Source organism: Emydura macquarii, unplaced genomic scaffold (genome assembly GCF_026122565.2).
Source record: "Emydura macquarii macquarii isolate MOO-44397 ecotype Brisbane River unplaced genomic scaffold, CSIRO-AGI_Emac_v2 contig_3328, whole genome shotgun sequence".
In the NCBI taxonomy this organism is placed as follows: Eukaryota; Metazoa; Chordata; order Testudines; family Chelidae; genus Emydura; species Emydura macquarii.
Window position 1 is genome coordinate 7,558,769 of NW_027133465.1, and position 144,179 is coordinate 7,702,947.

General features: G+C 47.6%; 1 protein-coding gene across 1 annotated transcript; it reads left to right on the forward strand.

Moving 5' to 3' along the window:
- Nucleotides 1–3,846: 3,846 nt before the first annotated feature.
- On the forward strand, nucleotides 3,847–68,920 carry CHRDL2 (chordin like 2). Its single transcript, XM_067533201.1, has 11 exons — nucleotides 3,847–3,928; nucleotides 28,074–28,186; nucleotides 35,257–35,350; nucleotides 36,808–36,950; nucleotides 43,005–43,098; nucleotides 46,253–46,308; nucleotides 50,131–50,302; nucleotides 51,531–51,725; nucleotides 55,200–55,382; nucleotides 63,154–63,246; nucleotides 68,841–68,920. Exons 1-11 carry the CDS (start codon nucleotides 3,847–3,849, stop codon nucleotides 68,918–68,920), a joined length of 1,305 nt encoding a protein of 434 aa, XP_067389302.1.
- Nucleotides 68,921–144,179: the final 75,259 nt, after the last annotated feature.

Genomic DNA, 144,179 nt, shown 5'->3' on the forward strand with positions numbered 1-144,179 from the left:
AACAGCTTACTTAAAAAAATTGAGTAGTGATCCACTACTCAGAGGTAATTTCCTTGCTTAATTTAAATAGATCTGTGCGAGCCTTGGACCACTGCTTGCAGAATTATGAACAGTGTCTAGCTGAAGAGGGCTATGATCCTGTGATCCCTCTACTCCTGCAGTATAAATCATAATAACGTACACTTGCATACTCTGTCTAAGATGGCAGCATTCATGCCTGGCCAGAAAAGGCCATCTCAAGATATGCACTTACATGTCTCAACACCTGGATGAGCATTTGGTAGCATTTCTGACCTCCATACTTCCTTGCAAATTTCTAAATTGTGCAGTCACGAGAGTTGCCACCTCTTGTGTTTTATCATGAGCCTCATTTTTGGTGTATTTTTGGAACTCCACCTGCTGGAATCAAGATATCGCATTAGAATTTCAGTTTTTGTTGCCTTAAAATATTAGCTTCTAGCCCCCATGATTGTGGAGAAGGTATTATTTCCCACAACCCCTTACATAAACTAACGTTAATTCAGCTCTTCACCTAATGTTCTCCATACCATGTAATAAAGAGGGATCTTTATTTCCTGCCTTTGTCACATGACATCAGGTTATACCCCTGTCACATTGCCAGGGTCAGTATCTGTTGACATCAGTGGCTACTGTTGCAGTGGAGAGCCAGAATAACTGTATTGTCTCAGACTTTGTATATGATCAGTTCTTTTCTCTCTAAGGTAGGTATATTCATAACCTTGTCAGCAGACACACACAATACATGTTGGAAAAACAGTTGAGAGGATGAAGCACATGGTGTTTCTAGTGGAATTCCACAGGGATCTTTTCTTGACCCAAAGCTGTTCAATATCTTTATCACTGACCTGGAAGAAAATATAAAATCATTTCTGGGAAAGTTTTCAGATGACACAAAAATTGGTGAAGTGGTAAATAATGACAGTTCAGTGATACAGAGCGATCTAGATCATTGATAAGCTGGGCTCACTCGAACAATATATGTTTTTATACAGTTAACTGCAAAGCCATATCTATCTATCTAAGAATGTAAGTCGCATTTACAGAAGGAGGGAATGTATCCCGGAAAACAGTGACTCTGAAAAAGACATAGGGGTCATGGTGAATAACCAGCTGAACATGAACTCCCAGTGCAATGCTGTGGTGAAGATGGCTAATGCTGTCTTTGAATATATAAGCAAGGGAATATCAAGTAATATTAAGGAGGGTGTATTACCTCAGTATATAGCATTAATGAAACCATTAATATAATACTGGAGTTCTGGTGTCTGTACTTCAGAAAGGGCTCCTTAATCTAGCAAACAAAGGCATAATAAAATCCAATGTTGGAAGCTGAAGCTAGACACATTTAGACTAGAAATAAGGAGAATTATTTTAAGTGAAGGTAATTAACCATTGGAACAATTTATCTAGAGACATGGTGGATTTTCCATCACGTGAAGTGTTTAAAGCACGACTGGATGTCTTTCTAAAAGATATTGTTACCTCTTTTGACTTGAGTGTTTAGCAAATACTAGGAGTCTTACAGGTTAATTCTGTGAAGAGGAGAAATTGATGATGGAATGAGGTATTTCTTTGCTGCAATCCTGAATATTTAAAAATAATGTACAACGTTCTGTTTCCCTGAGCACAATAGGAATCAAACAGCAGGAGACAGTTTCTTTGCTCATAGTTCCAAGCTTCTTTCAGCTAGCACTCTTTCCAAAAAGTTCTCTCTAGAGAGACCCTGTTTCCTGTGCTTGTTCTGACTGTCCCCTTGGATTTCTGCTCTCTCTTTCTCACATGCACAGTCACACAGGTGCAATTAAATCAATTCCCAATCCCAGCATTTATTAACAGACTCCCAGGAAAACACTTGGACTGCATGGTGCAGCCACTGCCTGGGTTGCATGTGGTTTAGTCCTTGGGCAGTGGTTTTGCATTGTTTTGGCTATCACTAAACAAAAGGGCATTTAATTGCTCCCTCATTTAATGTGAGTGGAAGGCAGCTCTCCTGCCCAGATGTTCCAACAAGGTAGTGGTGTGATTGTCCAACCCCCAGCATAACAATATGCTCTAGCTGAACCAGAATCTATTGGCTTGATACAGGAACTACTGGGTAAAATTGTGGCCTGAGTTATGTAAGAGGTCAGACTAGATTGTCATAATGGTCCCTTCTGGCTTTGAATCTACGAAGCTTGGATTTTAAACCCTTTGGAGCAAGGGCCTTGGCCCACATCCTTTGATGTGGATGAGCTACTCTCAGTGTAGGGCTGAGACGGGTGTGGGGGAATGATGGCTTTAAAATATCTGTATGCTCCCCTGATACTGGGCACTGCTGGGCCCTGAGCTGTCCCCAGCATAAGTAAGAATAGCCTTTGGACTGTCTCATTTGATGCCTGGCTGCTTATGGCCCCAAAGGGCCAATCCAGTAACCAAGACAGGGATGCTCCATCCATCCTCCCTTCACCTGGCTGTGTTCTTTGTATTGGAAGCAGGGATAGTGAGAAGGAGGGGCCTAGGAACACAAAGCAGCTGAAGCGCTGACCAGGATCTCACCCTTTGTCTTTCTGTATTCTTCTGCACCAGGCACACAGAGTGTGCTGTAGAAATAATAGCATTAACTTCACAAACATTCATGACTCAAAGCATTCCAACACCCTCGGGAGAAAGGAGAATATTAGCCTTATTGTATAGGAGGGGAAACTGAGGCACAGAGTGGCTAAGTGACTTCATGAAGGTGAAACAGGATGTCTCTGACTAAGTCAGGAATGAAATCCACATCTCTGGACTTCCAGTCCACAGGCCCCATCCTTCCTTTGTATATGAACAAAGCAGTTACTGATGAAAAGACCTAGTGGAGCGTTGATTTCCTCTTGGTGTGTTGAGCCATAAGCTCTTTAGTTTGCTGTGTTGGCAGGCTAAGAAGACTTCCTTACAGGAGCCTGGGAAAGACAGACAAGTTCTCCGACAAATACAGTATGAAACGATCCCTAGAGTAGCGCAGCTCAGTGCAGGGCTAAGAACCATGGGATAGGCCCCCAGAAATCCTAGCACCTGACCCAGGTTAATGCCATGCCAACATGACCCAGATACCTGGGTATGACTTGAGCGTGGCTTAGCAGTGTGGACATTCACATCCATGGTTGGGTCACCTGGGTTCCCGGACTTGGAGAAACTGCAATGAAGACATATGCTGAGAGCAGAATTGGTTCCCCTGACGGGAGGGGACATATCAGATGCGAAACTGATGATACAGTCTTTGATGTGTTATAAGAAACCTTCAATATGTGGCTTTTTTCCTACAGAAGGGATAAAAGTATTTGGGGGAAAGGGAGAAAACTGCATGGGTGGGGGAAAAATCCTAGGAATGTTACACAGCATGATAATGGGTGTGTGTGTATGTGGGTTTGGGGGGGGGGGGGAGAATATCCTTGGGAAGGCTGCAGAAAGGGAGGGGTTAAAATGTTTCAACTCTTTCCAAATCCTCACTGAAGTCCCTCCCCTAATGCAACCAAGAAGCAGAGGAATTTCGCAAAACTTAAAAAAAAAAAAAAAAGTGGGAAAATAAAAAAAAAAAGTGCTGATTTTTTTTTTAAACAACAACTAACAAAGTTCCTCGCTTCCCCCAAAAGGAGGCGCCTTGATGAGACTAAAACAAACTGCCGCCGGGAGCTCTGTGTAAAGAAGGAATTAGCTGTGTCGTGCGTGTGTCTCATATGCTGACTCTGTGGCCGCTTGCTGCTGCTCTTAAGTAGCTCTTTGGATATTGAGTCCTTTTTTAACGCTCTGCAAAGAAAGTGCTTGGGGGGTGTTGGTTTTTCCCTCCTCCCCCTCTTGAAAGGAAGAATGATTTCTGAAATCAGAGAGCTTTCCTTTTTCCTGGGAGTTTTGCTTCTTTTTATTGCCTCTGAGATTGAAGCCAGAGCTCGTAAGTAAAGAGCAATTAATAAATAAATAAATAAAAGATAAAGGAATGATTAAGGATGAGAGGTATGAGAAGGGAGGAATTTAATGACGGGGGCCAGGACTGTGCAGTTGGCTGCTGGGGAATTTTTCCCCAAGAGATTCTGTGTTTAGAAGGAATGAGCATAATGGTTAATTTGGAAAGGCTGCATTTGACAGGAAAAAGTACAGAGTTGCATGGTTTACTAGCATGTGGTCTCTCTTATGCTAAGAGCAGTGGGAACCATGTATGAAAACATGGGCTCAGGTTCTAATCTGGGTCCAACCTGTGTAAATTCTCTTTAGTGGATATATTGATGTTTTCTGTTATCCGAACCTGAGTCACAAGGTTGTGAACTCAGATGTTAGAGACAGCTTTGCCTTAACAGTGTGTGCTACTGACCAATGTGCTAGATCATACTGGCTAGCTATGTTCAGGTGACAGAATGCAGTGTCAGTACCATGTTAATGAACCTCTTGGTCCAGAAAAGACTCGCAGGTGCAGGGAGTTGTGATTTCTGAGCAGTTTGCTTTTGCACCAGTGGTGTTCCAAAGAGAAACAAGCGATGCCACAGGAAACCTGCTTGTGGCAAGTCTGTAAGAAACTCAAAGCACGGTGTTCAAATGGATTGAAGCTGGGAGGCTTGTCCTTACAGCTACGGAGAATAAAAAGAGGTCTTATTACATTGCATTACTAGAATGCAGGAGATTTGAACTCTTTTCCCAGCACTAGCACAGGCTTTCTGTGTGTGTCCTTGGGCAAGTCTCTTAACCCCCTTATTTCCCCATCTGTAAAATGGGGCCAATAATACGTTGGTGTTCAATGTTCAAGGTATAAGTCATTACATTCTCTAAATACTTAGAGATCCTTTCTTTAGGGTATTGGCTTCAGACCTGTCTGTAAAGTGCCTTTCATAGGGCCAGTAATCAATTATAATAACCAAAGTGCAAAGGGTTGTTAATAAACAGATAGGAGTATTTGCATTGAAAATGGTGTGGGTGCATTTTCTTCTGCCTAGCTCCTAAGGGAGTTGTTAACAGTAAAACATTGGTTTATGGTTTCTTTGCTTTCTCCCATCCGAAGTGAATACAGTGCTGACTCTCATTAAGTGAAATGAGCTACTGATGCTCCTTTGCTGGAGCGTCTTGTTTTCAGAACCCACGTGCTTCTGGTCCACCTGCATTTGTTTCCAATATCCTTCCTATCAATAGCCTCACACTAGCCCTAGCTGTTTCTGCTGAAGATCCACCATACCTGGGTCTTCCTCTCATGGCAATACGGGGCTGTAAGAAAAGTTTTCCAAGGCAAGCCCAGGTAACCAACCAAGCTATTCAGATGCTAACCAAAGAGTTTGGGAACGGAGTGGAAGCCATTCAGGAAGTGGAAGTGCTTCAGGGTTAAGACAATCCCTACCTATTTGGGATTAGGATGAGGTTTTCGGGGGGACAGATTCTCCCACATCTGCCCATTGTGGGCTTTCTTGCACCTTCCTCCGACACATCAGGTGTTGGACACTGTTAGAGGCAGGATCTGCTGTAGCTAGACCTTAGGGCTGATCTAATCTGGCAATCCCTATCTTCCTCTTGCTTCTCAGTGGCAGGGAGCAGCTGCAGATTTCCACTGACTGGTGAATATCCTTTAGAAACAATGAGCTCCAGGGGGAAACACCAGAGAAATCAGTCATTATCCTAAGAATGAGTTTGGTACCAGGCATATATAAGATTATTTTACTTACCTTACAGAACTTCCTATGCCCAGCCGCTCCCCCAAGCAGATACTTTCTCAGAGCAATAGTTCCAGCTGTAAGTGTATATCTCAGCCTGGTCAATTGTCTGGCAGTCCATTACTACTGAGAACCTGATTTATGAACAATGGCATGGGTGACTTCTTTTTCTAGTCTGCTCTGCCTGTTTTCACTTTTCCTCTTTGCTCACATTATACAGCAAGCCTATTTTCTTCTTCCTCTTAAACCCTTCAGGAAGGGCATTTTGTAGTGGGACACAAGCCTGGGTATCTGTCTGCTGGCCATGATGCAGGAGAAGTTCCTTCTTTGGCATCTTACCATTCAGAGAGTTCCTCTGACATGTGACAGCCCTATACTGCAACCCCAACAGCTCCTTGCTTTACATCTGAGTTTTCGTGAGACAGGCTATATTGCTGGTAAGGGATGTTTCTGGCTAGGCAGTTAGGAGATTATTTCATTCACCTGTACTTAAGATGTTTTTTGCATGCTCTTTGGAAACTGGTAAACTATTGGTAATGCAGTTTATCATATTGAGTTTGCAGTTTATCATAGAGTTTTGTGGCACAGTTTATGGCTTCATCTGCTTCTTCTTCCTATTCCCCAGCATATAAAGGTGTTAGAGATTAATCCTGATCTGAGGTGTGTGAGTAGATGTCACTCAAATCAGCCACTATGCTGGGCCATTTCACACGTGGTTTACAGCTGATTTTGCAAGGCACCTGGCAATTCAAAGATTTGTCTCTGAGATCAGTGTTGAACTCAGCTGAGGGCTGTCTCAGGAACCAGTGATCACTGCTTATAGACAGGCTTGGAAAGAAGGAAGGGGGGACACTAACTGGGGATCTTACAAGAGCCCTTAGCTGGTAAGCTAAAAGAAAGCAGGGCTTACTGTAGACATAACCGAACTCTTCTCTCTTCAACCAGTAGAGGTCTCTCTTATACGCAGCTAGACAGCGGCAACTCCAGCTCCTGCACCTGTTAACTTGTCTGCTTTCAGCTGTCAGGCAGCGAACAAGTTCCAAAGGATTTAGATGTTATTCTAGCCAAGGGCTTCAAAAGTGATTCAGTGGCAGCCCGTGCTGGTAGATTTTAGTGAGAGTGCAGATGCGCTGTATGTACTAAGACTTACTGCATACATGTGTGCTTTGGGGCCACTTATGTAGGTCCAGATGCTGCTACCCTTACTCCCATTGAACTCAGTGGCTTAGATTATTGTCTCCCATGCAAAAAGCTGCAGGAGGAGGTTTCTCGAGAGGAAGCAACACAGGAATTTCCTAGCTGAGAGATTTCTGAATCATCCTCTCATGGGGTAGATTTTGCTCCCCTGCATAAAAGCTGCCCCTAGGCCTGGCGGATCCCCTGGGATCTGCATGGAAGCCTCATACCTCTGCAGCAACTCTGTCCTCTCCTTACTCCCAGCCAGCGTGGTGCTAATGGAGCTGGGCTCCCGGTGATTACCTCTGACTGCAGCAGCTCTCAAGGATCTCCAGTGGGATCCATGAAAAACGTGGCAGTTTATTAACTTTAGATCGTAGAACCATGGGGTTGGAATGTGGACAGTGTGTATCCTCTGCAAATCCTGTCCTACGCCCTACTCCCCAGCCCACCCTGACTCCATCACCTCCTCAGCAAGAATCCCAGACAGCATGGAGAGGTCTCCGAGAGCGGGGTACAGTGCACTGGAGGCCCTGAGCCCCTCTTCTGAGAGGAAGAATGGTCCAGTGGTTAAGGCACTAGTCTGGGATCCAGGAGAGGAGACCAGTCATCAAGTCCCTGATCCGCAACAGACTGTGCCGCTTACCTCTCAGTTCCTCATCTGTACAATGAGACTAGCAATCCTGCCCTGCCTCACAGAGGTGCTGGGAGGATAAATACATTGAAGATTGAGGAGTGCTCAGATACTACAGTGTTGGGGACCATATAAGCACCTTAACTAGATAGATTCCATGTGAAGGAAGATCAGTGCATAGATGTAGCTGGGATGACTTGGAAAGTGAGGTGTTACTCTGGGTAAGAGTGGTGGGTCTGGCTGTTAGTGTGATGATCACTTAAAAGCCCAGCCCAATGCACTGCGTACCCTTATACAATTTAAGCCCCCCGCTAGCACAAAACCAACAATAACAAAATCAATCAAGTACCTATGTTTATTATCTAGCTAGTCTACAAAGATCCCAGTAGAAACGGGTCACGCAGATACCCATTTTTAGTGCACATGCTTGTTCAGAGCGACGTGGATATTGCTCCTCAAATTGGAATTGCAGATTTATCCAAAACAGGCAGTGTTCTACTGACTGGAATGGAGGTTTGTCATGGGAAATGAGAGGCCTCTAAGGTTGCAAAAAATAGCCTGGTGGTGGGATTCATTGATCCTGGGGATGTGTACAGAAGAGGAGGGATGCTCCAGGAGTTAGGGGGCCAGCCTGGAGCTGAGGCCACATGGGTGCAATTCCCAGTTGCACTACAGAGTGTAGCTGTGGTCGGAGGTGGGAGGGGCTAGCTGCCCGGAGTACAGAGCTAGCATTTCAGATGGGTACATACTGCAATTGTAGCTTGATCACAACTAGCTCCTCCAGCTGGAATTTACACCTCCCAGCTCAAAGTGTAGATGTACCCTTAGGCCTGATCTACACCTAAAATTTAGGTTGACCTAGCTACATGGCTCAGGTGTGAAGTCCTATTGTAGACACTGCTAAGTCAGCGGAAGGCATTCCAGATGATGAGCATTCAGATACTATGGTAATTGGGGCCCTGGAAGTACCTTAGATGGTGATACATACAGTGCATATAGCACCTTTCATCTGCAATGCCTCCAAACTCCATTGCAAATTATACAGTGGAATGATTGTGTCCATTGCTGAAATGGGGTTCAAGCATGCTAACTATTTATCAATACATCGCAGAGAGTACACAGCCATTTAAGGCAAGAAGTGCGGAGTAGTGTATTCATTAGAAATGAGGGCAGCAGGTGAGCAGAATGCAGTTACCCGCATCGAAGTTAGACCAGACCACCAGGACATTACAGAAAGTGCCGCGAGATTTATAATGATCACATGTGGTCCTGATCAAAATGTCAGTCATCCGTTGAAAGTTGACACCTCCCCAGCAACCCAGCGTCCCCTAACACCACACCAGAGTATTGCTTCAGTGTTGAATCAACGAGGAGCATTACTAGCATTACTTCCTGCACTGCTTTGGGGTTCCTTAGTCACCTTCCAGTTAGTACAGATACAGGCCAAACAATCTTAGCTTATCGGAACTGACAAGATCACATCTTCCTGTGCGTTGTCATCGAAGTATCGCTCACACCACTGTCGTTAACTGTGGCATGGCACAAGAAGGTTAATCTGTCCTGGCTAGTTATCTTAGGTGCCTGTACATGAATGCAAGAAGCCTGGGAAACAAGCAGGAGGAATTGGAAGTCCTGGCACAGTCAAGGAACTATGATGTGATTGGAATAACTGAAACTTGGTGGGGTAGCTCACACAACTGGAGCACTGTCATGGGTGGGTATAAACTGTTCAGGAAGGACAGGCAGGGAAGAAAAGGTGGAGGAGTTGCATTGTATGTAAGAGAGCAGTATGATTGCTCAGAGCTCCAGTATGAAACTGGAGAAAAGCCTGTTGAGAGTCTCTGCGTTAAGTTTAGAGGCGAGAGTAACAAAGGTGATGTTGTGGTGGGTGTCTGTTATAGACCACCAGACCAGAAGGATGAGATAGACAAGGCTTTCTTCAGACAACTAGTGAAAGTTTCCAGATCACAGGACCTGGTTCTCATGGGTGACTTCACTCACCCTGACATTTGCTGAGAGAGCAATACAATTGCTCAATGGCAATTGAGGGCGGTCCTGGACAATTGGAAAAAGGCAAATATACTGAAAGAAGGAGGATTCAGGGAACTACAGACCAGTCAGCCTCACCTCTGTCCCTGGAAAAATCATGGAGCTGGTCCTCAAGGAATCCATTTTGAGGCACTTGGAAGAGAGGAAGGTGATCAGGAACAGTCAGCATGGATTCACCAAAGGCAAGTCATGTCTGACCAGCCTGATTGCCTTCTATGATGAGATGACTGACTCTGTGGATGTGGGGAAAGCAGTGGACATCTTTGATTTTAGCAAAGCTTTTGATATGGTCTCCCACAGTATTCTTATCAGCAAGTTACATAAGTAGGGTTGGATAAATGGACTATAAGGTGGATAGAAAGCTGGCTAGATCATCGGGCTCCACGTGTAGTGATCAATGGCTCAATGTCTAGCTGGCAGCCGGTAATAAGTGGAGTGCCCCAGGGGTCAGTGCTGGGGCTAGTTTTGTTCAACATTTTCATTAATGATCTGGAGGATGAGGTGGATTGCACCTTCAGCAAGTTTGCAGATGACACTAAGCTGGGGGGAGTGGTAGATACGCTGGAGGGCAGGGATAGGATACAGAGTGACCTAGACAAATTGGAGGATTGGGCCAAAAGAAATCTGATGAGGTTCAACAAGAAAAAGTGCAGAGTCCTGCACTTAGAACGGAAGAATCCCATGCACTGCTACGGACTGGGGACTGACTGGCTAGGCAGCAGTTCTGCAGAAAAGGACATGAGAGTTACAGTGGACAAGAAGCTGTATATGAGTCAACAGTATGCCCTTATTGCCAAGAAGGCTAAGGGCATATTGGGCTGCATTAGTAGAAGCATTGCCAGCAGATCGAGGGAAGTGATTATTTTCCTCTATTTGGCACTAGTGAGGCCTCATTTGGAGTATTGTGTCCAGTTTTGGGCCCCACACTACAGAAAGGATGTGGACAAATTGGAACGAGTCCAGCAGAGGGCACTGAAAATGAATGTGGAGCTGGAGCACATGACTTATGAGGAGAGTCTGTGGGAACTGGGCTTGTTTAGCCTGCAAAAGAGAAGAATAAGGGGGGATTTGATAGCAGCCTTTAATTACCTGAAAGGGGGTTCCATGGAGGATGGAACTACTAGGCTATTTTCAGTGGTAGTAGATGGTAGAACTAGGAGCAATGGTCTCAAGTTGCAGTGGGGGAGGTCAAGTTTGGATATTAGGAAAAACTTTTTCACTAGGCAGGTGGTGAAGCACTAGAATGGGTTACCTAGGGAGGTGGTGGAATCTCCATCCTTAGCGGTTTTTAAGGTGCAGCTTGACAAAGCCCTGGCTGGGATGGTTTGGTTGGGGTTGTTCCTGCTTTGAACAGCGGGTTGGACTAGATACCTCCTGAGGTCCCTTCCAATCTTCATCTTCTATGATTCTAAGTCTTTCATGGACCATATAGCAAAACTAGAAATGGTCCAGTGAAAAGCACTAAAAGTTGAGGAAAGATCCCCAGGTGGGGAGAGGTAATAAAGTTTAGGGCAGTTCAGAATAGTGCGGGGATAAATAAAAGATGATGTGAAAGAGGTATATGAAATAGGAGGGGGAAAGTGGACCAGTAACAAGGTGCAAGACTGGGGGTTATCAGGCCTGGGTTGTGTTGTCTGTTCTGTCACAGACCTGCTGGGGGACTGTGAACAAGTTACTTCTCCTCTCTTTCCCTTTGTCTTGTCTAGTTACATTGTAAGGTTTACAGGACAAGGACAGTCTGTTATTGTGTGTTTGTACAGCGCGCCAAGCACAGTGGGGTCTGGAACTCCACTGAGGTTTCTAAATGCTACTGTAATAAAATAATGTCTAGTCTGGAGGAGCTCGATGGGGAGCATTGATTTACTCTTCCTGAAGTCTGATAAAAGGATGTACTTACTGTTCGACATAACGCACAACTAACCTGTGTAACCCACTGCCCTGGGCTGTCATTCAGGCCACACACTCAACAAGAATGTTACTGTGGTCACAGGCACTTTGCTACTGTAGAGGAATACAGGGCTTGTTGAACATCAGTGTTGCTGTAGAATCCAGGAACTATTATTTTACCCATGAGCCTTGAAGTCATCTTGACATGTTTTTTTTTTAAAGGCCCCTTTCCATAAGGCCTGATCCAACTTCAATTGAAGCCAACAGCAAAACTCCTAATGACTGCCAGGGGTACAGGGTTAGGGATCAACTAGGAATGGCGCTTTAATGGGGCTGTCCACGGGAGTGCTCCAGTTGAGAAGATTTCACTTTAACACATCCATGTCTGGTAGGAAACAGGTTGTGAGACTTCTTTAATACACTTTGAGATCCTCCAATGAGAGGTGCTGTGTACAAGTGCAAAGGGAAATTCTCTCCATGCATGTGCAGTAGCTACAACCCCCCTAAAAGCCTGATGGTGATGTTTAACACCAGGATCAGCGCGGATATGAGAGGAGCTAAGATGCAACATGCCAAGAACCCAGCCTGTTTTAACAAGTGCCATTCACAGCTTTTTCTATACTTTTCCACTGGAGCCCGCCATAAACACAGGGTTGTCAGATCAGCTTCTGGACTGTCGGTACCAGAGATGGTTTTTTACTTTTTATTCATAACTGCGCTTGAAACACTGATGCTGATTAACACACACACAATAAGGTTAGCTGGTGAGGGCGTGACCCTGATGAAAGCCTATGGCGGCTAAACCCCTGCTCGTTTGTGCCCTGCCCTGAAATGCGAAGATGCGAATACAATCCATGGGCATAAAAAGGGTTTACATAAAACCCTGAAAAGGCCCAGAGGAGGATGGATTCACTGTGAACGTGTGAATATCAAAATATACATGACTACGAGGCTTGATCCAATGCAGTCAGTTGAAATGTGTCCATTGATTTCAATGGGAGCAGGATCAATTGAAAGTTACTCTGGATTTACCCCAGTGTGTCTCCACTGAACTTACGCTATTGATTTCAGATAAAACATTAATCTTATGGTCCTTAGAGTTTCCATAGCACTTTTCACAAGAGTATGAACCTCAGCTAAATTCTAATAGCCTGCTTATCTAGCATGCCCCATCTTTTTTCCACCAAATACAGTATTTTTCTTCAATCCCTCACCTGCACATTAGTGTGGGGTTGCTGCCCACTGTTTAAAGGCTGCTGTGATTCTCCCCAGAAGCGACTACATGTGGTGGGGAAAGTGAACCTTGTAGATACAGTAGCTTGTAAAGCACTTCAGGATGAATGGGGCAAGATAAATGTAAGAGGTTATTATTACATTCTATTTCAGAAGATGGAGTTAGAGGTGGGGTAATCCCCTGGGATATTTTAAGTGGGGGAGAAGCGACTCAATGAAATATTTTCAGCCACATAAATGGAAGAACTGGGCTCCATGTAGCTCTCATGGGCCTGTTGGCTAAGAAGGGCTCTCCTCCCCAGGCAGGAGCTCTCTTGTATTCTGGGAGGTCTAATTACTTTGCCAGAGCAAGAAAAAAGTCTGTGCATTTGGCGCCTCTTGTATGGATGATGAATTTAATGGGCCCAGTTATCCTCTCCATCACACCGCAGAGTCACACCAACGTGACCTTGGAGTGAGAGGTGAATCAGGCCCAATTATCTGTGAGTGAGCACAAGAATTCTCCACAATCTGATAGAGGAGAGGCTGGGAGTGTAATACAGAATTTCACGTATCCTAGCCAATCCCTTTGCTAAAGTTTGGAGGAACCAGTCAAAGGGTTGTGTGTGAGTGTGGGTATGTGTGGATGATGTGGACCTTCAGTAAATTTTATTCTTGATCATTTAATATGCCCAGACAGAAGTAAAATGAAAACACAGCTCACCCTGGGTAGGGTGACTCTTTTTACAGCCATAACATTATGTTTCAATAACAGCTACACACAGTTTTTTTGTTAATAACCTGGCATGTAGGCTTGGGAACCTGCCCAGCAGGGCCTCTTCCCTAGCTGCCTGGCCATGACTAAGGATTTTCAGTCCAACCATGACACTGTCAACTCAGCACTTGCTACAATGACAGAGAAGCACACAAGCTGACCAATAAATGCACATTCTTAGACAGTCTCTTTCATTTGGCTGGTCCAGTCCATAATTCACTGGATACAGGAGCAGCACTGGAAATGGATGCACTGCATTGTACGTGCTTCGGGCCGTAGCCTGAGCTGATGTAAACTGATGAAGGCCCATTGAAGACAATTGAGCCAGGCCAATTTACACCAGCTGAAGATCTGGTCCATTTTGCAAGATCGCTGGATTGCTGCCCCAGCATTAGCTGGGTCCTGACATTATAAAATGTTTCGAGTCTGACTCAGACCATAGAATCATAGAAATGTAGGGCTGGAAGGGATCTCGATAAGTCATCCAGTCCAATCCCCTGCACGGAGGCAGGAGTAAGTACTATCTAGACCATCCCTGACACGTTTGTCTACCCTGCTCTTAAAAATCTCCAGTGATGGAGATTCCACAACTTCTCTAGGCAATTTATTCCGGTGCTTAACTACCCTGACAGTTAGGGAGTTTTTCCTAGTGTCTAACCTAAGTCTCCCTTGCTGTAATTTATGCCCATTACTTCTGTCCGCAGTGGTTAAGAAGAACAATTTATCACCCTCCTCTTTATAATAACCTTTTACCTATTTGAAGACTGTTATCATGTCCCGTCCACCTCCCCGCCTCGGTCTTCTCTTCTTGTCTAAACAAACCCATTTTTCACTCTTCCCTCATCGGTCATGTTTTCTAGACCTTTACTCATTTTTGTTGCTCTCCTCTGGACTTTCTCCGATTTGTCCACATTTTTCCTGAAATGTGGTGCCCAGAACTGGACACAATATTCAGTTGAGGCCTAATCAATGCTGAGCAGAGTGGAAGAATTACTTCTCATGTCTTGCTTACAACACTCCTGCTAATATGTCCCAGAATGTTGTTCTCTTTTTTTGCAACAATGTGACACTGTTGACTCATATTTAGTTTGTGATCCACTATAACCCCCAGATTCTTTTCTGCAGCACTCCTTCCTAGGCAGTCATTTCCCATTGTGTATGTGTGCAACTGATTGGTCCTTCCTAAGTGGAGCACTTTGCATTTGTCCTTAATGAATTTCATCCTGTTTATTTCAGATCATTTCCCCAGTTTGTCCAGATCATTCTGAATTCTAATCCTGTCCTCCAAAACGCTTGTAACCTCTCACAGCTTGGTATCATCCGCAAAGTTTATAAGTGTACTCTATGCCATTATCCAAATCATTTATGGAGATATTGAATGGAACAGGACCCAGAACTGATCCTTGTGGGACCCCACTCGATATGCCCTTCCAGCTTGATTGTGACCCATTGATAACTTCTCTCTGAGAATGCTTTTTCAACCAGTTATGCACCCTTTATAGTAGGTTAGTCTAAGCTGTATTTCCCTACTTTGTTTATGAGAAGGTCATGTGAGATAGCTCGGCTTTAGTAAGGCTTTTTGATACTATCTGCTTTAATGGGTCAACAAAGCTTAGCTGTGAGTTTCTCCCCTGTCTCCATCTCAAGTCAGAGGTAACGTTACACAAACCTCTAAATGCATGCCATGCCCACAGCTGTGCTTCCCCTTGTTCCAGCCCCTGCTCCCCTCCAGCTTCAGACTGCTGGCTTTAATCCCTGGCTCTGCCTCTGGCTTATGATGCTAGTTGACCTTCTGGTTCAGGCATTTGGTTTCTGTCTATCCAGTAATGATCCCAGGCCCCACCACTGCCTTATGACTGGTTTAACCCCCAGCTCTGGCATTTGGCATGAGTGGCTCTAGTACTGATCCTCGGCTTGTTTCCTGAACTCTAACCAGTAGGCCAAACTCTCACTTCCCCCACTAGGCCTGACCACCATGGCTCGGTCAGTATAGAGGCAGAGCCCCTAGCGTAGATACAATGTATGCCAACAGGAATAGTTCTGTTGGTGTAGTAACACCATCTCCCTGAATGACATTAACTATGCCGACAGAAACACCCACCCTGTGAGCAAATCTCAGAGCCTGGATGGACAGATTTGCTGTCCAATGCTAAAAACAGCTGTAGACGTTTGGGCTTTGAAGCCTAGGGAGAGGCGTGGGCCTCAGAGCCTGATCTCCAGTCCCAGCCCGAATGTCAACACAGCTATTTTTAGCATGGTAACACAAGCGCTGCGAGCCTAAGTCAATTGAGCCAAGCTCTGAGACTCGCTGCCACCCACTGTGTGGATGCACCCTTAATGGCTAGAATAACAAGTGTTGACCAGACGCGTTGATTTGAACACTCATGTGGTAGGGGATCTTCTTCAATGCCAGGGCTGATTTCTGCTCGCTGTAGCTGTCCATCATGGAAATGGAAAACTGCAGTGAGGGCTTCCTCCCTGTTGATACTTCAGTTTCAGTAAGCTGACCTCATGGGCTATTGTGTATTCATTGCAGGGGCTAGTCAGTGATGAAGATGTTGATGTACTTTCCTGACAGCTTTACCTGGGAGTAGGTGGAGGCCGCTGTAGTTCTCTAGCGCCTTCTATTTGAAGGTCAAAAATACCTTACCGACACTAAGGAATTAGAATGTGCAACATCTTGTGGGACTGAGGCTGTGATTCACTTTCAGTCATGCAGAAAGCCTCTGGGAGAACTGGGATTAGAACCCAGAGCTCTTAGCTTGTAGAGCTGGGCGTGAACCACAAGATCATCCTTCCTCCTCTAGAAAGCAGCAGCAATGTCTAAGGGGCTTTGGTTACACATTGCCTACAGTCTAACTCCACAATTGGTTGCATTTAATCAGAGATCTATCCCGGATGCCTAGTCTAAATAGCAGTGGTTATGTTGCCTTTGTTTTTTCCCAGTGGTTAATTATCTTTCTTTGGAGGGCACAGGGATGAGCATGGGCATGACAGAGATCTGGGATGGCCTCTGTTTACTTTGGACGTTTAAAACATGGGGCTACATGGCATGACATTGGTGGCAATTCTCAAGGTATGGGAGAGGTTTCCATCCAGCATGGTCCATTGGTCAGAATAAATGCCCTTCCCAGGGTTGCCGTTCAGGATGCAGTCAGTGACGGCTGTGTTCTGATGAAGAACTTGCTCAGTCTTGTAGCAGGTAGAATTCCATCTTGAGACAGACAAAGGCCTTTTCTGTAGCCGGACACTCATATCACAAGCGAGCACAGAATGATTAAGAAGGGCCAGTGTCTGCGTGCTGTTCCTGAGATGCCCATCGCTGGGAGTCCTGACGTGCTCTCACTGAAATCAATGACAGTGACTTCACTGGGTTCACAAGCGGGCTGGTGAAGGAATGTACGACCCCTTCAGGGACAGGCTGGAGCCTGACACCACGACAGCGTGGGGTGTAATGAAGAAGTCCCCGCCCCACCCTAAGAGTGCGCTATTTAAAGAGGCAGCTGAATGAGAGAGAGAGGGGAGTAGAAGTGGGTTGTCTCTCAGGCTCCCAGAGCCCAGCCTGATCCGACTCAGAGACTTTGTTTGGTGGACTTTAAGTGTGGGAGCTCTGAACCAGGGCCCCGAGGTGAGGCCCTCATGATCTGTCTGTTGTGATCGCTTCTGCCCTGAATCCTCATAGATAGGGGACATGCCATTTTGTTAGGGGGTGTTGGCTTTTCCTTGTCATAGGCTGTTAAAGTGAACGTGTTGTCACCCAGTCTGGGGAAATCAAGGTGGGGCACACCCGCAGCACCTCACTGGGATGCAAAGGGGTGGGCAGGGATGGTTTATGCCTTTACACGCTCCTAAAGGATCGCTCTCAAAAGGACATATGACCAGATTCAGAAAATGGTTGCAGGACATAGGACTGGATGATACCTCCTGGGTCATCGAGTCCAGCTCTCTATTGCAGGGGATGGGTGCGAGTGACACCTTAATTCTTTGGTTACATTTTTGCCATCTGCAACCAGGCAGCCATGTGTGGGGCTCTGGGAAGTAACCTGAACACTGTAGCTCTTCTTGAAACTTCTCAATTCCTTGTGTGTGCTGCCTGGAGCTGACACAACCACTTTCAGTGTTAGCTTCTGCTGGTGCCTTGGCTTCCTCCTGCCACTGGTCTCCCCAGTTTAGAACTTAGCTGCCTCGCAGGGCCGGGATCTTGTTTATTTATTACATTAGCCTTTCAATGTGGACAGACGGGGCGTGCACAAGGGAGGGCAAGCAGGAGAACAGGCCACCCCAATAATTGGTGGGGGCACAGAATTTCTCCGGCCCCAGGGGAGTTCTGTGTGGGGAGAGCCAGCCCCTTCTGCCACGGGGGAGAGCTAGCTCCTTGGGCCCCAGGGCCGTGCGGGGAGAGCCGGCCTCAGCGGGAGACCCAGCTCCTGTGGCCGTGGCGGGAGCTGCAGCTCCTCTGGCCCCGGGGCACTGGCAGGGGTACAGAATATGCCCCTCCAAAAGCAGTCAAATGTTTATTCCTGCGCACACCCCTATAGACAGAAGAATATATTTTTGCTAGCAGAGGCAACCCTCTGCTGGGCAGCCTGACAATGGTTAACAGAAGCCTCCTGGAATCATTGCCCCGTGGAACAAATAGCAGGCCACTCCAGCCACAGCTAAATAAATAGCTAACACCACCTCCCCTCAGGATCCAACAGGGAACAAATCAACCCCCAGGCCCAAATGCCCAGGGCTTGTGATGTGAGAGGAAGATTAACAAATCTCGCCTCTGATGGACTGAGGGGGTGCTAATCTATGCAAGGCATGCCCACTGGAGTCAATGGGAGCAGCGCTAGGGAAGGGACCTGCTACTTCTAAGGTGATCTGTGAATACGAAGGGCCTGATCTTGCTGTCTCTTACCCTGGTGTACCTCAGGAGGAACTCCTCTGAACGACACTCTGTAAAGCTGATGGAAATGAAAGGAGGAGATTCAGTGCAAAGACTAAGGGGCTTGAACCTCCGTTGCTTTAAAACTTGTGTAGTTGTTTACACCAGTGCAAAGTTGGAGTAAAATCTCTCTCGCGTAATGTTTCTGCTCTGAGGCTATCCAGGGTGCTACTCAACATGAGGACGGGGATGAGAATCTGGCCCAAATTCTTTTGTGAAGAATTGTCACTCTTCCCGCTCAAGCTCTCTTTCTGCTGGATCCTGCTCTGCCATCATAATCTTTCCCTGTGGTGTCAGCAAATGGACCCAGACATGGGCACATCCCAGATTTGCCACTGGCACTTCCTTGCAGGATGATGCTGGAGGAGGTGGATTGTCAAGGAGCAAGGCTTGGGCTAAACATTAGCCACACTGGGAATTAGCATCCCTTGGGCCATGTGCTACCCTCTTGCGGAAGCATAAAACAAGCACCCCAAATGCAGCAAGGTAGCAGGTATCGTGTAAAGACACTATTTCTCCTTGATGGTGAGAAGGGAGGATTTTGTACCAGTTAAGCCAAGGAATCTACTGCAAAATCCATAACACCTGCTGTACCATTCTGACCTTCACTTCACCATGAGGTATTGGGATTAGGGAGACTGGGAATCATGAGAGCTCAGAGTGTGAGCTCGGGCAAGTCACTTAACTGTTGTGAGTCTCAGTTTCCCCACCTGTAAAATGGGGCTAACGATGCTCCTTTGCAAATTGCTTTGAGATCTATGGAGAATAAGTGCTAAGTATTATTCTTGTTCCCCTTATTGTACAGCCTTTTGGCTTTGACTCCCATGACTGTACCATTGTACCCTCTCCCCCAGCTGGGGCTGTGAGCATAGAGGGGAGACGCCCTCATCTGCAAAAGGGAGCTTGCCTGTTCAACCATGGCCACCTCCAAACCTAGACGGTTCTAGCTCTTCAGATCGTCAGCCAGAGGCCCGTGATGGCACTCCCACTGGTGTAAATTTAGGGGGTGAAAGCTGTCCTGTTTTCTCCTCCTTCAGCGGGGAACATGCAGGCCGCTGTCAGGAAAACCAGTGAAATCCATTGGGATGGGAAACCAGGTGACGTTTTTTAATTTGATACTTAATATTTGAAAGTCTTCACCATGAAAATCCTCTTTTTATAAAACAACATGACTTTTGTGAGCGTGTTGTTGCTGAAGACGGCAATAAATAAGGGGACTGGAGCCCAATTGGCAATTCACAGCCACAAATGACTTTTCGCTCAGAGCAAATTGGGAAGATGTCCAACATTTGACCTATGAAAATGAAATTATTATACTGGCATGGGAAAAAATGATCTGATCTCTGAAGCTTCTAAGCCTCCTCCTTCATTACATCTCTGGAGCACCTTTAACCAAACACCCATGCGCTTGGTGCCAACTATGCACTGGAGTGCTGGTGAGCTGCGGACAAGTGTCTACGGGGGCCTGAAACTACCAGTTCTTTGTAATTTTAATGGCAGGACCTTTGCAGACATTAATCAGGCTTGCTTTCTAAGGCTGGATTCAAACCAGGGTTCCACTTGTGAAAGACAAGCGATTAAACATTTAAACCATCCAGCCAACTGGCATGAGTAAAGCTATGTCATATTAAGGTAACTATATTTCTTCATCTTCGGCATAATTCATTAAGATGCTGCAAGCAGGGAAAAATGAAGTCATTATTCACCCTTTTGAAAATTATTATTTTTTTACTAGTTTCCTGCAGTTGCGTAGATAAACACAGTCCGTGCAACGTTGGTTATTTGCTCTAAGACCTCGCCGGTCCTAACCATCAGGCTGGGAAAGATGAGTTTGTTGATGTGTCTGCTCTGAAATGAGTTATGTGAGTGGTTTTGGGAGTCGAATGACCACAGACTTGGAGAGAATGGAGACCCCTATGGATCCACCCAGCATGCAATGCAAACGTCTGCATCAACACTGAATGCCATTCTGTTTGTAATGGAATTTTCTGCTTTAATCGACAATGCTGCCATTGTATCACATTCACCATGGAACGTGAAGCCTGTTTTTTGTGCAGTCACTTCGGGGACTAACAAAAGGTGGTCTTAACACAGAGGTGGGTTTAGTCCCCAGGAAACTCTAAAATCCACTATGGCACCTGCGGAGACGCATTCAGATGGAAATAGAGACAAAAGTGGGGTTTTAAAATGGAGCTACAAGCACAGCATAACCTTGTTTCACCACACTGAATTGCAACTCTGTTTGGTTCTGCCCTTGCCTGTGTAATTATAGTGCTGTATATGTTTCGTATCTCCATGTCCCTGTGTAGTGGAAGGAATGGAGGGCAACTGTGGCTCATTGTTTGTCTCTATTTTTAAGGTACGGTGCAATGGCTAAACGTCATCCACTTTTACCCATCATTGTAGTACGGTATCTAGATGCAAAATGCTATAGTTAGAAAATCAGGATTCAGTCAGAGGGGACTGTCTCTGACCCTCCACCACTTTACTAACTGATCATTATTACGTGTCATGGCAGTGTCTGGAGGCCCCATTGAGATGGCAGTAGCCAAACACATGAGAGACGGTCCTGGCCTGAAGAGCTTACGCTCCAAATAGACCAGACACAGGGTGAGAAGAGAAACAGAGATAAAGTGAGTTGTCCAAGGTCATGGGCAGAACTGGGAACAGAACTCAGTCTTTCCAAGGACCAGACCAGCAGCCTCTTCACCACATTACCTTACCTTCCACGGCTGAAGTGCAGTGAGCCTCTCATCTGTTACTGCCGCAGCTTCCATCCAAGCAGGTACTTTTCTCCAGACACTGCTCTTGAGGGAAGGTCCAAGTAGAGAAACGATTATACCCTTTACGCTGAAGATGGCAAGACTTGAGCTCATCTTGCTCTCTGCTGGTAGGGGTACAAGATCTGACACATCCCTCCATGTACAGGGCAGCTGTCCTGGTTCAGCTCCCTGGACTGTAGTACTGGTGTTTGTTCCAGTGGGAAGATGTAGGAGCAGCTGGGGTGTCATGACAACGTGTGTGTCGTGCTGTGGAGGAGAAGAGCTTCCAGCAGAAGATAGGGTATCGCATGGCAGAACAGGCACTGGGACATTTTAGGAGAAGAAGCATCCAGGAAGCCCCCCTCTGTTCACAAAAAAGGAGGCTGGCTGTTGAGTAGCTAGGCTTTGGGACCAGATCTGAGCCACCCTCAAATGTCCCTGCTGCAGCATAAGGGTGAAATCTTGGCCCATTGACGTCACTGGCAAAACTCCCACTGACTTCAGTGGGCTCAGATTTCACTCCAAGTGCTGAAGGGGCAGATTTTCAAAGGCACCCGGGTCCCATTGAGTCAATGAGGATTGGCCACTGGGCCTTTGAAGGTAAAGATATCAGTCAGTACCTCCCAGAACCACTGGATAGCCCCAGACTGGGGTAAGGTTTAAAGCACTGTAAATCCTAAAATTGGCATAAGAATTTCAGCTGCCTTATGGCAACATCATCACCTGAGCCACCTTAAATCCTGATGATATAACCTTTTAAATCACCTTAAATAATTAGGGGGGCTTAAGCACTTTTAAATAGCTAATAACATACATTGACAAGCAGGGCTTAAATTCAGGAGTCATCCGGAACAGAGCTTCAGTAAATATTTTCAAAGCCATAGGAGCCCTGGTGTCTCCTGTGGGGCAGAAGCTCCGAGCCTCAGAGTGCCCCATGGGGCTGAAGCCTCAAGCCCTGGCATGCCCTATGGGGCTGAAGCCTCAAGCCCCAGGGGCTCCAGGAAATACTCCGGGAAAATATAAACCCTGTTGACAACTATGTACTTCTTGATGACAGAGCATAAGCCACTCCATCTGTAGGACTTCCTGCTGCCTGTTGACATGCACTGAAGTGGGCATGTGTCAAGCCAGATTCTGATCTCAGTTACACCAATGTAAATCCAAAGCACCTGCACTGGCTCTGGTGAAGATACTTTAGATTTACACAGGTGTAACTGAGGTCAGTCTGGCTTGGATTAAGTGCTCATATAAAATAACACATACACAGACATGTGCAGTATCTTTTACTATACTACATGGCAACAAAGATTGAATCACATTTTCTCTTGGGTATGGGCAACAGCCAATTTTCAGTTATTCATAACTACTGGTATCCAATCAACATGTCTGCCTTTGGGCAAAATTCCCATTCAATTCAATAAGAGTTCTGCCATATACTTCAACGGAAACAGGGTCAGAGCCCTAGCTTTTAGGTTTTGCAATATATAGACCTGTGACTTAGTGCTGGCTGGACAATTGAATTTTTTCACAGAAAAAAAGCAACTTTTGGTCAAAAACCTGAAAATGCTTTTGGTTTTCATCAATTCTCAATCAAAAAATGTTTGATTTTTCAGCAGGTTTTGGCTGAAATTTTACAGCTAGAAATTGCCAAAAATTGAAAAATGTTTGGCTGAAAACTGGAACGTTTTTGATTTTTAGTTTAAAAAAAAAAAAAAAAGTAAAAGTTTCCAGGAAAGCAGACACTTTCCACACAAAAACCCAATTTTCTGTCAGCACATTTTTGGCCAGCCCTGCTGTGAATATTAATATCTCAGGGTGTATGAAAGTGGGCATTTCAGACACTGGCACAAAAATGTGATGTTCCTGTGCTCTATTTCCTGTATAGAAATCTAAGAAGAAACACTGGGTGGAAAAGAGTAGATTAGGGACTAGATTCTAACCCATGCTCTAGCAGTGCAGACAGGCTGCAAACCTGGTATGAGACTGCTGATGATTTCCCCCCTGTACTTGAGAATCCCTGATTGGTGTAGACAGGGCCCAAGCATAATTTTTTCAGACCCAGTACAAACTTGTAACACGGGCTCCCTCCCACACACATAATGGGGGCTGCAGCCTGGGCCGGGCCCCCCAGGGCCTCCGGGCCCCAGTAAAGTGTACCCCTTCCCCCCCATGTGGGGGCCCTGGGTGTAGAATCATTTTACAATCTAAGTAGACAAGATGGAATTGTTAGCCCTACAGGCAGGGAACTGAAGCTTAGTACTTACGTGACTCAGCCAAAGTCACTCAGGAAGTCTTTGGCAGTGCTGGGAATTGCATGTGGGCCCACCTGCATCCTACTCTAGTGCCCAAGGCCATCCTTAACTCTAGTTTACTGTAAGACATTCGTGTTGTGTGTAAGACACAGGAGGTAACCGCACGGCTGAGGTCTCAACTGGAGTATTGTGTCCTGTTTTAGGTGCCAGACTTTAGGAAAGATGTGGATAAACTGGGAAAAGTCCAGAGGAGAGCAACACAAATAATAAAAAGTTTAGAAAACCTGACTTATGAGGAAAGATTAAAAAGATTGGGCATGTTTAGTCTTGAGAAAAGAAGACTGAGTGGGGACCTGATAATAGTTTTCTAATCTGTTAAAGGCTGTTATAAAGAGGACGGGGATCAGTTGTTCTCCATGTCCACTGAAAGTAGGACAAGAAGTAATGGGCTTAATCTGCAGCAAGGGAGATTTAGGTTAGATATTAGGAAAAACTTTCTATCTATAAGGGTTGTTAAGTTCTGGAACAGGCTGTGGAATCCCCTTCATGGAAGTTTTTAAGAACAGGTTGGACAAACAGCTGTCAGGAACGATCTGTGTGTACTGGATCCTGCCTCAGTGTAGGGGGATGGACTACATGAACTCTGAGGGGTCCGTTCCAGCCCTATCTGTCTATGATTCTATGACTGTAGTACACCCAACTCTTTTGGAACACAGTCATTTACCTGTGTACATTTTGGGCCTGATTCTGATCCCATGTACACCAATCTAGTGGAGTTACTCCTAGTTTACAGTGATGTGAGATCTGAAGCAGGTCCTTTCTGTTTTCCCTTCCATGTCCTTTCCAGCCCTTGCTTTACCCTCTTCACTTTCACCCATCACTTCCACATCTGCTCTTTTATAAGCCAGCTTCCTGACATAGGGCTCGATGCTGGGTGCTTCCTGCAAGGGGCCGAGTCTCCTCAGCTGAAGTCAGTGGGGGCTGACAATGCTAAGCACCGTGCAGGAGTGAGCCAAAATGAACCAACAGGTCGCTCTTTGCTGGCACTGCCTTTTAGCAATTTTAGCTTTCTTCTCCTCCCAGCATCAGTCGTCATCTTCCATTTGTTCCGAACTCAGCTTCTTCTATAGCCAAGTTCTTCTCCAAGATCATGGCCAGCCTTGCTTGCAATCAGCCTGCACAGTCTTATCAGCCTTCCTGAATTCTTCTGAGTGTGACTGTTCATGTCTGTTTTAATATCAGATGGACTCCAAGAGGGCAGCAGCTAAGGGTGCAAGAAAGAGAATCCCATTCAAGATGGCGAGATTATCCAAATGGAATCTTCAGTGCTGCCTTCCTAGGGGCCAGACGGTTCCAGGCTGGGTGGATCCACCCCAACTTCCATCAGCTTCGGTCATGGCAGAGGGCACTCAAACCGGGAAAGAAGTCTGTGGATGCAGGAAGTGGTTGCAACTTCCTTGCTCAGAGGAGGGAGAGGGATAGTGGGCAGCATTGCTCAGAAGCTGGTGATGCTGGCCAGGAAGGGGGCTCTAGCGGTCTTGGGGTTCATTAAATAACAAACCAGTGAATGAGAAGGGAATAAAATGTTAATAAAACAAACCAAAGAGCCTCTCTGGTGAACTGAGCACACCCATGCGCCTCGGTGTGTCCTATGCTTCCCCCACCCCGCCTCCAGGGCACATCTCCAAATTCCTATGTTCCTAATACTGTCCTTTAGGAGGGAGTGTCTCTAAATTATAATCTTCTACCAATATATCTCTACAGGGGCATGGTCTGGCACTGAGCTTTTTCAGGACCCCCCTGCAGTGGCTTCCCCCTGAAGAAGTCCTATGGAGTTAGAGGGGCCCCTCCCGAGTGGAAACGTAAGGTAATAGTGGGAAGGGTGCAGGGAGCCATGTGGTGCAGAAGGTGCCGTCAATTGTTGGCGAATCGGGCCCATTGTACGTAGCCTTCAGGTGATCCCTTCCCAAACATAGCAGCTGTAACCGCTGATGAACTCTCCTCGGCGGCACTGTCCAATTGAGGGAGTGAGGCTCCAGTCCTGTGGCTTAGTGGCAGCGCTGTGTGTAGTCGAGTGTCGAGTGCCTTGGCCGCTCCCTTCCCAAGCTGGCAGAGTCGGGAGCATTGTGGGAGTGGGTCTTGGTGTGCTGCACTGCTCAACAGTCATCCCACTAGCCAGTGACGGAGCAGTGCTGATGGGCAAGGGGGGAGCCCCATCTAGCATGTTCCACCTGCACACGCGAGGCAGCTGTGCTGGGCCCAGGAGTTCGGAGTGAACCCAGAGACAAATATCAGAGGGCTCCTCAGTCTGAGGGACTGACTGTGCAAGGTGTGGAGTGCAGCTCCTTCTCTTTCTCCAGTGGCCGTTTCCCTACAGCAGCTGTTGAGTTGAATTCAGATTCTGGATGTTCGTGGCTGGGGGTTTGGAGGCAAAGGGAGCAGTCTCCCTCTTCCTGGGCACCTGCAGAGAAGAGACCCAGCGTGCTGAGCACAAGCAGCGAGGGTTAGCACTGCGAGTAGGGCTGTCCAGCCAAAGGACATGGGGGATGTAGGACCGTGGCCGTGCTCCTTCCACCCATGCTGGTGGGTCAGGGTGGGAAGGAGGAAGCGCATGCTGCACCTCCAAAGAGCAGTGTGGCTCTGGGAGCAGCTGCTGGTGTGGTCCCCCTCGCCCCTTGGAGCAGGGCTAGGTAGGAAAAGCCTCAGGAGAGCCCTTAGCATGTGAAAAAGGCAAGGCTCTTATGGCAATGATAATATGGCCCTTGTGCAGCCTGTCCTGGGTTCCCAGCTCTGCCACTGACTTACTGAGTCTTAGGCCAGCCTTCCCTGATTTCCCCTGGGACTGAATAATCAGGACTCTGCTTGAAGTCTGGGGCAGCTGCGTGGGCTCAGTGCCTCTGAAAATCAGGCCCATGGAAACAGGCACACAGAGACACAGGCCCACTTGTTCAAAAGGGGTCTCTAATTGTGGGTGTCTCAATTTTCAGGGGCAAGGATTGAGACCCTAAAGCCACCCAGTTATTGTACGTTTGCTGGCATTAAACGATACCTTATACCTTGATAGCCCCAAGGAAATCCACATGAGCAAGGGGTCGGATATACTCTCACTGCCTCAGTTCCCACACTTGTGCTTGTCTGTTGTATTCCCGGGTCTTGCAGCTCACACTCCTACGCACACCCAGAGTGTGCAAGGTGGAGGCTGGCTGGCTCTATTGAGAGATGCTTGCAAGGATGAACAAATCTCTCCTGACTGAAGAGCCAGTCTGATCCCTCGTAAGGCCTGTCTCTGCTGGGGGCAACATCTGACCTGAAAGGATCAGACAAAGATCTGTACTCTACACAGCACTGAGAATGGTTTACAAGTGCTAGTGAAAAGGGGAGGGCAGAATTATCCTGAGTTTAGAGCAGGGGTCAAAAATCAGGACTCATTTGTTCCTAGCATGTCACCCCAGAAATGTTCAGAACCAAAAAACTGAAAAATGTTCAGTTTTTTATTTTTTTTTCAAGGAAAACATGAACTTTTTTTGAGGAAAATTTTCAGTGAATGCCGAACCATTTTCATTTTTGTCTACTTTAAAAAAAAAAAAAACTCAATATTTTTTCATCTGGCTCGAGTCTGTTCCTGTCTTGCTTCTTCATCTTCCCTCCATCCCGCTGTCTCGCCATATTGCCAACTCCAAATGTTAAAAAATCATGAGTCAGACTAACCAAAAATCATGAGATTGGCTTTAGAGATTATGTAAAAATAAAAGACTTGGTGTTCTTTTTATTTGTCTTCTGCTTTTTGAGCCTTTAGGGTACACTGGGGTCACATTCTCCACAGCCACGAGGGCTAGAAATTTACTTTTTCTTTAAGAATGAAGGCTGAAATCATCATATACCCACTTGACTCCAGGAGCTGGGGCTTTAAGGAAAACAATAATTATCATGAGACTCATGATAAAATCATGAGAGTTGGCAACATTGCTCTCGCTTACTGTCTAGATTAAAGCTTGCAGGTCCTGGAAGCTGTGACACTGTGAAGCTGACTCTGTTCTGGTCACATGTGTCCCAGACTGTAACACTAGGGACCCATACATACTGCAGTCTCAGATCTCTCTGCCTGACACCTGATCCTGGAGGTGCTGCTGGCAACACGGCACGGGGCATCCAGGATGAGACAGGGTGGAAAACAGCTGGTTGGAACATTGCCAGTGAAATGAAATTTTACCACAAGATGTTGTTTCATCGAAGGCTAAGCGTTGTCCAGAGATGCTAGAGAGACAAGGTGGGTGAGGTAATATCTTCTAGTGAACCAACTTCTGTTGGTGAGATAAAAGATATTACCTTGCCCACCTTGTCTCTCTAGTATCCTGGGACTGACACGGCTACATCTACACTGCATGTGTCCAGAGATGTATCAGTTTCAACAAAGTTTCTGGTAAAAAAGACTCTGATGCGGCATGGCTGGGCGGTTAAAACCCCTGACCTGGGATGTGGGAGACCTAAGCAGAGTTTTCCACCCCAGATCATTCTAAATCAGGCAGAGCAGGGACTTGAATGTGGGTGTCCCACAGGCCAGTGCCTGGTTCAACAAGCTACACGCCCTGAATCGAAAAGGTCAGGTTTTGATCTTAACATGGACGCTAGGAAGTATTGGCTCAGCACTGCCTATTGACTGGGGAAGGAGACTGCGTCTCCAGGAGTGCTCCCTTCTCTTGCATAACTTCCATCGCTTTGATTTTTTTCAGGTCCAGATATGTTCTGTGATTTTAATGGCAAGAAGTACGGTCCAGGAGAGAGCTGGCATCCCTACTTGGAACCTCAGGGGCTGATGTACTGCATCCGCTGCACCTGTTTGGAGGTATATCTTCACAGTCTAAGCTGTCATGTGAGAACAGGTGTCAATGGAGCTGTTACCAGACTTGTCTGTAGCGTGCTGCTGCACATTAGCACTGCTTCGGAGGCCTTTAATCAATCCACTTATGGTGACAAAACTTTAGCAATGAGAAGGATCTTGCAGTTGCCTTAAAAGGGACCAGATGGTGAATTAGCCTCGTCCCTTTTGGAAACTCATTCCACAACTGAATCGACTAGATGCAGCCGCTTTATCTCTGGCTCTCACATGCTTCGTAAACTGCATTATCCCAGAGGCATGAAGCCAGGTTGGTGGGTTAGGGGTGGAGTTATGGTCACGGATGTAGGGGGTCCTGACCCATTGATGGCTTTAATGTTGAGGGAGAGGGTCCTGGACTAGCAATGGAAGTGGACAGGGAGCTATTGGAGGGACTGGTGCACAGGGGGAGATGGCCTTCCAGCAGCCCGTCTTGCTGAAGAGACTAGCTGCATACTGTGCTAGCTGGAGCTTCTGCATTTTCTCCCATGTTCACTCCTCCTAGATGCAGGGAGGAGCCGTTAATCCAGTCTAGAGTGACAAACACATGGGTCCTTGGGGCCAGGGCCAGGTGCAAAGGATGATATTCCCCAAAGAAGACTGAGGCTCTATTGTGCTAGGCATCGCCCAAACACATATTAGAGGGAGTCCCGTAAACCCGACAGTCCAAACAGACAAACGGTGAGAGGGGAAGCAGTGTCACAGAGATGGGAAGTGCCTTGCCCAAGGTCACTGGCAGAGGAGGTAGGAATAGATCTCAGGTTTCCTGAGTCCCAGAGTGTTAGGACCCCCCAGTCCTTTCAGTTCTTACTTCACTGACAGAAGCAGAAGTCCAGAGTCCAGCAGCAGGCAATACGACAGGTTTATTGGGATCTTTTCAAGCAAGCATCCACTAGGACTCCGCAGTCATTTACACCAATAAATATTCCCCCACTTCCTGGACCAGATAGGGGCCGCTCCCTTGGGGAGCTGGGAATGGATGGTGGTGTCCTGGAATCCGGTACATCACTCGATCTCCCACTGTGCTCACCAGGCAGGTCATATCATGCTTTGACCTTTGCTGCTCCTTGCTCATCTCGCCAGGCCACTGCCTGTAGTACTTGTCTTACTTGTCCCACTCTTGTGTTAGGGTGTGTGTGCTGACCTCCCCAGGGACTGGGGTAAGTAGGTTTTCCCACCGTTCCATGGGCCTTCCCATGAGAGCCTCATATGGAGAGAATCCCACGCCCTTTGATTCCTGGGCCCTTATTCTCATTAAGACAAAGGGCAGTAACTGTAACCAGTTTTTTCCCCACATCTCCACCCCGTTTCTCCGTTCACTTTTGATAATACGGTTCATGTGTTCCACCTGCCCCGCAGCCTGTGGGTGATAAGCAATATGGAACAATTGTGTGATTCCGGTGAGGGCTGATAGCTCCCCCAACAGATCTGACCGGAACGCAGCTCCTTGGTCCGAGTCAATCACCTTCGGGACCCCCCAACGAGTGAATACCTCGTTTACCAGTTTTTCAGCAGTTACCCAGGCAGTTTGATGCCTTGTGGGAAACGCCTCCACCCACCTGCTGAAAGCATTTCCCCTTTGATCTGGTGATAAGGGTCCTGTGTAGTCAATTTGTATTCTTTCCCAAGGTCCCCTTGGGGCTTACCTCATTAAGACTCCCCATAGCACCTTGTGAGGTAGATTGTGCCTAGCGCAATCTAAACATCGTTCCTGGTGTGACTTTAAGTCGGCTGCCATTCCTGGCCACCAGCACAACCTTTACAAAGTTCCCAATGCTCCTCAAACCCAGGGTGTCCCCCTGCCAAGCTCCCATGCATCCAGCTTAGGAAAGCCCCCCGGCTTCCCTGAGGGCACAGCTTTACTGGTCCCTCGGCTGTTAAGACACACCAAATTCCTTCCCTTAGTTCCACTTTTGGCACATATTTCTCCCTGAGTTTTGTGCTGCCTTTCAGTCCTGAGTCAGATTCCTGCAATTCCTAAATTCGCCCTCCCCGATCTGTGTCCCACCCCACTTCTTGTTAACACTGCTACAGGCCCACTCTGCTGTGGTTCCCATGGCCATGGGGGTACCTCTGTTGCAGCCCGCTTTGCCTCTGCATCAGGCAGCTTATTCCCTTTGCTTAAGGGCCCTGCCTTCTTGTGTGCCTTTACCACAATGATTTGTGTAAAACGGTGACTGAGCTCCCCCACCCGTTTCCACCAGTTAGCATGCTTGATCGTGGAGCTGTCTGTTGCCCTGAAGTGATTCTCTGCCCACCATCTCTGCATCAGTGGGGCCCCACGAAATACATGATCTGGCTCAAACTTGGGATCTACTTCATTTAAAACTGTCCGCAAGGCTGCCAGGTCTGCCACCTGAGCTGACCTTGCTTCTAGTGAGAAACCAGTGGTGCTGACTGTCTCGGTTCCTGATTCCCATAACAGCTGAGCCTGCAGTTTTTTGCACCCCCAATACATACAACTTCCATCCAAAAACCATACCAGTGCTCCCCCCTTTGCCTGATTGGGGTTAGCTGGTGTTGGGTTTTACCTGGGTTGGCTTCACATTGGTGTGGGGTACTGGCCAGGTGTAATCCGGCTATCCAGACTACAGGTTCCTTCAATACTTCTGCTTTAATGTTTTCAGCTTGTAAAGCTAGCAACCATTTTGCAATACACTGTCCACTCACCTGTCCCTGTAAAATAGTGTGCATGTTTAACAGCCGGGAGGGGTCATGATGGGACTGGACTATTACCATCTGCATACCCGTGAGGGATTTGAATTTCCCCCAGGAGGTACATAATAGCACCTTCTCACACCACCCATACTTAAGTTCCACAGCACTCAAAAGTTGGGAGGCAAAGGTCACAGGTCGGTCCTCTGCCCCATAACTCTGTGTTAAAGCACACCCAATGGTGGTGTCAGATACCAAGGGGTACAGGTAAAAGGGTTTCTCCCCATCTGGGGATGCCAGTACTGGAGCATTGGCCAGGTGCTCCTTTAGTACCCTCCGTGCCTCAGTGCACTCTTCCAACCACTCCCAAGTTGAGGCTCGGGTTAGGTTGGACAGAGGCCGGGCTATTTCTGCATAATTGGCCACAAAATCCCTGCAAAATCCAGTAGATCACCCTTGTCTGTCCCATCTGAGCCTTTTTCCCATTGACTTTTAACCCCACTTTCGCCGAAGCCTGCAGAACTCGTTCGGTTAGTTCCCTGTCTTCCTCCTCTGTCCCTGACATTAGCCATAGGTCGTCCACATTGTATGCGCCTTGCTGAATCCATCCCCTCCAGAGCTTGTTTCATGTCTCTGTGGAAGACTGAAGGGGAATCCCGGTGTCCCTGGGGAAGGACTGTCCAACAGTATTCTCTGCCCTCCCATGTGAATGCAGTTTTATACTGACATGAGGTAGTGGTGGAGACCAAAACCCATTAGCTATGTCCAAAATAGTGAAAACCCGGAATTGGGGTCCAATATGGGCCAACATTTCAGAGGATGCTGCCACCACTGAGGCGGGGGAATTGGCCAGAGCATCCAGTGCCCTGTAACCAACAGTCAAGCGCCAGGTGCCGCTCGGCTTTCTTACCGGCCACACAGCAGCATTACAAGGGGATGCAACGGCTCTAATCAGTCCCCTCTGTTCCAATTCCCCAGCCGTTGCCCCTATTTCTGCCAATGCCCCCCAGGGAATAGGATACTGTGTCTGTGGGGGAGGATCCCCCCCTCTAGCAATACCTCCATACTGCCCCTATCCCAATCCAAACTATCCCTAGCCCACACAGGGATGTGTTCCCACCCTGCTGGAGGTGGTGGGAGGGCATATGTTGCTTTAATGGTCATAGTGGCTATCCCCATAGGAATTGTATAGCCCTGTCCATCCTGCGTCTGTCCCCACAGACATACCCAGTTAGCCAAATCCAGTACAAGTCCCAGCTTATGTAAATCTCCTGCCCCCAGCAAATTGAGCATCTTATTACAGCCCCACATAATTTCCCCTTCTCCCCAGGTTCCTTTAATCCATCCCCGCTTCACTGCTAATTGCGTCTCCCCTCCTGTTGCCCTTCCAATTGTCACAGTTCCTTCTGTGGGTCTCCCCTGCCCCCATGTGGTTAAGCTGATGGCTGCTCCAGTGTCTACCAAAAAATCCCTCATAGGACTCCCTGGAGCATGGGGCAACCGGATGCGTCCCGTCCCAAACTGAGGATATGGACAGGACGCCTCCCAGGACGCCCCTAAGTCATGGCACCCACCACTGTCCCTCCCACTGGTTCGGAGGCGAGCCGGGGGTCCTGGCACCAAAAACACTCCTGTCTTTTAGCAAAATTATGGGCCTGGCATTTCAGGCAGTCCCAGTCCCCTGGCCTCCGGGGCAACTTCCCTTCTGGTCTGGTGACATCCTGCGTGGCCAATCTAGCCTGAAGCCTCTGTATTTCCTGTTCTATTGCTGTCCCCTTGTCTTTGACTGTCCCCAAAGCCACAGCCTCTCCCTCTATGTTCTCCCCTCCGAGCTGACCCACCCCTTTCCACCCTGTACTGTCCGTCCAGGATAATAACATGGATTGGTTCCCCCCGCTGACGCATCTGCCTCTGCACATCCGCTGGTCCAGAAACTGGGGTAGAAACAGGTTCAGGGTGCTGCAGCCGCAAGTGGTCCCACAAACTGTGGGTCGCTCAATTCTAGCCATTTTTCCAGCAGCTCTACACCCACACTGGGTCCCATCCTTCCCTCCTGGGGCATCACCCACGGGTCCCCCAGGGGATCTTCCAAATACTGTGCCCATGCCTGTATGCGATTGAGGGTACCCTGCCCTGTCTCTCCTGGGATTCTCCTCACTTTATCCATCCCAGCACAATGAGAGTACATCCCAAACAATTGTTTTGCCACCTGTCTCGGGGTCAGAAATGTGTTTGCCAGCCCTGCCACATCAATTCCCAAGGTACCCCATCCCAAAAGACTATGCCATATAATCACCTGGTCCTCATGAGTTAGACCCTCCATTTCCCTGCCCACCGCCACTAGCCACAGCACAAACTGATCCCAGTCATCTCCAGGCACCTTCCCCAGCCGGCCCAGCCATGCCTCCCGGTCCTTCAGGGACAAGGGGCGGATTTCCACCTGTTCTATTACTTGCGGGACCTGGTTCCCGCAACCCACAACAGGGGGTACTATTCTCACCTCCTGCAGTTCCTCCTGGGTGGCCTCTCTCAGAGGGGCTGTGACTGTGGATTGCCGGCTTACAACATACACTGGCAGTGGAGGGTATATTGTTTTCTCGGGGCAAAGGGGAGGGGGTATTTCCTTCAGTACCATTGGTGGGACAGATAGTTCAAGGCCCACCCGTCCATTAACCCCATGCTTACATCGATACAGTTCATCCTCTAAGTCTGTTACTCTCCCCACCAGTTCACCCCCTCCTGCCGAATTGCCTCACAAGACTTCTCTGTCCGTGCAGTGTCCCGTGCCTTTAAATCAGCGATTTCTACAGCCAGCACAGATTTCTCCGTTAGAATTCTCTGCTGCTCCACTATCCCCTCCAAAGATTTAATATGCTGGAGGAGTTCAGCTTCTCTTTTTACCCAGTACGCTATCCCAGTGCACAATTCTTGTAACACCATGCCTTTTTTCTGATATTCCTTTCCCTTGGGGTCCCCTACCACCTCCCCCACCTCCTTCTCAATCTCATCCCAGATCAATGCCTGTATCGGGTATGGGTCCTGATTCTTCTGTATCCATCTGTTTAAGAAATCCGTTACCCCAGCTTGTGAGACTCCACAACTCCCATCCCGAGAGCCTGCTATACCTGCAACAAGCGGCTGCTCAGACTTGTTGCTGGGGGACCTACCAGGCTACTACTCACCTGTCCATTGAAGTGTATCCTAGTCATGGCACCAAGATGTTAGGATCCCCGCAGTCCTTTCAGTTCTTAGTTCGCTGACAGAAGCAGAAGTCGAGAATTCAGCAGCAGGCAATATGACAGGTTTATTAGGATCTTTTCAAGCAAGCATCCATTAGGACCCCCTAGTCCTTTATACCAATAAATCTTCCTCCGTACTTCCTGTTTTACTCAGTTTTTATAATGTATACTAACCAATTATTTCTTTAAGAACATTATAAGATGATTCTTTAACCAATCCTAACATAGTGTAACATAATTCTTTAACCAATCATATCCCACCACCTTAACTGATCACACTTAGTTATGCAACAGACAGAAACAATCAAAGAACCAGACAGAAATCATTCAAATAGATAACAGAGAATTGGGTACCATAAAGATAAAACAATAAGGGGTGTAGATTTTACAACCACAACTGTTGATAAGTAATTCTTTTGCCAGACAGAATGCTATCAAACCAAGTTTCCTTTAAACATTCTAGGATCTTTTCTTTATCTGGAGGTGTTAGACTGGATCAGCATCTTAACAGCCTGATATTAGATGTTATGTTGGAACGTGTATATGTGACTGCACACTTCCCAGCTTATGACCGCCACTCCTGCATCTGAGCCAAAGTACAAGGCCTCAGACTGTCACAGTGGGAGAAGGCCTGTGGTTTTGATTCTTTGTTTTATACCCCTATAACCAGCTAAATGATAAAGATATACTTACAAAACTTGGGCCTTTACAGGCAGGCCTGAATATCTATATTCTATGTACTAACACAGAGCAGTGCCCTAGACATAAGGCCACTGATCCTATTGAATCAGATCAACTTAGTGAAGAGTCAAGCAACCCTGAGGCTTTGCATTGTTTTGATGAACAGGAAGATCTGACAGGATTGCCACACAGGGCAGAATGTTTTCAGGCTAGCCGGTCCCTCTAGTAAATGGTTAGACAGCTACATAATCATTGTACTTATCAAGGATCTTACCCTGGTTAGCAGCTCGCAGAGCTACCCAACAGTTAAATACAATGGACCAGATCCTAAGCTGGGGTAACTCAGCCTAGTGTCTTTCACTTCTGGCTCAATACAAAAGGCCAAATAAGGCAGCATCTTCATGAAGTCCTGCAGGGGAGGGATTTTCATCACTGAACAGTCCTATTCTCTCTCCCTGCAAACAGAATGTAAACGTGAGCTGTTACCAAATCCAGTGCCCGACTCTGCGTTGTGTAAACCTTGTCACTGACCCTCAGCAGTGCTGTCCTCGGTGTGCAGGTAAGTGGATTTCTGGAGCAGAATTTTTAGTTCAACATCTCTGTTTCTATGGGTGCTTCGTTTTTGTAGATGATTCTGCTCTTGGACAGGCAAGGACGTGAGGAAAATAAGAACCACAACAATACTCTACACGTTCTAACGTGGTTATTAACTCCACATATTTATGTTAGGATAGGGTCCAAAAGCCCAGTCGGGAATGGGGTCCCACTGTTCTGGGAGTTGTACAAACTCAAAAGAGATAATGCCCTGGAGCCAGATCATCGACCACTGTCAGTCAGCACGGGATCTGAATGGAGCTGTGCCAGTTCCACGGCCTGAGGGTCTGGCCCACAAAGCCCCCTTTGCACTTCGAGATGTCAAAGCACTTGGCGAAGGTGGGCAAAGGTTGTTATCCCCATTGTACAGATGGGGAAACTGCAGCACAGACTGGCGCCATGCCTCACAGTGAGGCAGAGGGAGGGCTGGAAACAGCTCCTGGATCACACCGTTTTGTGCGGGGAGGCAGGGGGGACACTCCCACCCAAGCCAGGCTGAACTGGGCATGCAGACCCGGGTGCCAATCACCCACATTAACTCTGCAGTGAAGACATTCCCTTAGCCTCTCTGTTCCAGTTTATCCCACTGCAAAACTGAGTTCCTAACACCTACCCACCTCATGGGGGTGCTATGATTACTGTGTGTAAAGAGCTTTCGTGTCCTCAGAGGAACGTCACTGTACATGTGCAAGGTCTTATTATCCCTATTACCTACTGAAACAGGTGCACCGTCGAGACTGTTGTGTGAAAGGACAGAAAAGCATGGGAATCTGAGCCAAAACCCTCAGACCCCGTTGGTTTTTGTCACACCCCCACACACTTATAGCGCTGCGTCATGGCTTGGACGACAAGCTCACATAGGGATGGATATGGGATGTTAAATATCCTCCTTTACACCCCTGCGCAGGCTGCCCAGGGCAGGTGGGCCAGGCCTGGTGCATTGGTGGGGGTAGCGGCGTAATCAAAGCTCCCCCCATTCCCTGCCACTTCTCTGCATTGTGGGGATGAATGTGCGACTAGGGCAGGGCAGCAGCTACTCTCTGCCGGCCGTCTGGCACAAAGGGGAGAAAGGAAAGAAATATGGCTTCCTTATCCACAAGTGCTTCCTGGGATGCTTTTACGATGGGTGAGTCTTTGGCAGGCAGTCTAACGCTAAGATTAACAATAGTCTCACAGAGAGGCAGACCAGACGGTGTTGGTGGGCTCCATTGCAGCCAGAGATGGCCCAGGCCAGACAGGATCCGATGCTGGGGATCTGATAAAAGTGTTCTCTGTTTACATTTCCCCTGGAAGATGCTCCCAGCTTCCCATTATTCAGAGCAGTGTCAGCGAAGTGGATCTGTTTAGCATCAGTGTTTCGGGTCCTGTAAGCGAGGACTGAGACTCAGAGGAGCTGTTGCTGTTCTTCCTCTCCCCATGTAGAGCCGCATACTCCTTCTGGACTCCGGGCGCCTGTGAAGTCTTGCCAGTACAACGGGACAACCTACCAACAAGGGGAGATGTTTACCACGAGCGAACTCTTCCCTTCTCGCCAGCCAAATCAGTGTGTACAGTGCAGCTGCTCTGTAAGCTATTTTTGAATCAAAGGGAGTTTGAGTGCTTTATCTGTCAGGTGTGCATGGGTTTTTAGGGGAGGACATGGTTAGGGAGTGCCAATCTTTGTGTTTTAATCTTAACAATACTACAGCAGTATTACACGTGTCTTAACACTGCAAGTAATCTGACCAGCTGTTCCAGTTCATCTCTGCAAGGGGTACTCCCACGGGGCACGGCAATCATGGCAATATTATTTCCCTGGAGATGATTCTGGTAACCGTCCTCATGTTGAAAAGGGCCTCACTCCATGAGTGGTCCCATTGGCTTCAGTAGGACTAATCGGTGGTGTAAAGTAGTGTATCAGAGTCTGTCCCTTTGGATAGGATTCTGCTCTGACACTGGTGTAAACTGGAAGTCATTCCATTGCAGTAAATGGAGTCACAATGGAATAAAACCTGCATAAATGAGAGGAGAATCTGATCCTTCCCCATTATGTGAGAATGATCAGACTTGATGTCAGACAGGAGTTCTCTGGCTGGATGATGCTTAAGGCTGGATTCTAATCTCTTACATCAGTGTCAATACAGAGTAATCCCAATGACTTCAACTGAGTCTCTCTGGGTTTACAGCACTGTATTGAATCAAGTTCAAGGTCCTGGTCCTTGTCTTCAAGGTGCTCGATGGCCTGGGCCCAGGATATCTAAAAGAGTCTGAAGCTTCAGGATAAAGACTGTGGTTGACAACTGTCTCAATGGAATTTACTACAGTAAGGGTAAAGCTCATCTTTGCAGGAGACAGAACTTTGTCAGGCATTGGTCCGAAACTGTGGGATGAATTCTCCAAGGATCTAAGAGTGATCGTAGACCCCTCAGCACCTTCTGCTTCCCATGCAAGATGCACTTCTTCCACTTGCCTTCTCAAATAAACAGAGAGCAGCGTGGACATTCAAAAAACACCCCCAAAATACCCACAAACAAAACACTGCACCGCATACACAATTCTCCAAATAGGGAGAGGTTGAGAACGAGTCACACGTGACACGTTGGTCACGTCACTTAATGCATGACTGGAAGGTGATCAGATACTACAGAGATGAGGGAGAGAGAAGAATCTAGATAGAACAGAATAGAAATAGAATAGTAACCAAGATCAGAATTGAGCATGAAGCTATGAAGACTGTATGAGGACTAGATTTTAGCCACCCTGCTTACACCGAGTATTTCCTTCCACAAGCAGTCACCATTGATTTCAGTGGGACTACTCGTGGAGTACGGTGCCGCTCAGAGTGAGTAAGGAGGGCGGGACTTTTCATCTGGGAAGATGAAGGGACCTCCAAAAACTGAATCTTAGAGCCAACTTGGTGGCTTCTGACCACACTCTGAATAAATAATGGCTTCCTAGAAGATGCAAAAGATCCACCCTGCTACCAGTGCAAGATTGCTCCCTACTGTCCATTTTCTAGGGCCTTGTCCATCTAGTTGCAAACATCCAAAGTTAAGACCAGCAGAGGGGATGGCTTGGAAATGCCCATTGGAGTTCACCCCAGATACCTGGCTGGGAAAGAAGCAACCCTGCACAGCTGGAAGCACCTGGAAGAGGAGGCTTGGCCGTATACCAACACCCAGCAAACTTTCCCTCATACCCCCACCAGGTCTGAGATTGAAGCCATGCTCCTCCACCATTTTGCAACATGGCTCCTGTGTGTTTAGAAGTCCACTGAAGCCATTATATTACTACACTAAGGTGCAGGTTTCAGCCAGAAACAAGTTCTGAAGCCCAGAGCAGCCCTGCATACATTAGTAAGTTACATTGCTTCCCAGGCCAGGGCATCCCTTTGAGCCGTCAGCTCGAGACCATTGATGGCAGGAAATCCAGCAAGGGGCTGCATCTTGCGCTTTCAAGACAGATTTTGTAATGAGCTACTGTGATTCTCCTCTATTGGTGACCCCAGTGTTGTGGGTTTTATGACCCTCTGTCATTATGAGGCATTGATTGTGATCATCTCTGTCATCAGAGACATTCTTAGGTGCTTTATATGGTCTCTGTTTAGCTGCTGAGAAGCAAATCATTGCTAGTGGATCATCTTGTCTTTCACTAGTTTGCCAGCATTGCCAGTGGCCATATGATGAATGTTTCTCTTCCTGAAAGCCCAGCAGCAGACTCAGACAGGGACTTGGCCCGACTCTGCCACAGCATCTTGCCCTGCCTTTGCAACAGATAGTGTTAACAGCCTGTTGAAAACCGTGTCCCAACTCCTGTTTGCTTTTCGAACCCTTTACTAGACTGGCGAGTGCACAGTTTGTCCATTGTGAGGGCCAAAGATGGATGTCTAATGTGTAATGACTCCAGGGCGTGAGATGCCAGTAAACTGAGTGTCTGAGGATAGATTGAGTGGCTTCTTCTCGTCTTTCCCATTTTTCTGGGAGTAGAACATAAAACTGCAGAGCAACGATCACTCTAAACTTGGAAGGCGTATGGTAACATTCCAAGCATCAATAACCTCTCTCTGCATGTCCCAAAGCCATAAAAAGGAGAGTTCTGTACAGAGATTGCTTTCATTCCATTTATTATATAAAGATATTAAAGGGGGCCAGACGGCTCATGGGGTTGTAATGGGGTGTGGAGCCTTTCAGCTCCAGATCAAGTTCAGCATGAGCGTGTCCAGAAGTCATTACTACATGAAGGCTCTTGGGAAGACTCTGTGGAACGAATTATTGGTCTCAGACCAATTCCTAATGGATGGGTATCCGCATCGCAATGGACAGTAGCACTCTTGATGGCCGTGTCTGTGGAGAAGCCAAGGATTGAATGAGCTATGGACAGTGAGCTCTGCTTTCGCTCCTAGCGGTGGCCATTCCATGGTGAACGATATTAGTGGGGATGGTAAGCTAGCGCTAGTACTGCCTGTACTGTTGCTGCTCTGTAGATAAATAGAAGGTGCCTAGTCTTCATGACTGTCAATTTCACATCAATCAACTGCATGGAAGTCACTCAAAAATTAATTTGAAAAAATACGAGGGCTTGATTTGTTGTCATCTTGCATCATGTGTAGTCATTACCCCTGCGCCAAGAGAGCCAGATCCTTGGTCTTCACTAAGGTACCTTACACTTAAACTGGCTTACTCAATATGAGTAAGGATGGCAAAATTTGACACTGATGGGTTTAGTTCTTCTCATATTTACACCAATTTTATACCAGTGTAACGCCTGATTGATGCCATGCTGATGAAAGGAGAACTAGAAAGGAGAACAAAGGTTGTGTATATATTTGTGTGTGTGAAATATATACATATGGGGAGAGATGCTTCTGTCAACAATTATATATCGCCAAAGCGTTTGGTTTTACTGTCTCATCTGTTTTATGTGACACAGCTGATCAAGAACTCCTAGGTTTGTACATACTTGCTGGATGTGTTGGATTGCTTTTTGCTGGTTTTCTGTTTATTCAGTGGTAGAATGTCTTGGACACTAAGGGGAAAATAAAAGGTTCACAATGAAGCCAGACAGCGGTAGACTTGTGATTGGTCGTGTCTAATGTTGCCAGTTGCTGAAACAGCTGCATGAACAGCTGGTCTGAGAGCAGCATTTGGCTCAAGACTGTCTTTGCTGACTGGAGTTGTAGCTGTGTCAGTCCCAGGATATTAGAGGGATAAGGTGGGTGAGGTAATATATTTTATTGGACCAACTTCTGTGAGAGAGACACTCTTTTGAGACACATAGAACTCTTCTTCAGGTCTGGGAAAGGTACTCCCAGCCTCACAGCTAAATGCAAGGTGGAACAGATTGCTTAGGATAAGTAGTTAGCACATATTCTAAGGCACCATTCAAGGTGAAGTGGCCCATTAACACCTCTGCAGTCATAGGACAGAAAGAGGGGGTCAGTGGGTTACAGATTGTTGTGATAAACTATAAATTCAGCATAAATTCATAAGTCTGCTGGACACAAAAAATCAAGGACTGAACAGAGACACTGGTTTTATGGCTAATTAAAACAACCTGTAGACCACCAGCCCCCTCTTTTTGTCTTATGACTGCAGAGGTGTTATTGGGCCATGCTACCTTGAATTGTCCCTTAGAATATGTGCTAACTACTTATGCTAAACAATATGTTCCAGTAGTTAATCCACCTCTCCGAAAGGCAATAGCTCCCACCGACATAGTGCTGACTATGTAGAGGGTTAAGTTGGTATAATTATTTCACTCAGGGATGTGGATTTTTCACATCTCTGAGCAAAGTAGTTATACCAATATAGGTCTGTAGTGTAGACCAGACATGTGGCTAGAAAGCTTGTCTTTCCCACCAACAGAAGTTGGTCCAATAAAAGATATTATCTCACCCACCTTGTCTTTGCTGAGGCCTGTTCTACACTACAGAGTTAGGTGGATGTAAATTGACACTACACCGACATAATAACTCCACCTCTGTGAGAGGTATAGCACTCATGTCAGTGTAGTTAGGTTCATGCAGTGTCAGTGTAGACACCAGGCAGCGGGGCTCTGGCTGTCAATGCCCCACAATTCTCCACACTGACAGGCAGTGCATGCACTCCTGGTGAGGACGTGCACTGCCAAAAAAGGAGCCAGTGTGGACAAACAAAATCGATTTAATTACTGCAGTGGCTATACGTCAACGTAACTTAAATCATAGACATGCCCCGAGTGGTTCAGTTAAGATCCATTGATTCACAAGACTTGCTTCCTTCTTATCCTCATTCACCTATATACAAAACCCTTGTCTTTTCTCATCTGGCAGTGGAAGAAGCTATCAAAAGACCTTGTGGAATTACCTTATCTAGAGACATTCACAGTTTGTTTAACTATCCTCAGTTGGGACGCTATCAGTACAATGAAAAATATCTCTGACCCAATGCAAGGGGGAGAGGTCCCTTACAACACTGATATCTATGCGGCCTGGATGGTGTAAGAGCCTTATAACATCACTCTCCGATTTCTAACTTGCATGCTGCATCACGGGCCAAATTCAACTCTGGGGCATTTGATGTGACTCCATTGTCTGAAGTGGACTTGTGTTTGCTTGCCCCAAGGCTGAATAGAGCTCGTTATTCAGATTTATCCATAGAGCACTGACATTTTACAGACTACCTTCCTACCGATATCAAGCATTGGTGGGCTTAAACCACAAAATTCATCTCTGGATCCAGATCACAAATTGTTGGAAGTGCTTGGTTCTGTGGGTTTGAGTTGACCCAGGATAGAGATAGAGCAGAGCTGTGAAAGTTGGATCCAGATCTGGATTCAGATTCCTAACCCCATTGCCCATCTGGCTTCCCCACAGATTTGGGGGTGAATGGATATGGCTGGCTGTGATGATGGTTTAACATGATTGTTGCTAGCAGGATTCTAGCATGGTTTCCCGAGTCCACTGGGCAGAGATTGTTTTCTCCTGAGAATCATGCTAATCAAAACTGGCTATAATCGATTCCCTTCTTAATCCACAATGCAGATTTCATAGCATAATTTTCAAACCCAAGATCTGCCACGCTCATCAGACAAATATACTAGGACCCTGCTAGTGAGATCTGTTATACAGCCAGAATGATGGCAGTTGTTTATGTGATGGCAGCACTAGCAGTGCACGAGGCACTGTTCATGCATTGCAGAAGATCAACACAGTCCCTACCGCAAGAGTTTACAATCTCTGAAGTCAGTGGTGTGCTATCCGTTTACACCAGCTGAGAATCTGGTCCATTTTACAGATGGGGAAACCAAGGCACACAAAGGAAAGCAACTTGCCCAAGGTCACCCAGCAGGCCAACAGCAGAGCTGGGAATAGAATGCTTGTATTCTGAGTCCCAGGCCAATGCTCCATCCACTAGGCCACATAGATTGAAGCTGAAATGGGGTAATTGCAAATTGCACAACAACTGCCTTTATTGCTATAGTAAATAGAGGGCCCTATCAATCCATCCATTTTTAAGAACGTCCCACTGAAATCAAATAGTGAAATCTGCTTAAAATTCAATGGCACAATTTGGCCCCTGGCTATTAAACACTAAAGATCATTGTACTTGTCAGGACATTGCTAATGCGGATGATGCATCGGGTATTTTTGTGCTTCCTAGGAAGGCCAGATTTACTGCGGCTTGGTGACCTGCCCTGATCTGTTGTGCTCTTCTCCTCTAACTGTGCCAGACTCCTGCTGCCAAGTTTGCCAAGGTAACATGGGAACCAGTTCCTGCTGCTGAGTGAGGTCTGCTGTCAGGTCGGTGGATGGGAATTGCAGTCCTGGCCATTAGCCAGGAGGGGAAATGTCGAGCTAGTTAAATGACTGTGAAAATCCATGTTGTCAATTGCACAAATCTCTGCCTCCGTGTCACCAGCAATGGTAAGAGAGCCTGAAGCATAAAACCCTATTGGGCAAATTCTTTGTTCCAGCAGTGCCCCTCCGCTGTGTAGTTGTGTGTAATGTAAGTACAATCCATGTTCTGGCCTGAGTTGTACTCCTTGTTTTACGGGCACTGTTATATTGTGTTAGTGACATGAAATTCTCAGGGACAGTTAATCTGAAGTTCATTTATTAGACTGGGGAGAGGCTGTTTCGATAGTGGCAGTAAGGCAGGCTATGACTGTTGTCATTGCTCTGATAAACTGGTGAAAATGCTTCAATGGCATAATCATTCAGGGGCTAACAACACTACGAGGTAATTAAGAACCTCAACAGCTTTTTATGTTTGATTCTCCTCTCATGTGATTCTTCCTGGCGTAGCTCTATTGACTTTAGTGTCATCCATCTAGATTTACACCAGGATGAGTGGGAGGACCATCAAACCCTGTATTTATATGTAAAATTCAGAGTAGGGAATCAGGCCAGCAGTTTCACATCATGCTGTTGCCTTATACTAAAATGATAAACAGTTAGAGGCCCAAATTTTGCTCTGTTACACCACGGTAAATCTGGAGTAACGCCACAGAAGTCAATGGAGTTGCTCTAAATTTAGAGCAGTCTAACTGCAAGCTGAAATTGGCAGAAATGTTGCCAGTAGCCACAAGAAATGGTGTGAGACAAGCAGGGTTTTAAATAGAATGCCACCTTGCCCTTTTTATGTGTAATTATTGGGGTTGCCCTGTACCCCAAATTCTTAAGGTGCCAGTAGCATGCCCAGTGTATCGTGCCTTGGAGGCAAGCATTATAGGTGCTTCAGCAGCTAGGCCATGTAGACACTAGTCCTGGGGTCCCCATAACCACTCAGACACACGGCTAAGGGAAAGGTTTCTGGTAGGGCAGGCCGGGAAGGGACAAGGTTGCAGATACCCTAGGTGCGGAGGTTTAAACAGTGTGAGCAATAGTGCTCCTGTTTGGGTCCCTGGGCCAATCCAGATGAGAGGCAGGGGCCTTCAGGCCTGGTGGCTGGGAACTCCTTTCCCATCCAGTCTCTATTCAAGCAAATAAGCATTTGTGGGTTTCCAAGCCAGGTTCAGTCCGTGTCTCTCATTACAGCCCCTTTGCACTAGCTCCCAGCCCAGCTGCTGCTGCTCCCGTATAAGCCCCACCCAGACCTGCACCCAGCTGTGATGTCTGGCAGTCACAGCCTGTTCCATATGCGGCTCTGTCCTCACTTCCTGCGGTCTCTCTCCAGCTCCCTGCTGCCATGCAGCTGCCACTCCCAAAGAGAGCGGAGCCTGACCACTTTCTACCTCAGGACCTTTCCCATCCCTGGCCAGGGACAAAGCAAGTGCTACGGGGAGAGGGGCTAATGGGAAACATAGTCCCTTCTTAGCCGGGAGGAAGGGGATGTACAGTGGGGAGGGGGCTGATGGGAGCTGCAGTCCCCTGTTTTGCAGATCCATCACACGTGCTTTACCGCACTCCAGTGGGGTTTAAACTAAGGTGACTGTATTTGCAGAATTAAAAACCAGGGGGACGCTTTAGGGGCAACATTCTCTAGGGTTATGGAAAAGCCATGCAGGTGACAAAAGTAAACTTTAAAATAAATCCAGGCTGGCGTCTCTAGGTGTGTCTACACAGCAAAGAAAAACCCACGACTGGCCTGTGCCTACCACCGACTTGGGCTCGCGGGGCTTGAGCTGGGAGGTTGTTTCCTTGGAAGTCTACACAGCAATGAAATAGCTCCACAGCCTAAGTCCTGCGAGCCTGAGTCAGCTGGCATGGCCCAGCTGCAGGTATTTCTTTGCTGTGTAAACTTACCCTCTGTTGCTAGCTTCTGACTTACCTACTGCACATGCTTACTTCTCAGAGGGAGGATATTTTCATTAATTTAGGGCCAGATGTGTGAAACAGCTCAGCACTCAATATGCCCCCAACATGCAGAATGCTTTTGAATATCTGGCCCACTCTGCTCTGAATTTCTCATGAACATTCACTTCAGTCAAGCCTCCTCAAATCTCTCCTTTACCACGAGGCCTATAAAAACCTTGACAACAGCGAGGCTGTCGGTTTGCTGAGATTCAAACTTACCGCACTGACCACATTGTCTCCTTCCCTGGCAGTCTGTCTGTCTCCATCTGTTGTCTCTTGTTATATACTGAGATTGTAAGCTCTTTGGGGGCAGGGACTTCCTTTATTCTGTGTTTGTAAAGAGCCTGGCACAATGGGGTCCTGATCCATGACAAGGGCTCCAAGGACTTACGATAATACAAATAATGAATAATAATCATTTGATAATGTCTAGTGGCAGATGCTGTCCAAGCTGTTCTTTTGCTCAAAGTGTTTGTTGTTGAGCCTTGTTCAGTGTTTCATGAGAAACAAATTCAACTTTATTTTTATTTTTTTTAATTTCAAATCCTGTTCATCACATTGCATACTTGTTCCACTGAACTGTTTGTTCCTAGTAAACACCCAGCAAAATTTGCTCACTATAGCAATACATTTTGAGTCAACTTTTGTAGCTACAGTAGAGCCTCAGAGTTACGAACACCAGAGTTATGAACTGACCAGTCAACCACACACCTCATTTGGAACCAGAAGTACACAATCAGGCAGCCACAAAGTACAAAAAAAAAAAATAAAAAAGATACAGTACAGTACTGTGTTACACATAAACTACTAAAAAAATAAAGGGAAAGCAGCATTTTTCTTTTGCATAGTAGTGTTTCAAAGCTGTATTAAGTTAATGTTCGGTTGTAAACTTTTGAAAGAACAACCATATGTTTTGTTCAGAGTTACGAACATTTCAGAGTGATGAACAATCTCTATTCCCGAGCTGTTCATAACTCTGAGGCTCTACTGTATAAAGAAAAAAATAACAACAAAAGTAATTCCCATCTTAACCTCCTAAGTTTCCTAAGTAATTTCCTAAGTAATTCCCATCTTAACCTCCTAAGTTTCCTGTTGTAACTTTGTGTTTTACAGATGGTTCCTATGAGAAGTCAACGGAAGAGGAGCCCCTGCAGTTAAACAGAGGTGTGGTACGTGATATTTACATTTTAACAGTTAGACCATATCTTCTAAAATAAACTAAATCACCGGTTCATGGAAATCTGTGTATTTGCAACACTTGCCTGTCAGCTGTTTTTCTACCAAAAACCAAACCAAATCCCCAGCAATAACAACAAAAAATTCAGCCCAGGCAGAGACTTTGTACCAAAAAGGGAGACATGTCAGAGACTCTATGAATCATAGAAGATGAAAGGGATCTCAGGAGGTCATCTAGTCCAACCCCCTGCCCAAAGCAGGGACAACCCCAAATAAATCATCCCAGCCAGGGCTTTGTCAAGCCGGGCCTTAAAAACATTTAAGGATGGAGATTTCACCACCTCCCTAGGTAACCCATTGCAGTGTTTCATCACCTTCTTAATGGAAAAGTTTTTCCTAATATCCAACCTAGACCTCCCCCACTGCAATTTGAGACCATTGCTTCTTGTTCTGTCATCGACTACCATTGAGAACAGCCTAGCTTCATCCTCCCTGGAATCTCCCTTCAGGTAGTTGAAGGCCACTTTCAAATCCCCCCTCATTCTTCTCTTCTGCAGGCTAAACAAGCCTAGTTCCCTCAGCCTTTCTTCATAAGTCATGTGCTCCATCCTGCTAATCATTTTCATTGCCCCCTGCTGGACTCTCTTCAGTTTTTCCACATCCTTTCTGTGGTGGGGGGCCCAAAATTGACAACACAATACTCCAAATGTGGCCTCACCAGTGCCAAATATAGGGAAATAATCACTTCCCTAGATCTGCTGGCAATGCTCCTACTAATACAGCTCAATATGTCATTAGCCTTCTTGGCAACAAGGGCACACTCATATCCAGCTTCTTGTCCCCTGGAACTCCCACATCCTTTTCTGCAGAACTGCTGCCTAGCCAGTCGGTCCCCAGTCTATAGCTGTGCATGGGATTCTTCCATTCTAAGTGCAGGACTCTGCACTTTTTCTTGTTGAACCTCATCAGATTTCTTTTGGCCCAATCCTTCAGTTTGTCTAGATCACTCTGTATCCTATCCCTGCCCTCCAGTGTATCTATCACTCCCACCCAGCTTAGAGTCATCTGCAAAATTGCTGAGGGCATAATCCACCCCTTCCTTCAGATCATTAATGAATATATTGAACAAAACCAGCCCCAGAACTGGCCTCTGGGGCACTCCGCTTGATACCGGCTGCCAAGTAGACATCGAGCCGTTGATCACTAACCGTTGAGCCTGATGATCTAGCCAGCTTTCTATACACCTTATTGTCCATTCATCCAACCCATACTTTTTAACTGACTGGCAAGAATACTGTGGGAGACTGTATCAAAAGCTTTGCTGAAGTAAAGGTATATCACATCCACCTCTTTCCCCACATCCACAAAGCCAGTCATCTCTTCATAGAAGGCAATCAGGTTGGTCAGGCATGACTTGCGCTTGGTGAATTCCCGATCACCTTCCTTTCCTCCAAGTGCTTCAAAATGGATTCTTTGAGGACCTGCTCCATGATTTTTCTACGGACTGAGGTGAGGCTGATTGGTCTGTAGTTCCTTGGATCCTCTTTCCCTTTTTTAAAGATGGGCACTATATTTGCCTTTTTCCAATCATCCAGGACCTCCCCTGATCGCCACAAGTTTTCAAAGATAATGGCCAATGGCTCTGCAAACACATCAGTCAAGTCCCTCAGCACCCTCAGATGCATTGCATCCAGCCCCATGGACTTGTGCATGTCCAGCTTTTCTAAATAGTCCTGAACCTGTTCTTTCACCACTGAGGGCTGTTCACCTCCTCCCCATATTGTGCTGCCCAGTGCAGTAGTCTGGGAGCTGACCTTGTCTGTGAAGGCACAGGCAAAAAAAGCATCGAGTACTTCAGCTTTTTCCACATCATCTGTCGCTAGGTTGCCTTCCCCATTCAGTAAGGGGCCCACACTTTCCCTGACCTTCTTGTTACTAACGTACCTGTAGAAACCCTTCTTGTTACTCTTCACGTCCCGTGCTAGCTACAACTCCAATTGTGCTTTAGCCTTCCTGATCTCACTCCTGCATGCTTGAGCACTATTTTTATACTCCTCCCTCGTCATCTGTGAAATCCACTAGAGACTCCATTATGCTATTTATTTTACATGGAAGTTGTTCAGATACTGTGGAGATGGGCGGCAGGATCGAACCATGGAAAAAACAGTGGATTTGTTGCTTCAGAACTGTCTGGAATCCCTTTCTGAATGCAAAGGAGCACAGAGATGATGGACCAGCTTTTGCTCTGCTTACCACTCCTTGCAAACTGTCGGGGTGTGGGTGAGCCTAAGTACATAAGAACGGCCGTAGTGGGTCAGAATAATGATCCATTTAGTGCAGTATTCTGTCTTCTGACAGTGGCCAGTGCCAAGAGATTTAGGGAGACCCAGAGCATGAGGTTGTGTCCCCGATCATCTTGGCTAAAAGCCAGTGATGGACCTATTTTCCAAGGACTTATCTAATTCTTTTTTGAATCCAGTTATACTTTCACTATAAAGTGGGAACAGAGAGGTGTCTGTGGTTGGTAACTGGCAGGGCTGGGAATGGAAGCCAGGTCTCCTGACTCCCAGTTCAGTGCCGTAAGCACTAGACCCCACTGCTGATTTAAAAAAAAAAGTGCTGTCGGCCACTGGCATAGTCACCATTGCTCTGAGCAGGTTTAAATGATATGATGGTTTAAATGCTAGAGCCTTGTCTACATTAGTGCCTCCCATTGTTGCTGCCCTTGGTGGAGTGGCACCAGGATTAGCTACAGAAAACAGCCAAGGGCAAACACAACCTAGTTCCTGTGCAGTGGTAAAAAGTGCTTTGCTCAGAATGCTGGTTTCTCCCCTTGCCCTTTCACAAATGTAGCCCATTCTTCCCAGAGCATGTCTCCAGCATGGCAGCCAGAGCCTGAGCTGGATGGAAGCATGTTTTCCTACTGCCTCACTGGCTAGTCTTTGTATCCACACTACTAGGGAGGAAAAAGTGACCTCCTTGCTCCTTTAGGTTGATTCATGGCTACGTTTAGAGTTGGATGACCAATGCCAGGTTTGCGGGATTAGGTCACTTTCAGCTTCTTGTCCTTACTCTTTCCATAGCCCTGTGGACAGAATGCCAGCATCACGTGTGCAGTCTATAAAACTCCAGAAATAGCCACAAGGAGATCCTTTGTGCTATGTGTCTTGTCCCATTTTTCTCTGGAACCCCATAGTCAGGAGCCAGGTGTTCCCATGAAGTGCAGGAATACCGGTCTTGAGAGAACATCCATTTTTCTGCTGGCCTATGTTGTCCTTGGTGGGGTTGTCCTGATGTAAATGCAGAATATGGCCCATTGTTTAGAAGCCAAGAGTAGTGCTTTGCTCATATCAAGCATGGCATTTGATTTGATGTCCTGTGGGGGTAGGATTGAGTGGCAGGAATCAAGGAAAGGGAGTGAATTTCAGCTCTACCGTTACTGTGAGGGTTACAGTAACACATCCAGGTCCCAGCTGAGATCAAGGCCTCATTGTGCTGGACACTGCACACACACATAGTAAGAGACACAGCCTGCACCAGAGAGCCGGCAATCAAAACAGACAAGACAGAAGGGGAAACAGAGGCACAGAGAAATTAAATGACTTGCTCAAAATCACCCAGCAGCAGAGCCAGGAATAGCACCCAGGTCCCCTGAGCTCCATCCACTAAACCATGCTGCCTCTTTAGATGCTAAACATTTTCTCCTGACAGTAAAGCTGTGTGTGACTTTGAGCTGGCATTTCCCATAAAACGCCACAGACAGAACAGCCGAACTTCCTGGATTCTCAGTAGTATCATTGTTTGTCCTTTCACAGAGACATTCTCAAGACCAGTGCTCGGGAGATATGCTGAGCAAGAGATCGCTTGGTGTGACTGCTTCCACTATGATCAGTTCCTCGCTGGAGTTCATTCCCAGGGGCTTCAAGCCAAAAGGAGGGGGAGGTGGCACCACTATCAAAATCGTCTTGAAAGAAAAGCACAAAAAAGGTAACAGGCTTTTCATCCCTGGGGGGCGAGGTTTCTGCATATTCCCTGGGAAGAGGGCATCTGACCTCAGCTGGGCTCCTGGGCGCAGCAGAATCCATTTAATCGGCAGCCATAAAAACAGCAGACTGGGAGGTGTGGGGTGTGCTAGGTAACAAGTTCAATGGAAAGGCTCCATAACACATCTGTCTGTGACACGTCAGATTAAATGCCATGCCTGGGGTGGTGATCCCATCATGTCCGTCTAAGAAGTCAGCTCATTACTAGTGGCCAGATTGTGCCTCCCAGATGTATGTGCAGAGGGCCTCTTCCATTCAGGGAACTACCTCTTCCCAGGCAAAAGGAGTGTGTTGTGGGAGGGGGTCAGCCTCTGTGGCCTTCTGGGACAGGGATTCTTGCCGTGGGGAGGAGTGGGTATGGGACACAAGGTCCCTACACAGACTCCCTGGAAAATCTGCAGGAAAATGTATACAGCCTGGACGGGGACTCTAGTAACCTTTCTGTGGAGCTGCCCCTTGTGTTAGTGGCAGAGTGGGCTAGTCCCTGTTGGCACAGCCTTGCCTGGGTGTCCTTCTCCAGGGGGATCTCTGGGAATATTAAAATGTGGGGAGGGGGCAAGACAACCCCTGAAGCCTGATGGGCATGTGGGAAAACACGGGTGACTTGGTGGTGCTTTCCTACTCGAGCTTCCTCCTGGGGATTTATCCAAGAAGGGAAATTCTGACCCTTGGATGGGAGACTTCCAAGGAAAAGTCAGAGTCCATAGCAACTTGTGTTGCAGTTCAGTAGGTGGCGCTCTTCTCTCTGAGTCAGTGCTAAACAGATGCATATTATTAAGGAGCCCAGTGTTCTTGGAGATGCCTTTTTTCAGATACAGTCCTGACAACTCTTGCACATTAAAGATCTCAATGCAATTTATACAGAAGTAGGTCTGTTAACTCTAATGTCTTGGCCAAATTCGAGCTCTTAAATCCCCCTTGCAGTTTCAATTGGTTATAATTTTCATACTCACCTTCTGTCCTTGAGTATTCTATAGTACTGTTGCTGTCGTGTTGTGCCCCAGAGGGGGATGCACTGCAGTGGTGGATGTTGCAATCCCTTTGTCACAGTTTGCCTGTCAGTTTGGTAGTTTTGCAAAATGCTTTGAGATCCATCAGGACCAAAGGCACCACACAGGTGTAATTATGATGGTGATGATGATTTATTATTACCCTTTTGTCTTTCTCTTCAGCTTGTGTTTACAATGGGAAGACCTACTCCCATGGAGAAGTGTGGCATCCTGTCTTCCGACTGTACGGAGTCCTGCCGTGCATCCTGTGTACCTGCAAGGATGGGATCCAGGACTGCCAGAAGGTTACGTGTCCCAAAGAATATCCTTGTGAATATCCTGAGAAAGTAGAAGGGAAATGTTGTAAAATATGTTCAGGTACGTAGGAGAACGGATAGATGACACTCCCCAACATTTGCTGCTTTCTCCTGGTGTTTCGTCTTCATTTCTTGCTGGCTTCTCTTTCCTTTGCCTTATTTTAATGTTCCGATCCTACAAATACATATGCAGTTGCTGAACTTCAAACGAGTAGTCATATAACTTCAGTGGGATAACCACATGTGTAGTAATTAGCAAAATAAGTAATTAGCAAAATTAACATGGAATTTTGTCTCTCTTCATTGGATTCTGGTCTTTTTGCAAAAGCTTTCTGGCTTGAATCATAGGGATTAGAGATGGAAAAGACTTGTGAGGCCACCTAATCTGCGCCCCCCCCCCAATGAAGGACTGTTTCCTAAATTATGTCTGTCTGTACTTCATCTAGCTTTAGAAGTTTAGGCAATGGAACTTCTACCACTTCCTGAGGAGACTAAAGAAGTCTTGGAGTCTATTTGGAACCAAGGGACAGGAACTGTTGAGTGAAGTTGTATTGGCTGTGTTTTATATATATATATATATATATATATGTATATATAGTCAGATTAGATGACCATAGTGGTCTCTTCTGACCTTGAAATCTACGAATCTCCCTGCTAGGAGCTTTTTCCTGATGTTCAACCTACATTTACTGCAGTTTCAACTCTTTGACGCAGCCTAAATTATTCCTCTTAGGCCTTTCCATTACTTGTAGGGAGTTATCACTCCCCCCCCCCCCCATTTAGTCATTGATTAGCCATCTTACATGATTTTGTTATTGACTTCAGTGGAATACGGATTTGGCCCAAATTCTTTTCCGTTCAATTTCCAAGACTATTGTCCTCTTGCCTTCCATGCATGGGTGCTCTTTGGATCCAGTAGCTCAAGTAGAAGAGCTGGCTGGTTTTAGTTAGCTTAAGTATAGAAATGGGGAGGGACAGGGATCCTGGCCACATAGGGACTGTTACAATCCACACATGCTTTTTAGATTGCCAGTGATGATGTAAAAAAATAGTGCTCAGAGGAAAGGTTGGGAGCTAGGGTTTGTGGGTTCTAGTCCCAGCTCTGCCACTTATTCATTGTGTTGTCTGGGGGCAATTATTCTGTGCCTTAGGCGGTCCCATTTGTAAAACATTACTGTACCTCAAAGGAGTGTTAGGGAGGCTTCCTTACTTGTTGGGCAAATGCTCTGAAAGGTGAAACGGGTGCAGTTTGCTAGCTGTATAACTAGTGTAGTATGGATGGTGGTGCTACGCCTTCTCTGTTGGGCATTTTGGACTCCTCAAACAGGTCAAACATGCACTGACGTCAGTGTGGGTTTTGCCTGCTTTAGGACTGTAAAGGCCAATGTTGGCAACAGTGGAGGAGGGCAGGCTGGGTCCACCCCTGTTAACGTTGTGCTAAATCCTAAATCCAGACACCTAGCTGAACGCTTATGGTGTGGTCATTGAAAAATACCACTCTGCTTTTATCTTTGTCTCAGGAGTCTCATGTCATTTACATCAGGGTAAATCTGGATAACTCCACTGCAGTTGAGGGACATAGACTGATGTAGAACTGGTGTGAGATCAGAATCAGACGCAGTATTCTCACATCTAAAATAAACTCCCTTTGTTTATTTATAACCAAACTTTCTCTGGAGTAGTATAAAAAGCTTACCAGCCAAAAGGGTGAGGGAACAAGGCAAAATTCAGTGGTGGGAGGGAGCTCCTCTGAGTTCCAGGAACCTCAACCAAATGCAATAAAACTGCTTCCAAATCTGAAAGCTAATTCTTAATTACTCCAGAAGCCAAAAATTGACGACATACGTTTGCTGGGAGTGTTAAAAATTGCCCAAGGTTATAAATATCCCTCCAGCACCGCCCTCTCAACTGACAGGGCAGGTCAAATTCAGAGGTGACGTGTAAAGAAGTGTAGGGGACACCTCAGTAAGGGGGTGAGTGTGAATATAAAGGAGGCTGATTCTGATCTCGTTTACACCTGGGGCCCGATCCTGGAGCTACACTGCTATGCACCAGCAAAAAAATTTTACTTTGGTGCCATCCCATTGACTTAATTGAAACTATTCCTGATTGGCCAAGGAAAGTGAGATCAGAAGCAGGCCCAGTGAGTCTAAACTAGTGTAATGGGCCAGAAGAGAGAGATGCAGCAGGAAAGAAACCCAACAGGCAGGTGTAGGGAGGTGCCAGTTCAGAGTAGTTATGCCCAGGCTTGATCCTTCTCTCAGATACACCTATTTAAATCAGGAGTCTCCCCATTGAAGTCAATGGAGTTACCAGTGTAAAGCCAGTGTAAGAAGCTCAGGGGAGGCTCAGGCCCACATCTAGTTTAATATACATCTTCTGACACCTTCCTCTCATTCGCTGCTCAGGATAGGAAGCTTTGCTTAATTTTCCTGGAGCCACACCCAAAAACATGAGTTGCCATATTATAATATTGTACAGAGCACTTGTCTTCTAGTGTCTCAACACCCCTCTCCCTTCCCCTGCAGGGAGGTACAACAGGTGATCCACAGATGGGGACTGATCAATCATACAGGGCAGGCCAGTGTGTTACATACACCTCTAAATTAAAGGGCCAGATCCTCAACTAGTGTAGACCGACATAGCTTTGCTGACTTCAATGGAGCTGTGCAGATTTGCAGCAGATGAGGATCTGATTCAAAGATTGGTAAATCATCCCCCAAATTCAAGAGTGTTCAGATCCAGGAATTATTTGGTTTAAACCCTGTTTTATCCCCGCTGAAGTCAATGAGGGTATGTCTAGACAGAATTTTAGAGCAAGCCTCCCAGCCCAGGTTGACAGACTTGGGCTAATGGGGCTTGTGTTAGTACACTAAAAATAGCTGTGTAGACAAGACTTGGAAGTTGCAGCTCAGGCTCTGAAGTCCACCTCTTCCCTAGATATACCCTGAGAGACCCTCATATAGGGAGAGCAAATCAAGTTGAGATCCACTAACAGGATCTGAGATGAAAATTTTGCCCTGTTTTCTTTTGGGAAGGTTTTCAGTTTGCTGATATCTGAACCCTATAACATTCTGTGTACAGCACGGAGGCTGTGAATTGGAATGCTAATATTGTTTAGCTATCCATATGGCAAATAGCAGAGAACTTTAAAACAGCTACCCCCCAGCAATCATGAGGAAAACACTCCAAGGGCATGTCTACACTACGGTCGGCGGTATGATTGCATCGTGGGTAGGCATACCCATGCTAGCTTAAGAGCAGTGAAGACACAGTGGCATGGCCCCTGGCATGGGCTAGGAAAGCAAAGCCATGCTCATGCTGAAGCCTGTGGGGTCATGTCTTCACTGCTAGTGGTACTGACACTAACTAGATCAAATCTAGCTTAGGTACGTCTGTGCCAGCTGTAATCACACCTCTGATTGCAGTAGACTTATCCTGAGTCGTCAACAAAAGACCCAGGCTGCATTCTCTATGCCACTTTTGTTGGCTATATGTCTGCGAAACAACTAAGGCAGACTTTGTTTGTGCCTAGATGCCAAAGTCAAGCCCAGCGATGAAATCAATCCCCCCCGATGTGCCAAGAATCTGAACAGGGTATTGGTCTACATGTTTGTGCCACCTGGCTCCGACAGCCCAAAGGAAAACCTGAGAAAAATTGCAATAGAGAAAGACTCTTCTGAAGAGGTCGAAATTTACAGCTGGAAAATGGTAAAAGGTGAGTCTGATAAATGAAACCAGCAAACGATTTGTAAGGTTTATTTGCTGTGTCATGGCCATACCTGTTTAGTATCCTCTCCAGCTTTGGCAGGAGAATCATGTTTCTGGCTTCTTTCTCCAATGCTCCTATGTAGGAAACTTAGCCTGTTGATTTGGAGTGCTGAGGGGATGCTCTAGGCCACAGCTCCCTGGTTAGGATTGGTTGTAGGTAGATGTGTCCAGTAACCCCATTGTAACACAGATCTGATGCAGTTGAATAAACCAATCTGGATAAATTATGACCCTCTGACAAATGATGACTGGGGCTCCCCCAAACTGTGGGGGGGAGGGAGGGAGAGGGTTTGTTGGTGCAACTCCTGTCCTGTGTGTTGTGTGTTGCCTCTGGCTGCCTACCACACCACTCTTCGAGAGCTCCTCTGGTGCAGTGGGGTCCAGCAACCCACCTGAGCTGAGTGGGAGGCAGTCCCGAAACCTCTCTAGGCGTGGCAGGGCTCAACAGACAGTCTTATTGGGCACCACAGCAGTCCTGAGACCCCTCTGGGCATGGCAAGAGCTGCATCCTTTCTGGCAGGCTCTGGGCATGAGTCTCTCTCCTCTATTGACTTGTCCCACCCCACTCTGGGGCCTCTGCTGGGCTTTTAATCCCCACTTCCTGCCAAGGAGTGTGCAGCGTGCACGACGGGGAGGGGCCTCTCTGGCCCTAGAGGAAGCTGAAGGCTCCCCCTCTCCTGGGAGGGGCAGGTACACTCCATCACACCCTCCTTCAACTGTTGCTCTGAATTCACACCAAACCCAAGCTGAACTCTTTCTGACATTCACAAGAGTTCTAGTCATTCCGTTTCATTTTTGCCTGTGCCTTGTCTTCTCCATCTTCCACCCACAACTGAATGAGTGAAGTCTGCAATACTGCAAGAAAGCTCCACTCATGGCATAATGACCCAACAAGATGCAGCAAACACTGGAAATCAAATCACTCACGTCCAGTTCTCCAGGCTTGATGGATTTGGATCCAAACTTCTGAATACTCATCTGACCCAAACCTCTCCATTTTGGAGGTTGAAGTCCAGCTAATAAGCAGTAAGATGAGAGAAGACCTCAAATAAAACACTGTAAAGTATGGTACTATAGCGTTTCCTCAGGTGGTCAGCATCACTCCATTGACTGCAAATGTTCTACACCAATTTACAATACAAGGGGACTGGACTTTGTTACCCAGGAAGTCCCGCCCAGTCCTACGTTTTATGTTCCTACTTACACCAGCTGAGGCTCTTGCCCATTGGATCACTTACCACTATCCACTGTCCATTGTAATTCAGACTCTTGATTTGGTAGATGATTGCTCTGTGGATCACCTATAAGAAACTGGGATGGCCTAGAAGGCTCTGGATGCTTGAAAATGGAGGATATTATTATATCAGAAGATCTCCATTTCAGTGGTTCCTTATGGTTCACTAAGCTTATATTCAAACTATACCCATGAACTCCTTCTTTCTTTCATTGGCCAGGTTCTTCTTCCTCAGATGACCTCTATAATACATAATGTGATATGAAGGCTGTACCTACCTAGGTTTTGATAAGGGAACTCATCACCACAATATCCAAGCTCCTTCATTGTATACCCATCCCTTCTAGATCTGGTTCTGTCTCCAGCCATGGATGATGGTATTCATAGGCATTGAAGAACAGGCCTGCCACAGTCTGAGACATTGACTCAGGATGTTGGGCCAAGCTCAGGAGCAGACATTGGCTGCTCATCACAGTGTTTCCCTCCTTATTTTTCCCCTCTCTATATGCTCCAGGGCTTCTCCCACCTGACAGGACATATCTCTGGTGCCCTTCCCTTCCCACTTGAACTGGTCTGCAGCACTACACTACACCCTATGGCTGGGAGGTCAGCTATGATGCTCCATCTGGAGACCACCAATTGAACTCATTGGTTGGCAGAGCTCATTACCAAAATAGTGCCTGGTGCAATCTTGCCACCTACCAAGGCCAAATGCTCCCAGTCCTGCCAGCCAAGACAGGGAAAGACCTCTTCCAAGAATCCAGCTCTGCTCTTCTGCTTGGCATCATGGAGTGTTACTGCTGGGAGCCTGTGTGAGCTCAGTCACATATAGATTCCACCACTACTTCATATTTCACTTGAGTAACAGAAAAAGATTTGTGGGTGGAGAGAGGCTTGGAGCATTGGACTCCCATTGGAGTTCATCCACCTTCTTATTGTGTGTTGACCTATAACATTTCTAACCCATAAGTGGTATTATCTAATCCTGCTTTGGTACACATCACTTCACATTATCATAGAACCATAAAAGATGAGAGTTGGAAGGGACCTCACAAGGTCATCTAGTCCAACCCCCTACTCCAAGCAGGACTAACCTCAGCTAAATCATCCCAGCCAGGGCTTTGTCAAGCCGCAGCTTAAAAACCTCTAAGGATGGAGATTCCACCACCTCCTTAGGTAACCCATTCCAGTGCTTCACCACCCACCTAGTGAAAAACTTTTTCCTAATATCCAACCTAGACCTCCCCCACTGCAACTTGAGACCATTGCTCCTAGTTCTGTCATCCACCACCACTGAGAACAGCCTAGCTCCATCCTCCCTGGAACCCCCTTTCAGGAAGTTAAAGGCTGCTATCAAATCCCCCCTCGTTCTTCTCTTTTGCAGACTAAACAAGCCTAGTTCCCTCAGCCTCTCTTCATTAGTCTTATGCTCCAGCCCCCTAATCATTTTTGTTACCCTCCACTGGACTCTCTCCAACTTGTCCACATCCTTTTTGTAGTGGGGGGCCCAAAACTGGACACAATACTCGAAATGTGGCCTCACCAATGCCGAATGGAGGGGAATAATCACTTCCCTCAATCTGCTGGCAATGCTCCTACTAATGCAGCCCAATATGCTATTAGCCTTCTTGGCAACCAGGACACACTGCTGACTCATATCCAGCTTCTTATCCACTGTAACCCCCAGATCCTTTTCTGCAGAACTGCTGCCTAGCTCGTCTGTCCCCAGTCTGTAGTTGTGCATGGGATTCTTCTATCCTAAGTGAAGGACTCTGCACTTGTCCTTGTTGAACCTCATCAGATTTCTTTTGGCCCAATCCTCCAATTTGTCTAGGTCACTCTGTATCCTATCCCTACCTTCCAGGGTATCTACCACTCCCCCTAGCTTAGTGTCATCTGCAAACTTGCTGAGGGTGCAATCCACCCCATCCTCCAGATCATTGATGAAGATGTTGAACAAAACCGGCCCCAGGACCGACCCCTGTGGCACTCCGCTTGTGACTGGCTGCCAGCTAGATATGTATAATAATGTATAATAGTATAGGGCCAGATCCTGTGTCTGTGGAAATCAGTGCAAGCTTTGCCACTGATTTCAGAAGCTGCAAGATGACAACGTAACTGATTTGGTGGATGGGGGAATGCAGTGGACATAATATACTGGACTTCAGCAAGGCTTTTGACACAATCCCACATGACATTCTGATAAGTAAGTTGGAGAAATGTTGGTTCTACAGAACTACCATTAAGAGGACACATAATTGGTTATACAACTCCATATAAAGAGTAACTGTTAATGGAATGATGTTGGATTGGAGGGAGGTCTCAAGTGGGGTCCACAGGGATCTGTTCTGGGTCTGAGTGGTTTAACATCTTTATTAATGAGCTGGATATAGGTATTGAGAGCCAATGGTGTATGGAGGGTCTCTGGCGCCTGGGAGCCAAGCCTACATTTGTGTCCCCCCGCCTCATGGCCCCCCCTTATAAGGCAGGAGGGGTCCCGGCGCTGCCTTCCAGCTGCCCCTGTACCTTTGGGGGGCCACAAATGCAGGCTTGGCTCTGCCGCCCCCCCACACCCCGCACTTACCAGGTGCCCTTCTCTCCCGTGCAGCCCACAGCCCAGTGCCAGCTCGGACGGGGGCAGCCTCACTCCCTGGCCTGGAGAGTGGAGCTGGGTTGGCCCTTCATGACGTGTGGCAGGAGTAGGCACAGAGGGGCCTCGATGGTTTAGACGCAACAAATCCTGCATCTTGGCAGAGGGTTAGACTAGTTGAGCCTTGTGGTCTCTTCTAACCCTATGTTTCTATGACATTCTTAATGTATTTAATCTGAGGATCTCAAAGCAATTTATAAATATAGAGTCATAGAAATTTGGGGCTGGAAGGGGCCTCAAGAGATCATCGAGTCCAGCCCCCTGTGCTGAGGGAGGGTTAAGCACACCTAGACCTAACATAATGTTCATTTAGTAAGCACAGCAACACCTCTGTGAAGCAGGCAAGTATTATTATTTCCTAAAGCATTCTAAAGAACTGGAGTTGATTTTAAAATGCTATTTCTATGCACTGGGCCGTGGCGCGGGGCTCAGAGCTGGGACGGAGAGCAGAAAGAAGTGGGCTTTGAGGAGACAGTTGCAGGAGCAGTGGGATGGAACTTGCATGGTATAGACAAGCCGTCCTTTCCTTACCCCAGGTAAGTGACAGCCCCGATTGCTGTCACTCCCTAACTGGACTCCTGGGTAGCAGATAGATGAGCTGACCCCTGTCGTCACTTCTCTGGCTGGAGCACACATTCTATATTTTTCTCTCCCTGTTTCTTTTTATTCAGGCAATTGATAAGACAATTTTATGGAGCATTTTTCTCTTTGGGCTTTAAAAAGCAGCACTCTTAATACTGATGCTAAAGACCATTATTAATTCAGAAAGGAAACAGCTGCCATTAGCAAATTCTCTCTTTCTCACACACACACACGTGCACACGTATATGCTGCTGTCAGGACTGTAGCACTCTCTCTATACACATTCTCGGCACAGTGTCAGTTCACACATTGTCAGGGCTTCCTTGAAGAGCTTTTCTTACATGGCTGTGACTGTTGCTGTCCTCAGAAGGACAGCGGTGGGCCCTTTGCCCATTGGGAAAGGCTAATGAAAGAGAAAAGCAGCAGCATACAAGGATCCCCTCAGGAAACTGTGCTCCTTAAGAGGATAAATCATGTCGCTCTCCACCAAACCTACTGTATCCTCTTAGCCCCTCAGACCGAAGACTCCTTCTCTGTGAAGCTCCTGTGTGTCCTATTTAAATTGATGCTCCAGTGTTATCCATAATCTACTTTGATCTTTTATAGCTAAGGAAGTTAAATGTTTTCTAGGCATCTAATGAAGGTACTTATATGGCCACCATCACCAGAGTATGTGAGCCTCTTCATACCCTCCAACGTATTTCTCCTCACAGTCATCTGTGAGATAGGGCAGGGCTGTTATCCTTGTTGTACAGATGGGAAACTGAAGCCCAGAGTGGCTAGGTGACTATGGGACGTTTGTGTCTGAAGAGGAATCAAACACAGGTGGCTCACAGCCCAGGTGAGCACCCCATTCACTGGACCATACTTCATCCCTCCTTGTTAAGTCACTAATTAAGCCTCTAAGTACGCCGGTAAGGGAGGTATTATGTCCATTTTATATAGCGGGCACACTGAGTCTGCCCAAAGCTGCAGATCAGCTCAGAGCCAGAGTCAGAAATATTGCTCAAGAGTCATGACTAAGGCTGGCTGACATTTTTTGGCGAATAGTAAACTTACCGGAAAATGCATTTCTCAGGGCGCCAAAACTATTCGTGAATTTGGGTCAAATTCAGCAAATAACTTTGGCTGAAAAAGACTGAAAACAAACATTTTGGAAATGTCTGACCAGTTTGAAATGTTGATCTGAAATGACATTTTTTAAATGTTTTGTTCCACTCAAGGAAGTTTTTTTCAGTTTTTTTTATTTCATTGACAAGAACTGGAAAAAAAAAATCAATTTTGGTTTGAAATTAACTGATTTTTTTTCGGGTTTTTTGATTTGGCCACCAAATCGAAAAATCAGTAATTCACTTGGTTCTATTCATGCCTTTGAGTCCTCTGCTTTAACCACTAGACAACACTTCCTCTCACATCCAAAACACAGATGTTGCCTTTGACAGAAGAGAGACAAAATGGGAAGGTGGGGGGAGGGGTGTCCCAGGCATACCTGGTACGTTTCTCAGCACTTCACTACTTAATATGAATGTTATAACACCTAATCCATTTTAAAGGTCATCTCCATTGCTAAATACATGCTCTGGTTCTCTTGAATTAAACAATTGACTCAAACGCCCCCGCTCGCATTCTGATTCTGGTACAAAAGAAGCATTAAGTTATGCAAAAATATTTTTATATTTCCTATTCAAATTAAATTTCTAAACTGGGGGATTAAAAAAAATGTTGGCTGCTGACTGTCTAGAAAAATGAAATATGGATCAGCATCAGCCAGCTCCATGGACACGGGAAAGAGGGGTTCCAAAAGGAGGGGGGTGCACAGACAAAGCTAGAGGTGTTTGTCAAGAGGGCAGTGAAGTAGAGAGTGTTGTTATTGTCATAGTCTGTATTATGGTAGTAGCTTGAGGCCCCACCTGAGCACAGGGACCCTTTGTGCTAGGTACTGTAGAGCACAATGGGGCCTTCACCTTGGCTGGGGTCTCCAGGTGCTACTGTTATTAGTTATTACTATTATTATAGATATATTTTGAAATAATGATAACTCAGTGCAAGATTTTGTGCACCTTCCTCTGAAGTATCTGGTTTTGTGACTCTTGGAGGCAGGATAACGGACTAGATAATGGACTGTGAGGAGTTACAGAGGGATCTTTCAAAGCTGGGTGACTGGGCAACAAAATGGCAGATGAAATGCAATGCTGATATGTGCAAAGTAATGCACATTGGAAAAAACAATGTCAACTATACATATACAATAATGGGTTCTAAAACAACTATTACCACCCCAGAAAGAGATCTTGGAGTCACCATAGATAGCTCTCTGAAGACTTCTGCTCAGTGCACAGCAGCAGTCATAAAAGTTAACAGTAGGTTAGGAGCTACTGGGAAAGGGTTAGAAAACAAGACAGAAAATATAATGCCACTATATAAATCCAGGGTGCACCCATAACTTGAATACCACGTGTAATTCTGGTCACCCCATCTCAAAAAGGATATAGTGGACCTGGAAATAGTTCAGAGAAGGGCAAGAAAGATGATCAAGGGTATAAAATGGCTTCTGTATGAGGAGAGACTAAAAAGATTAGGGCTGTTCATCTTAGACAAGAGATGACTAAGGGGGATATGATAGAGGTCTATAAAATCATGAGTGCTACGGAAAGTGAAATAGGGAAGTTTTATTTACTTTTTCCCATAATACAAACACCAGGGGTCACCTGATAAAATTAATAGGCAGCAGATTTAATATAAAAAAAAGGAAGTACTTTTTTATCCAATGCACAACTAATCTGTGGAACTCTTTGCATTGGAATTTTGTGAAGGCCAAAAGTATACCTGGGTTCAAAAAAGAACTAAATAAGTTCATGGAGGAAAGGTCCATCAATGCCTACTAGCCAAGATGGTCACATATGCAACCCCATGGTTGGGGTGACCCTAAACCTCTGACTACCAGAAGCCAGGGTGAGAAGACGGGGTGGATCTCTCCATAATTGCTCTGTTCTGGAAGCTCTGGAACAGGCCACTGTGGGAGACAGGATACTGGGCAAGATGGACCATGATCTGACTCTGTATGGTAGCTTTTATTGTTCTTATTAGATGGACCACAGGTCTGATCCAGTCTGTTCCTACATTTTACCTTTCTAATTAGCTAACGAAAAAGAGGGGATTTTTTGTTGGTGGTGTTGTTTTGTTTTAAAATAGAGCTGATCTGCAAGATATAACTGGCTGTAAGATCTTCATGCCAATTGTCTCTGTCCCCAGGAATATTTCATTTGATACAGATCAAGAAGATCAGGAAACAGGAGTTTAACCCAGAAGCACAGAACTTTAGGCTGATCACCAGAACAAATGAAGGTATAAATGAAAAGAAAATCCTTACCACTGTAATCTCCTGGCATTAGCAGACTGGGTTCTATCGATATGTGTTCTGGGTTCATTAGTCATTCCATAAAGATCTTTTTTACCCCACTGAGCAAATGGGGGAAATGAAATACAGTGCGAGCAAACTGACTTGTCCAAGTTTAACAAAGGTCACAGACTAAGTGTCTTTAAATATGTGTGCGATCTGCTTTGTTACCAGTCACATTTTCAATTTATGATATTTGAAAGGCCAGCCAACTTCCTTAAAGTGGACAAATGATTATGCAACTCAAAGGTTACATCTCTCCAAAGTCCATAAAACTGTTTGATTTTTATATCTAATCCATCTGCATTACTGGAAAAAGTGATGCAGTGGATTAGAAAAAATACTCCCCAAAATATTAAAATCCTCTTTAGTGTTACTGGAAGTGTGTAAATTGTTGTAATAACCTGGCATCACCAGGGCACATGCTGACAGAGTGATTGTGGAAGACTTAAGCTGCATAGTCATTTATCTCTAGGTTGCCTGTTCTAATATAGTCCCTGCCAACACTGACCATCTGATAGCTGTTCAGCAGCCTCTGTAACGTGAGAGCGAAGGTCTCCGTTCAGTGGAGAAGTGTCATAGAATCATAGAAATGTAGGGCCCAAGTAGTCATCAAGTCCAGGCCCCTGGGCTGCGGCAGGATCTAGTAAACCTAGACCATCCCTGACAGCTGTTTGTCTAACCCAGTGGTTCCCAACCTGTGGCCTGGGGGCCAAAAGTGGCCAGCGGCTCCCCTCCTGCTGGTTGCAAAAGGGAGCTGCTGCCTAAGGATCCAGGTGGAGCACATTTCTGCGGGGCTAAAAGACGGGTGCAGGCTCCTTGCTGCAGCCAATGGGATGGGAGATCAGCGCTCCCCTCCCCCTGGCTGTAGCAGGGAGCACGGCAAAGTGTTCCACCTAGGTCCATAAGTGCTGGGATCCCTGCTGGAGGCAGAGGGAGGGGAGCACTGATCTTCCATCCCCCTGGCTGCAGAAGGGAGCCATTTCCTAGGGACCCAGGTGGAGCGCACAGGGCTATAGGACGTGTGCGGTTTCCCTGCTGCAGCCAGGGTGACAGGAGATCAGTGAAGAGGTAGCTTCCTCACTGAATTCTTTCCATCTGGCAGCAGTGGGGGGAGAATGGGGGGCTGCTGGCAGAGACTGGTGGCCCTTCAGGGTTGTAAACATGATATTTGTGGTCCTTGAGCCAGAACAGTTGGAAACCACTGGTCTAACCTGTTCTTAAAAACCTCTAATGATGGGGATTCCACAACCTCCCTTGGAAGCCCAACTACTCTTAGAGTTCGAATGTTTTTCCTAAATATCCTAATTTCCACCACACACATACTTCTATTACAACTAATTGGCATATTTGTCAGCAAAGTGGTCAGGGACCAAATGGACAATGAAGGTGCAAATTCCTGATCCATCTAGGAGAGCGGTGAAGTGTATATCAGGCCTTATCCAAAGCCCATTAAGTAAATGAAACAACTCCCATTGGCTTCAGAGGGCTTTGAACCAGGGTTGTGTGGGATTACTTGCCACTCGTTTGGTGGGTAAATAGAGGACTTTAGTCTTTGAAGCATCAGTCCATGTTTCCCATCCTAGTCATTTCATGCATCCAGGCAGAGTTCCTGTATGCAGCATCCACTGACACCTTGGACTCTCGCAGAGCAGTGGTGTTGTCCGGGGAGCTCATTTTAAACCTCTGAACCTTGCTCCCATCCCTGGTTTTCATTCTTTGTTTCCTGTATGCAGTTAAATTCTGGGTGATGTGGCCCCTCCTTCACTTGAGGAGACAGGGCTTTTTGTTGTTCTGGTGAGCTCTGCTCACAATCTCTAGATTTAAACAGACTGGCACTTTTTGTGAGCACTCACATTTCTTAAATCAGCCACAGTGCAACTTTGTTTAGAGTCACGCACAGTGCAGATTTCAAGAACAAAAATTAATTGGGCTGCAAATGTCCAAGACGGCAATGCCTAAAATAACTGTTTAAAATTCCTTTGGTTTCTCCTTATTTCGCCCACACAAGGATTAACACCATGTCATTGTGATCCTGTTTATCCTGATGAAACTTCCGATGACCTAAGTACCTTGCCCTCTGCAATTTCACAAGTGTGTCGTTTTGAAAGGGATTGTGGTGTGAAAAAATAGCAATGTTGTGAAATCATCAATTACAGTTACTGAGATTTCTAGGAAAGCCTTGGCCAGCGACTGCCCAGTGACAGGAGACTACTTCAGCTAGAAAATATTCCTTCTAGATATGATGGCATTAGGGATGCACAATCCTTCCTGGCTTAGATCAGACACGGTGAGAATAAGGAAGGTTTCACAGTACTCTATAGAGCAGGGGTTCCCAACCTTTTTAAGTGAAAGCCCCACTAGTTAACATGTGCCCCCCCACCAGCAATAAACACATATAACCCCTATAAACACATATAACGATAATAATAATAATAACATTAAATTACATGAATGATAATAATAAATTACTCTTACCTGAGTAAGGAGCTAAGCCTTCCCTGGCACAGTTCCAACCACATGCCCCGTGTGGCCCTGCCTCTTCCCGTCTCTCATGGACTGAGGGTAATGGAGGTGGGCCCTGGCGGGTTGGCTGGGACTGCTCCAGCCCCCACTGGCAGGGGGCTGCTCCTCTCAGGCCAGGCGCCCAGCCGGTGCGGGGCTGGGGAGGGCTGCTCCTTTGCTCCGGCCGGCGGAGCTCGGGGAGCTAAATGATCTCAATATTACTGAAGCCTCATGGACCCCCCTGTAATCTTTGGCATCCCCCCATGTGGGTCCCGCACCCCAGGTTGGGAACTGTTGGCACAGAATATTGGAATCAGAAACTTACTAGCAATAAAAATAACAGCTTCCCGAACATCTTTTGCGGCTAATTTGCAGATGGATGTACAATGATTATTGTGATATTTCACAGTAAAATAAATCTGAACCAATATACAGCAGCACTTATTTATTATGGTGTTTGTCCTATCCATCTGAAATATATATATGGCCCCCATACCATAGCATCTGAGCACCTCACAATTTTAATATATTTATTCCTTTATCACACTTGTGAGGTAGGAACGTTTTATTATCTCCATTTGACAGAGGAAGAAGAGAGGCACACAGAGACTAAGTGACTTCCCCTAAGTTATACCACAAGTCTGTGGCAGTGCTGGAAGTTGAACCCAGTATCATGGATGCCAGGCCTCACCAGCAGACCATCCTTCCTCTCTGACTCAGTTGACACTCTGTAGGAATTTAATGACAAGAGCTAGGCAAATACTGCAAAATATTTTCCACTTGAATTTTTAATCTCAGGTCCTGCAGTCATGTTCCCAGCCCTTTGCACATCCATATGCCAAGGTTTTTACTAGCAAGAGTGTTATCAAAAAAGGAATTTTAAATTTGTAATCCTCAATCATCCACTACAGAAATCTAGGAAAAAATGGAATTATATTGAGCCAATGAGAGGTCAGGGAAGAAAACCCATCACAGATGGGTTATGACCAATCACAACAAGATTGTGGTTTGTGACCAATCACAACAAGGGAACAGAATTTGAATTTCAGATTTCCAATGAGGAGCTAGTGAGTTAACAAATTTCACCCCAAAATGTGCTGAATTAGTTTTAATAATGAATATATTTGAGAAAATCGTGATACTTTCTCAGATGCTCCGTGAACACAAAAAGAAGTGAAATTCTTCCAAAAACCACAGAATACAAATCATCATTTCCAATAATATTTAACACTTATACCACTCACCATATGGAAAGTGCTGTATGAAGTTATAAAACCAGATCTTCAGCTAGTGTAAACTGCCTTCACCCACTGAGGCTCTGGCCCTCACTAATTAAACTGCACAATACCTTTCAGAGGTAGATGAGAACTATTTATCCCCATTTCACAGATTGAGAAACCAAATACTTTAGAGAGGTTGTGTGATTTGCCAGAGATTACACAGGAAATCTTGGGCATAAATTGAAACCACATCTCCTGACAGTCATGCTATTTTTCATTAGTTGTATTTTAGCATAGAGGCCTCCGTTGAGATCATGGCTCCATTATGCTAGGTATGGCATATGCATAGTAAGAGACAGTCCCTGCCCCTAAGAGCTTATAGTCTAGGTAGACAAGCCAGAACAAAGAGTGAGAGGAGAAAGAGGCCTGGAACAAGGTCACACAGCAAATCAGTGGCAGAGCCAAGAATAGCATTCAAGTCTTCTGAGTCCCAGTGCAGTGCTCTCACCACTAGCCACACTGCTTCAAGTCTGCCCTTCCTCCCAAGAGTCTTGGAACTGGTTGGAGTAACTCCATGGAAGGATTTAAATTGGAATGACTGGGGAGCTGCTGGAGGATGGGTGTTGAGGGGATGTGATTGTTTCTTAATGAGAGTGTATTTGTGGGCAGCAGCTTTCTATATATGCTGGAGTCTAGAGATCTGGGATTTAGGGAGCCCAGAGGGGGAGGAGTCTATGCACTGTAGTCTTATATCCATGACAATCACGCATGGCCTCCATTGCTATGGTTAAAAATAGGAAGAAAAAGGTAACACCATAAGGACTCCTGGGGTGCTGGTTTTCTCTCCATCTCATCTCTTATCTACCCCTATGCCTTTCTCTTATTTTGGGCCCTGTAGCTTTTGGGCAGGGGGTAAAGTCTTTTTCTATTTTGGGTTTGCGGTTCCAACTCATAATCATAATGGGAAACTGATGTGGAAAGCCCCTAAAATTACCCCAGCAGGGATGGTTTCAGCATTTGACCGTTGGGTTTGAAATACCCATGCTCTGTGGAGTCAGGCTTGATGGGACACCAGGCTAATGCAAATAAATAGATGATAATAATAATAATGTAAGTTCACTATCTGCAGGTCTCCCTGGTGAGACCTTACAGATGTAAACATTCTCTATTTAGCATGGATTGTAAAGATCCCATGGCACAGATCAGGGCTTTAGCTCTGGTTTTCATTAGCCATCTTTCTCCCCACACTGGGTTCTGAATGCCACCTCCCTGCCCCATGGATGGCTGAATTTCAGAGACGATGTGCTCCATGGAGATATTTGTCTTTATTCAGACAATGCTCCCATTAAAGTCTGGGGGGTTTGCCTGAGCACAGACTGTAGGATCAAGTCCATAACTTCATAGATTTTAGGGCCAGAAGGGATCACTATGATCACCCTAATTTGACCTCCTGCATAAAACAAGCTACAGAATTTCACTCTCAAGTGGAAGGAACTATTCTTCTATAATCTGTCATTTGCAAAGCCTTCTCCTTTAGGATCTTTCAGAAAGGGAGGTGCAATATTAGTGGTCTCATTGTTTCATTGAACTCCCCCATCTGTCTCTTGTCTTACAATTAGATTGTAAGTATAAGACAATGCTCTCTTTTTGTTCTGGATTTGTACAGCACCTAGCACAATGGGATCTGGTCCACAACTATGGATCCCGGTGCCATGGTAATACAAATAATAATTATTTATTATTATTACATTCCCAACAGGGCAAGTTTCAGAGAGTTATCTGTAGTGAATATCCATCTGTCTTCTGTTCTCATACAGGTCACTGGAACATCTTCAGAGCCCAAACATCAGGGCTTAAGATGACAGAGAGTCCAGAGAAAGAAACAAAGAACTTGTAAAAAACCAAAACAAATATATATATATATATATATATATATATATATATATATATATATGAAGAAATTGCATTATTAAATAAACTCGCACAGCAATAAAAGTAAAGAAAGATGGACGTAAACTAAAAACTCAAGCAATCAAACCAGCAATGACAACAGATCTAAGTCCGAAACACAGCTACAACCATGGATGTGACACCCTTTGGAATGCTCCAAGAGATGGGTTGTGGGAGTCAATCCCTTGTCTCCTACTCATCAAAGATTTCAGATGTGCAAAAGAAGGAGGACAAGACAGGAGGGATGCTTCAGACCTCATGCACTGTGAAGAGAGAAAATAGGGGCTCTGATTCCCAGCGGTTTTGTATTGATAGCCAGGATCGTGGGCTAACAGTGAAACAGTACCGGAGTCTTGTACCTTCTACCATTATCATCTTAAAGGAGACCTGCAAAGAGAGAAAATTACCATTGTTTTCTTTTTAAGCAGCATGATGTACAAAGCATTTGTTTTGCTAAAATACAAACAAACTATATTACTTTAGAAAAATCAACTCTTGAATCTCTGTTTTAGCTGGAAGGTTTCTTGGCAGTCTGGAGAACTAGCGATGTTATAATCCCACAAATCATCATTTTGGCAAATCTCAAAGGGATGTAGCCCCTTTACAGATTGACCTAGGCCCTAATTCAGCCAGGAGTTTAAGTACAGGCCAAACTTGAATCCCGTCCTACTTCCTTCAGTGGAACTATGCTTGTTCTTAAAGTTAGGTCACATGCTTAGCTTCCTGGCTCAGTCAGGGTCCTAAAGCCTGGTCTACACTTTAAGAACAAAATGATTTTTAGTTCAACTGTTTACAATGCTTTACATTTCCTTTGTTTTACTTACTACTTATTTAACTCACACTCCTGACAAAGAATAAGGAGAACAATTCTCCCCGTGAAGGATTCAGACCTTCATCCTCCATCTTCAACTGATAGACAAATAAGCTCCCACTCCAGTTCTCTAGTCCTCGAAGGAGACCACCAGCAACAAAACAGAGATGACAAGATTTGATATTCTTGATATTTCTAATGTGGAAAAGGAGCAAAACAAAAAAAGTTTGGAAAAAAACAAACTCACCTTTTGCTCCTGTAACTATACAAGAACGTTCCCCCGCCATTGAGGTTTGGCCAGGCATAGTAACCAGGCACCATTGTCACTTCTTTATTGTTAGTAGGTTCCTTTATGCACCTTTTTCGCCCCCCTACGCCTCTCAGAGCACATAGGTGATACAATGCAAAGCAAGAGGCGCATACTCTGCTCTCAGTTACAAATGTGTAAATCCAGAACAAACCTACTGAAATCAATGGAGGTACTGCAGATTTACACCAGCGTGGCTGAGAGGAGAAGCAGAGCCATAGTCTGTTCAGTGCCTATATGCCTCCTATTATAGCGGGTGAAGAGGCTTAACAAAATGAATGTCACCTAAAGTCCTCTGAGGACTTCAGAATATGAGAGGGCAGCAGAAACAGTTCCTTGTATTGATTGGCCGGTAGAATGGGACTTAATCTGTTAGCCCAGTCTTCCACATGGTAGCCAGACATTGACAGCAATAATGCCAGTATAAATCCAGAGCAATGACACTAGCAGTATAAAAGAGATCTGAATCTGGCTTATTGACTGAAGCTTGTACATTACCAAAGCCAGCTTAGACTCTTGCATAATCTTAGGGATGCGGTTCTACTAGGCAGGTCAGAAGGGAGCCCATGTATTGAAGAGGTACGTATTTTTTGCATACCTTACACTACGAAAGTTTGCCCTCCCCTACATGAATCAGTTTCAGCTACTTCCACATTTTAAGGAGGCTGAGTTCTCTGGAAGCTCTTAAATCTTTCTAATTTTCCAACCAGAAGTTTAATTGAAGCTACTTTCAGTAAAGCTGAAATTTTTCAAACTTGCGTGCCTAAAGTTGAGTACCCAAATCCATGTTGAGGTAAATAAGTGACCTGGTTTTCAGGAGTGCACAGCACCTGTATTTCCTATTGCACCCATGTGAGGGTCAAAGGAGTTAGCACTGTCTCAGACATATCAGGCAGGCTCCTAGGTTATTGAGGTTGTCTTAAATCACCAAATCCATCTCAATTCAGTTCTAATGCCAATTTAAAATTCTGGGGAACCCAAAAGCAGTTAAAGGCATCAAAATGAGCAATAAATGGCTCTGCGTCTATCTGTGGAGCCGTGAAAAATTCAGCATTTCCCAACCATAGTGCTGCAGCTGTGGTGCGGCTGTGAGCTTTAAGATGATGCTCCTTTACTTCCCTCCCCATCTCCCATCCCAGTCAAAATGGCCTGGAAGTCCCTGCTGCTCTATATTATTTCTTAGGAACTGCCAGGAAACTTTAAGCACAACTACTTGGGGTACAGGGAAACCCTTTATACCAGGGGTACCCAAGGTATGTGCAGAGGCTGATGCAGCCCATGGTGTCATATAACGTGGCACCCAGCCGCACTCTCCCTGTGCAGCTGGGTGAGGACTAAGCTGATCAACAGCAGGTTTGCACTGCTGGCAGCAACAAGCAATTTCTCGTCCTTGATCCAGGATGATCGGGGCAAATGCTAGGGTTGTACTTATTTTCTATTCAAATTTTATGTTAATTTATATGCAAATTAGGGGGCTGATCCTACTCCCATCGAAATCAATGGTAAAGCTCCCATTGAGTTCAGTGGCAGATGGACTGAGCCCTAGGTGTGGCACCTGGGAGCCTGGTGAGCTGCCACAGCCCTGGGCGCCACACAGATTGGACATCCTCCCTTGGCTTACACTTACAAGTCAATGACCTCTGTTTGAAAAGAAACATTCCCTTGCTAACATAGCCTGCAAAGATGTAGTTCCTCAGTCCTCTCTGAAGTTCTCATCTCTCTGGGACTGAGATCTAACCAATGCACTAAGGTAGCTCTTTAGCACATTATTATGCTGGCATATATATATATCCATATACATATCTTACATCATATCTACTGACTATATTCACAGGAGGGAGTATCTCCCAAAGGGAAAATGGAGCCATTTCTTCTATGTCCATACAAGGATGGTGCACATAGCACTGACATGTACACTGACCGGAAATTGCTTTGGGGGATTTTCAGATTGTTTGGTATAGGTATTTATCCCAGGTTTTGTTTTTGTTTTGTTAAATCTATTTATTTGGAGATCCATATCTGTCTGATAAAGCTGATTAAAATGTTTTTGAATCCACCTTCCCGTTCCAGAGACCGTCTTTTATTTTCTTGGGTTGCTACACTATGTCTCACACCTATGCATCACTGCTTGTATTTAGCTCAAGCTCCCATTACCTATTGGAGCTGAGCACCGATATGACACCATTACTGTCATATCTGAGCATCTGACAATCATTATGGGTAACGATCCCCATCGTACAGATTGGGAACTTGGGCACTGAGAGTTTAAGGTCCAGATCCTCAAAGGTATTTAGGTGCCTAACTATCATTGAAATGCGATAGCAAGCTGCAGTGCAAATGACGCAAGAAACATGCCTCCGTGAAGCCTCCCAAAGTGCTGGCAAGGGGAGGAAGATTTACTAATCCCATTCTATAGATGAAAGAACTGGGACATAGCCAGAAGCACGGTCTGAACCTTTCATCGCTTTTTAACCTCCCTGCAACAGCACGAGTGACTTGTGTCCCATGTTTGCACTGTGCACCAAGCAGGTCATCTGCCCTTCAGGGCCAGTCAGCATTCCTCCCCCAGGAAAAGAGCACACTCCATCCGTCTGTATTAGGGGCTTCTATAGCGCCGTCACCTTAGTGTCTGTTTTGTTGGAGTGACATAACTAAATAATAATGGATAATAATCTAAATGAACTATAATAATAACAAAGAAAAGACAGGGTATGCTTTGAAAGGAAAATTGCCCCAGATTCTACTGCATGAGCCATTGCCATGGCTGTGCTGCGTTGCTGTTTGGTGCCATGGATCTAAAAGCCAGGCCTGGGGGATTTGTCAAGTGAGAGTTTACCATATGCATCGTCGCCTTATAAACTCAGGTGAGAAAACTGCAGCTGATACCCCACACACAGGACTCTTAGTGTAAAGCTTCCTGTACCTGCCACACCCCTTGTCTGAACAACTAGTCTCTCAGGCCTATTGCTGTCCACACACCCCTTGTCTCCTGAGACCAAACTCCTGCTCATCCAAGCCAGCCTTCCGACTTGCCAGAACCCAAGTTTACCAATCCTGTCCCTGGGTCTGCCGGCTCCCTGTGTTGACCAGCCTGTCCCTGCGCCTTGCCTGCTCACCTACTGCCTTTCTCCCCTGGACTGACACCTGGCTGTGAACCTGTCTGTACCCTGGACTATGCAACCCGGTTTGCCCTTCAAACAACATCTCACCGATCTCTTGATGAGACCCAGCTGCTCCCCGACCACATGCAACGAGCGTGCCCACCAGCCACCTGGCCTCAGCCCAGGGCTCAACCCTGTGGCCCGGGCTGCTTATAGCGGGCTGTGACAGTGGACAACGGATCGGTCATGCTGCATTCAAGACAGGTGACAGCTGCCCAGCGTTCCAGACAGGGCGTGTTCCCTGGTCAGCATGGGAGACCTCTAGCGGATACATGGAATCGTATCATTACACTGCATGGCAAAACCCACGTTCATTTCACCAAATAAAGTCAGCTGGACTCAGCACCCCTTAGCATACCTCATCTGAGGCTGTATTATTAATGTGCCAGCATTAAATCATGGAAAGCCAACCCTAGGACAGTGTGTCCACACTCACTCCCCAGTGCTGTTCACCTTCTTTGAACAAGCGTTTGTTCAGGGGTTTCTGTGCCCATGGTCTCCACCCACGGATCGGGTTGTGTTTAGAAAGGGAGGTTACTGACTGCATCTGGCCAGTTGTGAGACAGGCAAGTATTCACAGAAACAATGCATCGAGTATGCAGATTTGCATTTGCTTTGCTCTGTGGAACAGAACTCACTGCTGGAAGCTGGCGTAGGGGGGTGTCACATGATCGCTACGGCAAATCCAGTCCAGGAAACTCAAGGTTCTGGTGTGCTGGAAAGCAGACCTTAAACATGCCTTAATTGAAATGATGTTTAGTCAACTGGAGAGTCTAACATATGTGTGAGTGCTCTAAAATTATCATTCTTCATCATCATCATAAATTCCTCCTCCTTGTTTCCTGGGAGTCCCACGGATTTCCGTCACCTCTTTTCAGCGCCAGCAGTGATCCTTGGTCAATCCTTGCTCCTGCTACAGCACACGGGGCTGGACTTAATGACTTCTTAAGGTCCCTTTCTAGCTCTACATTTCTATGATTCTGTGGTGTTTCCACACGCTTGGGATCTGAATTCAGATCCAGATCTCAATGTGCCCAAAGTTACAGGGGTTTGGAGGCCCTTTGCGAGGACACTAAGCATCACAGATTTATTAGCCTTTCAGCCATTCTGGGAGCTAGAGAGTCGGAGTACGTCTTCCCTGCAGAGTTGGCATGGGTGAGCAGCACCTGGCTCTGAGCACCCGGATCAGCCTGGTCCAGCGTGAGCAGACACACTGCAAATCCCCACCCGAGTTACTGCAGCCTCACTGGTGCTGCACCGGTCCACGAGTGTACCTAGGACTTCTGGGGGCACATGCCATGGATCCATATGGTGCAGTACGCTGAGCCGCTCTCTGAGTCTTTCCCAGTGAATGGCGGGAGAATTTGCCTGTCCTTTTGGGCACCTGGGGCGCATTGTGGGAAGGAATAGGAGGACTATCAGCCCTCGAATGGTTTAGCCCAGTGGTTCCCAACCCATGGCCCAGGGGCTAAGTGGCCTGTGGAATCTTTCAAAGTGGCCCACCGCTCCCCTCCCACTGGCTGCAGAAGGGAGCTGCTGCCTCAGGACCCAGGCAGAGCATGTTGCTGTGAGGCTACAAGACGCTCCCTTCCCCCTGGCCGTAGCAGGAAGCAAGCCAAAGCACTCCACCTGGGTCCATAGGCACTGGGGGCCCTGCTGGAGCCAGAGGGAGGGTAGCGCTAATCTCCTGTCCACCTGGCTACAGAAGGGAGCCACTGTCCACCTGGCTACAGAGACCAGCGAGGGGAGCCACTGGCACAATCCGGTGGCCCTAACGGGCTGTAAAAATGATAACTGTGGCCCTCGAGTCAAAAAAGTTGGGAACCACTGGTTTAGCCTGTGTCCTCCCTCCAAAGTGGGCAGATTACCAGGCTGAGTGAAACCAGCAACCAATAATAATCCATCCTCCAGCCAGGCCAGCTAGTCTGGGTAGAAAGCCCCAAACTCAGGTGAGGGGGTTTAGTTTGTGGACAGGAAGGGGATTACAAATCAAAGTCCAGCTAACCCTGAAGTGAAGGCAGACCCTCAGGAAGAACAGCTGAGATTCACAGATTCCAAGGCCAGAAGGGAGCATTGTGATAATCTAGACTAACCTCCTGCATCACCCAGGCCATTTCACCCAGTGGTTCTGCCTCAAGCTCATTAACGTGTGTTAAGATAGCATGTCTCTTTTAGAAAGACATCCAAGCTTGATGTAAAGGATTCAAAGTGATAGAGCATTCACCCCATTCCTAGGCAACTTGTCCCTAGGGTTAATTACCCTGCGTGTTAAAACTGTGAGCTTTGGGGATGCACCAAGCAGGTTAAGGGGCTGTTTACACTTATAGTGCTGCACCGGTGCAGCTGTGTCACCGTAGTGCTTAGTGGAGATGCTACCTATGCCGACAGAAGAGCTTCTGCCATTGGTGTAGGTACTTCATCTCCTCAACAGGCTGTAGCTGTGTCGGTGGGAGAAGCCCTCCTGTCAACACAGTGCTGTCTTCACCTGGAATTTGGTCAGTATAACTGTCACTTGGGTTTTCCGCACCCCTGAGTGATGTAGTTTTACTGACACACATTTGTAGTGTAGACCAGGGCTAAGTAAAGATCATGTTTGCCATGAGCTGCGTGTGAGGCTGAGGCCCCGGGACAGGGAACCGACAACTCTGTGTGAGGATTGCTCCTTACTAGTAAATCTAATCTAACTCTCAGATTTGACACTTAAGTAATTGATACCCAGGTAAATGCCAGTTTAGATGTATTTTCCATAGGAGCTGACATCTCAAAACTGGGCTCCCCATTTGATTCCCAGGTATAGTCTTGTTGCTAGTGGAAAGTCAGCACAAGCATTTCACTGTCTGATCTAAATGAGATTTCATTTCATTTCATTTCCAGGGCTGCCACACAGTATCTTACTGAATTCTGGACCTGAGAAGCAGAGTGCTATTTCTCCTTATTGGGATAGCCTTCATTAGTTCAGGACAGTATTACATTTTACGCATGGCCGTGCATGAGGTACAAAGCCGTAGCTGAGCAGGGTACAGAGCAAAACACACTGAAAGTGCCTTGCAAACACCAGGTCATAACATATTCTACCACACTCAGCAGATCCAAAACTCACCACACTCTGTTCCAGAAGCCCGTATTTTCAGATATTGCTATTTAAAGTCTAAACACATGCTTCAATCCATGGAACTACAATGCCACCGTCTGGTGTGTCCCATGGAGATAGAATAGGAACATAGGAATTGCCAGACCAGACCAAAACAATGGTCCCTCTGGTCTTGTGTCTCTGACAGTGACCGGTACTCCGCAGGAAATTTGTAAGGAAACCCTGTAGTGAAAAATTATAAAATAATGTGTCCATAGAGGAAATTTCTTCCTAACCTCCATCGTTTAGTGGCTAGTTTATCCCACCAAGCATGAGGCTTTATATCCGTTCTAAACAAAAATATTGTATCGTGTCTAGTATAACTGTGGATTCTCTTTATCTGTATAAATGCCAAATCCTTTTCAGAATCCTGCTAAGCTTTTGCCTTCATTGAGAGCATGCAGTGGTGAGTTCCCCAGGTTAGTTAAGTATTGTGCAGCAAAATATTGCCTTTTATCCATTTTAAATTTCCTGCCTTTCAATGTCAGTTGGTGCCCATTTATTCTTGTATTATAAGAAAGGCTAAATAGAAGCACATGGTTTACCTTCTCTATCCCGCTCATTATTTTCTCTTCTTATTTATCCCCTCTCTTAACTAAACAGTCCTGTGATGAAGCAGAGAAACGGCCCACCAGCACAGCAGGGGTTAAAGAGAGTCTTTGGCCCAGCTAGCCCTGCCCCGCTACACCTGCAGCCAATGCCAGGTCTGGAGGAGGGTGAAAAGGGGAGAGCCGGGCTCAGTTCAGGGCTGACGGGCAGAGGCGGGAGTTAGCTGCCTCCATACCCGAGGGGAAGGAACACTAGCCCGCTGGCCAAGGCAGCGCCTGAGAGTCAGCACTGCCTCCCCAAATCCGGGAGACTGTGGAGGAGACATAGAAGCCTCAAGCATTGAGGCTGGGTGGCTTGGTCCCACCAGCTTGCAGCTGTCCCACCCAAAGGAGCCTGGGACCACGGCAGGGCACGGCCCGAGATCCACGAGAGGGCACTACGGGACGCACGCCACCCACTGAATGGGACTAGAGCTGCCACACCCCAAACTGAACAGACACTGGTAGGAAGTAACCCAGGGCAGTGGATTTAGACTCCCTGCTAGGAGTGCCATCTCCTGTTCAAGGGTTGATGCACACAGGGCCCTGAGCTGAGACCAGGTGGAGAGGGAGACCCAGGTTCCCCTACCCTCCCTGGCCTTAAAGACTGAGGCTTCTTGACCAAGCAGGGGGATGAAAACCAAGCAGTCTAACCACTAAGCTGCCAAGTCTTCCAAGCCCCTTGTCACAAGTCCCAATCTTTTCAGTCACTCTTCATATACCATACACCTGCATGGAGTGTTGCACAGAAATTCAGTGTCACTGTATGGTACATTCCATGGAAATACAATGCCCTGCCTGGTATATGTCATGGAAACAGACAGAGTGATTCATTATTAATTATTATTATATGATAGACTCATAGACTATAAGGTCAGAAGGGACCATTATGATCACCTAGTCTGATCTCCTGCACAATGCAGGCCACAAAACTTCACCCACCCACTCCTGTGATAGACCCTCTAACCTAAGACTGAGTTATTGAAGTCCTCAAATAATAATTTAAAGACTTCAAGGTACAGAGAATCCAACAGCAAGTGACCCATGCCCCATGCTAAAGAGGAAGGCGAAAACCCCCCAGGATCTATGCCAATCTGCCCTGGGAGGAAATTCTTTCCCAAACCCAAATATGGTGATCAGCTAAACCCTGAGCATGTGGGCAAGACTCACCAGCCAGACACCCAGAAAGAATGCTCTGTAGTAACTCAGAACCCACCACACCTAACATCCCATCACAGGCTTTTGCACATATTTTCCGCTAGTAGTCAAAGATCAATTAATTGCCAAATTAGGCTGTCCCATCACCATCCCCTGCATAAATTTATCAAGCTTAGTCTTGAAGCCAGCTAGGTTTCTTGCCCCCACTGCTCCCTTTGGAAGGCTGTTCCAGAACTTCACTCCTTTGATGGTTAGAAACCTTCGTCTAATTTCTAGTCTAAAATTCCTGATGGTCAGTTTATATTCATTAGTTCTTGTGTCCACACTGGCGCTGAACTTAAATAATTCCTCTCCCTCCCTGGTATTTATCCCTCTGATGTATTTATAAAGAGCAATCATATCTCCCCTCAGCCTTCTTTTGGTTAGGCTAAACAAGCCAAGCTCTTTGAGTCTCCTCTCATAAGGCAGGTTTTCCATTCCGCGGATCATCCTAGTAGCCCTTCTCTGCACCTGTTCCAGTTTGAATTCTTCTTTCTGAAACATGGGAGACCAGAACTGCACACAGTATTACAGATGAGATTTGACCAACGCCCTGTATAACAGTACTAACAACTCCCTATTACTATGTTTATTGCCGCCCCAGTTATGGACCAGGACCTCCTTGTGCTAGGCATTGAACAAACACAGAACAAAAAGACGGTCCATGAAGACATTTGATGATGACATTTGCACTATGTAACTGACGTTGTGACTAGCCCATGTTCTCTCATGGGTGGAGCTTCATTTATTTTCTAGCTTCATTGCATGGCTGACTACCTCGAACCTGCGTAGCGCTTTCTCAGTGGCCTGTGTGTCTCCTGCGATCAGAAACCTGCATTTGGATCCTTACAGGGCTGCTGCCAGATTTCTTCTGTCTTTACACCAGCCTCTAGGATGTGTTTTAGTTCTCCTTTTATTGCAGCCCATACATTTTATATTGAACAGTAAAACGCTTTCCCTCTGGCTGCCGTTCCCACCGGTCTGCCATGGTGACTCAGGCCAGGGAGGCTGTGCTGCAGGGCACACATGAATCATGGACTTGTGTCCACCCCTGTAAAGCGCTATCGTTTGCTACTTAACAATTGGCCGGTTATCTTGTGCCCCGGCTCACGCTGCACTTACACAATTGAAAAAACCCAACGTGACGTCTATTATTGATTTTTAGCAGCAATCCTGACAGCTAATCACTTGGCACCAGGCAGCTGTAAAATGGAAATCTAATGCAGGGAATTACCTCGCTGCACCAGTAGGGTAACAAAGTGCACCTGGAAGAGTACACGGATCAGCTCTGTTTCTCCCCACTTGGCCCCTTTGCACTGCCTATACTTTATTGTACAGTACAGGCGGCCTTTCTGTTTCTAAACAACTAGCTAATGTTTCACTAGCTAATGGGATACTATTTTAATAAATAAATATTCAAATGAACGGGCTAGAGAATATGCATAGCTCTGCCCTCTATCGGATGGAGTCAAAACTCTACAACTGTATGTGTATGTCATAGGCTACGGGGGTTCTCCATCTTTTCCATGTGCAACCTTCTTCCATAACGGGACCCCCACTCTCGTAGCAATATGATATGGACATCCTGGTTGTGATCCTCTGACCCCTGTTCATGAGCTGTAGGGCAAGAATCCCTGTTGTATAACGTGCAGTTCCAGCAGTTAATGGCAATTCTACATCAGCTCAAGTGTTAAGGAGTCAATGCCTTTACAGCAAGAGGTCGTGGGTTTTATCTCCATTGCTTCAGCGATGCTCCGAATAGCTAATGGGCCACAGGTTAGATACAATCTTTTGAAGCTAACATGCAGTGTCACCTTGAACATTGACCATTTCTGGAGACCCTCCGTTTCTCTCTTGACTACACAAGTGAATTCAATGCTGATTGATGTCACATGGGCAACCTTGGGACATCATTTCTCTAGCTAGCTACTTAGCACATACGCAAGATCAATGGCACAGAAAGCCAATCTGCCTTTGATCTCTCCTGGAGAAACATCCTACAGTGTGTAGGATGGGCCACTGGCCACTGATAACGTTAAAATTCTGCCACAGGTATTTTTAGTCAAAGTGATGGACAGGTCGTGGGCAATAAACAAAAATTCAGAAAAGCCTGTGACCTCTCCCTCACTTTTACTAAAAAAAACCTGGGAAAGGGGGGACAAACAGAGCTGCTGGTGCTTGCAGCTGCTCCAGCCCTGCCACTGCTCCTGTGCCCGGGGCTGATTGCTGCTGCTACAGCCCCGTGGGGGCTGACCCAACCCAGGCTGCTCCTCTGGGGAACTCAGTGCTGGCTGCAGATCAGCTGTTCAGCGACCTTGGGGCTGGCTGCCGATCAGCTGTTTGGTGGCCCTGGAGCTGGCCATCGGTCAGCTGTTGGAGCAGTGGCTGCTCTAGTATCCCCAGAGCTGACAGCTGCTCCAGCCCTGCCCCTGAAGAAGTCATGGACATCCTGGAAAATCACAGAATCCATGACCTCCATGACAGAATCGTATCCTTAATAATTGATTATAATGATTGTCATAGTATGTAAAACACAGAAACAGTCTCTTTACCAGTCTCTTGCTTATTTACAACCTAGCCTTAAATAACCTGGCCGATTGGTTGGGTTTTTGTCTTATAGGAATTTTTTCCCAGCATGCCTTTCTACGGATTGGCCCTTTAAATCTGGCACATATCAGCATCTGGAGGTTTTAAAGTAGCCATTTTGCAACCTGCTGTATCTAAAAGGTAAGTACTTTTGCTCTGTCACTGTTACATTTTCCCCTTCTTGTTCCTACACAAACTGGCGCATGCTCACAATGATTAGCAAGTAATTGATTGATCTTTAAATATAATTGGCACCCAATATTAAAAGGCCTTTGATCAACTTAGATTATAAATTCTTTGGGGGCAAGTATTGTCTCTTTGTTTTGTGTTTGTACAGCACCTGGCACAATGGGGGCCTAACCCATGCGTGGAGCTTGCTACTGCAATGCAAGTGATATTTATAATGATCACCTTATCAAACAGTACCTAAAACAGTGTTTTCAGAATGGGCTACCTGTCCTCTGAACCTGTCCCCCCCGAAGCCATCCCACATTCCTCATGTATTGATTAGTAGTATTGTTTTATTTAGAGTAGAGCAAAATGGAAGGAAAGATCTTCTTTTTCTGCCCACTCTACAATCCCAGGTATTGGCTTCTGTGTATTTTGTGTACAAATTTTGAGGAAAATTTTGTCTTTAGAAACCTTTTTATGACTCTTTCACCCAGCTCTTGTTGTTATTTACCCACCAGGTGCTTTAGATAAGCTGGCTACTGTGGCAGCATAGAGAAAGTATAGGTTAGCTGTGTGCATCTTGAGTACTAAAAAACATCTACCCTTTGATTCTAGATCCCAAAACATGTTACAAAAGTGGATAAGCGTCATTATCAGGCCCCCTTTTCTTTCCTACACCGGTGGGTTAACTGTAGCACACAGAGCGTAAGGCCAACTTTTTTCTGAAATGGCTACTGCCTGACTGTCTCAATTTTTGAGTGCACAATTTAAGACACCTAGAGTCATCAGAGCTGCTGAGCACCTGCTGCTCCTTTTGATTTCAATCAATATAAATAAAATAGCCAGCACTGGAGCTGTGTCTCTGAATGAAAGGGATTTGCTGCTTTGCTTTTAACTAATTCCTTATCTTTTCTTGCTACAAAATTCAAACCTAGATCTGGATTTCTAGCACCTCATCATTCAAGCTCTTCACATTTTGGTATTTTGAGTCAGGCCTATCTCTCATTCTAAGTCAGTCAGTGTGATGAAAAAGACGTTTAAAAGCCTATCAAAGTTCATGGAGAGGGATGTTCAGGGGGGAAAATGGTCTTGCAGTTACGGAATTAACCTAGGGTTTAGAAGACCTTGGGTTCATTTCTTGGGTCTCGCATGTACCTCCTGTGTGACTGTGGAGAAGCCCCATAACTGCTTTGGACCTTTATTCCCCTTCTGCAAAATGGAAATAAGGCCACTTCCTTTCTCCAACCTTGTGTCTTATCTCTTTAGACTGTCAGGGCCCTGTGGCAGGGATCAGTCGTACTGTGTTTTACATACAGAACCTTGTATGCTGCTGTCTATAAGTGCTACTGTACTGTGACAGTTCCCCTCTTGGCAAGGATTGAACCCTGGGTCTCTCTAGAACTAAAACCATGAACTACTCTAGCTTGAGCCAAAGCTTTGTAGCGAGGGACTGTAATAACTCATATATGCTGCAGATTGGCACAGGTCCTAGCATACTCTCACCAGTGGGGGATTATACTACCATAACACAAATATTTCATTATTACATAGTATAAAATATTGCAATAAATCCATTAGCCTACAGGAGCTGTAAAGTCATGTTACGCTGCACATCACTGCCAGTCAACATTTTAAGGCAACAGCAAACAGTAGAATTTATCTCATGTTGTTTTTGTAATTTCTAAGGCCAGAAGAGACCATTGTGGTCATCTAATCTGACTCCTTGTCTAATACAGGCCACAGAACTCCCCCCAAATAATTCCTGTTTGAACTAGAGCATATCTTTAAAAAAAATCCAGTCTTGATTTAAAATTTGGCAGTGATGGAGAATCCATCACAACTCTTGGTAAGCTGTTTCAGTGGGTCATGAATTTCCCTCACTGTTAAAAATTTACACCCCATTTCCAGGCTGAATTTGTCTATCTTCAACTCCCAGCCATTGAAACTTGTTCTAGACTGAATAACTCATTACCAAATACTTGTTTCCCATGTAGATGCTCACAGATTGTGATCGTCACCCCTTAACTTTCTCTTTTTTTAACTAAATAGATCGACTCAAGGAGCTCATTTACTATACGGCAGGTTTTCTAATCCTTTAATCATTTTCGTGACTCTTCTCTGGACCCTCTCCAATTTATCAAGATCCTTCTTGAATTGTGCCAGCAGCAGTTGCAACAGCGCTGAATACAGAGTTAAAATAATCTCTCTACTCCTACTTGAGATTCCTGTTTATGCATCCAAGAATCACATTAGCCCTTTGGAACCCCAAATCACGTTCACCTGATAATCCACCATGATCCCAAATCATTTTCAGAGTCACTGCTTCCTAGGATAGAGTCCCCCATCCTGTAAGAATGGCCTACATTCTTTGTTCCTTTATTTACAGTTAGCCATATTGTTTGCTTGCACCCAGGGTGATCCAGATCACTTTGCATCAATGACCTGTCCTCTTCCTTACTTACCACTCCTGCAATCTTCGTGTCATCTGCAAACTTTACCAGTGATGATTTTATGTTTTCTTTCAGGTCATCGATTCAAAATATTAAATAGTGTATGTCCAAGAACCAATCCCTGAGAGATCCCCTAAAAACATATCTGCTCAATGATTCCCCATTTGCGATTACATTTTGAGAACTATCACTTAGCCAGTTTTTAATCCATTTAATGTCTGCTAAGTTAATTTTGTATTCTAGCTTTTTAATCAATATGTCATGCAGTGCCAAGCCTTAAAGAAATCTAATTATATTACATCAGTACTATTACCATTATTAATGAAACTTGTAATTTCATCCAAAAAGATATCAAGTTAGTTTGATGGTTCTATTTTCCATAGAGAAAATCAAATGCCCCTGTACATAGCTTTCATTGATCTGATGAAGGCCTTTGATATGGTCAACAGACAGGCCCTTTTTCTTGTTCTGAAGAACTGAGTTGTCCCCCCAGATCGCTGAACATCATTCATTCATTACATCAAGACACAAGGGCAAGTGTAATGTATGAAAACATGGAATTAAATGCCTTTGACATCAACAACGAGTGAAAGAGGGGTGTGTCATAGCCCCCATGTTCTTTAACATCTACTTTTCATTCCTGCTTTTTCATGAATTTAAGGACAGCAGTGATGGCATTTATCTTCAAACCAGATTAGATAGAGGCTTGTTCAACATCGCAAGGTTTAGAGTGAAAACCAAGATGAAAGAGTTAGTTCTGAGAGATTTCCTGTTTGCAGATGATGCGGGCCTTGGTTGCTAACAATGAATCTTCCCTGCAAAATCTCTTGGGTAGATTTTATGTGTCATGCAAGAGTTTTGAGCTGACAATTAATTTCAAGAAGACAGTAGCCATGTACCAAGGGGGAGAAGAACCAATGCTTAATATCACTCTGGAGAGTAAATCTCTTATAATTGTCGACAGCTGTTGCTACTTGGTTTCAACGATCAACAGGAATCTTGACCTTCAGACTGAACTGACTAACAGAATTGGAAAAGCAGCTAAGAATTTTGGGCTATTATAGAAACATGCATGGAATAACAGCAAACTATCGACGAAGGTGAAGATGCAAATCTACAAGACTTATGTGCTGTCATCCCTTCTTTATGGTTCAGAAACGTGGACTACATATGCTAGGCACATCAGGAGACTGAACAGCTTCCACATGACATGCCTGCTCAAGATCCTGAAAATAAAGTGGAAAGACAAAATACTAAACACAGAGGTGTTGGAGCATGCAGGCCTGACAAACTAAGAAACTACTATCAAGAAGAGGAGATTGCGATGGCTTGGTCATGTCAGTAGAATGGGAGACTGTATCCCAAAGAATACTTTGTACAGAGAGATTTGAGATGGCTCTAGAAAGCGGGGTCGGCCTTTATGGTTGTACCACAATGTGTGCAAAAATTATATGAAGTCGTTCAACATCAATGTAGAAAGCGTGGAGGAGCGCACAGAATCCCATCCAATCTGGAGGGAATATCTGGCACTGGGTATAGCTCAGATTTGATTCAGAGGACAGAAGCAAAACGGGAAAGAAGAAAGCAGCATGCTGTAATCTTGGACTCCAACTCAGACAACACTTGGATCTGTGAAATTTGTAACAAGCTGTGTCACTCCCAAATTGGGCTTGTCAGCCATAAGTGGATTCATCAGGCATCTGACTAGATCTTTTACGCATACACCATGATCCAATGGATCCACGATTGCCTATATTTTCCACAAATCCATGTTGATTGGCATTAATTATATTACCTCCTTTTTTTATTAATCAAATCACACATTAGTTTCTCTATTATCTTGCCTGAGATCAATGTCAGACTGAAAGGCCTATAATTAGCTGGGTCATCCCATTTATGGGATTGTCACCCTACCGCTTTAGCTGAAGGGGAATCCCTGTCAGTAGTGTAGGGCCTATCGTATGCATTTGTGTAGTTCTAATTCCATCCAGCAGAGGGTACACACTAGCCAGCTAATTAGAATATTTATTTGAAATTTGCAACAAAGTGAAAAATATCTGCGTAATTTGTAAAACTTGGTGATTTCTGCTAGACTAAATTCATTTGATCAGAGTCAGATGTGAGTGTTTTGTCTGTCAGGGATATGAGTTCCTGTTCTTGAAGAATCAGCCCTGCCTTTCGAGTGGTTCTGCGACTGTGATTGTATTTGTAGCTTACTCTCGTGCCTTTCATTCACAAAGATCCTAAAGTATTTTGCAAACTAAAGAATCAAGTGTAACTGGGTTATGGCTAGAGGTATGGTAAAGTGGGATCCTATGTCACCCTAAGTTATCTCGGTGGGATGAGAAGCAGCAGCCCATCTCTCACCGCCCCCAGTTACCCAGAGGAACAGGCTGGGCGTGGTTCCCCGTCTGTGGGAAAAGGTGGGACATCAGTAATTTCGGGAGACTTCCTTTCACCTGATCTACCTAGCAAGATTACACCAGCAGGGCCTTGCCTACTGGGTCCTCAGAACACTTTGGGATGGGGTGTAAGGCTGCAATCCAATTACCCTTCCTCTTGAGGGTCATCACAATTGCTTGTGAGAGCCCGGGACTGAGCCTGAACACTGGACACTATGGTAATGGAGCTTCCAAATCACCTTGCCCTCTCGCCATGGTACCTCCTGCCCAGTTGCTCCTCTCACCTGCACCACTTCAGTCTGTGAGGCAGAGTGCTGATTGCAAGATAGATTCTCAGTAAGTAACATACCCCTAACAGCGTAGCAGCTTTATTATTTGAACTAAACGGCTAAGAAAGGCACACACACAGAACTCCTAATCAAATAAAACGGATTTATCTTTCTTAGGAACAACTTAAAATTGAGAAAAAGCTTGTTAGCAAGTTTCAAAATACAGTAAGCAGTTAAAGCGTTTTAAATTATGCTAAAAGCAACCCTTGCACTACTTCCTACACGCAAATGAAAAGACATACTAGACTATTCACTCTATATGTATGCTTATGAAACCCACTTGAAAGAGCAACAATCTCTTTTGTGTGGTAGTGAGCTGGCCACTTTGGTTTGATAGTCCCAGAAGGGGTGTGTGATAAGGATAATGTCCCAGGCAGCAGGTTATGGCTTCCCTTGGAGATATACACAAATTATCACAGCAGTGTCCAGATCCCCCCCCCCCCACCTTTTTTGTGAAAGCCCCAAATCTCCACCGACAGCAGAGACCCTTGTTCCAAAGGTCACTAGAAGTTGTTCCCCAGTGAGCTGTAGTGAATGAAGAAGGCCCACCTCCCAAACAGGTGAATGCACCCAAGTACTCTGGGGGGAGCGATGCTCCCCCCTTCCCCCCGTCCCCATAGTCAAAGGTCAATTGAAAAGGAGAGAAACCGAGACAAAGAAAAAGCTGCCCTCCCCTGAGTGCCAGACTGCCCTACCTGTTGCAAGGCGGGGCTGCCTTTGTCTGGGCTGAGCACGGCTCACGCAGGTCTTTGCGTCAGGACTGGACAAGCTACGGCCCCGGCGGCAGTTACCCCACGGGACTCGCCGCCTCTCCCGGGACGCAGGGGCTGCCGGGAGCTCCCTGGGCCGGGGCTAGTCGCAGCCCCCTGCACGGCTGGTCGCAGGGCAGCATGGGGGGTCACGGGGCTCCCACAGCTCGGCCTCCCTGCTGCTCCCCTTCGCTGGGATCTCTGTGACTGTCTCTCATTCCCTTTGCCGGGTGTCTCGGATCCCTCCAGGCCACTCCCTGCAGACCCCCCTGTCTCCTCAGGGGCCCCCCTCACGGCCCCTGGCTCCACCCACCAGCCCCACTCCCCTCATGGTCCCTCACAGCCCCGCCCTGCCGGCCGGCCCTACTCCCCTCATGGCCACTGGCCCTGGCTGCTTCCCGGGGCGTAGGCCCCACTCCCTGGCCTGGCCCACCTCATGGCCTCAGCCCCATTCCCTGTCTCCCACAAATGTCACTGGGCCTCCTCCAGCCCCTGGGGTGCCGCTGCTCCTCCCCCAGCATCCTTCCCCCAGCCCACACGGAGGCCAGGACCTGAGCTGGGGCTCCCTGATTGGCCCAGCTACAACCGACTTGGGGTTTGGCTGCTTCTGATTGGCCCTATCGGTCCCAGGATCCCAACAACCCTACTTCAGCCCTTCTCCTTTCGGCGGCTGTGGGGAGAGGCCAGCTTAACACCCACAAGGTTTTGGTGAGGGGTCTGCTGTCCCCTCACACAAGTGCCACGAGAAGGCATCCACTTCCGGGTTGGAGGGTGGCATCAGGCATGAAACCAGAGTGCAGAAGAAAGCCCCACAGGAGGCGGTAGGGGGCATTTAAGCCAAGGCTCTGAGAATAAACTTCTACTTTTTATCAAAAAAAGGGGGCATGGGATCACCCTCCTGGTGCTGCAGTGTAGAGCTGTGGTTTTCAAACTCTTTTCATTTGCAGACCCCTAAAAAATTTTGAATGGCAGTGTGCAGCCCTTTGAAAATCTTAGATGTGGTCTGCAGACCTCCAGGAGTCTGCGGCCCGCAGGGTTAAAAACCACTGTTCAGTGGTAATGACAACCTTTCATGGATCCCTTAGACATAGTCTGCAGACCCCCAGCAATCCGTGGACCATGTGTTAAAAACCACTGGTCTAGAGGGTACCTTGGTTTTTAAGGTCTTGCCAGAAAGATCTCACAATAAACTCCTTAAGATGCAACTTATCTACACAACAATGAAGGCCTCATTTGATCCTTTATGGATTTGAACTTGTGGTTTCAAGTGCTCTAGCAATTTTACCTTTGAGTATATCACTAACCCTTCCCCATCACGCAAGAGTGCGTCGCCTGTGAAAGCTATTGAAGAGGTTGGTGGTGGGGTTGGTGTAATACATTTGGATGGGCCTTATCTGGTGAGAGAAAGGCTCTTGTAGAGGTGGCTCATTTGATGGCAGGGAATTCCTTGAGCTGTTGTTGCGGTCCGGTGTGTGCTAAACACTGGAGATTGCTGCTAATTTTACACACAGTGAACCTCTCTGGATAACTGAAGATTTTTGTTTGCTTTTTACAAACTATATTTGGAGTTTTTCATAGAATTGTGGGACTGGAAGGGATGGAGATTCCACAACCTTCCAGACTAATTTATTCCAGTGCTTAACTACCCTGATAGTTGGGAAATTTTTCCTAATGTCCAACCTAAACCACCCTAGAGGTTAATGAGAACATTTTTCTCTCTCCTTCTTGTAACAACCTTTTATTTTACTTGAAAATTGTCATCATGTCCCCCCTCTGTCTTCTCTTCTCCAGACTAAACAAACCCAATTTTTTCAATCTTCCCTCATTGGTCATGTTTTCTAGATCTTTAATTGTTTTTGTTTTTGTCTAATTTTCAGTGTGCCTCTTTAATTACTCCTTCAATACTCCCAAATGTATCCATTTTAATGGGCTCAAAACACAGTATTGGTCAGATAGTCATATTGTAGAATACCTTAGCAAATGCTTGATTCTGCAGGTCTTCTCTGGCTGATATGGGTGTTGGATGTGTTGCCCACCTTATCAAAGCATTCATTTTCCTTCTGTAGCCCAACAAAATTGCCTTTTCTTCAGGGGCATGATGTGTCACTTTGGATTGTCATTTGTTTCTAATTTGGTGTGTTTTCTTTAGAAACCTGAGCTCAGCACTTCAACATTACCGGTACTGTCTTATAGGGGAGGTGGGAATAACCCCTAGATTCAGATGAACATTTTCTGTAAGAAAAGTTTCTTGTGACCTCTTGGAGAAGCTCTAACACCTTCACTGTTTGCAGAAGTTCTTTGAAACTCAGCAGGGAGAAAGCTCTCAGGCTTGAGAAATGTCTTTTCTTTGTCAGAGTTGGGTTTTGCTGACATATAAACTGTTAAAAGTTCCATTTCTCATCTCGTGCGGGCATTTATCAGTCAAATTTTGGTGGCCGGCTACTATAATAGCTGAACATGAGCACTAAAAAGTTGGGGCTACCTGGCTGTAGCAGCAGACACTGTGCTGGGAGCTGCTACGGCAACTGTACCAGTGGTGTTGAGGATGAGAGATTAGTTGGGTGTCCCCTGACCACCTCCCAGATCCAACACATGACCCCATCAGTTATTTCCTTCCCAGGAGCAGGGGCTCCCTGAACTCCCTGAAGGGAGACAGGGACCACTGGGTTGGGCTTCTACTGACCAAACACCAGACTTAACACCTGACCTCAGTAGCTTGGCGACTCTGGATCACAGCCTTCCTCTGCCAGCACCTAATCTAGCTAGTCCTGTAGCGCATGTAATAGCAATCTGTGCTGTGCTGCTAAAACACAACAGACTAGAAAACTCAGTCCAACACACTGCATTATAAGAATGTTATTTAACCTGAAAAGTCAAGCACTCTAAAATTAGGAATTTTTTTTTGTTTCCAATTTTTTGTGGCTCGCTGAAATAATAACAGTATATTGACTATCCTACCATGTGGGCAACTGAATTTAAAGACTCTTCACCTCCCCCTTAATTTGTGTGTGGTTAGTGGTGAGTTGACAGCCTTTGAAGCTAAAGGCCTCAATTTATCTGCTGAATAGGTAGAGCAGAGGCAGCAGTGCAAACTTCCTCTCTTTCCCTATCAACGTGCCTCAACCCCAGACTGCAGGGATAGAGCAGCCGAGACTCCATGCCAGTTCAGTGTTTGGCCTCCCCACTGGGGAGCTGGAGCTGTGATTTCCAGCGTGAGGAGACATACCCCCACTAAGCTAGTGCACTGGCTTAGGTGTGGGCGATGGGACAGGCGAGCTGCCCTGACTATGTACCGAGGGTTTCAGACAAGATTGCACTCAGGGTGGCTAGCCCTCCCTGCTGCCACAGCTATATTGCTATTTTTAGCAGTCTGCATAGAACAGTTCTAGATCGGATTTATCCTGAAAAGTTTTATATAGGCATAGCTACATTGGCCAGGAGTATGAAAAAACCACACCCCGACCGACGTAGCTATGTCGACATAACCCTGAGTGGAGAGACAGCTATGTTGATGGAAGAGTGCTTCCATCGACATAGCTAACTTTGTTAGGGGAGGTGGTGTTCCTACACCAAGAGAAAATACTCTTCTGTTGGTGAAGGCTGCATTTACACCCCTGGGCTATGTCAGCATAGCTATGCTGGTATAGTCTCTGTAGTATAGACACATCCCTAGCATGGGTGAGTCTACTCAAATGAGAAATTACACCTCCAGTTGCAGCATAGACATACCCTGAGACAATCAAGAGTACCAAAGAATCTGGACATCCAGCTAGTGGAAACTGACCTTCAAATCACTACACACATTTCCCACAGGTCACTCAATAGCCATGAGATGGAGACTTTCTGTCTGGCTGGACGTGAACTAGATCTAGGATTAAAAGACTCTTATAATTCCCTGAGCCACTTGCTTCCACATTTTTGTTTTAAAATTGTTTGGCCAAGTATTTGCTTCCTCACAAGACAGAAACGAACAGCTGGTCGTCTAGAAGGACCAAATGGAACTAAAACTAAATAAAGTTGTACTGTGCTAAATCATAGCAAGCAAAGTTCCAACAAGGTGCAGGCAGTATTCTCCATGATCCGAACTGAAATAATCAGGAGTGACAGCAGAGAATAGAGGTAAATTGTCTTGGTGATTAGAATAGCCAGTCTAACCTTTCCTGTTATCCACATTGGTCCAGGGTTGGTGTACAGCCACTATACTGCAACCAGAGATTTTGGCCAAACTACAGGCAGTCATTTCTTTTACATCAGATCCATGTTATTCCAGCTCTCCAAACACTATTCTTTTTAGAAATTTGTGAGGTATGCCTTTTTCCCTGGCTGTTTCTATTGGAGCTGTTTTTTAGTCGTGAAAAATATCTATTTGCACCTTAATCTACATGAAGTTCTCCTCCCCCAAGATTCAGGAATTAATAGAAAGCCATTGCCTCTCAGATCATTTCATTTGGCTCTAATTTCTCATCTGGAGCGTTGGGAAAGCTGACACTAGACAGATTGATCATTTTTACAGTACAATTTCAAGAGCCATCGTGAGTAGCCCCTTCTGCTCCAATCTCGCAGGCTTGGGCCACATCAATATTGGAGCAGGGCCCTTGTATGGAAGTCGTCCCTCGCTCAGTAATGAGCCACTGCCTCAAGAGGTTGTTAGAGCAGCCCTGGGGGGGTGGAGGTGCCATCGTTCCAACAGGAGCAGACTCGTTCTGTGAATTAGCTACATGTGTCAGACTCAGGAGATCTCAGTTCTATTCCCAGCTTGGCCGCAGAGTCTAGTGACCATGTTGGACATTTGAGTCTTAAGCCCCAAGTGAAATTTCTTAGTAGGAACAGAGGAATTGCCAGGCCAGACCAGATCAGATCATCTGCTCTGGTGTCTTGTCAGTGCCAGGTGTTTCAGAGGAATGTGCATGTAACCTTGTAGTAACCATTTACAGAGTAACTTGCCCATCAGCAAAACTTCTTCCTAACCCCCATCATTTAGTGATTTGCTTATGCCCGAAGGGTTTTTGTTCTCATTATCCGAAGAAATGCTGAATGCTTTTAAATCATGCTCTTGGCTTCAGTTGTATCTTGTGGTAGGGAGTTCCACAGTCCATGTGTTGTATAATGATATATTCCCCTTTAATGATTTAAAATTTTTTGCCTGTCACTTTCATTGTATGTTCCTTGTTATATTGTGACAAATGTCAAACAGGAGCATCTTCTGTAGTACATTCATTATTTTACAGACCTCTTTCATGTCTTCTCTTGTTTACCTCCTCTTTAAACTACACAGTCCTAATCTTTTCAGTCTCTCCTCATATGGAAATCTTTCTATAACTTTAATCATCTCTTTTACCTGTCTCTGGACCTTTTTTGTTTCTGCTATATCTTTAGATGAGTTGAGAATTGTATCTAATTTAGTGTGCTCCTCACCATATTATCTAGTGGAGCTGATTGGAATTTTTTATTTTATTTTTCTGGGAGAAAATTTCAACTTTTTGACAAAAAAAGCTGAAAACCCCAAACCCCAAATAGTTTCAGCTGGAAAACTGCCAAAAACCAAAATAATTTGGGGTTTCTGCTTAAAAAAAAAAATTAAGGGGAAGATAACAGATACTTTCCATGACAAAATTATTTAATTTGAAAACCAAATCTTCTATTTGAAAAAGGTTTGATGGAAAACTTTTTACCAGCCCTAATATCAAAACATAATATAGGCTGCACCATGTAAGCTAATGGGGCCTCCCATTGTTAAATGGGACTTGCAGAGGGTTCTTTTGATGCATTGGGTGATGATCAGTTCTAACCTCAGACAATTCTTTAAAAGGCCTGGATATACGCCTCTTGACCTTCTGCCACAGCCACTGCACATCTGCTTGCCACAGAGGGCTTGAAACTGGATTATTGTTTCTGTGGGGTGAATTATGGGCCAGCTGAGATTCAATGAGGGTCTGTTTCATGACAGAATGGAGACTGGTGCCCTATATGTACCATAAATAGATTATATCAAAAATAGTTAGAAAAGCATCATATGGCACTGTGACTTGGCTATTACCCATAAAGATGCCTCCTCCTTTGAATTTTCTCTGCATATTTTTATACACACCGGATTATATTATATCTGTATGGTCTGATCCTCAGTTGGTTTAAACTGACTGAATCAATGGAGCTATGTAGATTTGCACCAGCTGCCGATGTGACCCAGTGCATGTGTGTATTATAAACAAGTGAAGGATTTTAGAACAAGTTTGGAGGTATTTTTGGATGAGGTGACCTCAGAGAATGAAACCCTGCTGAAGTGTTAACAGCAGCACACAATGGCTTCCCCCGCTGGTTCTTACTTTTGAGTAGGTCACTTTGCAGACGTCAGAGCTGGTACAAAAGAATGCTGCCCAGCGATGAGAATCCTGCATGTATGTGTATGTAAATCCAAAAGAGGCTGTATTCAAGTCCTTCTCACCAGCGCTGCCAAAAGACCATGATTCAGTGCTTTTTGTAGAAATTAATTAGTTCAGGGCCATCGCAATTATCTTACTCAATGAGCACAACAATAGTCCACTGTTTAATAGTCATTCATGGCCATTTAGCACCATCTGGGGCATCTGATCAGTGGCTTTGAAACATTTGAAAATGAAGCAATAGGGATTGTTTGGCCTGTACTCCCCTTCCTACCTCCCAGCTGCACAGATAACAGAGTCATTCCAATAGACACATTTAGACACAGAGAGGAGGAATATGTTATGCAGGATGCAAACAGGCCTATGCTGTTGAATACCTCCCAACTCCCTTTGGAATCAAGAGAATCTGAAAATGAGAGACACCTCGCAGGACTGGGCCCATCCAATCAGACTTGCAATAAAACTCAAGTTGTGTAGGTGACACTTACACGCAGGAGGACAGGTTCAGGTAGTCTGACAAAGACTATCTGGGGCATAAAGTGAGGCCGTGAGGAATTCCTCCCAAGGAAGCAGCACTGAACATTTTGAGGAGCGTATCTCTTCCTCTGAAGCATCCGTCACCAGCTATGGTCAGAAACCGGACTAGATGGCCCATCATCCTGTTCCCATCTGACAAGTTGTACGTTACCCGAGTTGGACTCTGGGCAGAATTTGTTGGAACAAAGAGCAGTTCCAATACCAAAGTACTAGGCCGGGGTGTTGTTTGCTATGGGTTGGGGGCGGTTCCCCCATGCTTTTCAGAGCTCCTTGAGGTGATGGCACCGAGGCCATGTCTCCTCTGGGTCTGCTGTGAGATGGGCCAGGCCGGAACATCTAATTACTGTCTTGACACAACTGTCCCCTTCTCTGTCAGCTGGACAGGAAGCAATAGCAGCGGCTTTGGCTGAAGCTGAGTATGGAGACATCTGGGCTCAGATCCCTGCCCAAGCCAGCTGGCTGTTGGTGAGACACACCCCTTCTCCACCTGCCCACCGCCCCCCACACTCCCTGGGATAGGACTGTCCTCCTGGCCCCTCTGGGATGGGACCAACCTGCTAATGCCCCGTTGGGAAGCAGAGAGATGGCAGCAGGAATGTTGACACAACTTTGCCCCCCACCCCTGTCCGAATTTTTCGGTCTTGGGGAACTTTTCTGGAACACTTCTTTATTGGTGCTGTGTAGGCTAAAAGCATAGGCCGTCCAGAGAGACAGCTATTTATTTATTTATTTCTCAGTTAGAACAGCACCTACGGACATCAATCACGTTCAGGGTCTCCTTGTGCTAGGCATTCTGGGTATGCTGATGGTTGCATTTATATCACCACTTGACGTTGATTAGGCAGTTGATGGGCTGCAACCTTTTCTTAGGGCTAGTCTACACTTAAAACTTACAGGGACACAGCTGTATACAGCTGTGTCATCGTAAACGAGGGAGATCTCCCACCTACACGATAAAACCACCTAACCAAGCGGCAGTAGCTATGTCAGTGGGAGAGTGTCTCCCGCTGACATAGTGCGGTCCATACGAGAGCTTGTGCTGGCAAAACGTATGTCGCTCCAGGCAGTGGTTTTTTCACACCCCTGAGTGACAAAAGTTTTGCTGGCATAAGGGCTAGTATAAACAAGGCCTTAGTATACGAATTGTAACGCTCTTCCTGTTGCCTTGTGCTCCATCTGTCCGTCGTATCCATCTGTTGTCTCATCTTATACTTGGATTGTAAGCTCATTGTTAGACTTCTGAGGAGAGGCTGAGAGAACTAGGCTTGTTTAGTCTACAAAAGAGAAGAATGAGGGGGGATTTGATAGCAGCCTTTAACTACCTGAAAGGGGGTTCCAGGGAGGATGGAGCTAGGCTGTTCTCAGTAGTGGCAGATGACAGGACAAGGAGCAACGGTCTCATGTTGCAGTGGGGGAGGTCTAGGATGGACATTAGGAAAAAGTTTTTCGCTAGGAGGGTGGTGAAACACTGGAATGGGTTACCTAGGGAGGTGGTGGAATCTCCATCTTTGGAGGTTTTTAAGCTGCGGCTTGACAAAGCCCTGGCTGGGATGATTTAGCTGAGGTTAGTCCTGCTTTGAGCAGGGGGTTGGACTAGACACCTCCTGAGGTCCCTTCCAACTCTATGATTCTATGATTCAATGGGGCAGGGACTCTCTCTTTGTTACAGCACCTAGTTCAAAGGTGCTCCAGCATGGTGCAGTTGCTATGCACCTTTGCACAATGTGGCGTACGTAGCCAAGTACCTGTCGTGAGCAAACGTGTGGTTGTTTGCATACTTGAGATGCATACTTGATGGGGAGAAAACTGTAGTATTTAGGTATAGAGGACCTTCTGATGGAACATAAAAGGGCCACATTCTGATCTTCTGGGGTAAATCTGCTGTCTATTTCTCCAAATGATTGCTGTGGCTCCCAGCGTCACCTCCCAATCGGTAATGTACTTATCCTCAAAGAGAACCCCATGAGGTAGGAATTATAGCCCCATTTTACTGCTGGGGAACTCAGGCACAGAGAGACTAAGCGATTTACGGAAGGCCACACAGGAAGTCTGGGGCAGAGGAAGGAACTGAACGCTGGTCTCCCACATCCTAGGATCACGTCCCAGCGATCCCACCATCCATCCTCTCTCCGACAAAGTCAATGGAGTTTGTTACTCCAGTGCAAGGATCTGAGCCAAGGCCCAAGGAAGTCAATGGAGTCACGCCAGTGCACCTTGTCCCATACTCTCACATTGCAGTCAGTGGGACCAGAATCATGGAATGACAGGGTTAGAAGGGACCACCAGGGTCATCTAGTCTAACCCCCTGCCAAGAGGTAGGATTTGTTGTGTCTGCCCAGCCTCCCTTTTGAAAACCTCCAGTGAAGAAGCTTCCAAGACCTCCCGGGGCAGTCTGTTCCATCAGGAAGTTTTTCCTTACTACTTGGGCGAGTAAAGAAAACTCCGATAGGGATCTAGGTGATCGAGCAGCCATTCGCAAGAGAACAATGGTTGGAGCTTGTGTGTGAGAGAGACGGCAAAACAGTGAGTCTTTGTGAGCTCCGAGACAGCAGGCTGCAGGGCTGGTATCCACTTGGCCTCCATTCCAAAGCCGGGCCAGCCATGTCACGCCTGTTTAGAAGCAGTTTCCAATTCACATGCCCTAATCCTTTGGTAAACATTGGGGAGTGGGGACCACCTGCCGAGCGTGGCAATAACCTGACAGAGAGGAAATAAAAGGAGGGCCAGGGCCAATCCTTTGCTGCTCCCTGTGTCTTTTGGCTGGATGCTGGCTTATTTCCCCCCTTAGCTGAGCTGCGTGGAATGGGGAGTTGTGACACTGCTCTGTCACACGAAGCTGGGCTTTATTTGAGGCTGCTTTTGGCAGGGTGGATAAGTGTAAAAGACTCCAGCTGCCTCCTCACTTTGGCAGGGGTGGAGGCTGCAGGGTCTTATGAAGCTGTGTTGTTCTCTGTTTATATGAGGAAGGAGGCTTTGCCACTCACAGCAAGGTAACCTATCAGAATATTATCTGTGTTACAATCGCATCTAGAGGGCCCCATGGCACTAGGCACTATACAAACACCTAACACAGCCCCTGCCCCGAGGAGCTTCCAATCTAAATAGACAAAGATACACAATGAGTGAGAAGGGAAAGAAATAAGAGACGTGCCCAAGGTTACATATCAGGGCAGTGGCAGAACAGGGAACAGAACTGAGGTCCCCAAATGCCAGACCAATGACCCAGTCCATGGATCATACAGCCTCTCTCGAGCAAAGAAAAACTTCCAGCGAGAGTCCCTTATTGGAGGGAAAATTCAGACGTTTGGCTGTGACTAAAATAAGTTTCACTGCATGTTTTACCAAATACAAGTACAGCCGGCTGGAAAAGGCTATGTGTTTTCCATGAAAAAATTCAAATAAAATGAAAAATTTGTTCCATTCAAAATGTATCTGAATTTTTCCTGTTTCGCTGAAACCACAAAGTTAATTTTTTCACCAAACCCTGGAAAGCTTTCAGCCAAACAAACGTTCATTTCAGTCAAAAGGTTTAGATGAAAAAAATCTTGGTCAGCTTTACATAAAGTGTCAATATAACTGAGACGTTTGTCTTTCCCTTCCATCCACCGACAAAACAAAAAAAAACCCGAAAAAAACCTGCTGAGAATTATAATTTGGTTGTGCAAAATTTCAGGGGCCTTTTTCTGCCCAGAGCTGTAGGTGGAGAACAGCTGCAGGATCTGGAAGCTGAGCCCAGGAAAGGCAGAGCAGAAAGGGATCGGCTTGTGCCTCTGAGGGAATGCCTATACAATCCAGGGTGTGATTGCAGCTAATCTAGCTAGCGCGGGTTCTGGAGGAGTGAAACCACAGCAGTCTAGTTTTACTCTGTTCCAAGTAGTTACCCAGAGTTCCAAGCAGATGGCTACAGTCTGTGCTGAAGCTCATGCGGTCATGGCTTCATTGTTCTAGGTCCGAAGCGGGCTAGATTAAAGCTAGTGGGGGGGTGTCGGCTCAAGTTGCAGTCACACCTTGTGATTGAAGTATAGATGTACCCTTGAAGAGCAGAGTGTCAGAAAGGCAAGGGAGGGCAATGGGCTGGGCTGGCCCTAACCTTAGTCATCCAAGATTGAAAATGCTGGCCCAAATTCATCCCTGGTATAACTCTGTTTTTAAAGAGCTTTGAGATCTTTGGATGCTGTTGTTATACAAGTCAAAAGAATTCTTTGTCAGACCACCACCAAGTTTAGCTGATTTAGTTGGAGTTGGTCCTGGTCTGAGCAGGGGGTTGGGCTAGAGACCTCCTGACGTCTCTTCCAACCCTCCTCTCCTAGGATTCTATGAAAGTGATCAGCTAGAACCCAACAAACCATACCAGAAGTGCCACGTAACAAGGTAGGGCTGCCACATATGTACAGCCCCACGCGCACAACTGGTCGGGGTCATCAGGAGGACATTTTCAAATTGAGCTGCCTGCATCATGGAAGTTGAGGTTACCCAGGGGACTGGATTCAGAATAGGAGCCCATTGGGGTCAAGTACATCATCTTTATGAATGGACCTGCCGTGTTTGTTCTTGCTATGGCAGCTCTTAGATGCCCCCCGCCACGGGCCCTGTTGTGTCAGGCACTGAACTCTCACATAGCAAGAGACAGTCCCTGCTGCCAAATAAACAGACCAGACAAACGGTGAGAGGAAAGGAGTGTTGTTGTCCCTGCTCTGCATATGAGGAACTCAGATGTGGAGGTTAAGTGACTTGCCCGAGTCATACAGAAGTCTGCATCAGTGCTGGAAATTTAAACTCAACTCTCTTGAGTCCGAGTTGAGCCCCAAACCGCACGCAAATCAGTCGGATTTGGGTCAGCCAGCTCTCAGGACACAAGTCCTAGGACTCTGCTATGGGGGTGGGCCAAAGCCTAAGTCCCACTGAGATTTGGGGCCAAGCGCCGTCCTTTCGGAGTGTGGGGGTAGCTCAAACTGCAGACCTGAGTCAGAAGGTCTGCGCAGTGCAGTATGGACGTGCTAGCATGGCTGCGAGACCCAGCTCCAATGTGTGGAAACGCAAATGCAGGCTTGGAAAGACGGCGTAGGTCTACACTGCAATACAAGACCCATGGCATATGCGTGGCTGCCCTGAGTCATCTGGCAGGGGCTCCGGTTGTGGGGCTATGAAATTACAGCCCAGCCCAAGTCAGCTGACCCAGGCTTTCAGACTCGGTGCTGTGGGTTTTTTTTATTGCAGTATTGACGTGCCCAGATCCCACAGACCTGGGTTTACAATGAAGCCTAGACATACCCCAAATCCTACTTCTTTCAGCGTGTAGACGGAGGTGGCAGTGACACCGATGGTAAAGGTGACCTGACGTTTTCCATCAGAAGCCTGTTTTCATGTGTGTGTGTATATTGACAGATTGTTCCTAGAATACAGAATCCAGAGATTGCTAAGAGTCGATTCTCTTTAATCTAGCACAATGAGATCCAATGGCTGGAAGCTGAAAATAGACACATTGAGACTTGAAATAAGGCACACTATTTTTTTTTAAACAGTGAGGGTAATTGGCCATTGGAACAACCTATCAAGGGCTGTGATGGATTCTTCATCATTCAAAGGCTTGAAATCAAGATTGGACATCTTGCTAAAAGACATGCTGTAACTCAGCTAGAAGTTAGGAGTCTTGATGCAGGAATTACTGGGTGGAATCCTCTATTCTGAGTTATGCAGAAGGTCATTTTAGAGTATTATAATGTTCTATCTTCGAGTGATTGCTCATATGCATTCCAATGTAGGTGTGTGCGCGCCCCGTGCACAGATTCCCGGAACTTTTTCCCTAGCAAGCCCCGCAGGGCCAGCTCAGGCGCCCCCTGGAGTGCCGCGCTCATATCGCGGTATAAAGGGCACTGCTGGCACCGCGGGTCCCCAGTCCCTTCTTTCCGCCTGTGACGGTTGCTGGAACTATCGCCTCTTGCTGCGTGCAAGTAGCTCATTCCCTAGTTGTTTGACTGTTTTTCAAAGTTGTTGTTTATAGTGTTTATAGAGTTAGTTAGTTTATAGTTTAGTGTTAAGTCTGAACCCCGAACGGGGTTCCTCCTTCTGGAGTCATGCCGGGCTCCACTGGCTTTAAGAACTGTGTCTTGTGCACCAAAGCCTTTCCGATCAGTGACCCGCATGACCGTTGTCTCCGGTGCCTTGGGGAAGAACACCGTCGAGACAAGTGCAGAATCTGCAAGTCCTTTAAGCCTCGCACCCAAAAGGAGAGGGACGCGAGGCTAAAGGCAATACTTATGGAGTCGGCGCTCCGTCCAGCCTCTGAACCGTCCCGGTCTCCGTCGGCACCGAGTGTGTCGTCAGTGCGGAGCGCCCCCCCACCGGCACCGCTTTCGGCACCGCAGAAGGCCTCCAAGGGTCCCAAGAAGTCGGCACGGCCCTCGGCCGCACCGGAGATCTCCCCCCGGCCCTCGCAGGGCGGCGGGAGCACGGAGACGCCCCAGTCACGGGCCGTAGAGGTTACTCCGGCACCGGGGTCTCCGCGCGGGTTGCCTCCCCCGACTCCTGGGGGTGGGGGAGTGCACCCACAAGGGCCGTCGACGCCGGAGGCATTTACCGCGGCACGGGCCCTTATGGCCATGCCTATGCCTCCGTCCCCCCCTCGGCCGAGGGACAAGGGACCTGCGTCTCGAGGCAAACCCGTGCTGGGTGGTCTCGGTGGTTGGAGACGTTCCCAATCCAAGTCTCCTTCCAGACGGTCACGGAGGGTGGAGAGCGTCGGCTCCCCTCCGAGCTCCAACTCTAGGTCGTCGAGCGACTCGGCACCGCGGCACCGTGGGCGGTCCCGAGTCCGTCGCCGGAGCCGTGTGTCCAGCTCCAATGCCAGCAGGGACCGAAACTCGGGCTCGCACTCTTCGGCACGGAGCCCGTCTCGGCACCGCTCCCGGTCACCGTCGGTCTCGAAAGGCCCAGAGACACCGATGGCTCCGGCACCGATGGCTCCGGCACCGATGGTCCAGGCACCGTTAGGCCCGGCACCGATGGGGGCCGCACCGATAGGGGCCGCACCGATGATGGGCCCGGCACCGGTTGGCCCGACGCCAACATCGGGGCGACGGGACTCTCCTCTACGTCGCCGTCATCGGTACCGCTCTCGGTCCCGGGGAGGGAAGCGGTACCGCAAGTCCTCTCACCGCAGAGGCTGGTCGGCTACGTCGTCGTCATCATCCTCGACTTCCTCGTATTGCCGGCACCGCCGACGTCGGCACCGGTCCACGTCGTCCTCGCCCGACCGCTCCACACGTCGGCGACATAGACGACGCACGGCGGGCTCGGGGGACAGGAAGGCTGTGCAGCTGCAGCAGCCTTCCCTGCAGGCCCCAGGATGGACCCAAGGGCCTTGGCAGTGGCCGTACTGGGGGCCTTGGAATGCCACTATGCCCCAGGGCTCAGTGTCGCTGCAGTCGGCGGTGGCTCCCCCCGTACCTCCTGCACCTAAGGTTCAGGAGCAAGGGTCGGAGGATTCGGACCCAGGGGAGGGACCCTCCACTGCGCCCCTACCCTTCTCTTCCTCCTCATCGCCTGATGAGGCAGCAGCCAGGGATCGTAAGGGGCCCCTGTTTGACTTTAGGGCTCATCAAGACCTCCTAAAGAGAGTGGCTGAAAACTTAGGCATGGAGTTTAAGCTCATGTCCGAGGAGGAGGACCCCCTTTTTGGGCCCTCGAGCTCTCTGGGACCCTCACGGGCCACCTTGCCAGTACATGACAATGTCATGAAGATAGCCAGGAAACTCTGGCAGACCCCGTCCTCTCTGCCCTCTACGTCCAAGGGGGTGGAACCCAAGTATTATGTCCCCAAGGAACCATTTGAGTTCCTCTACAACCACCCGGCACCTTGCTCCCTGGTGGTCGATGCGGCCAACCAGAGGGACCGCCAGGGGAACCAGGGTAACACGCCCAAGGACAAGGAGGGTCGCAAGATGGACTTATTTGGGAGGAAGGTTTACTCTACTGCGGCGCTGCAGTTTAGAGTAGCGAACCATCAGGCCCTGTTTGGGAAATATAATAAAAACTTGTGGGCCTCTATGCAGAGGTTTGCCTCCCAGCTGCCCCCGGACCAGGAGACAGACTTTTCCACTATCCTCCAGGAAGGGGCTGCTGTGGCCACCGCTGCGCTGCAGTCGGCTAGTGACGCGGCGGACACAGCCAGCAGGGCTATGGCCTCGGCGATAGTGATGCGCCGCTGTTCATGGCTTCAGGCTTCTGGCCTCACCCAGGAGGTACAGCAGGCCATTCAGGACTTACCGTTTGATGGCCTGGGTCTGTTCTCGGAGAAGACAGACGACAAACTCCACGCACTCAAGGACTCTCGGGCCACCCTGAAGTCACTTGGGTTGTATACCCCTCAGGCCTCCAAACAGCAGTCCAGGCCTCAAGCCCAGAGGCAACCACCACCCCCGCCCAGGCCGGCTCCTCGCCCCGCCCAGCAGAGGAGGGGTCGTGAGCGCTACCGCGGTCCCAGCAGAGGAGGCCGCCAAGGGTCCTCTGCAGGGGGCCAGCAGGGGCCTTCGAAAGGGGGTAATCCGAATAAACGTTTTTGACCCAGAACCGGAGGGTGGTACTCTTCCTTCTCTCTGGGATCTTGGCCGGCCGTTCGCAGATAGGCTTCGCCCTTTCCTTGCGGATTGGGAAGCCATTACTACGGACCGGTGGGTCCTGGAGGTGATTGCTAAGGGGTACTCCCTCCAGCTCACAGCTTTTCCCCCCAACAACCCTCCACAGCTGTCCCCCATTGGGGATCCGGCCTCGGTTCAACTCCTTGTGCGGGAGATGGGGTCGCTCCTCACGTTGGGGGCAGTGGAGGAAGTCCCACTGGCCGAAGAGGGCAGGGGCTTTTATTCTAAATATTTCTTAATCCCCAAGGCGAAGGGAGGCCTTAGGCCCATTCTGGACCTCCGTGGCCTAAATAGGTATATTAGGCGGGTTAAGTTTCGTATGGTCTCCCTCGCCACAATCATTCCGGTCCTTGACCCAGGGGATTGGTATGCCGCCCTTGACCTAAAGGATGCATACTTTCACATCTCAATATTACCGGCCCATAGGCGGTTTTTGAGGTTTGTGGTAGCGGGACGCCATTATCAGTTTCGGTCCCTACCCTTTGGGCTCTCCTCAGCACCTAGGGTCTTTACTAAGTGCATGGCTGTGGTGGTAGCCCACCTGCGCCGTAAAGGTGTTCAAATCTTCCCCTACCTGGATGACTGGTTAATCAGGGGGAGGTTGAGTTCCCATGTGAGACATAGTCTGTTCCTCACACGCGAATTGTGCACTAGACTGGGGCTGCTTATCAATGCGCAAAAGTCCACACTCACTCCGGTACAATGTATTGAGTTTATTGGAGCCAGGCTAGATGCGGTACAAGCCAGGGCCTTCCTCCCTCAAGCAAGATTTGAGGCGATGGCAGCCATCATATCTGATCTCCACTTGTCCCCCATGATGACAGCCAGGCACTGCCTGCAGCTGTTGGGACATATGGCGGCTTCTACATATGTGGTGAGACTGGCACGATTGAGGCTTAGACCTCTCCAGGCGTGGCTGGCTTCGGTGTATGTACCACACCGGCATTCTCTAACTAGAATGGTCCTGGTTCCCCCACAGGTGCTGTCATCCCTCGATTGGTGGAGGGACCCGAGGGAAGTGATGATGGGCGTCCCCTTCAGAGAGTTCATCCCATCTGTGACGCTCATCACAGACGCATCCGATCGGGGATGGGGAGCCCACATTTCTCACGATCAGGGCACCCAAGGGCTTTGGTCACTGGAGGAGAGAGCTCTGCACATCAACGTGCGCGAGCTCAGAGCGGTCCGATTGGCCTGCAAGGCCTTCCTCCACTTCCTCAGGGGCAGAGTGGTCCGAGTCCTTACGGACAATACGGCAGCCATGTTCTACATGAACAGGCAAGGGGGGCACGTTCCTCGGCACTCTGCCAGGAAGCCATTCACCTCTGGGACTTCGCGGTGAGGCACGGGTTTCATTTATCTGCCTCTCACCTCCCGGGGGTACGGAACAGCGAGGCAGACCGCCTCAGCAGATTTTTTTCTCCCCGCCACGAATGGTCCTTACACCAGGACATAGTGGCTTGCCTCTTCCAACGGTGGGGTACTCCCCGTCTGGACCTGTTCGCTACAGCGGAGAACAGGAAATGCCCGAGGTTTTGCTCGCTCAGGGGTCGCGAGCCGGGCTCTCTGTCCGATGCCTTTTTGATTCCCTGGACAGGGGATTTAATGTATGCTTTTCCCCCTGTCCCGCTCCTGCCCCAAGTCCTCCTCAAAATCAAGAGGGACAGGGCGGACATTATCCTGATTGCCCCAGCGTGGCCGAGGCAGCATTGGTACAGCATGCTGCTCGACCTCTCCATCACCGAACCAATTCCACTACCCAGACGGTGCGACCTGATCTCCCAGGACCATGGGAGATTGTTGCACCCCGACCTGGACTCCCTCCACCTCACCGCCTGGAGACTTTGTGGCTGACGGAGGGAGAGAGAGCCTGTTCCATGCAGGTTCAACAGGTCCTCCTGGGAGCAGGAAGCCGTCCACGCAAGTAACATATAAAGCTAAGTGGCGGAGGTTTTCGGGGTGGGCAGAAGCGAGAGGGTTACACCCTAGCATCTCACCTATACAGGCCATCTTGGAGTACTTACTGCAGCTTAAACTGCAGGGCCTGGCTTTGGCCTCCCTCAAGGTCCACCTAGCAGCCATCTCGGCCTTCCACCAACCCATGGAGGGCCGCTCCCTGTTTTCTCACCCTATGTCGGTGAGGTTCCTTAAGGGGGTGGAGAGGACTTTCCCTCAGGTGCGGGACCCGGTGCCACCCTGGGACCTCAACTTGGTCCTTAACGGGCTGATGGGTCATCCATTCGAGCCCTTGGCTACATGCTCCCTTCTACTTTTGTCATGGAAGGTGGCCTTCCTAGTGGCTATCACCTCGGCCAGAAGGGTCTCCGAACTGAGGGCGTTAACCTCGGAGCCCCCCTACACGGTTTTTTATAAGGATAAGGTCCGGCTGAGGCCTCACCCGGCTATGCCTAAGGTGGTGTCTCAGTTCCACTGTAACCAGGACATTTTCCTTCCTGTGTTCTTTCCAAAACCCCACGGGTCGGAGGAGGAAAGGAGGGGGCATTCGCTGGATGTCAGGCGAGCCTTGGCCTTCTATCTCGAGAGGACCAAGCCTTTCCGGAAGTCGACACAGCTCTTCGTAGCTGTGGCGGATAGGATGAAGGGCTTGACTGTCTCCACCCAGCGCATCTCCAAGTGGATTACTGCCTGCATTAAAGCATGCTATGAGCAGGCAGGAGTACCCCTCCCAGGGCCGGTGAGAGCACACTCCACTAGGGCTCAGGCCTCTTCCGCAGCCTTTCTAGAAAGGGTTCCCCTGCAGGACATCTGCAGGGCAGCGACCTGGTCGTCAGTCCATACGTTCACGTCGCATTACGCCATCGTGGAACAAGCAAGGGAAGACGCAGGGTTCGGCAGGGCCGTGCTGTCTAGAGCAGGTCACCGATAACTCCTACCCTCCTCCAAGGTATGGCTACTCAATCACCTACATTGGAATGCATATGAGCAATCACTCGAAGAGAGAAAACAAGGTTACTTACCAGTAACTGTTGTTCTTCGAGATGTGTTGCTCAGATCCATTCCAAACCCACCCCCGTCCCCACTGTCGGAGTTGGCAGAAAGAAGGGACTGGGGACCCGCGGTGCCAGCAGTGCCCTTTATACCGCGATATGAGCGCGGCACTCCAGGGGGCGCCTGAGCTGGCCCTGCGGGGCTTGCTAGGGAAAAAGTTCCGGGAATCTGTGCACGGGGCGTGCACACACCTACATTGGAATGGATATGAGCAACACATCTCGAAGAACAACAGTTACTGGTAAGTAACCTTGTTGTCCCATCTGGACTGAATCTGGAATGAAATGTGTTGTCAAACCACAAGTCCAAAATTAGAATCTCCAGATGAGGTCCATTTAATGTCTCGTGACCAATTGCCACTTTGATAATCCAATTAGTAGCATTATTACTTTGGAAAAGAATCTGTAATGTACGTATGATAACCATGTAATGTTCAAGAAAATGTAATTTTCTTGTGATCATTTCCTGCTAAATCCCTCCTATTGGCTATGTCGAAGCCATTGGATACCTTAAAAGGTTAAAGCATTAAAAAGAGCATACTCTCTTGCTCTCTAACAAGAAGGGAAATGGCAGAAGTGAACAAGGCTTGTCAAACAATAATAGTAATAATGTAACTTGCAATTGGGGCACAGAAACTGATGGGAAAGCCAAGCCACCCAATAACAAAACAAAGCAATAACCAGCTACTTCAGCTGTTACCCAGTGGCTGAAGTGAAATGAGTTTGGTGATCAAATCTTAATGGCTAAGTGACAAAAAACAAACAAACAAAAAAAACCACCCACCATTACAGTCCTACAGTTCCAGCAGAGAGGCCAACAATTAACAGCCAGCTCCAAAGCCCTTTGAAGTCAGCGGGAATGTTTCCATTGATTTCAAAGGTGTTTGGATCAGTCTCTGAAAGAACATGGAAACTGACCTCACCCCATCTCCCAGAGCTGGTCCCTGCAGAACAGAGATGAAGCGCATTGAAAGGGACTTTTCTTTTGCCACTGAAAAGTGGGAAAGAAAACAATTATTCTCCGGCCCTAGGGGGGAAAAAAAAGGTCCTGGATGAAACATCAGGTATTTGAAACCTATTATTCCTTTTATAAGCTGAAGTATTTTGTCTGGCAACACCAGGAGGACTGGCAAAAACATCTTGTGCTTCAGACCTTACTGGCTCTCCCAGAGATTTGCCAGGGAGGACAGAGTTCAGCAGTTTCTTTGCACCAACTCAATTGCTTTAGCTCTCATTCTGCCAGCTGGAGCAGAGATTGGGGCCTGCACGGCGTGGAGGCTGCATGTTTTGTGTTCAGCTAGGAGCAGGGGAAGATCGAAAAGCCTACACTATAAGGGGAAAAAATAGCCCGTGCTAGGAATATATGTGTATGATCCGTTTCTGCAGGCATTGTTTGCATGGTTCGTGATGCGGGTGAATCTGTTTCTAAACAGTCACCGTGACCATGTCTGCATTAGGTAAAGGAGAAGCTCTTGACACCGGCTGCTAGGAATGGCTACCTCTGATGCCTGCACTCAAACACTGTCGCGAATGCTTCTGCCACTTTGTCGGTCAAGTCAAAACCCACGATAACAAGTCTTCTAAATACTTCCACTTTGCAACTACGGTGTGGAACTCTCCGACCCCAGCCAGCCACACCAAGGGGACAGGAGGTTTTAATACTGAGAGGGGTCTACGGGAAGTGCTGTTTATATGCCAGGCCTGACTTTTGTTTTCCACATGTGGCCTCCATTTTTGTAGGCACAAATAATTGCACCTGCACTTTGTGCCCACCATGGATTCTTAATGCAAATGGGAGTTGTTAGACATCTCTTTGCACTGCAGGTATTTAGACCTCCACTTATAGACTTTAAGGCCAGATGAGACCATCATGATCATCTAATCTGACCTCCTGCATATCGCAGGCCACAGAACCTCACCCGTCCACTCCTGTAATAGACCCGTAACCTCTGGCTGAGTTACTGAAGTCTGCAAATCATGATTTAAAGACTTCAAGTTCCAGAGAATCCACCATTTATTCTCGTTCAAACCAGCAAGTGACCCAGGCCCCCAGTGGCATACTGAGGGTGGGGGGCAGGCCGCTGGGCACCGGGTTGCGGGGGGGATGCTGGGCTGGCTCTTTGTGACACACAGGAGGAGGGGGGCGCAGGAGGCTCTGAGGGGCGCAGAGCCTCCTGCGCCATCCGCCCGTCGTGAAGGGCTGGCCCGGAGCACACTTACCCGCCACTCCAGCCCCGCAGCCCGGAACCAGTTCAAATGGGGCGGCCTCAGTCCCCAGCTGGGGGGGGCAGGGGGAGCGGGTGGGTCCTTCATGACACACGGTGGGGGCACAGGAGCGGAAGAGGGAGCAGCTGCCCCTCAGCCTCCTGCGCCCCCTGCCCTCCACCCGTTGTGAAGGGCCGACCTGGCGCCTGCCCTCAGGTTGGGGGGTGAGGCTTCCCCATACAAGCAGCACTGGGCTGCGGGGCTGGAGCAGTGGGTAAGTGCGGGGGCCGGGTAAGCCAGGTGAGGGGCAAGGTGCCCCTCAGTTTCTCCCCCCGCGTGTCGTGAAGAGCCGGCCCAGCCCCTCTCCCCAGACTGGGAGGGTGAGGCCACCCGTCCAAGCTGGCGCCGGGCTGTGGGGCTGAAGCAGGAGAGGTGGGCGGCATGTGCTGGGTAAGTGTGGGGGGGGGGGGTGAGGGGAGCAGAGCCAAGCCTGCATTTGCGCCCCCTCCATGCCTCACGCCCCCCTCCACAGGTACAGATCCCCCCCCCTCCCCGGGGCAGCTGGCAGGTGGCTCTGGGACCCCTCCTGCCCTGCATGCGGGGGGGGGGCATGAGGCCTGGGGGGGGTAAATGTAGGCTTGGCCCCCGAGCACTGGACACCCTCTCTATGCCACTGCATGCCCACACTGCAGAGGAAGGTAAAAATCCCCCAGAGTCTCTGCCAATCTGACCTGGGGGAAAATTCCCTCCTGACCCCAAATATGGTGATCAATTAAAACCGGAGCATGCCAGAGAGACCCACCAGCCAGACACAAGGGAAAGAATTCTCTGTAGTAAGTTAGAGCCCTCCCCCTTTTGTAGCCCATCTCCGGCCACTGGAGATATTTGCTACTGGCATCACGGATGGGCCATGGAAAGCAATCCCATCCTAACAGCCCCTCCATAAACTTACCAAGCTCAGTCTTAAAACAAGTTAGGTTTTTTGCCTCCAGTGCTCCTCTTCGGGCTAGTCTACCTTTAAAACTGTACCGGTACAGCTGTGCCGCTGTAAGCGCACTCCTGTATTCGCATGATGTCAACAGGAGAGCTTATCTCACCGACATAGTGCTGTCCACACAAGCGTTTTTGCTGGCAAAGCGGTTTTTTTTCCCCCACCTCTGAGGGACAAACATTGTGCTGGAATAATTGCTAATGTAGATAAGGCCTTAGAAGGTTGTTCCAGAACTTCACTCCTCCGATGGTCAGAAACCACCATCTAATTTCAAGCTTGTGCCAGTCACTCGGGTAGGAGTGGATGGTGCTCAGCACTTGGCAGGATTGGGGCCACAGGGTCTGATCCAGTCTCCATCGATGGGAGTTTTTCCATTGACTTCAGCGGGCATTGGATCAGTCTCATAGCACAGCCCTTCGTGACAACGATCTGCTTCCCCTGCTGGAAAAAATGGTAAAATAATCCCACACTCACCAGTCCACAGTATGAAACAGAGCTTCACTTAGCATGCTTTAAAAATCTACCAAGCAGCATCTCAATCTAGGGTTACAGAGGAGCTCGTAGAAGTTCCAGTGAATCTGGTCAGGCATCCGGCTCTTGATCCATGGCAGAAGAACTGTCACTAAATCAGGAACAGAAATGTTGATCTGGCTCCAGGAAATTTTAACAAATGCTAAGTTAAACATAGGGTCTGCACTGACCTTTCTTGTTTTCTGCAGCTGAAAAATGTTTTGTCAGGTCAGGAAGCTGGAATTTATGAATCTATAGCCCAGATGTGGCACAAGCCAAAACTGCACTTTATTCTTTCAGATGACCTTCACCATAACTCAGAAGAACCTGTCAGGGCAATGAGAAGTTACACAATGGATAAATGCTTTCAGTAAAAGATCCCAAACAACACAACTGGCTGACACTTATCTGTGGTCATGACCTGAGCAAAGACTGTTGTTTTGGGGGAAAAAACCATAGTAAACTATTTACTCAGTTTAGTGAGGTGGACTTTTGAGTACCCTGAAACCGAGCCAAGACCATCAAACCCATCTAACAAAAGTCCATGGAGTTGGGTGTCAGTTGGTACTACTGTCAGATAAAGCTAAATCTGGTATATATTCCATTCAACACAGCATCCAAAATCATAGAGTCATAGAAATATCAGACTGGAAGGGAACTTGAGAGATTCATAGATTCCAAGGCCAGATGGAACCATTGCGATCATCCTGTATAACACAAGCCATAGAACTCCCCCCCAAATAATTCCTAGAGAATATTTTAGAAAAATAATCCATTTTTGATTTAGAAATTGTCAGTGATGGAGAATTCATCATGATCCTTGTTAAATTGTTCCAATTTGTAATTCTCTCACTGTTAAAAATGTTTGTCTGATTCCCAGTCTGAATTGGTCTAGCTTCAACTTCCAGCCCTTTATTAAATATTTGTTCCCCATGTGGATACCTATAGACTGCAATCAAGTCACCCCTTAACTTTCTATTTGTTAAACTAAACAAATAGAGCTCCTTGCTTCTGTCATTCTATGGCATGTTTTCTAATCCCTTAATCATTCTCGGTGCTCTTCTCTGAACCCACTCCAATTTGTCAACATCCTTCTTGAATTTGGGGACACCATAAGTGAACACAGTTTTCCAGTAGAAGTCACACCAGTGCCAAATATAATAGCAAAATAACCTCTCACCAAGGTACAGGAGTTAGGGAGAAGCCCGTCCAGATGGGGCCGAGGGACGTAGGTCCAAAGGCCTGAAGGAGGACCCGGCTGCTCAGACAACCGAACGGAGGAGTTGGGGTGGGAGGACCTCACCCACACAGGGGAGGATCACAGAGACAGAGAGACTCAAGGCAAGAAAGGCAGAAAAACCCTACTGCCCGATTCCAGGAAGTAGACTGCGAGCAGAGGGGGCACGGATAAGTGACCCAGGGAAGGTAGTAGCTCTCATGGAATAAGTAGTTTGAGGCTACTCCTCGCAGGGTCCCTGGGTTGGGGCCCGGGGTAGAGGGCGGGTCTAGCCCCCCCTCCTGCTCCCACCCAGCTACGCCACCGGCGTAGCCAGAGAGAGCGCAGGACCCCCAGGGCAGAATAGGCCTCCCTGGCCACACTGTCTTCACTTCCCCCTAAATCAGATTGTCTTAAATCAGTACAGCCTTCTTCCTCAATTGTGGGTATCTAGTAAAGTGTTCTTAAAGAATTCCCAATTAACATTCACATATTTCTGATTACATTCTTCCTCCGAGATGATTTGGATCATAATTGTTTTCAGCTTTGTGAAACTGACTGTTTTAAAGTATCAAGTATATATATCACTTGTCCAGCATAGGTCACTCAAATTGAAGTACCTCATGATCTCACAGCTTTTTTTCCTATGCATTACAGATAGGTGCATAAGGAGTCAGTCACCCTGATCCCTGGTGCGATTTGGTGGTTTGTTGCAGATCTTGTGCTTTATCTGTAAAGACATTGATCCATATGTCTTCAGGGTCACGTTCTTCTCCCATTTGTCCACTTGATCCTTCCTAAATAGGTTATAACCACTGATTTTTAACATTCTAGTAATGGGAATCATCCCACCAGGTCTCAGTAATACCAACTAGAACAAATTTATGCTCATCAGTGAGCAATTCCAGTTCCTCTTGTTTGTTACTCAGGCTCCGAGAATTGGTGTGTAGGTAATTAAATAGTTTTTTCTCTTCATGTTGTTTGTTTCCTTGATTCAGTTTGTTCTCAACATTTCAACAGCTGAGTGCTCATATCTTCCCTTTTTCACCTCCCCTTTTTTTTATTACTTTAACGCCCTCCTCACTATTCTCGCCAGACTGTCCCTGTGATGATCGATCCTCTTCCTCCTGAGGTGGAGGTGCCCTTTCCCCACAGAACATGAACCAATGTTTCACAAACCAAAACCCTCCACCCTACAATAATCACCTTCCATCTCCCTTTCCTTGTGGGACAGGAAGGATCTCAGAGAAGATCACTTGAACATTTTTCTTCTTCTTCAGTACGCTTCTGAATTCCCTCAAGTCATCTGCAATTTGTGCAAAGCAGTGTCATTAGTGCTCATATGAACAATGGATCCTTTCCCATCGACTCCTAAAGCCTATCCAATCTTAGAGTGATGTCTCATGACTCGGCTCCAGGAAGGTAGCACACTGTCTTGTCATGTGGTGCATCCCCTTGTGCTAAGGCAGGACTAAATATACCTAGACCTTCCCTAACAGGTGTTTGTCTAACCCAGGGGTCCCCAAACTAGGGCCCGCGGGCCGCATCCCGCCCACCAGAAACATTTTGACTGGCCCACTGAGTCCGCTCCCCCCTCCTGGCTTCACCTTTCCCCCGCCCCCTCCCACGTGACGTGGGCCCAGCACCCTGGCCAGGAGGAGCCCCTCTGGCCCCCCATAAAAACAAGAGTGAGTGATGTGACCCTGGCAGGTGAAAGTTTGGGGACCCCTGGTCTAACCGGTTCTTTAAAACTACCAAAGATGGGGATTCTTCAACCTCCTTGTTCCAATACCTAACTGTATAGTTAGAAAGCTTTTCCTAACATCTAAGCTAAATTTCCCTCGCTGCAAAATAAGTCAATTACTTTTTGTCCTATCCTCAGTGGACATAGAGAACAAATGATCACCATCCTCTTTACAATAACCTTTGATAACCTTTTACAGATCATCGTACTGTACATTTTATCCAGTCAATCTGGCTAATGGAGAAGAATTCTTAATGTCAGACACTGGCTTTCCAGATAACAGCTGCCAGTCAATGGCCTGAAGGGCTGAATACATACAATACGGGTGAAATCCTGGCCTCATTGAGGTCAATGGCAATTTTGCTGTTGACTTTAATGGGCCCTGGATTTCACCCTTAGCATATAAAAGGATTACTTAGATAGGTTTTGTCTTCATAAATATCTATTCCTTTCTTAGGTTATTGCATTATTAGGACAAGGATTCTCCAAGAGCATTTTTATGGGGTCATGGCCATAACATCCTGAGTTGGGGCTTTATCAGCTTTCATACGCTAGGCAGCATTGGAGCTGGTAGTAGCTGGGTGGCAGCCACACAAGACACACCGAGAAATGGCAGTGGTGCAATTCCTACTGAGTCAATAGAAAAGTATCAGGTTAGCTGCCTGCCAGATTGGTTTCCAGAGCTGCCACGGGTCCCACTAAACAAGGGGTGCATGATTAAATTACTACATCTGGCTCTAAAATTAACCCTTGCATGATGACCTTGGTTACAAATGATAGAAGCATGACATCAAATGAGGAATGTGTCTCTCTTTTTGCCTGTCCTTGGGAACCCATCCAGGCTGCAGAAACCTCCCCTAGGTCTTTTTTAATGACACAATCAATATAGGTTGAGCAATCTTTGTCTCCCAAGCTCTAAACTGGAATTCATAGTTCACACCCAGGATCATGTGGGCCTGTTACGTCCCAGTGAGTCTGCACAATCCAAGACCAATCTTCATCTCTTCTGAAACTCATTTCACTTGCCATACAAGCTGATTGATAGACCCTTTCTTGGTGCCTCTGCAGGAAAGCAGCTCTGGGAAGGGAAAGAAACAAGTCAGAGAACAAAAAGTTTCTGTATTGGGCCAGAACCAAAATCTCTCAGCGTGGAGTAGCCCTTTGGACTCTCATCCCATTTTAGCCAGACAGAATCCAGGGCTTTATTTCGTTTATACAACACCAAGCAGTGTGCAGGCCCCCGCTGTAACCAAACCCCCGTGGATTTTTTTTTCCATGAAAGAAAAAGAAACAAACAGGGATTTTAAAAAGACATAAACATGGTTCAGATGTTTAGCTAAGTTTCAAATGCCTGACGGTGCTGACAGAGGCCCTTCCAGGCCATGGGTGGGGAGGAGATTGCTTCTTTCAATGCTATGCCATACACTCAAGCAGAATTTGGCTGGACGAGGTGCATGTTGTACTCAAGCAGGCAGATTCAGAAGGGAGGTGAATTGACTCAGCTATTCCTTGCACATTCTTCTGTGCCCTCCCTGCAGTGTGTTCTTTCCACCCACTGGGGCTGTTTCTCTAACCTCATAGCTATCCTCACTTAACACATGTCCATTTCCCAACATGGAACCAGGCAGACCCCCTTACTTAGACGCCCAGGTGCTTTCCCATGTGCAACTTCCCCTCACTCTGAGGCATTTCTGGAAGTTAAATACTGAATAAAAAAATCAACACTGGTTCTTTGCCCTAGGGTTACATCCACCATCTCCCTCCTTATCTGAGACAGCCTCCCTCTCTCTGCCTGGGGAGCATTGCATAAGACTCCCATTGGAGCCACTCAGTGTCACTCCTTATCTGCCGGAGGGGTCTCTGTTGAAAAGCAGGAGGCATCTCTGCCAAAGCCAAGCATGGCTTCACAGGCTCTGCCGGCACAGGAAGCCAGAGATCAGATCAGAGAGTAGAACCCTGTTTCCTACTTGACTGCAGAGCACTTACTCCTTGGTCTGAGCCTGATTATCTGGTGGAATGAGAATGGCCAAACCCTGACATCCTTACTCGGTCACAACTCCCATGGAAGGAACAGCTTGTCTCCGGTGCCTGTCGTCTGGGGAGCTCAAAGAGCTTTTTAAACACTAGGTAATGAAGGCACCAGATAGGTAAGCGTTATACGGAGAGGGATTCTGATCTGTTACATAGACGTAAACCAAGAATAACTCCTTTGGCTGCAGTGGAGTTATTCCTCATTTACACCAGTATAAATAAGATCAGAATTAGGCCCAGTAGATCTGCGGTCTTGTTGGGACAAAAATTCAGGGCCTGGATCCTCAGCTGGTGTAAATAAGCATCACTCGCTGGACTTAACCAACCTGATGACAGAGGGGTGCCCAGGGCTAAATTTGAATGGTGTTGCAACTTGGTGCACATGGTCACAGTGATGCTCAAATTCGGCCCCCTGGCACGTCTGTGGCATGGGGACATCTGACGTCCGTCCTGTATGTTCGAAATGGAACGTTGGGCCCCCGGGATCTCGCTGTTTCACAAACGTTAGTGAATTTCTTCTCAGAACTCTCTCTCTGAGGCAGAGGTTTTATTCTCCCCCTTTCCAAAATGGGGACCAAAGCCATGGAAAAATTAAAGCCCGTGTTGTCAATTTCCACTAATTTCGGGTGCACTTCCTATGTTCCAAGCCCTACCCCTGTTTACTTCCTTGCCACTGGGAGTGCTTAGCATTTCTGTAACTCTAACCCCAGGTATCTCAGGTCAGAAACCCAGAAAAGGAGAGTTGGTTTAAGTGACTTTCTCAGCATCAGACAGGAACGCTATAGCGGAGGCAGGGATAGAATCCAGTTCTGCAGGGTGGCATCCAACGGGATGGAATTTCCTGAAGGGGTTCCTTTGGGGAACAGCAAGAAGTGATCGTGTTCGTGGAAGGCCGTGGTGTAACGCACATCAACCTTCATTCAAGCCTTTCCTAACTCCTGAGTGCTTGATTTTTAAAACATGAATGTTCTTTTCTGGTATTTGTTGCATGTAATTTATATTACAGCTGCACCAACCAAGATCAGGGCCCTCTCCTGCCAGGCCCTTTACAGACAAAGAGCTAGATACAGTCCCTCCCCCGAAGAGCTTACCATCTCAACAGAGAATCCAAAGGGAGGGAGGAGAAACGGACGCACAGACTTGCCCAAGGTCACACAACAGGTCAGTGACAGAGCTAGGAATAGAAGCCATGTTTTCTGAGCTACCGTCTGAAGACTCAGCCCCTAAATCCCAGTCCCACCGGAGCTCCTGCTACTAACCTGTCAATAGGGATTTATATCCCCACAGAAGTAATGTAAGCATTGGCTTTGCTGTTGCACATTGTGCTGTCTCCTCTGTGCAAAGATGTTTTCTTTAGCTAATTAGCAGCTCAACGTGCCTGAGCCCCTAGTGCCTGAAGGTGTCTGAACAGGTACAAGAAAACAAAACCCACCAAGCCAAGTTGTTTCCCAAATTCCCATCCTGATTGATGAGTATCTCTGGACGGCTGCTACGGAGCCTTCCGCTGGTAAGAGTGTGAACTTGCAGAAAGCCGAGAGGATTTGGCTCTCCGGTTTTGTTCTGTCTTTTGTCACTCAGCACTCAAGGTAACACCGAACCCCAGCCAAGGAACATATTGTAATAACTGCCCACGGACACCAGCCTTCCAGCTTGGCACCTTGTTGATTGAACAATGTGTTTAAATAAACTCGTCCTGTCATTAAATGCTGGGGGTTTAGCTGCGAGCTCTCTGGCCCGGTTGGAGCAGATTCTTTGGAAAGCAGAACAGTGATCTGCAAGAACTGAAGCTTTCTAGTCTTTGTGAGCTTCCATAAACACATGCAGAGGCACGGTAACCCCAGGGACTAGGCATTCAGGAAACAAGTGGCACACTGCCACCCCCAAGTGAAGACTTGCTTAGTCATCGGGTAAAGAAAGTCACAAAAAATGGCTAGGTTGATAGCTAACACACGGGCCTCGCATTCCAGTGATCTGATTTCTAGTCTCAGCTCTACCCCTAACTTACCGTGGCCTTGACTTTCCAAATAAACCTGAAAACATGTTAACTAACCCTAATGGAGACAGGGCCATTTGTATTTTCAGCTGGCAGGGGTAAACTCTAAGAAGGAAGTTCTAAGACAGTGGAACCATATGATCCTTTCACACTAAACTTTGTCCGTCTCATTCCCCATTGTTGCTACTCTCCGCCACTGGGGCCACATCTAAATTAGACGCTGGCATTTCTGGGCAGGGACCTTGTCTTTTTAATTTGTCCTATGAAGCTCCATGCACATTTGATTGTTTTATAAATGGAGGCTAATATAGGCCCAGATCCTCAAAGGTATTTAGCTGCCTAACTTCCTTTGACTCTGAGGATCTGAGCTATCGTTCCTGGCACAGTGGGACCCTCACCTGTTCGAAGCCACTAAACACTACTATAATACATCTGTTTAATTATAATTGTAAACGTAATAATGAATAAGTAATTCAGGCTAAGAATATTATATGGGTTAAATATTATTATAAGTGAAGTAGCCAGTACAAAAAATCAGTGGGATTTTCCCCCCTGCTCCATTGTGATGCTGTTAAATAAAGCAGCAAGTCCCCGGCCTGCAGTCCTGTGAGTACATTTATTCTTCTTGCACTGAGCAGCCCCTTTTATAAAACTGTCATTACTATTCTATGATGTGAGCTGTACAGCTAACTCCTAGATGACAAATTTCTACAAGTACAGTTAATTTGATAATACTAGGATTGGGAATAAGAAACAAAAGACAAATGAGGAAAAGCAGCCATGTATCAACTTGGAAATGTTCAAGTTCAAACACCCTGAACAAACACATGTGAGCAAAGGCACCATAAGGAAACGGAGCATCATCTTTCTCATCCCTTAAGGAATTGCAGCAGGAAATGCCTTTGCATCATCAAAGTCTATGAACGCGATTCCTGATGTCAGCATGTGGAATTTAGTAATGGAGGGAAACAACCGCTGACGTTCTCATTCCAACTCCATGTGCAATGACTCCAGTTGCTTTCTTCTATGATGCAGCGTTTGTGTGAGATCCTTTAATGATCCAACTCATTCTCCTTGTTGGACTACGGTTTGTGTTTTTGCCAACCTTCCTTCTGAACAGAAGCAAATGTTGTGCTCAAAACTGGTCTTCTTATCTGTCCCTCTTGAGACTTTGGTAGGTTTTAGTAGCAGTGGAAGCAAATATCCAGGCATCTGCAAGCTGTTTTAAATAACTAAAGCTGGCTCATATTTAGTAACCCAACTACTGCAACTGCGATCCACTAAATGCACATTGAAGACGATGGAAAAATTCCCGTTGACTTCAGTAGGGCCGGATTTCACCCCATTACGTGTAATATTTTATAGATCTAATCTTAACGTTCATGACTCAAGTATGGGTTCTGGGCCCAATTCTGTCAGACTACTCAAGGGTCTTACTCCACAAATCACTGCACTGAAATCACTCTGGGCTCTGGAACAATGTTTTGAGGAACAGCACCAACGCCTCTGTGTAGATTCCCTAACATTTCCCCATTATAAAAACGATTCCAAGCATTTCTTTGAAGAGCTGGTCAGAAGCAGGAATTTTAAATTTAGCAGGAGGATACGTAATGCCCAGACAATTTTAATTCTGGCTTTTCCTAACATTTGACTGCTTGACTTTGTAACCTTAAACAACATTTTTTTAACATAGTATTTTTGTGTGCAACTGATTATTATTATTTATTGTGTTTATGATGGTAGTGCCTAAGGACCAACAACAAAGGGAATGTTAGGAAATCCCTTGTGCTATGTATTGTCTAGACACACACTAGTAGGCTTTCTAAAAGCCGGTAGTTTGGTAACTAGAGTAGATGGTAACTGTTGCCCTCAATGGGGTCGCATGGGGTGGAATTCAGGACAGAAATGGACCCTTTGCATTTATGTGAGTAAAATGTTGCATAGTTTGCAGAAATTCTGGATGTCTTGATTCCATTGGCTGCTGACCCTGGATTCTTGAATGCAAGACAATTAATAGCTCCTTATGCACTAATCTAATGTGATTAATCACAAAACACCATGAGAAGATTACACACAAATTCTACTCTGCTACACCAGTTGAAATCCAGAGTAGCTCTTGTGAAATTGCACAGAGGTCTGACTTCTTTAGAAACCTTCTGGTTCATTAGAAATCAGCACAGAAAGAGTAAGTTCTTTTGCAGTAAATTTGTTTTCTAAATGGACTGTTTCCATTCAGGCCCGGGAAAGACCATCTATTCTTTTAGCAAAGCTTTTGATACAGTCTCCACAGAATTCTTATCAGCAAGTTAAGGAAGTATGGGTTGGATGAATGGACTATAAAATGGATAGAGAGCTGCCTAGAGCATCAGCCTCAACGGATAGTGATCAATGGCTCCATGTCTAGCTAGCAGCCGGTCACAAGCGGAGTGCCCCAGGGGTCAGTGCTGGGGCCAGTTTTGTTCAACTTCTTCATTAATGATCTGGAGGATGGGGTGGATTGCACGCTCAGCAAGTTTACAGATGACACTAAGCTGGGGGGAGTGATAGATACGCTGGAAGGTAGGGATAGGATATAGAGTGATCTAGACAAATTGGAGGATTGGGCCAAAAGAAATCTGATGAGATTCAGCAAGGACAAGTGTAGAGTCCTGCACTTAGGATGGAAGAATCCCATGCACTGCTACAGACTGGGGACCGACGGGCTAGGCAGCAGTTCTGCAGAAAAGGACCTGGGGTTTACAGTGGATAGGAAGCTGGATATGAGTCAGCAGTGTGCCCTAGAAGGCTAATAGCATATTGGGCTGCATTAGTAGGAGCATTGCCAGCAGATGGAGGGAAGTGACTATTCCCCTCTATTCAGCACTGGTGAGGCCGTATCTGGAGTATTGTGTCCAGTTTTGGGTCCCCCACTACAAAAAGGATGTGGACAAGTTGGAGAGAGTCCAGCGGAGGGCAACAAAAATGATGAGGGGGCTGGAGCACAAGACTTATGAGGAGAGGCTAAGGAAACTGGGCTTGTTTAATCTGCAAAAGAGAAGAGTGAGGGGGGATTTGACAGCAGCCTTTAACTACCTGAAAGGGGGTTCCAGGGAGGATGGAGCTAGGCTGTTCTCGGTGGTGGCAGGTGACAGAACAAGGAGCAATGGTCTCAAGTTGCAGGGGGGGAGGTCTAGGTTCGATATTAGGAAAACATTTTTCACTAGAAGGGTGATGAAGCACTAGAAGGGTTACCTAGGGAGGTGGTGGAATCTCCATCGTTAGAGGTTTTTAAGCTGCGGCTTGACAAAGCCCTGGCTGGGATGATTTAGCTGAGGTTAGTCCTGCTTTGAGCAGGGGGTTGGACTAGATACCTCCTGAGGTCCCTTCCAACTCTAATATTCTATGATTCTATGATTCTTTTGCCAGCTACAAGCCAACTTCTACTCTCAATTAAACTGGTGTAAGTCTAAGACCTATGATATCTTATTATGTAATTCAGAAATGAGTACATTTGGTGCATCAAAGATGGTCCAAACGATTGTAACTGAACAATAGAAGAAAAGGTTCTTGTTCGATTCCTAGCTGTTGTTGTTGCTACTGATGTACTCTTTTCAATCGGGCATTCTGCACCCATTACCATGATACCCAAGCAAATTAGGGAACAGGATCTGGTACCTGAATTGCTTTGAGCTAATAGGTTGGTTTATTAATTATGCTTATTACGAAAGCATCCAGAAGCCTCAACCAGAATCAGGGCCCCTATTGGGGTAGAGGATGTATAGACACACATTAACAGCGACTCTTTGCCCCAAAGAGCTTACAGTCTAAATACACAAGATAGATGAAGAGCAGGAAGGGAAATGGACAGAGAAGGGAAGTGTTTTGTCTGAGTGGTAGTGGTAGACCGGGAACAAAACCCAGATCTTCCAGTCTAGTGGCTTAGAAAGCATTAGAGAGATTTAGGTGTACACTCTATTACTGGCTGTGTCCCCTATGCAAGTTCTGTTTCTGTGCAATGTATATTTACGAATACATCTGTACAATTTCTGATATAGTCACAGAAACAAATCATGTGGCAAGGAAGTAGTTAAACTAACAAATACTCAGCTGGCTGCATGGCACCTCTCACTGGATGGGTCACGGGATGTGAGATTCCTCACCAATCTTCTTTCCTGCTGGCTTTTAGCCCCTTCTCCCTACTTCCAGGGACCTGCCCCTCTTTCACCACTGAAGCCAAACACTGCAATGTTTGGCCGGCTAGAGAGAGCTGAGTAAAGTGCCCCTCAGTTTCCCTCCCATGCTCATGCTTCCCTTTGTATGCGAAAGGAAAGAAGACAGCCTCTGAAGGGGCTAGTGCAAGCGCTGGGGCCCCAGATGGGAACACGGGGAAGCTCGGGTGGGAGCCAAACTCTGCCACAGTGCTGAGCAGAACATAAGATCCAACCCCCCAGCCAACTTTGGGCAAGTTTGAGGCAGGAGCCAAGCTGGCTTTGTCTGATTGAGAGGGCTGCAGCTTCTCTACCCCGATCCAGTGCCTCCTAGTCAGTGGGGATCAATTGGGGCTCTGTCTGTTGCCCTCCACGGGCTGTGGGACGCTCACCTATGCATGCGCCTCTGTCCCTCTTAGCTTTACGCTGGGTTTATTCTTCGCTGAGGTCGGTGATTGGGGTGGAGGAAGGGAACTCTCCTTTCAAGTCATGATTTACAAAACAAGGCCTCCGAAGGGATTACTTGATTAAAAATAGAGGCGAGGCCCGCTGCCAAGGCCCAGCCTTTCAGTTTGTGCGATGACTTGTTCTTTGGGCGCCGGTACATTTATCAGAGGTGTCATCGCACTCCGCTCAGAGAGGCTGCTCTGGGCCGAGGAGCCTGGCACGCGAACCCCTTCTGTGCTCTCGAGCGCTGAGAAAACACAGGCCCCCGGGCCAGCGATGAGGCAGGCACTTAAATCACCAGCAGACAGCACGCGGCGCCCCACACGTTCGCCGTGCCCGGCCTCCCATCCCTGAGTGACCCGCGGGAACGTGCAAACCAAAACAAGCCCCCGCCCCAGCCAGCTCGTCACAGAGAACGGCCCGGGGCTCAAGGAGAGACAAGGGGAACGCCAGAGGCCGGCACCTGGGTTGGCTAAGCGCTGGACAGATGTGAGGGAGCGTGCGGGGAATGCAGCCTCCCCGGATCTTTGCCCAACCTCTTCCTCACCCAGCGAGGGGAGGACGGGAAAGGCCAGGGGGCAGTGAGTGAAGCCTCCGCACAACAGGCACTGGCTAGGGAGAGCTGGGCTCAATTCCTGGTTCTCCTGTGATCTCAGCTGCGTCTACTTTCTCCGCTCTCTTTAGATCATAAACTCCTGGGGGCTTACTGTGGGTACAGCACCTATTGCAGGGTGGCCCCAGTCTCAGCTGGGGCCTGCTGGTGTTACTCTCATACAAACAACACTAACCGCACCGCTCCCATGCTAATGCCCTGAGAACGGCAATGCCCCCCTGTACCAAGAGGGGAGGGAAATGCAGTTTCTTCCTGACGCGGGCAGGCAATCGGCACATGCCCTGTTGCAGGAGGTTTGATTGCCTTTGTGACCTGTGTGTTGTCGGCAGCAAACAGTCCGGGTTCAGTTCTCTAGGGAAAACCCCGAATGCCAGCTCAAGCTCCTCCCCACACCCCCGCCCCCCCCAGAAACCCCGGGTCACCAGTCAATATTCCGAGACTCAGTCTTTGGCTCTCAGTGCAAGCGTCCAGATAAGGCGAGGTGTCCACCCCACTGCTGTGCGTGGCCCAGGCTTAGCAGAGCCCAGAGGTCAGGCAAGTCCAGCTGCAGCTTCTACAGGCAGCGTCGCCTGGTCTGTTCCAGGGTCTCTGCCACATAAGTTAAGTCTAGCAATTGCAGCTTCAGCCACTGCTGGGTGAGAGCCCCCCCCGAAGCCCCGCAGCTATGCTGCTGGCCTCTGAATCTTCGGCAAAAGCCACCTGTGAACTATCTCCCCCTTAAAGCTGCTCTTTGCAAAGGCTGCAGAGAAGAGTCAGTGCCATATAAGACCCTACGCAGTGTCCCTATCACCAGGGATATGTCGCCCACTGAAAAGTAAGAGCTCCGTTGCCTTCTCGCTTTCTGGAGTGTGCTCCAGTGGCAGACGACAGAGGCTTTGGTCAGGGTGCCCCCCTCCCCAGTCACCGTTGGCCCAGTTCTCTTCCCTTTTTGTTTCCAGAGAGGAATAATAGCGTTTTAGTCCCCGTCCCCCCACGCCCCAGACTCAGAACTTCACTGCACATAAGTGAATGAATTCAAACTGGAGCAGGTGCAGAGAAGAGCTACTGGGATGACCAGGGGAATGGAGGGCCTGTCTCATGAGAGGAGCCTGGAAGAGCTGGGTTTGTTCAACCTAAGCAAAAGAAGCTGAGAGGGGACCTGGTTGCTCCCTATAAATACATCGGGGGGAGCAGGGAGAGACCCCGGGGAGCGGGTCGAGCTATTTATGTGAACAGACAACATTAGCACAAGAACAAATCAGTCTAAAGGGGCCACAAATAAGTTCCGGCTGGCAATTCGAAGCAGGTTGCCAACCAGCAGAGGAGTGAGGCCCAACAACCTGCTGCCACTAGGAGTTATGGGAGCAAATGACTTCATTAGCTTTAAGAGACAGCTGGACAAATTTGAATGGGGTTGTATGACAGGGCTGCTGCTGATGGTGGGGGACCGGGCCCAGCAGACTTTGGGATCCCTTCTGGTTTACGTGTCATGTTCCTAAATATCATGCTTCTAGGCCTTTAACTGGTCAGCTGCAGGGGTCAGGAAGGGATTCCCCTCCCTTCCCCCACCAATGTGTTCTGTTTGGGGTTTTTTTTTCAAAAAAATTAAAGCATCAGAGATGGCCCCAACTGGGGCTGGGACACTGGGCAGGGTGGGACAGGGCTCTGAGGTGGCTCTGAGCATTTACTTTTTCTCAGTTGCTTGGCTGGCTGGCTCTTGCTCACATGCTCATGGTCCAACCAGTCACAGTAAGTGGGGTCAGGAAGAAATTTTCTCCCAGGCCAGATTGGCAGGGACCTTGTGTTTTTGGTTTTGTTTTTTGCCTTCCTCTGCAATGTGGAATGTGGGTCCCTTGCTGGGATTATCTCACTTAATCATTTCCCTGCCACTGCGGGAGCCTCGGACACTGGTGGCCCGATTCTCTGCCTGTGGCACATAGCCGTCCAGTCCCCTGTGGGCTGGAATACTTGGGTCTAAGGCTGGTTGTTTGGGTTTTGTGTGCAGGTGCTGGGTGGGGTAGGTGGCCTGTGATACACAGGAGGTCAGACGAGATGGACTAGTGGTTCCTGCTGGCCTGGAACTCTGTGACTTTAACTGAAATGCAAACGAGGCCTGGCTCGTTGAGCCATTGCCCCTGGCTTACCAATAAGGAGCTTCTGTCCATCTAGAGTTCTCAAGCAGCTCTAGGCTGCTGTTCTCCAAAAGGGGTCAAGAGTGAGCTCCCGACCCGCTATGGGTTCAACCCACAGGACGTACACTTTCATTACGGGATCTTGCCTAATGACAATTGGACATGGAGTTACCCAGCCACTGCCTCTGACAGTGAACTGGAGTGTGATAGTGCTGCTGGAACTAGGCATTTTGCAGGCGGGGGTCTCCCATTTGCATTTGATTAGCAAAACGAATAGGCTGGGCTTTGAATCCAGATTGAAACTGGTCAATCAGCAGCTACAGCTTTCCCTGGGAGCTGCATCCGAGCCGAGAATAGGTTTAAAATAAAACCTGAGCCCCGCGATGGAACCAGCGTCGGATGGAGGAATTTTTAGCATGAGCATGGATGCATTCCATGGAAAGGAGATGCTGTGAATGTTGTGAAATTGTTTTATTGCTCGAATTAAGATAACATCATTGAAACTGAATTCCTGGAATTCAGGGTCTTGGCACACGGAATCCATTGGAGAAGTCCTAGTGTGCTGCACGACACGTTATTTTACTGCACTGCTGGGAGGCAACATGCCTGCGTCCTTGCCAGCCGGACAAAGCTCTCACTTCCAAGTTCACTGCCTTCCAAGTAAACAATGGCAGTCGGTTACTGCGGGCTGATGCGCTGGGCCGTGCCAGGATCGCACTGGAGGAGATTCACCCCGTGCAGTAAGCCAGGCCCAGGCCTTTGTGTAACGATGCCACCTGTAGACGCTGAACCCAAGCTCACGGCAGCTAAAAGCACGACCTTCTAGTGCTTCAGCAAAGGGATCAGCTCCGTTAGCCTAGGCACAGTAGCAGATTCACAAACGTCGACCCATGGCATAGCCACTAGAGGGGGACAAAGACCCTCCCAGCTAGCATTGATTACAGACACACTGCTCTACGGAGTGACACCAAAGATGAATTTAACCCCATACTTCTAATCCTTCATTGAATCCACTCACTATATTTTCCCCCACTGATACAGCCCTGTGGCAGTGGCATCCACAGATTAATTAGATACGGGATTAAACTGTGTATCCACTTTATTTAACCTGTTCCTGTTTTAAATTGCTCTGGTTCTTGGGCTAAGGGCCAGGATAAAGAGAAGGTGGCCAGGTGGCCTTCTCCGTAGCACTCCTTACTTTAAATATTGTGGGCCACATTCTGATCTCCGTTCCACCGATGTAAATCCCAAGTAATTCCATGGACTCCAGACAGTGCTCAGTTATCTTTCGATATTTCTGGCTTTTCAGGACTAGTCAGGTTCTCAGGGCTTCAATCCTGCCCCTGTCACTTGGGTGAATCATTTCACCTCTCTGTAAAATGGGGATAATGATTCTTCCCTCCTCTGTAAAATGCATTGAGTTCTATCTATGGTATTTGGCTGGCCCCCATCACCAAGATGGCAAAGCACTACCCAATGGTTAATGCAGTTATCCTCACAACAGTAGCAGCACTATTACCCCCATTGAACAGATGGGGACTGAGAGGCTATGTGACTTGCCCAGGGTCAGACAGAGAGTCTGTGATAGAACAGGGAATTGAACCTAGGTCTACCACTTTTTAGGCGCGTGTTCTAACCACTGGGCTAAGTGAGGGTGCACAGAGTGAGTGGTGGACGCAAAGCACTGTATAACGCTAGGTGGTGGTAGTGTCTTTGATCTCTTCTTTTTGAGATGCAGCACCTAGGTGAGCACAGAGTGCTTCCAACAGGTCAGTTAGTTGAAAACCCAGCACCCCTTGAACCCAGGACCCCCAGCTACCAAGACCCTGTCACTCATGCTCTGCTTACTATACCGAATCCCTGCACAGAGCAGGTCAGAGTCAGGCTATGGTGCACATTTTCAAGGCCCTCCATTGAACTGGCCGGAGGTATCTAAGAGAGTCCCTTTCTCTCTGCCATCTCCCTTGGCAGCGACATTCTTCAGGGACTATGAAACTGTCAACATCCAGAGTGCAGGCTCGTGAAAGCAAGAGCCAGGTTCTCAAGGAAACATGGGCCAAGCGGTACGGGAGATGCTGCACACCTCCCAGCTCCCAGCATTCACTGTGTCAGCTTTGCTTTCCCAGGGATGCAACTAAAACCCCACCGAGGAGAGGAGAGGTGGACAAGGAGGGAAGGCAAGAAGGAAGAGCCCATGAGGAGAAGGTGGGTAGAAGAGGGAGAAAAAGGAAATATATTGGAGGAAAAGAAGACACAGCCCCGACTGCTTTGACTGAAGACAAAGCACTCAGCTGGGTGTTCATTCTATGGGAGGTACTCAAAATCTATGGTGAGGGGTGCCTTTATTAAGTCTTGCTAGATGGCGGTCTGTCTGCATACACACATACGCACTCTCTGTCCTATGCTCCTGATGCTGAAATACTTGAAATGACTGGTGAAATATTCTGCTGAGCCGCCCCCGTGTCATTGATTAAAGTGTGTTTGCATTCCGCGTTCCAAGAAGATGACATCACGCTGGTGCAATCTGCAATGCTGACACTGGCAAATTGATTACTTGGCGGATTGGAGAGATGCCATCTATGATGCAGTGCTCAGATGAAAGACAGCAGGGATAGCAAAGCTAGGCTATCAGGTGACAATGAGAGCTGTTTGGGAGGGCAGAGAGGCGGGGAGTGAACATGGGGGAGAGGTGGAAAGCAATCTTGACCAGTCAGCCATTGGTAAAAAAAAAACATGGTCTGGGCATAAAGTTACAGAGGAGCTGGGAAGAGAACAGAAAGCCTTTCACCTCTAGTTTTCCAGTTTGCTGCTGATCCAGATTTATAGGCACTGCAAATCCTTGTCATCCAGGAGGTGTACGTGGAAAGCATTGGTAGTCACCATCCAGTTCAGAGTGACCACGGGTAGAAAGAAAAAGGATCCATTGGCAAATGTGTCCAAGATGGTCAGATGAAACTAACCATTTTGAGTTTGGCTGTAATTAGTATGGCCTGGAGCTGGGCATACAGGTCACAGTACGTGGTTTATCCAATGAATTTAACTTCCTATTCTATTGCAGGTGATTTGTGAACGGGGCTTGGTTTTTTTTTTTAATTTGTTATTATTTCACAGATCACGTGTGAAATACTTTTAGCCTGTTAATCACTCACAAACCGTTTGTTGTGAGTATTCTCTATTCACAGTTCATTGTTCGTGTCATTTGGCTGGTCACCTAAGTTGCATGTTGTGGCCTGTGCACCCTGATTGAATGAATTATCTCCTGCTGCTTCTACTGCAAATGAATTTCTCTGAGTCACATAATGAATTGAATTGTGCCACAAAACAGATTTGGTGTCTTATTTAAACAAATCTCAGCGACAGGCCCAAAATTCACATGAGCAAAATGGTCATGAAAAGTTTGTAAACGAGGCCAAAATGAAAAGGGATTCAAATTCACACTACTATTTGGGAATTATTTTCTCCTCGTTGACCATTATTTTTGTTGTTCTCACACGCACGCACACACACACACACACACACACACACTCACAGAATAGTACCAACGAGGTCCAACTGAGATTGGGGCATTAGTACTCTACAAGAGTGAAGTGCATGGACATTTTTTAAAAACGCTACGATAGAGGCTCAAATTAAATATATTCCCCAAATTAAAAACAAAAAAATAGAGGACTAAAAATACCACCATTGCAAAACAACAGAGTAACAGAGGCAGTTAGATGCAAAAAGGCATCCTTTCAAAATTGGAAGTCACTTCCTACCAAGGAAAATATAAAGAAGTATAAACTCTGGCAAGTCAAGAGTAAAAGTAGCATTAGGAAGGCCAAAAAAGAATTTGAAGAGCAACTAGCAAAAGACACAAAAACTAACAGCAAAAAAATGTTAGGTACATTAGGAGCAGGAAGCTTGCCAAACAATCAGTGAGGCCACTGAATGATCAAGGTGCTAAAGGAGCACTCAAGGAAGACAAGGCCACTGCAGAGAAACTAAATGAATTCTTTGCATCAGTCTTCACTGCAGAGGATGTGAGGGAGATTCCTGTCCGACTAATGACAGATCTGAGGAACTGTCCCAGACTGAGGATTCAGTAAAGGAGGTTTTGGAACAAATTGATAAATTAAACAGTAGTAAGGCACCAGGCCCAGATGGTATTCATGCAAGAGTTCTGAAGGAACTCAACTACGAAACTTTGGACTGACTAATTGTGATATGTAACCTATCACTTAAATCAGCTTCTGTATCAGATGAGAATAGCTAGTGTGATGCTAGTTTAAAAAAAAAAAAGGTTACAGAAGTAATTCTGGCAATTACAGGCCGGTAAACCTAACTTCAGTGCCAGGCAAATTGGTTGAAACTATAGTAAAGAATAGAATTATCAGACACATAGGTGAACACAATATGTTGGGGAAAAGTCAATGTGGCTTTTGTAAAGGGAAATCATGCCTCACTAATCTATTAGTATTCTCTGAGGGTGTCAATAAACATGTGGACAACAGTGGATCCAGTGGATATAGTGTACTTGGACTTTCAGAAAACCTTTAGCAATATCCCTTACCAAAGGCTCTTAATCAAAGTAAGGAGTCATGGGATAAGAGGGAAGGTCCTCTCCTGGATCAGTGACTGGTTAAAGATAGGAAACAAAGGATAGGAATAAATTATCAGGTTTCAGAATGGAGAGAGATAAATAGTGGTGTCCCGCAGAGTTCTGTCCTGGGACCCATGCTTTTTAATATATTCATAAATGATCTGGGAAAAGGGGTAAACAATGAGGTGGCAAAGTTTGTTTGTTAAGGTAGTTTAAGTCCAAAGGAGACTGTGAAGAGTTACAAAGTGATCTCACAAAGTGGCCATCAAAATGGCAGCTGAAATTCAATGCTGATAAATGCAAAGTAATGCACACTGGAAAACATAATCCCAACTATACATACAAAATGCAGGGGTCTCAATTAGCTGTTACCACTCAAGAAAGAGATCTTGGAGTCAGTGTGCATAGCTCCCTGAAAACATCCACTCACTGTGCAGTAGAATTTAAAAAAGCTCACAGAATGTTAGGAACCATTAGGAAAGGGATAATTAATAAGACAGTAAATATCAGAAGGCCATTATACAAATCCATGGTATGCTTACACTTTGAATACTCTGTGCAGTTCTGGTCACCCCACCTCAAAAAAGATATATTAGAACTGGAAAAGGGACAGAGAAGGGCAACAAAAATGATTAGGGGTATGGAACAGCTTCCAGAAGAGAAGAGATTTAAAAGACTGGGACCTTTCAGCTTGGAAAAGAGATAGTAATGGGCAATATGATAGAGGTCTGTAAAAGCATGACTGGTGTGGAGAAAGTGAATAAGGATATCTTAGTTACCCCTTCGCATAACACAAGAACCAGGGGTCACCCAATGACATTAATAGGCAGCAGGTTTAAAACAAACATAAGGAAGTATTTCTTCATACAGCATACAGTCAACCTGTGGAACTCATTGGCAGGGGATCTTGTGAAGATTGAAAGTATAACTGGCTTCAAAAAAAATTAGATAAGATCCTGGAGTGTAGGTACATCAAGGGCTATTAGCCAAGATGATCAGGGATGCAAACTCATGCTCTGGGTGTCCCTAACCTTCTGACTGCCAGATGCTAGGACTGGACAATGGGGGAATGGATCACTTGATGATTGCCCTGTTCTGTTCATTCCCTTTGAAGCATCTGGCATTGGCCACTGTCGGAAGATAGGATACTGGGCCAGATGAACCATTGGTCTGACCCAGCATGGCCGTTCTTATGTTCCTAGAGTGAGAGGTACTCCCTGCCCCACAGGGCTTACAGTCTGAACAGACAAAGAAAGTACTATGAGCCTATGGAACAGAAAACGAACCACGGCACAGAGACACTTGTCCACAGTCTCAGAGGGGTGTGTGGCACAGTTGGGCATTGAATCCACAACTCAGGATTTCCAGGCAAATGTCCTCTCAAGAGGATAGAGACTGACAATACATGGAGACAACGTTCATGTTATAGCACGGAGCAGCGCTTGATGCATCATGTGGGGAAGCCATATAGGAAGGAAGAGGAAGCAGCATTTTTGTCTCCATGCTTTGGAAGCAGAGGCTGAGATCAAGTCCGTCCCGGGCTCACTAGCCACAAACCTGTGTGCGTTTTTGCTCGCAGGTGCCGTATTACATCATTTCTCCCCTCTGCCAGCCTGCTGTGCTCTATGTCAGAAGCCAGGGTATTATTCTTGGATGCTGGTCAATTTCAACACTCTGCCTGCACAGGAGTGGAGAAAACAGGCAGAGCGGAGAGGCAGCATGGGCCACCTGCACGTATCTGGGAAAGCAAATCACAGCTGAGCAAGGAGAGTCCTGCTGTAGACTGTCAGCTCTCTGGGGCATAGATCTTAGCGAAACACCAAGCTGCCATGCTGCTGTTGCCATGATGTGCATTTGCTTTGAGTTACCAGCCCTGAAAGCCATTGAAACTCGAGGTTGGTTTGGATGGAGTCCTTCCTGGTAAAGAGTTCAGGTGCCGAAACCCCACAGTAGGGGGAAATGGTGTTCAGGTTTTGCTATGGTACCTGAAACACGCCAGGTGTGCAGAGAACTCTGAATCTTCAAATGAACCTGGCCTGAATTCTGGCAGTGGGATGAATGCAGATAAATGACCTGACCTCATGTGGTTCTTGCCAGTACCCAGGCAGCTGGGATCAAGACTCTATTCTATATAGGTTCTAATACCATGCTCCTCACCGTAATATCTCAGCACCTTCCCATAGTGCAGTAAGTGATGTGATTAACATCTGCCCCGTTTGTTCTCTCATCCTCTCCCGGGGGTGGCAGGAAGCTTTGGGGTTCATTTAAACTCAGGAAGTAATTCAGAGGGTTCAAAACCATACTGGGCCCCCCCGCTCCACCCAGGTGTTTCCATTGCTCAAGTGTCTAGCTGGAACTTTCCAGAGATGTTCTGAGTTTGATTATTTGGAAGGCCCCTTAGGGAAGGTCTTCACTTAAATCTCTGCATCGGTGCTGCTGCGCTGCTGTAGTGCGTAAGTGAAGACGCTCCTACGCCAGCAAGAGAGCGTTTCCTGTCGGCTTAATAATGCCACCTCCCCAAGACGTGGTAGCTATGTCGGTGGGAGAAGACCTCCTGCCGACAAAATGCTATCTACACTGGAGGTTAGGTCGGTATAACTATGTCGCTCAAAGGGTGTGGATTTTTCACACCCCTGAGTGATGTACTTATACCAGTATAGGTCTGTAGTGTAGACCTGAACGTAGTGTTAGGCCTAGCAATGACAAGGTGCAATGGGGATCACCTGCAGGCTCAGAGGGGACTTGATCATGGACTAGAAGTACCTACATGGGGGGGAGATTTCTGAGAGTGCTTTCTAATGAAGCAGGAAAAGACGTAGGAAGACGCAATGGCTGGAAGCTGAAGCGAGACAAATTCAGACAAGAAATACGGAGCAATATTTTAACAATGTAGGTCGTTAACCAGTGGAACAACTTACCAAAGGACAGGTGGATTCTCCATCACTTGAATTCATTAAGTCTGGTTGTCTTTCTAAAAGATCTACTCCTTTAGCTCCAACAGAAGATAGGGGCTTGATGCAGGAATTACTGGGTGAGGTTCTTTGGCCTCTGTTTCCCGGGAGGTCAGACCAGATGTTCAGAATAGTACCTTCTAGCTTTAAAATCTGTGACTCTCTGTGTTACGCCCTGCACGGAGCGTGCAGGATTTCAAGCTTACTTTCCCTGCAGATCCCTACTCCCCTACGAGGCAGCGACACACACACAAATGACCACCGCTGTAATTGCATAGGAACTGAGAGGACTAAACCATGTGAACTCCGGAGGCAAATAGGAAGAAATGTGCTTAGGATGCTGGAGTGAAGCGGTTTAATTGGCCTGCCATGTGCTGTTCTATCCCTTGGCCTGGCACACGAGGTGTATGGTTGTTGCTGAAGCTTTTTTGGAGTTTTATGGCTGTTTGCACAGTCATTTTAAGAGTAACATTCTGGCATCGCAGGTGTCAAAAGGATTTACAGTGCCAGCGAAATGCGATTTGGTGCTGAAGAGGGTCACGGTGAAATTCTGGGTAAAGGTACAAAGCCTGGAAAACAAAGCAGTAATAACAATGGGCATCTGCTACAGACCCCCTGGACTGCCAGGGAGCAAGGGAGGAACACATTCCTGGAGCAGCTCTCGGAGAATTACAAACCAGAGAGACCAGATCTGAACAACTAGAGCAAAACAGGCACCCTCAGGGACTTGCTAAGGTTACCTAAAGGACAGCTGGGCGCAGAAAGTATAGACCCTATGGGGGGAGAATCGAGGATTGACAGGGAGGACCAGTGTCACCAACAAACTTGTGGAGCAAGGCAGGCCTCTGCTTTCCTCTGCTGTCAGTGCTCTGGCCCCAAAACACCCTCTGCCCGGCCTCGCCCTCACAGATCCCACTTCTCCGCTCATGTACTATTTTAGATGCAAGCAGAAGAGCAAGGATAGTGGCAGAGCAAAAGCCCACCTGGCATCTGATCCCCAACTGCACAAGAGCTTTCTACACAGATTCAGTCATCGAACCCGAGGCCAGAAGTGAGCATTGTGATCATCCGGTCTGGCCTCCCATAGCCCAGCCCAGAGACCTGCCCTGGGTAATTCCAGTTTTCCTACAAACAGAGGTCATGCATCATAGAATCCTAGAACCCTAGAAGATGAGGGTTGGAAGGGATCTCAGGAGGTGTCTTGTCCAACCCACTGCTCAAAACAGGACCAATCCCAGCTAAATCACTAAATGCTTGTGAGACAAGATAAAGGCACCTCCTTTTCTGCTGCATAGCCCCGGCACACCCACCCCCATCAGAGAACCAGCCGATCAGCCCAGTCTTCTTCATTCTCCTTCACAGCCAGGAGTCGCTGGCTGCAGAGCATGCGGCTCGAGCACTCATTGCTGGTGTGCTCAGATAGCCAGAGCGGCCTTTTCCCATCTTCAGCTCCCTGTCCCTCACAGAGGAGGACCTAGACCATGCGAGCCAGGCTTGGTCTCAGATTGGGAGTCGTTTTTTTCAGCCCAGCCCATGACACGCCTGTTTGAATAACACACAGACGCCTGCCTTTCAGACAAGGACGGCTGATGGGGGATCCCCATTCAGCCTTGAGATCCTGATCCTAATCTCAAAGGGCCCGAATGGGCTGGAGCCTAGAGAGTTTAGACCCCGTCTCGCCACCTGCTGCCCACCGCACGGCTGCAAGGGGGGGTGCTCCAGATGACGGAGACAGAGGCTTCTGCTCTTAGTGCTGGAAATCATGGCTTCCAATCTGGCTGCTGAGCCAGGCAAATGTTAGTAGCATCCCAGTAGCATCTGCAGGCTCTACCTGAGCTTGTGGCCCCATTGTGCTAGGTGCTGGACATACACGTGGTGAGAGCTAATCTCTGCCCCAAGGAGTTTACAGTCTAATAGAGTTTACAGTCTAAATAGACAGGCCTGACCCAGGATGGGAAGTGCAAGGGCAGTAAAGAGAGTTGCCCTAGGTCACACAGCGACAGAGCTGGGCATCAACCCCAGGGATGGAATCAGCAGGAGTTCAATGGGGCTGGGATTCCATCCCAGCTCTCCTGAGTCCCAGTTCAGTGCCCTCTCCACCTCTGGACCAGGCAGCCTTGAGGCTTGTCCCTGCCGCTCGTCCCCGGGGGGGGGAGGTTGCTCCAGAGAGCTGAAGCAAGGGGGATAGAGCAGTGGGAAGGCCAGGCCTGGCTTTGGCCTGGCTCCCCATTAGGGCTTGGCAGGAATGGCTTGTGTGCGCACTGTCGGCAAAGAGGCTGGGTTTTCTCCCTTCCTCTTTAGTAAACACATGTACAGGATTTCTGGAAGATAGCCGCTCCTGGGCTGGTGGGCCTGGCTCGTTGGCTTGTTTACAGTGCAGGGCACAAGGCTGTGCACTTGGAGCCTTAGCGTTCGAGGGCGAGGGCTGCATTGTCCCGACATGGCACAGCTCTGAGTGGCGCGAGAATAGCGCTGCAATGAGAGTGGAGGCTGGGGCATGGGCACATAGGCATTGGGAGACGCTGCCTTGTGCCCTTTCTCCACCATCCCTTATGCACCTGCAGAGAGGCCTACCATAACCTAGCCCTACGTGTGGAGCTGAGCAGAGGTGTAACCAGCACCGCCAAGCCTAACAGTTCAAAAATCATTAGTCTGGCTTAAAAAGCTGTAATTCTGCAAAAATAAAGAATACAGTCTGGGCACTTCTTCTTTGCTTTCTGGTTTCTTTACGGCGTTCTAGGGTCATGTTTTCAAGTTTTTCCCTGGAACCATGAGGGCTAGAAACTTAGGCCTGGTCTACATGAGGAAATTAGGCCAGTATAACTATGTGTGAAAAATCCCCTCCCCTCTGAGCAACGCAGTTAACCCCGGTGTAGACAGTGCTAGGTCTATGGGAGAATTCTCCCGCTGACCTAGCTACCACACCTGTCAGGGAGGTGGAGAACCCCTCCGGTCAGTGTAAGTAGCGTCTTCACTGAAGTGCGACAGCTGTGTAGCAGCAGCGTGTTAAGTGTAGACAAGCTCTGTGCAGACAAGCGTAGACAAGCTCATTTTAAGTGTAGACACGCTTAGTCTGTTTTCAAAATGAGAAATGAAATTCTCACCGCATCACCTGACTCCTGTAGCTGGAGCATTAAAGAAAACACCAAATATCACAAGACTCTTGACAAACATCATGAGAGTTGGCAGAACTCTGGCCCTGCTCTGAAGCACCATTTATTGGGGCCAAGTGAACATCTGGATTTTCTTTGGAAAGAGGAAATGAGCTGATCCGTTTCTTTCTTTTGTCCTTTGAGGTCAAGTGCAGCTTCCATCTGGTTTGGTCCATCATAGAAACGGCCTCCGAACAAGCTCACATGGAAGCTATGAATGCAGCATGGTGTTGTGTCTCCATTGCAGCCTTTCCCCCTAAATGGGCAGCCCTTTCCCCTAAATCCACTGTGGGACCCCCGTTTGTAGCCTCCATTACAGGGAGCCTAGGGTATGGTCTCTTTCAGGGATGGAGCTGTACTCCCCCAGGTGTGTCTGGGTTTTCTGCTGGTCTCTCCATGTATCACCCACCTGAATATGTCTCTCTCTCTCGACAATACACAGTGTACAGTGATCTCTCGGAATCACATAGATCGCGTGAAGATAGGCACTACCATATCAGCCTGGACCAAGGGTCTATCAGGAATGGTGTCCTGCACCTGGTGATGCTCTTGACCTGGTAGCTTGAGGAAATCATACCCCCTACACGTGTGTGGCCCTCTGCCCCATATACTAATGCCCCTGCGGATTGTGCAGTCCTGGGCATGGACGGGGCCTGGGCTCCTTTCTGACAATCAGTTGGCATGTGATACATCCTTGGATCTGCTAAGCCAGCAGCTCCTCCAAGTAGCTGCATGTCTTCAGGGAGTTGGTTTGCTGGCACCCAGCATCGTGAGGGTGTTTGGCCATTTTATAGCACTTGCTTAAAGGAACGTGACCTCCCACCAGGGGAAGGGGATGAAATCCTTTATTCATCAGCGTGGAAATTAGCTTCCCGCTCCACGGCCCAGAGAGGATGTACCCCAGCCTTGTCCTCTTCCGACACGGCCCTCTCATCAACAGGCAGTTCCCAGACCCATTGACACCTTGGCCTTTCTGTCAGGGCTGCGAGCACGGCGGCTCAAAAATCGTTTTTCAAGGGAAATTTTGAAAATTTTCATCTGTTTCCAAATTTCCCATTGAAAACTTTTTGATGAAAAACACCAAAACCTGAAAAAATGATGAAGTTTCCCACCCCAACCCTATTTTCTCTCCATTTTTTTCTTCCCATCCCCTACCCTTCCCACTTTGCTACTGCAAAAGGAGAGGAAGGGCTGGGAGGAAAAAAAGAAGAAAAATGGTGGGGAGCCCAAAATGGAAACATGCTCAGTTTTGTGTGGATTTTTTTAGAAACAATTTTCAGGCAGTAATGCCAGATTTTTGCCAAGTTAAAAATGTCCACCAGGGTCTTGATCCAAAACACACTGACCCAGAACACGCTGACATCAATGGTGTCTCACCATCAGAGAAATGAGGGTCTGGAACAGCTTCCCCACAGAGCAGATGGGGGCAAACAACCAAACCAGTTTTAAGATGGATCTTGGTAGATGTATGGACAGGATGATATGATGGGGCTGCTCGTAACAGCAGGGGCTGGACTCAAACACCCAGGATGTCCCTCCCAGTCTACGTTCAGGGGAATCATTCCATTGAATCAGTGGCCTTTGGATCAAGGCCTCAGAGCCTGGGCTGACCTAATTCCCAGGCTGCATGTTATGACCTGTGCCACAAATCGTCTCATCAAGGTTTGAACGCCAGCCCTTCAACACCAAAAAACTCATCTTGGCTGCTTCAGCCAAAAGAATAACATTGTTGGGTGGGTAGCAACAGTAGTAGGTTGTTAACCTCTCTTTGGCCAAGCCACTTGAAGGTGACACGGAGCGCAGGTTTTACAAGCCTGTCATGTGTACCCTTTGTCTCTGTAACTTGCCACCAGCTAAAGTTGGGCCATTGCTTCTCTGAGTTGTAGAACCCATGCCTGAGTCAACAGACTGTGGCAAGTGCCACAGCCTTTCAAATCCTGTGTCCCGGAGACTGGGAAGGCCCCTTAGGTCCCATCTAACCCCCACTCCACCTTGGACCCTATCTAGTGCTCTTCCCTTGACGAACAATGAAGCTCTTTGACTCTTCCAAGGTCAAGGTGAGCTCACTATCAAGATGTTCTGTGCTTTCCCCTCTGACTGCAAAATATCTCATCGTCTGCCCGAGGAGCAGCTTCTCTCTCTCGGAGCCGCTTCCTGCATGGGAACTGTTCCATCGCAAACACGGCCCGTGTGCTTTCACCGTCTTCCTAGGGGGCTTTGCAGGGATATCTTGCCATCTATCTCTGACAATACGCCGCCGTTAGAGATGGATGGCAAGATGCGAAAGGTGTGATGTAAATACAGGCTGGCAGAGGTGATCTTGCTCTGCTTCTGTTTTCTGTCCTGGCCCTCCCTTGTGAAGTTATATCAAATGAAACAGTGGGGAAGGAAAACTGACAGCAACATTCGTCAGTTGTGGACCAAAGGAGATGCTGCTGCAGCGCGCCTGACACACTGCGCCAGTCCCTTCAATCATAGCTGTCATGATCATTCCCACCTCGCCAGCGCCCCGCTCGCTGGGCACAAAAAATACCCCTCAAACAAGTGAGCTGGTAGGGGTACCCAGGCACTGAAAGGACCTTGCTGTGAATAATAATGACTAACAAGCAGGACCAGCGGAAACTGCCCGTGTCCCCAAAACACCAGAGCTCTGTGATAATTGCTGTACGTTGTAAACAAATCGATAGCTGGGACAGGGAGGCTTCACTGGGGATTTGTAGGCAGCTGGGTTATGGGGGGGCCCGTGGTGACATTTCCCATAGGACTTCACGTATTTGATCCTTAGCTCACCCTCACTGGAAGCCTGTCAAATCTCCCTATCATAAAACTATGATGCGTGTGACTGTCAGTAAGAATCACTGGGAGCACCTGTAGCCTGGATTATCAGCTGGCGTAAGTCGGCAGAGCTCCCCTGACGTCAGAGGGGCTACAGCCGCCGAGGGTCTCTCCCCTTGTATTCAAAGCCCTGGGCGGACATGACCGGATTCTTACACTGCCCCTGTGGGGGACGGGGATGAGTGCTATTCGCCTCCTTTTTCAGCTGGGGGAAACCGAGGCAGAGAAAGCAATTTAACCAAGGCTGCAGAGCAAATCAGTGGCAGAGGCAAGGTTAGAAAGCTGTCTGTCTACAGGGCTCCTATGGCAAACGCAGGATCACACAGGTCTGCCAAGGCCCAGACTCGCACACTAACCACTGCACCATCCTTCCTCTAGGGCCTTCTCCTCCTCAGAGTCGGAGAGGCCCGGCTTGACAAAGCCCTGGCTGGGACAATTTAGTGGGGGTTGGTCCCACTTTGAGCAGGGGGTTGGACTAGATGCCTCTTGAGGTCCCTTCCAACCCTCGTCTTCTGTGATGCTGTGACTCCCTTCTCGAAGCCAAGCGTTATCCCAGCTCGTGTATTTGTCACCCACTCTTGCCTGCAGGGTCCCCGTACAACCCTTATAAAGGGGACCAGGGCAAACAGCCTCTCGTTTCTGCTCTTCGCCACTTGAGCAAAGGGGGCCAGCAAGGAGGCCGTTTTGCTGGAGAACAGCAAGGTGGGTCCCAGACTGGGGAACGGACGAGGAGGCCCACGGAGGTGAATGGTAAAGCCAGGAATACAGCCCCGCTCTCCTGGTTCCCAGTCACCTACACCGACCCCCTAGCCCAGCCCGTGGGACTGAGTCCCCGGCGAAGTCCAGGAGCTGGTGCCGAGATTGCAAGAAAACAAAAGTGCAGCAGGTGTTCGGCGTGAACCATTCAGCTGCCACCTGGGCCTGCCTGATTCCAGCCCAAACAAGCTCCTGGCCAGCCCAGGAGAAGGGCCAAGCCTCGGCTGATGAGTCAGAGGTGGGGGAGAACAGTGGTTTGGGATCTAGCGCCGAGCCAGCTGTGGAAGTGGATGAGTGCCCATGGACGCCTGTTTGTGTGCAGCATCTGGAGCTGCCAACTAGCCTCCCCCCCACTCCACTCCAACAAATCTCTCCTCCGCTGGCTAGCTGGCAAACACAGACCCAGACACCTGCGTGCCAGATACGCGCAGCTGGAAGGGGTCTGCTCCTAAACCATCTGCACGGCAGGCAGCATGCCAGTGGGCTGCCTGGGGATGGGATCCATTCGCGTGGTAGCACTGCTGGAGCACGGGTGAGGTGCTGCGACGGGCAGGGTTGGCTCACCCAAACGGCCTGGCGGTCCGTTGGCGATGCTCGGCTGCTCAGCCCGCCCCCCGACTGCGGAGCCGTCTTGGTGCGTTGCCCAGAAAAATCTCGGAGGCTAAGCACAGACAGCGCGTGCTTCTTTAACCTGCTCTCAAGCTCCGGCACCGCCTGGGTCTGGCAGATAATCACCTGCATCGCGTTCCACGGCCCCAGGGGGCTGCGAGCTCTCCCACTGCCTCCGGCTAGTCATCACAGCTCTCCGCTGAAAGCGTCCACGCACAAAACGCCGCCTTCCCGCTCCGTAAACCTGCTCCTGGGCTTCCGTCTTCTCTCCGTTGCACTGAGTTCCTTTGCGTGAGGTCATTAGCGTTATGAACCCAGCAAATTTAGGCCCCTCGTCTCCCTAGTGTTCTTATCGGGCCCCCATCACCAGAGTATCTGTGTATCTCTGAATCATTAATGCGTTTAACCCCGCCCCTTGGGGGGCAGGGCAATGCTGTTCTCCCCACGTTTGGGGAACTGAGGCCCAGAGAGGCCAGGGCCCAGGCTCCTCAGTACCTCAGGCTAAATGGTTTTCCCAGGGTCATGCAGGCCACTGCTAGGAGAGCAGGGGATTTGAACACTGATATTCTGTAAGTGAAGCGAGGAGTGGCAGGCGTTGGGGCAGCCGGCCGGGTCCACGGCGACAGAAGAGTTCACTGAGTTCCAATCAGCAAGTGACCCCCTGGGCAAACCTGATGAAGGTGCCCCCAGGAGCAGAATCTGAAGACAATGCAGTTGCACAGGCATCGCCGTGGGCAGAAGTTGGCCTGGAAATTATTTATTCCTCTTGACACGGAAAAAAACCCAGCCTGATCCTCAGCACCCAGAGTGTGTGAGTAACACAGAGCGGGGTAACACGGTGGAGAATCGGGTCCTGTTTCTTCTGCGCTGCCTGATGAACTGGGCTCCATGGTGTGTAGTTTTAACACTGTGCCAACAGTGGTTTGCATAGAGTAGGCGCTGCTGCTGCTTGCCAGAATGGGACAAACTCCGCACAGGTAGTGCAGATCTTCCTAAAATGGTCAACCCTCCTCATTCAAACACACTTTGATCGGCAGTGAAATAATTAACACTACGGACATTTAAATGGTCATCAACTGGCACCTGCTGAGAGGAATGGGGCAGTTCACACCTCTCCGAGCTGTTGGTTCAGGCTCTCTGCAAATGCAGGCGAGCATCTCTGCATCAATTATTCCCGCTTCACATTCAGAGCGTTTTCTCTGCCACCTTAACAGCCAGCGACTTGCTTTTTGTTTTAATTAATGCTGGGACGCTGGACAACTGTACAGCACCTCCCTCAAAAAATAGTACTGCCTCGACCTCATATAATTCCTGCCCTTCAATCCTGGGGCCCCTCCCCCAGACGGGATTTGAACCAATAACTCCATAGCCATTCATCAGGCCCAGTTTCATTGATCCCCCAGTCTTGAACTTGCCTTATTTTCCTGCTGCAAAATGTCTTTCTCTCTGGTGCACTCTTTGATAAGATGGCAAAGAGTAGAACCCGGCTGCCGGACTGGTCATTATCAAAGGGAAAAACAAACAAACTGCCTTTATTCCATTAAACTGAAAGGCGTCTCTTTATCTCCTGACCGCAGCGTCGCTTCCCCTCCCACAGCTGTTCCGACACTGCCAATTTCTGGCCGAGAGGATGATACAAATTCATTCCATTGCTAACAAGCGCCGCCGGTGCTGGGGATGCACCAGTTCTGGCTTGCATTGCTCCAATGGCTTTTCTGTTCCTTCCGGGAGGCAGGGCAGAGAAACAGCTCACGTTACTAAAAGAAAGTGTTTGTTTTCTTAACACTCGCAAAATAAGAAGGGCAGAAGAAAAGAGAAGAGAATCAAAGAATAGGGAGGGAGATTGAGACAGAGAGAGAATGGGGCATAAATCATGGAGGTGGGATCTGGATTTCTATTGGGGGAGCTCAAACTGGGAAGAAATAGAGGGTGTTGCTTATCCAGACTCCGCCCACAACCCTGCCTCCCATCCTGTCTTTCCGGCTCTCCAGACAATCACCCTCTTGGCCCCTCTGCCATGACGTGGTGAACTGGAGGAGAGAGAAGGTGGAGGATGAAGCAACGGGAAGGGGCAAGACGGCGGTGGGCTCCGGAGAGACGTCAATCCAGCCGATGCGCATGTCCCAGCCTTGCACGCGCCCCGGATTCTGACATCCCTCCCGCCCCCCGAGATTGGAGCTGGATTCTTGGTGATATGGCCGGGGCCCAGCGGTCAAACTGCACGCCCCAGCGTGGAGGTGGGGCTGGGTTCAGCTCACTCTGGAGGTCAGGGCCAGCCAGGAAGTTGCAGCTGGGATGCGAGGGCGAGGGCGGGGCTGTGACCTTGGAGCTGGGTGCGAGAGTCTCCTGTCACACAGGGGGGAGGTGGAGGGGGCCGCACCATCTACTTGGACTGGCCCTCCCGGCCTTATAATGGCAGCTGTTGTTAACGGGGCGCTCATCCATCTGCTCACCGGCCTCGGCATCCCCTCTGGAGCAGGGTTACCGGCCGGGAGACGTGCCTGGGTGTCCGGCGGCCATGCTTGGCTGTAGGATCCCACAGACCAGTGAGTCTGTGTAGCCCAGGCCTGCTCGGTGCAGCCCTATGTCCCCCACTAGAGATTGGGCAGCCTGCTACCGCTGTGGCTAAGAGAGACATGTCCTTCAGCTCATGCAGTGGTCCCCATAGATCTCCAGCCGCGCGCCCCTTCCCAGTAATGGAATCTGTCCGCGCCCCGCCGGGAACTGCCTTTGGGAGCGGGGCCGGAGCCGTGGTTGGGAGCAAAGCCACGGCCAGGAGAGGGGCTGTGGCCCTGGCCAGGAGCAGAGCCACCCGTGGCTCGGTCAGGGCCGGGGCTGGAGCTGGGGGTCGTGGCTGGAAGTGGGGCCACAGTCAGGGCTGGGGCCAGAGCTGCGGGTGGGGGCGGGGCTGGGGGAGGGGACGGGGCCAGAGCGGCGCGGGAGTTGAGGGCAGAGGGGTGCTGGGTAGCACTCCCTCCCTGCCCCCCATGGGGGATGACCCGGGTCCCGCTGTGCCCCCCCCCAAACATCCTGCTGTGCCCCCCTTGGGCCTGTGGGTTCTAGTGGTGGGGTTAGCTCATAGGGATGGGGCCTGACTGTCTTTGGCACTTTGGGGGAAGCTCACCCCAGCGGTCAGAGGATCTTTGCAAGGCCCCGGGTGCCCCTTACGTGCCGTGACGCAGTCTCCCGTGGGGTGCAAGGGGAGGCCGCTCAGGGCAGGGACTGACCTTTGTTAGTTTCAGGGAAACATCTTCCCAAGAGCAGTCGGGCTTCTGGGATCTGCTGAGCAGGGGTGGGAGGAACTGCGTGTGCAGGGACTGACCTGGAAAGCCTGAAATGGCCTGGGATCTACTTATCTAGGAGCCCGCCGCCGTGCCCTGCCTCCTTGCCCACGCTATCATCAGCAGGATAAATATACCAGAGGTTAAGACGTGCTCAGGCACTACGGTGACGGGCGCCACTGGCGTATCTCAGACAGTGAGTTCAGATCCTTTCTGGGTGCCGTTCTGTAACACGCCGTGACCGCCTGCATACAAACCGGGCCTGCGCTGGAGGGGGGGTTGGCTCCTACTCCTTCTACCAGCTGGAGGGGTCTGGCCCCGCTGCTCCGACCAGCTCCATCATCAATAGCAGCAGGGAGAGCCTGGATGCAGCTCAAATGCATCCACCTGCCTGCACTCTGAACCAGCCCTGCACTGAGCAGGGCTTCGAGAACACGGCGTGCCTTTCCCAGACTGGGGAAACTGAGGCAGACAGCAGGCAAGTGACTCACTCGAGGTCGCAGAGTGAGTCGGTGGCAGAGCCGGGATTAGCGCCACTAAGTGCTGTATCTCGGCTCCCTGCGTTAACCACGAGATGCCATTCCTGCCCCCCAACCCCTCCCGGGGCCCTTTCGAAGGGGTCTGGCTGCCATCCGTCACTGCTGGGAGGTCGCCGAGAGCGCTCACTGGCTGGGGAAGCAGCAGCCGGGCATCATCCAAATCTTCCCCCGCTGGCGCTCAGAGCGCTCTTGGGACAGCCGTTTCTCTCTCTTCTGTGGACTCAACAACCCCAGTTGCTCCCAGGCGCCTCATTGTCCTTTAAGCCAAACAGCCGCAGGCGTTTCTCTCCCTTCTATTCAGTGGCGCAGTCGAGCTCTTGGAGGAGCCCCGGAGCCGCGCAGCAGCAGAGGTTAACCTCTTGTAAACACATCCCATACAAATGGTCGGTTTAGAAGCTGCAGGGGATGAGATCTTCAGCCTGCTCCGGTTCCGTTAGGCAGCCATTTGCCGGGGAAGAAACAGGGTCAATTCCCTGCTCCACGGCAGACTTCCTGTGTGACCCTGGGAAAACCATGCCCACCCGTTCAGTGGGAGATAACAGCACTTCCCTGTCTCACAGGGGTGTGTGAGCCTGGATACATCAGGGATTATGAGGAGCTCAGCTCCCATCGGTGATGGGGTCAGATACGTACCATAGATACTTCGCAGCTGAACCTGCACCAGATCACAGCAGGGGAAAGAAATGGGCAAGATACTCAGCTGGGGGAAATTGTCAATGCTCCATCGATTTTAGTCAGGACTATGTAGATGGCTCTGGGGTGAAGGTGAAGCCAGAAGATGTGAATTCTGTTCCCTGCTCTGCTGCAGATTTTCTGCTCGGCGTCTTGATTTCCTCATAGCACCTGCCTCACCGGCGAACGGAGAGGGCTAATTGCATCTGTCAGGTGCTCTGATCATCATTTGGGGATATTGGGATCTGGAGCTGAAGTTTGGGCTCGTGTCCAATGTGCCCTTCAGCTGGTCACGGCCTCCATCTCCAGAGAAAACACGTGAGTTTACACCCGGCCCGTGTCCAAGGCTGACAGGGTGCCAGCAGGGATCATGCAGAGACTACTCCAGTGGCTGCGCTGGGCTCAGCGCAGAGAGAAGGAGCAGTTGACAGAAGTGTTCCCTGCTATAGCCGACTGAATGGGGAGTTTGTCTTTGGGCTTGTCTACGCAGCAAGCCGGGGTGTGACTCTGCAACGCGTCCGCCTGCCGCGGTGTAACACCCCGCGTGGCCACTGCTACAGCGCAGTGAAAGTCCAGAGTGCGGCGTGGCTGACTGTCACGTTCCGGGGTGCAATTCACCCCTTGTGTCACCCCTTGTCTGGAGTGCCTTGAAATGCTCTGCTGCCGTAACTCCCTGGGTGGATGCTCCAGTCAGCAGACAAATGCATTGAGTGTCTGTGATGTGCAGCTCCGGTTCAGCAGCTGATTCCAGCAGCCTCCGTGTTACACCACAGCCAGACTCTGGTCGCCAATGGCCTTGGTTACTACTAGCCACGTGCCCTTAACTCACTCCCAGTGCTGAATTTCCCCAAACTGTCTGCCCTGAAATGGCCAGCCCTCTCCTGGAACATTCAGAGACGTAATAAGATCTGTTGCTCCTTTAAAGAGACAAAATCAGTGCAGATGGTGGCGTCAGCTGGAGTTACCAACCACGTCAAGTTAAACACAGCACCGGGTTACTTTAGAATAAAAGTAAAACAAGTTTATGTAATCAAAAGGAAAGAGGTTTTCAGTGAGTTCAGGTATAAGGGATAAAGTCAGGAATGGTGACAAGCAAATCAACGTGAAAAATGTTTTCTAGTGACTAACACTTAACAGAAGTTGGTTTCAGGTCAGAGTCTCACCACACTTCCTTCCTTTCCAACCCCCTGGGTCAGTATCGCCCACAAACTCCAAAGTGCTCAGTTCCTTTCTCTTCTTAGGTGAATGATGCCGGAATGGCTCTCTGCTTCCCCTTATATCTCTCTGAGTTCATTGCCCCTGTATCAAGAGGCAGGGTGACCTCATGCTGGTCTTTCCTT

Coding starts and splice junctions, on each gene's coding strand:
- CHRDL2 (XM_067533201.1), top strand. CDS start 3,847: ATGATTTCTGAAATCAGAGAGCTTTCCTTTTTCCTGGGAGTTTTGCTT. Junction 3,929..28,073: donor TGAGATTGAAGCCAGAGCTC/GTAAGTAAAGAG, acceptor GATTTTTTTCAG/GTCCAGATATGTTCTGTGAT. Junction 35,351..36,807: donor GTGCTGTCCTCGGTGTGCAG/GTAAGTGGATTT, acceptor CTCCCCATGTAG/AGCCGCATACTCCTTCTGGA.